The sequence below is a fragment of the Diadema antillarum genome, unplaced genomic scaffold (genome assembly GCF_040938485.1).
Source record: "Diadema antillarum isolate AM-2024a unplaced genomic scaffold, OU_Dant_1.0 seq00000791_RagTag, whole genome shotgun sequence".
NCBI classification, from domain to species: Eukaryota; Metazoa; Echinodermata; class Echinoidea; order Diadematoida; family Diadematidae; genus Diadema; species Diadema antillarum.
Window position 1 is genome coordinate 9,067 of NW_027271678.1, and position 142,460 is coordinate 151,526.

Here is a 142,460-nt window from a genome sequence, read left to right on the forward strand (position 1 = left end):
TTTTTGGCACAATTCCGCTTGACTGGGACTTGGGCCTCAGATGTAAACAAACCCCATCATTGACATTGCAATTATCTACAATTTGTATTTATTGGTCCTTCTGCTGTGCGCCCATATTTGGCATGGATGACTGACACTTGGTTTATACCCACCAGATATATTCTTCCCGTTGAATTGTTACCCCAAATCTACGACTCGCTATGCTAACCAGCGACCATGGCGTCAAAATCGGTGACTTCGCCCTCGCTCTCGTTGTGATTCGGCTTCCCGAGCGTGCAAGAGGTACAACAAGTTTGAGCTTCCCAGCACCACTGTGATGTTGCCCCCCCCCCCCCTTCCAGACGCAGCAAGGTCTTTAGCCCGTTGAGGACGATCTGATTCTGCTAGAACACACATTTCCCATAGACACCTGCCCGAGCATACTCGGGACTCGTCCTCAACGGGTTAGGATACCCCCACCGCTCCACAATGCACACACACCTGTCAAAAATCAGCTTCTGACCAAGCTCTTTCACACGGCGCACTCTCATTCTCGTTCTCTCCTTCCCCCTCTAGGTAGCGAGTGTAAACATTGCTCCTTAATATCCTCATCACCCTGTGTAATAGACAAGCACTCTCTCTCCCATACACGAAGATATCAATAAAGCCTGTGTTTATTTTCACACCTCCAGCCCTACTTGGGGAAGAGATGATGGTGAGGCTAATGTCAGGGAAAGATCCTACCTACGTTGCTGTTGCCGTATCAATTCTTGTGCGGTCGGTGGCCTGATATTGACAGATTTCTCCTCAAACGCAGTGCAACAGATCCATGTGTGTGATTCATTCTGGGGGACAAAACTGTGTTCACACTTTTGTGATTCTTGTGGAAAATAAAAGAGGGGGCATGGTTGTACCTACTATACATACATGTACACTATACATGTTATTGTTAATGCCATAACCAAGAGACTTTAAAGGGTGTGTACAGTTCTGGTTGGGGTGAGAATTTAGCTTTTAATGTTTTGCAGGATATTCAGAAACCACTCTATGAGATGTCAAAGAGCATGCAATTCCATGGGGTATCAAAAGTTTATATTGATGAAAATCGGTTTTGAAATGGCTGAGATCTCCAAAAACAAGGTGAAACAAAGAGATCCTAATAAAGTTGTGGCATGTCGCCTTTTATTATTATCACTTTTTTGGATATCTCAGCCATTTGAAAACCAATTTTCATCAAATAAACGTTGAACCCTTCTTAAAATCACATGCTCTTTCATATTTCATGAGATTTTTCTCATTATCTCACTAAGGAATGTTCAAAACATGAATCCCCACCTCAACCAGTACTGTACAGTTCCTTTAAGGGAAAGTCAACCCTTGAAATAAGTTTGTGTGACTATAAGCAGAGAAATGAGAGGAAGAGGAGTATCAAATTACATGATAAAGATCATGACTAAAGATGTACCACCACACCTTTAATAGAATTTTGGTGTCTGCGACTCGGTGGTTTAAAAAAAAAGTAAAGAAAAAGTAGCGCAGATTGGTGTGCAAAGAGTCTTGTTAGGCTGAGGCATCATTGCTTTTAAGCATCAAATTCTGTCACTGTAATCAAAAGCATTGTTCGTGGAATTGAGCTCTAGAATTCTGAGAAAAACTTCCTTAACTTGATCACGAAATTCCAGATTTTGTTGTTTTTTGCACTTGCCAGGAAATCACCCTGGAGATAGCATAACATTGGATTTCACTTTCAGTTTGTACAGTTGCACAGTTGACCCTTTCTGTGCTATGAGTGTTGATTGGCACACAAAATTCCATAGTCCCTGGCTAAGAAAGGTTTAAAGGGACTGTACAGTACTGGTTGAGGTGGGGATGCATATTTTGAACATTCCTATAAAGTGAGATGATGAGAAACCTCTAATGAAATATGAAAGATCATGTAATTTTAAGAAGGATTCAACGTTTATTTGATGAAAATTGGTTTTCAAATGGCTGAGATATCCAAAAAAGTGATAATGATAAAAGGCGACAGGCCACGCCTTTTATTAGGATCTCTTTGTTTCACCTTGTTTTTGGAAATCTCAGCCATTTCAAAACCGATTTTCATCAAATAAACTTTTGATACCCCTTAGAATCGCATGCTCTTTGACATCTCATAGAGTGGTTTCTGAATATCTCGTAAAATGTTAAAAGCTAAATCCTCACCTCAACCAGAACTGCACACACCCTTTAAGCAGCACCCCCTCCTAGAAGGCAAAGTTTGGGGATTTCCCCACCTCGGGGCCACCTTTCAAGGCACCTGTGTTACTGAAGGCAATGCTTAGGTGTATGACCTCCTGCATATAGATGACACACCCTCGACTTGCAGTAATGATAAAGTGCAAAGACACAATATGTAGAAGGATATTTTCAGTACAATTTCAACAGAGGAAGATGACTTATGGGTATATTAGTTATCATATAAAATATTTCTTATAAAACAAATGACAACTCTTAGTTTGATGTACATGCATGTATGAGTAGATTGTAAAGTTGTGATGATAGTATCTATGCCTGTGTATCATTTTGCCATCTTCTGGTTCATGTTTTGGCCCTTCAAAATAATGTGCCTCTGACACTTGGCCCATCGTGATCTCAAACTCTTGTAATTGTTGAGGCATAATTTCCATAGGATCTAGCTATCCCCAATGATGGTTTTAATAAACATACAGCATTTTCTGTGTTGCATTTCAAGATTATTTTAACAGTGCTTGCAAATACATATTCTGCATGCACAAAACTGGCCACTGTTTGAGCCTACTTCACATCAGAATCTTATTGGTGAGTGCACTTGTTGACAGCTATTGAACTAGGAGTCCTATTATTAGTAAAAAGCACTTTGTAAACATAAATGTAACTTGCAGTATAAAATTCTTTAGTGCACCAAAGCATTAGCTTTTAATTGCTATGTTTTCTTCACTAGCATTTATTCCATAATCACTTCGATCTTGACCTAATTGTATAAAATTTTGGAATACTGGTAGCCAGCCTATTCAACATTTATTTAATAGCATTCTAACCGGAAGGTCATGGTGACAAAACAGGGATTAGGGGGATTAGGTAATCCCATTTCATAGACATCTGCGTCAATAGGACTAGAGAAAGCTCAGTATTACAAGAATATGAAGAAGCAATAATATCACATTATCATGAAGGGCACACTACAGTAGCTTTCATCTATCATTAGGTACAGTATGGGAAGGTACACTATTCAAGTGAACATATGGCAACATTTGAATGATTGACGTTTATTTGAATCGATAATGATGATGTTTTGAAAGTATTGTAGAAGAAGACATTGTATAAACAGTAACAAGAGTATTATCAAAGGCAGAGGTGTGGAATTCTGCTACTAAAAATTTGAGCATCCATCCTTCGTTAGTACAACATAGGGCTACCTCTTTGGTACAATTCATTTTTGCCAGTGTCTGCTATTGTGCTCTGGGCGAAATGCGACACCGTGTCATCCGCGCGTGTCGAAGCCATTCCTCCAAAAATTGCGAGCGACCGAACTTGGCAGGCCGTTCGTGCAGGCCCCGCCGCGTTCGCACAAATGGCCGGAGGGGTCGAGCCGGCGGAAATTATCAGCTTGTGATGGATATTGAAGACGCAAACAACAACAAGAACAAAAGGGGGCTAGGCCACGGTCCTTGGAAAGATTTGCGTGTGAAGTGTATTCCCTTGAGATGGGGATGTGTAGGGGGGAGGGAGAGGGAGGTATAGTGACCGACACCAGCTTCACACTTGCCAACAGATTCGTTTACAAATGCGTGCCAAAACATCAGTCACACTATTAATTCCATCATGTGAAGGATTTGAAGGAATTGGGATCGCGTCTCTTGGTTTGGCCAGTGGTGGCCTGCAGATGTCTTCCAGACGACTTTGGTGCGAGTCGTGATGCGTGCGTTTCCAGCAGTTGTAATGGTTTCCCCTCCAGCAGGAGATGGGAAAGGCGCAGCTTAAATATTTAAAGCCCGGAATTCACTGCTGCCATGTGCGTGTGTACACATACTTCAGCAAGTGACGGTTTGGATGGTTAGTTGCTTGATTGACAACCCGTTGGTGTCTTTTTCGACACAGCTGCTCCTGTGGAATGTAATTTGTAGTTTAGTCAGAGGTCATGAGGAGACTTGATTTGTGTTTGAACACTAGATTAGATTAAAAACACATTGGAAAGCCTGTTTCGAGAACGTGGTTACAAACGAGTCTTACAATACGTCTGGATCCCCGTTAGTCGGAGGGGGCAGGATAGGGAGAGAAAATATGATGGTTTTCCCATCTGTCAGGGCAGATATGACAGCAGAGCGTCTGGCTGGCTTCATCGGGTTTCGCTCGGTCCGTAAAGAGGAGATCTCTACACACACCGTGTACCTTGCATCTGATGTAATGAGAGGCTTCCATTGCTAGAATTGCAAGGTGTGCGTGTCTGACCTCGTTACATCTAGTCGAGGTCGCAAGCTGTCGTAGTACAGGTGTACTGAAAACAGCTTCACGGAGTACACCATCTATTTTAGGAGCCTTACATTACAATACAAAAGCGTTTCTTTTTTCCATTTTTTTTTTTTTTGTTGCCCAGTCATGTAAAGTATTCAACCTATGTCTATGACCAATCCAACAGCGAATGAAAAGAGAAGTGTGTGCCTACATGTATATGACAGGCATTACTGTAATCAGGATTGCCAGAGTGCTGTAGGTCCCTTTGGGTCCAATTCCATGTTCAACTTCTGTTTTGTCATTGTGAATCGGTGATGGTAACATTCCAAATTCAGAAATTTAATATGTTTGAAGTACGTACCACAGATATAAAACAGATTTGTTCTTTCGTATTTTTCGTTTCAATATTTTTTTTTGTTAAAGCCACAGAGCCTTGCCCTATAGCTTTTGTGCCTCCCTTAAATCTTGCTACTTGCTAATATCAGTGAAGACAGGTAAAATGGACTTAATACCTTCTGGCATGCACATTACCATTTTAACCTGGTGCACTGGTCAGCTCACACAAGCAAGACAGGGCCCTATTTAATCAAAGCTGAAATGATTATGAGTCCCACTAATCTATAGTTGGTAACTTCTCAGTCAGTTACATTGAATACAATTTGTAAGTCCATTTTATCAAGAGACATTGAAATCAATTATAACTTCCTCTTGAATCAATTATAGCTTTTCAAAAAAAAAAATCACAACTTCTCTTAGTCAATTATAACTCTTATAGTTGATCCAAATCAGCTGTAAGTAGAGACCCTCTCGGTACACTTATCATAAAAGGCAATTTTAGATTCTCTTGAGTTATAGTGAAAGGCTCTCCTAGACCCCGTTTACAGTGCGGGGCTGGGCCGAGCCGCGGCCGAGCCCAGCCTCAATTGCGAGGCCGAGCCCCGCAATTTTGTCCGTTTACACTGCCGGGCTCGGCCGCGCTTTTAATTCAAACCTTTCGATATTTTGTCGTAGTGGTGCTCTTCTTGTAAACAAACGCAATTTGGTATAGTCTGGTTTTCAGACACTTTGCCAACTGGATTCCGTGGCGACGAAGTCGCCGTTCTGGCAAAGGCCTTTGCCGAAGGGAAAATCCTTTGCAGGACAAACCACCTTAAACTATACTAGCTTTCGACGTTGAGGGGGTTAATATCCTGAATAGCGAAATAGTACGGGCAGAGGGTTTGGAAGCCAGACTAAAATTGGCCGCGCATTTGGCCCAGTTTGCGTTTACACCGAGAAAAGGCCGGGGTGGGCCGCAGCTCGGCCGCGGCCGAGACCACCTCCAGAGCGAGGCCAAATGCGAGGCCAATTTTGGCCCCGCATTTGGCCTTTTGCGCATTTACACTGAAGCGGGGCTGGGCCGAGCCGCGGCCGAGCCTCGCACTGTAAACTGGGTCCTAGTCTAGCTGGGGACTTGTCACAAACCTTCGTCTGTTTAACTACTAATTTTCTCTATATTAGCAACACATAATTACTCTAACATTTGGGTTTATTTTTGCTCTCCAGTTACGGTCTGTTCTTTGTATCTAATTTACTATTGACATGCATCGCTCACACGACTGCTGTATGTCAACAGGACAGCAGTAGAATATTAGTGCGTATTGTTTGCGTGCACACTAGCATCAAATGTACTACAAACACAGTAATTCCATTTTGGAGTGAGCTGGTATTCAATTCCATACAAAAGTACAAACTGCACGGGATGCGTTGTCGGCGATTTTGTTGGTAGCGTTTCTTTCCGGTCCTGAAGGTTCAGACCGCACAGCCAGCTCATACTGCACTTTTTAAAACAGTGTCGAGAGCTGAACATCACTTTCGTCTTTATACCACATTCTTATGGCGTGCTTTGAGACCACGACGGACTGTCTACATAGTGGCTCGTTATCCGATACCGCATACTTCAGACGAACAACTCTTCACTTTCGATTGACTGCCGTAAAACACTTAAAGTTTGCTCACTAGAGTTGATTTAAAGAGTGCCATGTGATGTCAAAGGTAACTTTAAAATCACCAGGGAAATATCAGGGTATTTTCTTTTTTGTTTCTGTGTGGTACCAAACATGATTATATGTGTATCTGCACTGTGTCACTGCACTTTATGCAACTTTGAAAACTGCAGTTTACTTTTGTTTTTTGTTTTTTAACATTTAAAAGCAGTGTTTTATTTCAGAGTTTATACTTCCTTGTTTTTTTATTTTCCCAATTCATTAGATGTGAAATTATCAAAACCTTATTTCTTAGATGAGAAATTATCAAAACCCAATTTATTAGATGAGAAATTATCAAAAAAAGAGAGTTCCCTTTAATCTGAAAGACCAAAAGCAACGATAGACTGAATGCCCATCAATGAGGCTTTGTTTTCTTGGTCTTTGTTGAAGCTGAAACCACATGTCCAAGGAAACTTCACAATCTGGTTTCGAATGATTAATCACGTGGTCTGAATGTGGATCAAGACGAGAAGTGCAAGGTTTGTGTCAGACCAGATGTTTGAAAGTCCAGAAAACTTTCTTGAGAGCTCTGGAGATAAATCATATTCATGGAGCTTGAACATTAGAACTTTTTCTTCCCTCTGGAGGCATCATCTTGTTCAGAAGTAATTATAGAGGAAAAAGAAAATAGCCTGTTCACAATGAGAGTTGGCAAGGTCGTCTGCAGGATGTGTGTGAAATGATTGAATATCTAGAAGAAGTTTCTCGCTTCTTTGGCCAGTTCTGTTGACTTCCGAGTTCATTCAGTCTTGCTTTGAAGTAATAATGCACATCAAAAGGAGACACTACCGTAAAACAGGATATTTTGGCAGCATGGGATTTTTGCGAACTGGAGCTGACGGCTTTTTATCACGGCATGAAATTTTTGCGAGTTGCCTCTAACATTCAATGTGTATAGTGTGGACAAGAACTTTCATGTGCATTTTAATTTCAAGAATCTTGGCTCTCGCGAAATTTGTGAAATGAGAAAATGCACACGAGCGTTCCTCGTTTTACAGTATCTCACTCAGATTTTCCTTGTATTGTTAGCATTGAGTTGACTGTCGTGTTCAAATTTTACAGCTCTGAGTGTTTTGAGTGTAGCTTGAGAGTAGATGTATCTTTTTATTTGTTGGAGTGTGGAAGTGAAAGAAAATTGGTTTTTAAACTTTTTTTCACTGATTTGAATTGAAATCAAAACAACAGCTCTCTTTTGATTACAAAATTATTAGCACAATATGGACTGGTATATGAGCTAATTCAAGTTTTATGCATTCCTTTAAACAGGTTTCTTCCAACAACAAGAAAGCTTTGAAAGCCCAGGCTTGCTAGACATTGCAACAGCTAAAGCGTTCAAACTACACGTAGACCTTGGGTTATATGCTTTGAGTATGTAGAGATGACCTGAGTGTCTTGTTAGTGTGTTCGTGGATGGGAAAAAATCTACAGACTTGAGAACATTGGTAAAGCTGCCTTTACCTACAATGTAGTTCATGCATATTTACAGTGGATATTTTAAGTTTGCGTTTGTGTGCACATGCACACATTGCACAATAACACATGGAAGTATACTGAAAGGAATGTATACCTTTACTGGTCATTCTGGTCAAGAGGAGGATTTAAGTTTTGTTTAATAGGAAACACAACTTTTTTTTTCATGCTGATAGTATTTTTTACAGGTCATGTTTAATCATCAAGCTGCACGTGATGTGTTTTGATACAGAAACTGATCGAGGTGCCTGCTTTTTTTTTTTTTGCGGGAATAATTTCTAACGAAGATCCATTGTGCCTCACTGTCGTGTTATCACTGTGGGTACTCAAGATATTTATTTCTCTTCCCTGATTGTTTTATACAGGAACTGAAGAGTAGGCGGGGGAACAAGGAAGGATGTACATTTCGTCAGTCGGGTCGCTCCACATTCCGTAAGTGTTGGTAAAGGAGAGACGACAATAAACACCAACGTGGGATCTGTGAAAATCTGTGGGAAAGTCTCTTGCTATCATGTAGACATCCAGCGGTGTTTCAGAGTTTTTCTTGTGTTGCTACGATAACAAGGAAGCAGGATCGAAGAGGGAGGATCGCTCAAAGATTTGCCGCCGGAAGCCTGAGGACGAAACATACCATGGAAGAGACGAAAAACACGGAAGGGTATGACGAGACAGTCGCCAGGATCGCGAGATAACCAGCCCGAACTTCGTCCAGAAACTGGTGTGCCCGTGGTGGTGGCGGCGGCAGGGCCGAGATATCGTCCCTAGTGAACTGTGCTAGACAACCCCCCCCCCCCCAGCCGCTTTCATCCCCGCAACTCTGGTGTTTTACCGCCCAGCTGTTGCGAAATCACGCGTCATTTGTGATGGTCTGCTGCGTAACAGGTGGCAGCCATTTTCTTTGATTCAGAGAGCCTTAGCTCTAAACTGGTGTTTGTTTGAAAAGATTCTTATAAATAGAGACAAGAGAGATAGAGAGCGAGCGAGAAGAGGATAGTGCATCGTTGCCATGGCAAGGGCAAAAGGAGAGAAAATCTTCCACATCTCCGTGGTGGGGATGTCGGGAACGGAGACTGACCGGGGCGTGACCGGCGTGGGGAAATCGTGCCTCTGCAATCGCTTCATGCGGCCCCACGCCGACGACTACTTCACTGACCACATCTCAGTCATCAGTGCAATGGACTTCAGTGGCCGAATTGTCAACAATGACCACTTCCTGTACTGGGGTAAGCAATGATCTCACTAAACCATTGTTATCTTCGCCAATGGTTTTTGTTTTCGTCGGTGTTGATTTGTTTGTTGGTTGGTTTGTTTGTCCTTGTGCAAATAACTCAAAAAGTTGTGAACGGATTTGGTTGAAACTTACAGTAGACGTTGAGAATGACACATGGAACAGATTAATTTTGGTAGTAATCTGGGAATTTATAGATTTTATGAAAGATTTTTCATATTTTGGCATGTGGGGTTAATTAACTTGGGGGTTCAAGGTTGTTTTGTAAGGTTGCATAAAAATGCGCACTAAAGTGCATGTTCTAGTCTCTGCTCTGGCGAGGTGCGACGTGCAGCTTGAAGTTGATGATGTAACAAAACGCTTTATATTTCGAAATTGGGGGTTTTTCAGCAGGCATACGTATAGGTGGAAATGACTGATCTTCATGGAAGAGCAAGATCAGTGGTGAAAATGAGCTACGTAGCGGAGGTCTGCGCTCTCAGAGTGCTTCTTTATTTGTTTTTTAAATGCCTATTAGGAATGTTTGGGATTCCCTGTTACCCTGGAAAGCCTGGAAAAGTTGGGGAGATTTGCACAGTATTTCCTGATTGTGAAATACAAATGTAGGTCATAGAAAAACAAAATCCTCCAAAGTCATGGAAAAGTCATTACAGAATAGTCATATTTCCCATTCGTAATTCCCAGAATTACAAATTCATTGGACTATTCTGCGTGTATCCCCATTTGAATGCATCGTGCTATAGAGGTCACTCTTCAAAGGCTTTTCCTTTTTTTCATTGTCACTGAAAAAAATAAAAAAATAAAAGGTCATGCAGTTATGAAGTCCTACTCATCACAAAGTTATGGGAAAGTCCTGGAATTTAGTGATAGAAAATGTAGTAACTTTACCATATGTTAATAAGTATCATTCATTTATCATTTTTGGGGGGATGGGGGTGGGGGAGGGGGTGATACATGTACTTGGTACTTTGTCAAATGCTGTTGATACAAATTTGCAAAACTCTGCCTAGACCTGTCAAACCTGCAATAAAGTGGATCCCAATCATAGCCCCCACAATATCTCACTTTTGAATAGTGTTTCTGCGCTACTCTCTGATCAAGGCTGCACACTATTAAGTCATTAATACCGCGAATATGAAAAACCTGCAAATAATTTGTCACTGTGCATTGTATGCAGTCTTAGTCTTCTAAAATATGGGCTCATCTATTTTGCCATAGGTTTTACATACCATTACGAATGGAGACAAATTGATCATATAGATTCTGCAGTGTGTAGATCAAAAATAGGATTTTAAAGTGTATGAATTCAAATATCATGTGCAATGAAGATACAGTAAACTTTTCTTTTTTTTTCAGTGATAGACTATAAACACAAAGAGACTATTTCAAGGCATGATCTGTTTTCTGTCAGTCGTTGTGTACACCGCTGTATTTATGATATTGAGGTAGTAATTAACTGTCTTGTTTTAGAGCTTTTGTCACAATGAAGTGGTTGGAGACAGGGTTTGGGAATGGACTAAAACTGAAGGGCAGTTTTCCTTTTGATGCACTGTGCCTGGTTGAACTTTGCGTAATAAGTGCAGGTACCTGTCATGCAACCAAATATGCACTTTCACTACCCTCCCCCATAATAAAGTGTTATGGCCGGTTAACCCCCTGTCATAATACTGGACACGGTGGAGGGTAAGGCCAGTGCCAGGATTCTCAGAGGGACGGGTTGATGCCCGAATGTTGTTTACGCCTGTGTAGTGCCCTCGTCTGTTTGACGACAGATGAAAACTCTTGCTGCTATGAGCCAGACTTTTTTTTTTGGAGCTAGAATGCAATTTCTGTCCGTGTGAAGGCTCCATTTGAAACAATTCGTGTAAACACTGTGATTAACACGTCATAATTAACATAGAAGTCTTGTTTCTTTGGTGTAAATATGAATAGTGTAAATTGCAGATTGAAAGGCTATGGATTGGCTACCCACACCCCTTGCTATTACCGTGCTAGAATACTTGCCTGGTGTGGGAACTCGTGCTACAAGTGTGCGACAGCATACTTACTGTGGTTATCATCAGTGACTGTAACTATCATCTTTTAATAAACATGTGACCTGGAAAAAACAACACTACCTCTTGACAATTGAGATCACCGAATTTTCTTAGCCTGTTCTACAATATGTCATAGAACACAGGAATCCACTGTTAAATGTAGCATACAGCAATCTAGGGGTTAAAGGTCATGCCCGTTTCTCTGTCCCATTTTTCACACCAACAGGTGAGGTGACCAAGAAATTAGACAGCGAACAGATGACATTCCGTGTCGTCGAACAAACCGAGTTCATCGACGACTCCTCGTTTTCGCCGCTGCGCGGTTCAAACACCCACAGCTACTTCAAGCGGGCCGCGGTGACGAAGCTACAGTCAGCGGAGAAAGTCACATACATCTGCAAGGATCAAGTTGGTACGTATAATGAATTGTGTGACGGGCTGAATTACATGTAGCAGTATTAAAGTGGGATATCCAAACGTACCTGTTGGTGTAGTGGCTTTAAAGCTATCAAAAACAGATCAGAGGAGCTCAAAACTTCCATCTTCCACCATGTGGAATTTACTTGCAATACATCGAAAGGGCCTGCAGCGAAAGTGACCTGGCTGATGTGATGTACCATGGTGAAGACATGTTTTGGAGTATTTTGAGATTAAAAATATAGAATAATTTTGATCGTAGTTCACTACTTTTATTCTGGAATAGCCCTCCCCGTTCAGCATTGTGGCACTGTAGAACGTTACATGATGATTGATCATGCCCTTCAATTATATTTTCCAACAAGTTGCATGCGTTTCATTCTAGCATGGAAGATTGGTGTGGCCAAATTTGTCAACTATTGATAATCAATTATGAAAAATTACGTAGCATTCATGATCATGTGAAAGTTCTGAGATTGTGGACTTCAGGCGAACCTTTTTGGCTAATATTTCACATTTTTGTTGTTACCCAACTTGAAATTGTGCCATTACAGCATTGTTCCACACATATCTTATGACTATATGGACATTTGGAATGAAAATCAACAATTCTGCAGGCATACAAAAAATATTTTTGGCTTCAACTAGACACAGGATGATGAGGTCCTAGAGTTCTCAGACTTAAATTGGCAGTGCCAGAGATCTTTGTGTTCACTGTAACGAGAAGATTAAAAGCAAACAATATCTCCATCCCCTCAGAAAAAAAAAGTGGTTTAAATTTTGTCGGGATTGTACAGAATTGAGAAATTTAAAGATTTTACAAGTTTTCAGTTTGATTGAAATGGGGTGAATGGTCACAGTTGCAATGTTGTCGTGTGCTTTTAAATTTGTGAATAGCACCTGACTGGCGAAATTTGCGAAAATAAAAAACCTCAAGAAATATTTGGCGTATACAATGTTGTTTTTTTAGCAACCAAATGAAAGGAAATCCTGGTTTGATTTAGTGTCATCATAAGGTTTCTTGAGTTTCAGCAAAGTTTTGAATTCTACCTGGTTGTTTTCTCTCTCCTACAGGCGATGAGACAAACTTTCCGCAGAAGATTCTACCCGACGGCAAGTTCCCAGTGGATGGGTTCATCATCATCTACGACGTCTCCAAGTCTTCTGGCCACGAGAAGCAGCTGGAGTGGCTGACAAAGCTGTACAGCCACCTCAGCAAGGCCAAGCGACCCATCATCGTCGCGGCGACCAAGTTTGACGAGCCGATGGAGGCGTACATGCGGGAGGCGCGCAACTTTGCCAACAAGAACCGGCTGACGCTCATCGAGACCTCGGCGCAGGAGTGCGTGAACGTGGACCTGGCCTTCACGACACTGGCAGCCAAGATTGACAAGCGCGGCGCCCCCCGCGAGCTGAGCTACGTTGCCGCCAATGAGCTTCGGCAGAGGGGGCTTAATGCTGCTGTGATGGATTACCTCGACCTCCTCAAGCGCGAGGTGACAAATTACCGCGAGCTTTGGTCCACGAAGAAGAGGCAGTTTCAGAACGACCCCGCCTTTCAGAAGGTACGGCATCATGTCTGTCCATCGCCCCTCACATTCTGTCTGTTAAAGGACAAATCCACCTTCATATATATATCACGATTTAGAGAATGCAGCAATATCAGTAGAACACATCAGTGACAGTTTGAGGAAAATTGGACAATCCGTTCAAAAGTTATGAATTTTTTGGAGTTTCAGTGCTGTGATCATTGGATGACAACACTACTTTAAATAATCAACATTAATGCCACTTATTTGGTAAAATAAGTTTCTCTCTGTTATTCTTCAGAGACTATATGACACAATACCATCAAAATCATTGAAATGGACAAATACTGTGAAATATGGTATATTTGCGGCATGAGATTTTCGCGAATTGGAGCCAACGGCTTTTTTTTACGGCATGAAATCTTTGCGGATTGCCACTGGCACTCAATGCGTATAGTGTAGGTAAGAACTTTAGCATACATTTTAATTTCGCGAATCTTGACTCTTGCGAAATTTGCGAAATTGAAATGCACACTAACATTCCTTGTTTTACAGTAGATTGTTGGAATAACCAATCACAGGTATGCTATTTAAGTAGCTGTGCTAACCTTTGTGATATTTTGTTGTGGTGGCGACATTCCTCCCCCTCTCCAGGTCGTCGAGATGGCGGGCACGAAGCACGCGAGACAGAACTTCAACCGGCACACGCACCGGCTGCGCCAGAACCACCAGCAGAAGAAGAAGGGGCAGTACCTCGGCCGCCTGCCTGCCGCTCTCGACAGTATCTTCCCCGACCTCAACTCCATCGGTGGGAGGTGAGTTGGCTCTTCCCAGATACCTGAACCCCCTTCCTCACTTCTCATCGGCATTGCATACGGCTGTCTACTTCCTTTGTCCCTGTATTTCATGATATTTACATATAGCGTCACTTTTGCGTATATTAAAATTAATTAATTTTTGCATTGAGTTGTTCTTGTTGCAAGTGATTGATATATTTCTCAACATTGACTCAAATAAGCGCTGATTAGTCAGTGCTTAGTAGTAGCCGTGATTAAAAAAAAATCATGGGTTTACATTTTGGGTTGGATTTGAACCAGCGCTCTTCATGAGGTGATTGTTGTCAATCAGTTGCAATAACTTTGTGTTTGTCGAGTGTAAGCCATTGCAGCCTCGAAAGAGTTTCGAGTTTGTAGACCTCTAAATTATCAAGATATCATTTTATGAGACCACCTTTCAGAATACTACCTTTTCCACTTCTGCTGCATGAACATACTGTACAGTTTAATCATATTGGGTGTTATCATTGCGGTATGTGTACATTGTATGTGTACATGCATTTAATACAACAGGGACTGGACTGAGACACGGCAAGTTCTACCGAAGATGGACAAGTTTGAGGACTGGTTCATCATGCTGCCTGAAGGCGTGTCGTGGAGGGAGAGCGATCACATCGACACTGACGATGACCACATCCCTTACGACATCCTGGAGGACAACGAGACGGAGTGCGAGAACCTCTTCGGCGACCACGTCAACCGCCTCAACGCGGCCAAGAGGAAAGAAAAGTGAGGATTCTAGAATGCCACCAAAATTTCAGCTGCCTGTGACTCGTGCATTCCTTTAACTTCAGCTTTTGGTTCGCAGTCCCTTCTGGGGTCTGCAGGAAGCCGTGTGCTGTAAAACCAGAAATATTCGTGGTCATGAAACTTTCGTCGATTGGATCCAATTACCTATTTTGCAGCATGAAGTGCCCACTGACATTCAATGCATTGTGTAGACCAACACTTTTGCGTATATTTTACTGTGATGAATTTAGGCTCCGTGCAAAGTATACAAAAATTTCTTGCTTTACAGTGCGTGTCATGTTTTACGGATATTTAAAAGGATAGTAGACAAATACAGGACAAAATAGTGACAGGCCACCAAATTTTTAGTATGGTTCAGAAAATGGTGATAGTGTTTCAGCAATTATTAGAATACATACTTCTCCATTTCCTTCCCTTTCCTCTGTACAAGAAATGACTCACTTTATTCATGTCCAGGTGATTTCACCAAATACAGGGGCTGTTTAATACCTAAGTTATTACCTCCACCAAGGGAGGAGGTTATGTTTTCGTTACTGTTGGTTTGTTTGTTCGTTTGTCCGTGCGCAAAATAACTCAAAAAGTAGTTAATGGATTGGGATGAAACTTGCAGGAAAAGTTGAGAATGACACAAGTAACAAACGATTAACTTTTGGCAATGATCCGAGAATTTGGGGGGAATTTATGATGTTTTGGCAGGTAGAGTCAATGAACTTGGGAATTCAGGCTGCGCGTATTTGAGGTTTGTCTGCGCGCACTTAAGTGCCTGCTCTAGTTTTTCTCCTGGGGCGAGGTGCGCCGTGCAGCTGAAGGCTTATGACGTAGCAAAGGCTTCTATATTTGGAAATCTGGCGACTTTTAGCACCGATGTTGTGTGTACGTATGATATCTCTATGGAAGAACAAGATCAGTGTAGCAGTGGAAATAAGCTTCATGCTTGGCGGAGGTCTGCGCTCTCAGAGTGCTTTTCTAGTTGTGATTTCTGTCAGTGTGCACTGTCCAGAATATTCAAATACAGGGTACTGTCAAAGAGGGTCAGCAAAAAAAAAGAAAAAAGAAAAAAAAGTGGTCAGGTCAGTTGAGGATATTTCGCTAGGGTAGTATTTGTGACTTAAAAGATTTTATTTGCTTTTGCACCGAATGGAATGGAATGTCTTACTGCTCTGCAAGATTATAATGAAAATCTTTAAATCGACCTAATATTTGCTGTGGAGTTAAAATCGAGAAATTAAATACGAACATTGAGACTTTGATTTAAGAAAGACACTAGAAAGTTTTTTTCCATCTTTGTTTCCCACTTTTCGCCAAACTAGGATGAAGGAGGAGTTCAAGAAGCTGCTGGAGTCGCTGCCGAACATCGTCCTGCCGAACCGCGGCATGGAAGAGGAGGCGGTGATGGATACCATCGCGGAGCATGAGTGCTTTAAGGAGCTGGACGAGGGGACGCGGCTGGCCATCTACAACGTCCACCAGCAGGACATCACGGAGCGCTCCCTGGCCGACTTCCAAGAGCTCCTCATGGAGCGCTACGGCCTCCTGGCCACCGTGGACATCTCGCAGTCCGCCCGTAGCGAAGTCGACCGCATCATCAAGATGCTGGAGAGAGAGCCGAGGTGAGCATCTACTGATCATGCCATCAAGTTAGCTGTAAAACCAGAAATGTTCGCATGCGTGGAACTTTCACGAATTTCGTGCGGAGCCAAGATCCACGAAAGCAAAATGCACGCAAAATTTTTGTTTACGCAATGCATTGAATGCCGGGTGTCAATTCAGGAAAGGCTGTCGGCTTCAATTCGTGAGAGTTTCATGTTGCGAACGTCTCAGGTTTTACAATACTGTATCATGACGAGAGTAAATAGTTGGGGTCAAAGGTCATGGAATGTAGGCAAAAGTGTAATTTTTTCCTCTCATGAAACTCACCGAGGTAAGCAATGTACTCATCATGCCTGCGCGTCCATGCCAGATACTTTTGTCTGGTTATTGTCGAGGTCTGTGGTTATGGAATTTTGCTAAATGTGTCAACTGACGTTGAACTGACTTGAAACTTTGTGACAGTTGAGTTGATATGACATTTGAATTTAATGGATGTTGAACTGATTTGTTCTTTATGGAAAACTGAGTGGAGTGGAGGACAAGTTGATATAGTCCTTTGCTACAATTGACTTTGAGAAAGTTGAACTGAAATAGTACTTTGTCTCAATAGAGTTGAATGGACGTGAAACTGAATGTGTACTTTCTTACAAATCAAGTTAGCTCAATATTTTGGTGATATAGTCCTTTATGATGATTGAATAGAATGTATGTTGAGCCAATATTGTCCTTTGCAAGAATTGACTTGAATGGACATTGAAATAAAATCAAATATTTTTTTTTAGTGGAATTGAATGGATATTGAACTGTATTAGTGCCTTGTGAGAATTGAGTTGAACAGATGTGAAACATCAGCATTTCTTTATTTTTTATTTTTTTTGCAAGAATCCACTCAAATGGATGTTTAGGGAATATGGTGCTCTGTGATAATTGAATTGAATGGACACTGAACTGAGATAGTACTCAGTAACAACTGAGTTGAATGGACATTGAACTGAACTGTACTTTTTAACATTTGAGTTGAATGGGTGTTGAACTGAACTAGCATTTTGTGGCAGTCGAGTTGAAAGAATGCTGAACTGAACTGAACTGTACTTTGTAACAATTAAGTTGAATGGACGTTGAACTGGTCTTACATTTTGTAACAATAGAGTTGAATGAACATTGAATATGAATGGTCTTCTGTGACTATGGTTGATTCAGGTATCAGAGACTGAATGAGATGGAAATAGAACGAGTCACCCGTCTCATCCAGGAGCTCATCTTCATCCAGAATCCATCAACGGAGTGCTGCTACTACAAGGAGAAGTGTATGGAGAAACTTATACATAGCAGCATAGAGAGGGCTGTTCAAAAGTGAGTATCATTTGCATAAATCCATATTCATTAGCATGGAGAGTGATGCTCAATTTGAATATGAGTTTATGAATATGGAGAAACTTATACAGAGCAGCATAGAGAGGGCTGTTTAGAAGTGAGTATAATTTGCATAAATGCATATTCATTAGCATGAAGATTAGGGCTCAATTTGAATATATGAATTTATTAATATGGAGAAATGTATACAGAGCAGCATAGAGAGGGCCATGCAGAAGTGAGTATCATTTGCATAAATCCATATACATTAGCATAAAGATTAGGGCTCAATTTTATTATATTTATGAATATGGAGAAACTTATACAGGGCAGCATCGAGTGGGCTGTTCAGAAGTGAGTATTATTTGCATAAATCCATATTCATTTGCATGGAGAGTAATGCTCAATATGAATATGAGTTTATGAATGTGGAAAAACTTATACAGAGCAGCATAGAGAGGGCCATACAGAAGTGAGTATCATTTGCATAAATCCATATTCATTAGTATGCAGAGAATGCTCAATTTGAATGTAGAATATGAATTCATTAAAAGAAAAAATTGGTTTGCACTTAGAATATGTCTACAATATATGTGAACATGTTATTTAGATCTAGTGCAATATTTAAGATACTCAGATTCAATGATCTACTGTAGATGAAGTGGATATTTTCATGTGACTATTTTTTTGCACTCGGCTGGTTAAGAAGAGTTTTGCGTGTTTTTAATTCCGCTGAATCAAAACATTAACTACTGGAACGTTGCGGTGAGCAAAAATATTTGCATGCTTTTATTTTTGTGCTAGCTTCTGGTTGCATGAAATGCACGAAAATTTCAACTTCGCGAAAAATTTCCGCTTTTGCAGTATTCAAATCTTATACATATCATCATGACAAAAGTTGCTCGTCGCAACCAGGAAGCTTGCCTGAGCCTTGCTTGACATACACTCTAGCAGCAACTACACATGTAGTTTGCCTTTGGATTTGAAATGTTAAAATGCTTTGATTATAAGTGAAAAGAATACATAAATTTATTGAGCTGAAACGAGGCCGAAGTGATCGATGTACACAGCTCCCAAATCCCACGACAAATGGTACTTCTCACTCCATATCTAGACAAAGAAATATCAAAACCTTGCTTTCTGGAACCTCCCTGATTTTGATTATGTGGGACTGTTTCCTACCCAAATTTGTGTCATCCATAATCATTCCCCTGTTCATTTTGTTTGTTTGTTTGTTTGTTTGTTTGTTTGCCAGTGTCTCTGACCGATCTCCGATCCGGGACACCCTGGGCAGCCTGGATGACACCAACAACAAACTCAGCATGATTGTCATGGGGGAGGATGGCTTGGCGGTCGAGCTGGAGGCCGAAATAAACGTGAGACTTGCTTATCTTTTCTCTACATGAATACACCTTGACCCTCTTAGTCCCAGAAACCTCAAAATTTGTGCTGTTTGATGACATATATATAATTTTAATTGCGTATTGCTGGTATTCTCGTAGTCCCAGAAACCTCAAAATATGTGCTGTTTGATGTCATGTTTATGATGTTAATTGCTTATTGCTGATATTCTAAAAGTAGAATAAAAATGTTCTTTATATTAGTCGTATTTTGGTCACATACCATAGATTATTTCAGTTGCTGAATTGTCAATAGCCTCTGTATCACTAAATATATATCTGATCCTGAAATTGGCAACACATTTTAGGTCACAAGTTGCCGAATCACTAAATACACATCTGTTCCTTAAATTGGCAATACCGTAGAACCTTAGAATCTCATCTTAAAGTTGGTAGATTCTTTCTAAAAGTCTTAGTAAATGTCTAATTTCGTGTGGATTTATTGAATGTTATCAGAGCCCTCTGATCTGTCTCGTGTCTGAGATATGAAGTCAAATTCAGAGTTGCCAATTTTACGAGGACTTTGCTGCAAAATTACAACAAGATTTACCCCCCCCAAAAAAAAAAAGTCGATGCAGACAATGAGTGAATCTCTGGAGTGAATCTCTGATAAAATCTGACAAAAGTACGTGTATGCTTCCCTTTGGACGTTCCAATTCATCATCGCTTTCTGTTTGTTTCTGAAGAAGTCAATTATTGATCATCTTTTTTTTTTCTAAAGTCATGAAAAATGTCTACCATGAATTCAAAAGACTACATACACTGTATGCATATTTCATTTGATTTTTTTTTCTCTTTAGTTTGATTTTGTAAAAGATTTGAAAAAGAAGAAAGATGCAGACTGACATTGAAATACATGGTGCATGTGGAAAAAACAAAACGAAACGGGAAATTGTGAACTGAAATGATTCCTTTTGTTGTCTCTGTTGTTTGATAGAGAGTGAGAAAAATGCGAAAGAAGGTATTTCAGTCAACTTCTAGCTGTAAGACATAGCAGCATGTTGATATGCGGTCATTCCTATTTTGTAATGCAACTGATGATTTGTTAGTTACGAGAGAATGAAAATTGATATCAGCTTTCTTTTTAGACAGTGGAAAGATCAGTTCAGGAAGACTCCTGGGAATTTAATTCATTCCCTAACAATGTCATAGAATATGCCACATATTTTTTTTTTTTTTTTTTTGCGGACATCACGTGTGAAATGTTTGAATTTAGTATGGAGCACTAATGTTGCTTAGACACCTGCAAGTTGTATATATTGTAGAGTTCACTGCATGCTGAAAAAACAAAAGCACCGGTATGAGTTTATTTGCTGCTGACTACGTGTTGAATTCACCCACTCATAGTGATTCTGTATTCCTAGTCCATTCGTTTTTTGATGCACTCTTTCTCCATTTGGAATGACCCTTGCACTCCTCGTTTTTATTTTATTTTTATATTTTAATCGAAGATATATCGAGCTAAGCAAACTTTCAGGGACATTGAGCGAAAGGTAGTGTGCATTACGACAATAACTAAACATTCCATTTAGTATAACCCCAATATTAGATGGTGTATCCATATAGCTTTACTAATTCTTCCAGAGACACTTTTCTGTCGCTTTCTGTATTCATCGGTCGAAAGCTTTCCATGGAATCCGTGCTAACTACAAAACTTTTCACGATCCCTGGTCACGTCGTAGCATCAAAATTTTGTAAAGAACACCTATACTTGGGTTCTTCATAGTCTTTTAATGCCTCTAACACATCTTCCGACCACAAATATATTTTCTAGAAATAACAGAGTATGTACTATTGAATGATTATATGACATCGTCGGGTGCCCGTGCATTGGCCGCTAACGCAATACAAATTGTATTGCGTTAGCGGCCAATGCACGGGCACCCGACGACATAGTAGTTTGGTTCAGAATTGATAGCTCATCATTTTACTAATGAGATTTAACCCAGCTATTTATCTTCATTGCAGACCAATGTTACTATCAATCAGTGCCGTATATAAAGAGAGTCTAGCCAACTTACTTTTTGGATCATGAGTTTTGAGGCCTGTTATTGGTCGAAACTGGTCCTGTGATCTTCGTGGAGCCACGTCGTTTCCAAAGTGTGCTCATACACAGTGCCCATTGTTAACTACACCTTTAATATTTGGCTTGGTCATATTGTTACGTCTGAGCGCACACGCTAACCCTGTAACGTGTAATACGCGCGGTAACGACATGGCGTCCAATTTAGTAGTTAGCCAGACTCTCTTTATATACGGCACTGCTATCAATGTACGAATGGCACCATCATATGTGGCAAAATTCTAAATTATGACACATACAGTAAATGCCTGTCCCTGTAACAGACTGTAACTTTGCATGGTATCTAAAACTTCCCCAGCAAACTTCATAAATGGTTGTACAATGATGTAACTGTTTCTGTGTTTCCTTGTAGCCGGCAACAGTTGTTTAGAACAGCGCCTGGAGTATTGGTTGGTCTGCTTAAGGACCACAATAAATTCCACAAATCTATACCTGGCACTGTCAATTTATGTACCACATAATGTAAAGTTACAAAATATAAATCATCCAGAATGTATCTTCATTCAATACTGCGGCATCGTGAAATATAGTAACTTATGAATCAATGCAAGAAGCTTTCGCCCTTGTCTTTCCGGTTCTGTGGAAAGAAAGAATGGAAAGGAGCAAACTATTACAATATACGCCATATATTTAGCGAGTCTAATTTTTCGTGAATAGGGACTTCCTGACGATTTCCCAAGTGGTTAAATTCGCGATTCTGGAGTACAGCGTTGAATGGAGAAATATATGCGTGTGCATCTTATTCATGTCGGGGTCAGAGTCAGTACACTGTATTTGCGCTTGTCTTTAAATTTGTGAACAGCACCTTACTCACAAAATTTGTGAAAATAAAAATTTTAGCAATATATTTGGCGTATACAGTAATAGAACTCCATTTGTGGGTGATCATATTTATTTAATAATGTACATAGATACCGTGCTCTCAGACCTGAGAAGATTCAGTTTCATGGAGTAATTAAGAGCAGGAAATTGTCATTCTCTCTCATACTTCCCCCATCTCTTAAAAAGCTAAAAGATCACCTTCAGTTTAATATTTATATCTTACAGATTATATTAACAAGTAGTAATAGATGTATGCCATCATCACTAATCATACAGAACAATTTTATATATTTATGATTCATTCTTCAGAAGGCATGGACTGCTGATGTTTGTATTCTTCTCTCAATTCTTAACTTAATTTCATTGAGATTTGTTATATTTTTGACTTTCTTGATTCCTATTATGCCCTATACACAGGTAGGCATTCTATTTACAATCATACCTTCTTTTGATTTAAATTGATTTTGCTTTTATTGTTTAGTGGGTTTTTTTTTAATGTTTGTGCATAATTAAAATTAAAAGACAAAAATCCACTCATGTTAGTTTTAAATTTACTTCATTATAAGTGATTTGGACATGATAATGAATTAGTTCTATTTGTAGCTCCATAAATCAGATTGTAATTCTTTGTATGTAAAATAAATATTTTGGGTGGTTTGGTTCATGTTTGTTTGTTTGTTTGTTTGTTTGCAATATGATGATGATGATGATGATGATGATGATCCACAGCATTTGTATAATGCCATATATCTGTTAAAAAAAAAAAAAATTAAAAGGTGCAGTGATAGAAATTATAGATTACATGTATATGTGTATAAGTGAATTAGATTGTGATGCTTGAGGTACTTGGTGCAAATGTTAAGTATATATTTTTTTTTACAGTGCCAATGACGATGTGATTTACTCTTTGCTTTGTAGGCCCAGTCGTATGATGGTGACTACACACTGAACAAGGTTCTCTACAGCTTGGAACTCAGGACAATAGAGGGCGACATTATGCTTCCCAGCAATCAACTCCTAACAGACCACTTCACTCCAAAAGGTAGGTGTCTCGCGGATGTAGATTTCAGTAGATCGATGGGCTAGTTTTTCAATCATTCTACTCGCACATGTGAATCCTGGTTTTATTTTCACTCAGCGTGACAGAACTGTGATTTAGCCGTCAATTCATCATTTTGCCTCTGACAAACTTGTCAGTGTTTTAAATGCATACTATGTACCTGTAACTGCTAGCATGTGAAGAGTAGGTCTCACAGATGATTGACCGGCAGGCTGTTTGGTCAATTTGTCACAAGGTTTTTTGAAACTCGGAAATTCATGAAAGTAAAAACTTACGAAATATTTAGCATATACAGTAATTGTGAAAATTGTGAGTAGCTACAGCAGTGGCAGCAGTGGTGGTTAGTTGGCTCAGTCGGTAGCGCGTCTGCCCCATGATCCTAAGGACCCGGGTTCAAACCTGTGTCTGGACTGAGCAATGTTGTGTGTAATCATACCGTCCCCTCTAGCTAGAGGCAAAACACTCTGTCCCTCGGATAGGACATAAAATGGAGGTCCCGTGTATGAGAGAGTCATAACTCATGCACGTAAAAGATCCTGCTTCATTCATTCATCGCAAAGAGCAGGGTGTTTAACCCGGTGAAGTGGTCCTACCCCACATCCAACTGGACCCCATGGAAGACCAGCTTAGCGTAGCTGAATATGGGCTATCCAGCCATCTTCTCAGATGGAAATGAACAAACAAACAAACAAACAAACAAACATTCTTTCTGTTCTGTCAGAAGTAATTCAACTGAAAAGTTTTCATTTTTCACTCCTGCTTTCTTCGTCCCTGGACCAGGTTGCATCTGTGTCTTCACGTCCCTTGAGGGTTTCCAGTACGTCAAGGACTGCCTGGAACGTACCATTCTCTCGGGCGAGGAGGAGTACAACATCCCCGCCCTGAGGGACATGGCGGTGGTGCTAATGTTCGGCCGCAGCACCAGCCCCGAGGCGGACACGGCCCAGGTTCGGGAGCAGGCAGAGCGCCTCTGTAGCAGGTCAGGAAAAATCAGCAAGAAACAAAATCCAAGAACACATGTGAAACATAACAATACAACAAAACCAAAACAATCGAAACAAAGAGACTTTCAAGCCCTTATTTTTGATGAAAAAAGGCGTAGAATAAGAAGAAAAAATAAATGCAATATAACTATAGATCACAACCGAAACAAATGCAGAAGCAAGTGAATTGAAATTCTTTTTTGATGAAACACAAGAAAAACAAGAACAAAATAATACACATGTGAAACGTAACTATATATCAAAACAAAACAAACATACAGATTAGAGACATTCTAGATATTTTTTGTGACTTTTTTATGGTGTTCCCATTATTACCCATATACTTATGGAATCATTGTTGTTATCGCCATGTAGGGCACTATTAAATTTTTTGTCATGTCTTGTGCATTTGTTTGATACCATCAATAAAGGTGGTGCGCCATCAGGTTACTCATACAAAGGCGGAGATTACAAAAGGAGGAAAAATGCACATTAATCTGATTTTGCCAGTATAAACTTTACAGATTTCTAACTTCATTAAAAAAAATATATATATTTTCCTTGTAATGAAGTAGACCAATATATATCAATTGAATGTTTTGCATCTAGAGAATTCATGTCTGCCAAAATTAAAGAATTATTTTCCTTGAAATTGTACGAATCTCGTGATGACGTAAGTGCATACGATGATTGTATTTCTGCCATTCCAGGTTGAACAACTGCCAACCCCCCACCCCCCCCCCAAAAAAAAAAAAAATTCTAGACATTATATGGCTTTTGTTATGAAGCATTACCGATGATCTTCATATTCTTGCAAATCCAGATTGAACAACTGCCAGATTGTCAACGTGCCGGCGGACAGCGCCACCTTGTGGCCGGGCAAGAAGTTCAGCGAGTCTCAGATCCAGGAGGCCATCCGGTCCGTGGTCGCCGGCCAGAAGTACGGCGGCGGCTCTTTCAGCCAGACAGAGGGCATCCTTGGGGAGAAGGGCGAAGGCGGGTTCAGGTAAGAAGGCGACTGGGGACAAAAATCAAATCATTAGAGTGCTGTGTGTGCTGACTGACATCAATGTCTCGGATCTAACTGCAATGAATGAAGATTATGTAATCTCACTGAGCACTGTGTTCAATCATGCCTTTCTCTTTACATGGGACTATTGGATAGCTTTGTCTTAGAGACCTGAAAACCAAGTTGAAGGGGAATATTAGGGAAAATGGTAATCAGAATGCTTAGCCAGTTATGGCACTCAACAGTGTCTGGGTTTTTTTTTTTGGGGGGGGGGAGGGGCACCAAAAGAATTGCTATTAGGCAAAGAAAACTTAGACACTAATGGATTATAGATACAAAGATAATAGCTATAAAGGTAGAAATACGAGACATACAAATTACAGAATATGCAATTTTAACATAATACATGAACAAAAACATTGCCCTGTCCCTACGTGATTCACAAAACTTGTTTATGAGATCAAATTGAGAATACCCAAACAATGAAAATAGGCGTACATCTGTACATACAACAAAATCCGCCAAGCCCAATAGGCGTAGATGCCTGGATGTCAGTCACAGAAAATGGTGGCACTTGGCCGCACATTAGTACGTATGAGTGTGAGGTAATTAGTCATCAGTCTGACTTCTTAATGGAGTAATCTCCGTCACAAGATTTTCACTTTCTTTTTCTATCTGTTGGAGGAAGAGGGAGATTTCTGGGCTCAGCGAAATGATGTCCAATGTAGGGCCACTTGTGCAGTGACGTTATAGACATATCAATGGTTCAGAACATAGGCTTAGTCATACTTAGCATGCATGCTAAATAAAATAAAGGTGACTTGTTACATGTACCTTGTAGTCATATCGATGGTTCTGAACATAGACAAGCTTAGTCGTACTAAGCATGCATGCTAATAAAGAGAGAATAGAAACTGGTTTGTTACATTGATTAGTTTCACAACCAATCAAGAAAAAAAATCTGAAAAGGGTGAGAATTGCATGGCATGCTCTTATTAACATGCACTGCTTCATATCATGTTTGATCATCAATATTGTGCTCTTTGATTTATGTCTCAAATTTCTGCTTCTACTTTCGATGGCCCTCGTGTCGCTTCCTCACTTCCTATATGAAACCCTTCTGGGTTTCACCTTCACGAGTGCCCCGTAATGGCCGCTGTATTTCCTCACCTGTCAAGCCGCTTTTCTTTCACCGATCTTTTCGTTGATGAATGACTTTCATTCTCGGGTTTCTTTCTCTCGTCGTCACTTTTCATATCCTATATCTTGTCAATCAACCTGTAAACCTATCTGGGGGGGCATTTCCTGAAGCATTTTGTCAGATATTTTTTCTGATAGACTGTTCTAAGCTACTGAATTCCTTGCATCTGGGGGGCATTTCATGAAGGAACTTGTCGGATAAAATGTGCGACAAGTCAATTATATCCGACAAGTTTAGAGAAATCAGCCAATCAGACTAAAGAATTTCTCAAAACTTGTTGGATAAAAGAGACTTGTCAGATATTTTATCCGACAAGTTCCTTCATGAAACGCCCTCCAGATTGGCTGAGAGCGAATTCGTCCGACAAAGTTGTCAGACAAACGCTTCATGATACGCCCCCCTGATGTGCGTCTCAGTCTTTTTTCTCCTGTCTCCTCTGCTCTCCTTTTACTTCCTTTTCATCTTTTCTTTGATATTCACTTTTCTTTCGTATGCTTGTCATTCTTTTTGTAACCTCTCTGTGAATACTAAGTGCTGTGTTATCTTATCTGGTGTGCATTTTGAAATCATGTTTTGGCTGTTTTCTCAAGTTTCATTTCCTCTTTGTTGTGGTATTCTCCTTTTATTCTTTTATTTTTGTTTTATCCTTATCATGTTTTGCTATTCACTGAGCATTCTTTGTTGCTTTTTTCTTCTTCCTCCTCCATCCTCCTCCTCCTCCTCCTTCTCCTTCTCCTTCTCCTTCTCCTTCTCCTTCTCCTCTTCCTCTGCCTCCTCCTCTTCCCTTTGTGGGTTGTTCTGCTTCCTCGTTTGTGCATGAAAATAAATTCACTCCCCCCATAAACTGGGCTATCTCACCCATTTGTTGTACTCTACCCTTCCTCTATCTACATTATTTGTACAATGTACCCCCAATCTCTACCATGCACTACCTACCCCTAATATCATTGCTTTGCTTTCCCCTGTGTGTGTATACACGTGTGTAACCCTTGTGTGTGTGTGTGTGTCTGTGTGCTGGTAGGATTGGCATTCGCATAGTGTGTGGTGACCCTTTCTCGCCAGACTTGGTCATGCCCTTCACCAGAACTCACCACTGCAGTCTCGCAAGCTTTGATAGGTACACCACTCTCTATTCTCTCATCATGCAAAAGTCTCTTTCTCTCTCTCTCTCTCTTTCTTTTATTTTCTCATTACTTGCATTGTTTACTATTTTGCTTTCTGTTTTAACTGATTCTACCTCACGTTGTTGTCCGTGTCACCAAAAATGTTGTTAAAATATCCATGAATTATATAAAAAAATGATTGACTCTTACTAGTGTTAATGTAGCATGGTTTCACTTCTTATGTGTGGTTTCATGTAGGCAGTACAAGGTGAATATGAAATATGAGCTGATAATGAACATGTTAAACCATGTGTCTGAAATTGAAACCTGACCTTCTGTGTGGTCTCACAACCTCTGGCATTGGCAGAAGGAAGCATGTGACAAAAGAAGTGTTCATTATTTGTTTTTTAAATGCAATCAAATGAGCAAATAGCATCTGTCATTTACCTTTTATTTCTGGATGGACACTTTCTTCCTTTAGGCTAGTGTGGGGCAGTGATGATGGACGTCTGAGATTTTAATACTGGGAGTGATGTTGATTTCCCACACACCCTCACCAATTTTTGATCCCTTTTTTTTTTTTGCCAGGGACTTAAAAAAAAAAAAAGAGTTGATATCATTCTCTGCAGGTCAAGCATAAGGCATACAATGTATTTTTTTTTGAAGTGCAGTGACCTCTGATTTATTCTTACTATGGACTGCACTAGCCACTTTGTTGCAGATGAGTTTGAATGAGAATTTCAAGTGAAATCAACAATGCAGAATGCCTGTGAGTCTTGCTTCATAGTGATGTCTGCAATTGCTGTAAGTAAACAAGTGAGCGATCTGCTCTCACCATGGCAGCAACTCATAGATGTTTGCAGCTGAGTTTTTTTTTTCTCCACCAGCTTTGAGGCATTTTAACCTGTTGAGGACGAGTCCCAAGAATACTCGAGGCAGGTGTCTATGGGACATGCATGTTAGATCAGTCCGTCCTCAGCAGGTTGATTGGCAGTAATTGCAAACTTTCTCAACCTTTTGTGTGCTGTGAGTGCTGATTGTCACAAAAAAACTCACCACATTATACACAATGTTCAAAGTTTCTGGCACAGAAAGGGTTAAATGAAAGGCTCCCTTGGTGGTTAACGTTTCGGTGAAGAAGTGGAAAGCACTTGTGGCGGCCGTCAAAAGTCAAAGACAAGTGTTGTGCGCCCTCATCACTGTGGGGTGATTTACGATCCACGGTAGTGACACGTATTCAAGTGTTTCGGTCATGGATGGTTAGCTGGAGTGTCTTACGCACTCCCGAGAAGGACTCTCGTGATAAGTTAATGTAGACCTTCACGACCTCTCGGTGCTATCAGTAATGGGGGATAAGTGACAGCTCAAATGACATTCGACTCTCGATGGAGTGTTTCTTCTGAACCTGAGGAGTTGAGGAAATTCGGCCGAGAGTCTTGTGCAATGTTACATGCAAAATGCCACTCTCCATTTCATTTTACTGTGACTAACGATGAATGGTACATCTATACCGTGTATCCCAGGCCCATATCTTTATGTTCCTTTTTTTTTATCCCCCCTTTCTGTTTGACCCGATGTTGGCAAACTTTGACAGAAATGCTAAAATACAAACTATAACAACAACAAACAGGACTTTTGAAAATACATGTATTGAAGTACGTTAAAATATACAGAACACACACACACTCCCTTCTTTAAGATAAACTTGAATCTCTAGTTAAACAAAATGAAAGAAAAGTCTTTCTCATATGTAAAGGGCCAGTTCTTACTGAACTGTCCAAATTTCGTCCTCTTTTGAGCGACCCGATATTCCGTTTTGCCCTCTGAATTTTGCCATGGCAGTGAAGGTTTTGAAAATCCTGTCCCTTCTCCTATTGTAATATGGTAACACATATCCTAATCCCCATCCATTCTCTTTACACTACTCTCCCTACATTGAATTTTGTACCTGCCCCCCATGGTCAAATTTAATCTTCACTTTGTGTTAACACCACATTTTTCTCTCCCCCCCCCAACCCATCCCCCTTTGGTCCCCCCCCCCCTCCTATTTTGCTCATCCCCCTCTCTGCTAACCCATCCCCACCTCCTCTTGGTCCCCCCTCACCCCATTCCCCGTTCCCTAATTGCCCCCACCCCTCTGTTTACCCGACCCCCTCCCTCAATCCATTCCCTTTTCCCCGCTTGATCCCAACCCCTCTTTCTGCTCAACCCACCCTCCACCTGCTCCCCTCTTGGTATCCCCTCCTTCCCCACCTCTACCTGGTTTGTGCCCCCCACCTCCTCCTCCCCTCCAGAATCGGGCTGTCCATGATGTGTGGCGACCCCTTCCAGCCGGACCTGGTCCTCTCCCCGGTCACCAGCAACCTGTGCGTGGCCACGCCCAACCAAGAGAACAGCCTTAGCTGCCACATGTTCCTGGTGGACACCAAGTGCCGGGTGGAGTTCGAGGTGGCCTCCTACCACCGGTCCGGGCGTCTCCGGGAAGAGCAGGTGCACCACGGCTACATCCTGGTATACTACGCCCAGCGCAAGGCCTCCCGGGAAGTGCTCAGGTGGGCGGAGTCATAAGTTCCATTCCTGGAATTCATAAGTTCCATTCCTGGAATTTGATTATGATTTGTTTTTTATGTAATTGTTAAGGAAGAGATAAATTCTTAAAAGAAAGCAACCATAGAACCAGTGGGCTTATGTCCCCTCTCAAAGACTTTGTCTCTGTCTGTCGTCTTTAAAAATATTCATTGAACTGTTCTTGTGGCACGTGTGTTAGATGACGTTTATTGATAATTTGATGATTATCTTGCGACCAGAAGGTGCTCTGGTGGGTGGAGTCTTTGGTTCCGCCCCCCTCTCTCTCTTCTTTATATGTCTTTACTCGCTTTTACTTTGTCCATTTTGTGGACAGCCTGATAGGCAGTGATCAGTATTGATTGGATTGCATCTTGCTGTTGTACAGGCCACCTGAAGAACTGTACAATGCATTTTGTTCAGAGGTTGCAAATAAAAGTGATGGTTTTGATGAGTCATAGATATGAGAAAAACACAAATTAAGTAATGTAGTGTGAAAGTGAGAAAAGAATATGACTCGTCGATGGGGTGACAAGACCTCGTATCTCAAAAATGTCAAACATTTTTTTTTTTGCTTAATGGTCAAATAATGGGTCAAGTGATATCTTGACCAAATCCCAACTGTCTTACTCCAACAATAAAGCCACCATGACATGTCAAAGAGAAGGCTTTCCCATTCACCACAGTGCTTTGGCCGCCATGTTTTTTTGCTCTCCTGAACATTTGTCATTTTTGAGATACGAGGTCTTGTCACCCCAGCGACGATGTGATGTTAGGCATCTCTGAATCTTCCAAGTAATAATTTCGAAGTTTTTACTATTTCTTTACATATGTACTAAATTGGTGATAATAATAGTAATAATGATAGTGATCTTTAATGATACCAATAATGGTTGTAATGGCGATGCAGATGATTACAATGCTAGTTTTGTGCACATATACAGTCAACCTCACTTACATCAAATCCAAAGGGAATGGTAGGAATTCATCGATGTACTTGAGTTTTGACTTACGTAGTACAATCAACATATCTTTATATCCATCTGTGGTAGAATTTTTTTCTTATTCAGCCATTGTTTGACTTGTGTGAAGTCGAGGTTGAATGTGTGTATCGTATAACAGGGATTCCAGTTTTGAGGAAAAACCTGAATTCATGCCCTGGTACAGTGCAGTTTCAAAGTAGCTTCATGTAGATATATTTCAGGCTATCTCTTTTATTCTACCTTGCATCCCTGATTGCACTGAATAACCCACTTAGACTGTGGTATATTGTTTATACGGGCGTGGTATATACTGACCCATCTTTTGCTCTTCTACCCCCTGCCTGCCCCGCATACTGGTTTCACCCCTCTCTCTAGGTGGTACCTCAAGCAGGTGGAGCCCATCCCCACCCTGGTGGTGGCAGTCTGTGAGGACATCAACTCGGCAGCGGAAGGCATCACCGAGATCAACCGGCTGGTAGATGAGACGAAGACTGCCAAACTCGTCACTGCCGTCTGCTCCACCTTCAGGGACCAAAGTAGGAACAGGGCGTGGTCTTAAAGGGATGGTATAGTGTTGGTGGAGATGAGGATTGGGCTTTTAGCTTTTTGGGAGATACCAAGAAACCACTTATGAAATAGTATAGAGAATGCCATTTTAAGAGGAATTCAAAGTTTATTTGATGAAAATCAGTTTTTGAATGGCTGAAACATCCAAAAACAAAGTAAAACAAAGCGATCGTAATAAAAGTTGGGTCCCTCCTTTTATTAGGATAACTTTGTTATGGGTATCTCAGCCATTTGAAAACCAGTTTTCATCAAATAAATGTTGAATTCCTCTTGGAATTATATGCTCTTTCATATTTAATAAGAGGTTTCTCATTTATCTCACCCGAAAATGTTAGAAACCTGAAGTTATGTTTCAACCAAAACTATATGATCCCTTTAAACTACCAAAATGCCAGTAGCAGTTATGGTTCTAGCAATACTTGTGTGTTGTATTAGTGACAGCAGCAGTAGGGAGCAGCTGTGATAGTAGCAATAGAAGGGGTACTGATGGGGTAATGGTTGAAGCTAAAGTGGTAATGTTAGTGGCAGTCAAAGCAGTAAAGGAGTGGTCTTAAACTTCTGAAATGCCAGTGGTAAATTGACTAATAACAATTTCCTATCTCATTCATCCATCCCCCTTCTCTTGTCGTCCCCCTCCATCCTTACTCTCGCCCCCTCCACCCTTACTCTCGCCCCCTCCACCCTTACTCTCGCCCCCTCCATCCTTACTCTCGCCCCCTCCACCCTTTCTCTCGCCCCCCTCCACCCTTTCTCTCGCCCCCCTCCACCCTTTCTCTCACCCCTCCACCCTTTCTCTCGCCCCCTCCACCCTTTCTCTCACCCCTCCACCCTTTCTCTCGCCCCCTCCACCCTTACTCTCGCCCCCTCCACCCTTTCTCTCGCCCCCTCCACCCTTTCTCTCGCCCCCCTCCACCCTTTCTCTCACCCCTCCACCCTTTCTCTCGCCCCCCTCCACCCTTTCTCTCGCCCCCTCCACCCTTTCTCTCGCCCCCTCCACCCTTTCTCTCACCCCCTCTACCCTTACTCTCGCCCCCCTCCACCCTTTCTCTCACCCCCCTCCAGCTGTGATCTACAACAAGTTCTTGAAGGATGCGTTTGACAGGAGGCGAGAGACAGAGAAGGCCTACAAGCTGGCAGACCCAGAGCCACAGTCGCCTGGCGACCGCCTCCCCATGATGCCCCCATCGCCTGCCCAGTAAGTGATGCCTTCACGACCGGTCCCACAATCTTTGGTATTGAATGCAGGATCCTCTCTTACAGAATGTATATACAGTCAAACCTGCCTTAGCGGCCACCTGTCTATAGCGGTCATCTGTCTCTAGCGACCACCTGCCATATATGACCACTAAGGAAAATTCTCCTGCAAGAGAAAAGCCATGTAAAAGGCCCTGCCTTTAGCATCTACCTGTCTATAACAGCTACTTTTTCAAGTACTGTAAAAGTGGATATTTTTGCGTGAGTAATTTTTCACGCTCTGCTGGATAAGACACAAGTTTGCCATTGTTTTAAATTCCGCAAAATGAAGACATGAACTACTGAAACGTATAGCAAGCAATAATATTTGCATGCTTTTAGTTTCTAGTTGCGGGAAAAGCACAAAAATTTCATCACCGCAAAAATTTCCACTTTTACTGTAGATGAAGTATTTACAGAGACGTACTTCTACACTCCTGACCTGCACTAATTATTTTTGTCTTTGCCTGTGTCTGTGTGTTTGTTCACAGGGAAGGGTCATTTGGTGGAGAGACGCCCACGACAGGTAATGACCTCTCTATTCCCTTTTGCACCTTGCAGGATCGATTCCTTTTTAAGATTGATTTCTTTTTTAGTCACAAAACGTCACTATTCAACATTCTGTCAGAACAGAACTTGCCATCTTGTCTCACACCCTTATATCAATCTTTACCTTGTGTGCTTTTCTGAGCAGTTTCATCCCATGGCGTCTTAGCAATCTATTACCTCATAGTGTAGGAAGTGATTTTAATGGTAGCATATGCCCTACTGAGTATGGCATGACCTTTAACCTCAACTTCCGGTCTCATGCCTTCATCCATTTGCTGTACATAAACTACTTCATCTTCTACCTTCTTCTTGTCTCAGCAACATTCTTTATTGAGGTAGAGATGAGTAGTGGGCATCTGTGTGTGTGTGTTCATGCAAGTTTCTGCCCATTGCTTGCCTCAGTCTGGGTTGGTCAGATCCAGTTTGATCCGGATTAGACCAGCCCTATATCTTCCTATGCATTGTGAAGTTTCTGCCCATTGCCTGCCTCAATCCGGTTTGATGCGATCCAGTTTGATCCAGTTTAGACAAGCCCTATATCTTCCTATGCATTGTGAAGTTTCTGCCCATTGCCTGCCTTAATCCGGTTTGATGCGATCCAGTTTGGTCCGGATTAGACCAGCCGTATATCCTCATGTCCACTGTGAATTTCCCATTTTGCCCCCAGAATGCACAGGGATGGACCATGAAATGTTGCAATGTCTACTTTTTCTCCTGGTGGTGTTCCTTGGCGTAGCCTTGTGGAAATATGGATGTGTTTTGATTGTTCACTGCTTGTTTCTTTAAAGGGACTGTACAGTACTGGTTGAGGTGGGGATTCATGTTTTTAACATTCCTAAGTGAGATAATGAGAAACCTCTTATGAAATATGAAAGAGCATGTGATTTTAAGAAGGATTCAACGTTTATTTGATGAAGATTGGTCTTCAAATGGCTGAGATATCCCTAAAAATGATAATAATAAAAGGCAACATGCCACAACTTTATTAGGATCTCTTTGTTTCACCTTGTTTTTGGATATCTCAGACATTTCAAAACCGATTTTCATCAAATAAACTTTTGACACCCCTTAGAATTGCATGCTCTTTGACATCTCATAGAGTGGTTTCTGAATATCTCGCAAAACGTTAAAAGCTAAATCCTCACCCCGACCAGAACTGTACACACCCTATAACATCTCTTTTTATTCTACTTACAATTGTAAATGCTAATGGAGAGGAAAATAGATATGTACATAGATAGATATTGTAACATATAGTATTATTTGAACTGAAAATGATGTACATATGAGCTTCTACTCTATTAAATATGAGAGTTAATGAAAAAGTTATCTGTTTGCTAGCCCATTATTTTATCAAGTACAATGGGTGTAGATTGATAGGACAATGGCAGCATTGAATTGAATTGAACTGAAAAGCTTTATTCACAAAAGCAGTCAAACATACCAGCCAATCGGCTTAGCTGCATTCAATGTACAAAGCAAACAGTCAAAATGAAATGAGAAAACTATGATATATCAAAAGACGCTCACAAAAAAGGGAAAACTGTGATTAAAACGGTTGCATTATAAACAGCCATTTACTAAACCGTGAAGTGATTCCAATATTGTCCTTACTATATAAATATGACCATGGGCTGGTAAATGCAAGTATAATAATGCATATATTGTACCTGTAAGTTAATCACCATAATCGCTTGTCTCATACGTATTAGACATGTAGCAATTTCTCTTATCTATCAGCCGTGTGCTAGATATCGCAGTATGCATTCGATATTGTGATTGCATATCATGTGAACTGTCATTTGAAGCTGTAGCAAACGTATGGTGTTTTTGAGAACCCCCTTCCCCTTATGGTGTGTTTACTAACATCAGAACTTATATAATGGGTTTGTTTAAGGCCCAGTGTTACTTGAAACCAAGTATTATTTTGCTGTTTACATCAGATAGTGAATGTCTACAGTGCGGGCATTACTGTACCTGTCATGAGTGACGAGAAAAGGTTATGCATTGTGAAGACTTACTAACAGGATTATGAGTACGTGGGACTGTGTAATGCAAAGGAGACCATCATGCATGGGGCAATACCAAAGTGGTTGTGTGAAAACTAATCTGGTCTGGTCTTGGAGAATTTTATATAAAGCACATCTCTACCGGTGTAAGTGTGGCACATGACCTTAAAAGTCATTGCACAGTACAACGATTTGATTCCCAAAAGTTCACTTGAGGTTTGATATTGCGATTTGGAATACTGTACCTTTCCGTGCAGTTCAGTTTTACTTTTTTTGTGGTCCAACACAAAGGAGCATTGAGCTTTGCTAAATGGGTATTACCTTTCATAAAGTCATAAGAGCCGTGTGGGCAAAAGTGCACGAACACGGAATATTTTATGACATTGACATTTTTTCATGCATGTTGTATTCTTTGTCCCCTGTGCAAAAATCAAAACATGCAAAGATTTTGTTTTGTATTTCATTTTCTTTTGATGTACGTGTAGATAATACCATCAGTGTTGCAACGTATTAATCTGAAAACTATCAATAGTTGTCCTGGTGTACATGTCGACATTCACCAGATTGAAAATGTAAATCTTGTCTTGCAAGACCTAATGTGAAAAACTATATGTGTGTAAAAATATTCACGTTTACAGTACTGTATTTGTGCACAATATGTGGGTTGGTGCATATTTGATGGAGATGTCAGGGCAAGATGAAGCTTGTAAGAGTAGCGCTGATGAAGTAAAATGAGAATGGATGATTTGCCTTGCTTCATTTTCTGGCTTTCTCATCCGCTTGAGGTTGTGGGGAAATATCTGGAGGGCAATTCATGAAGCATTTTGTCAGATATTTCGTCTGACAAACTGTTAAAAGCTACTGAAATCCTTGCATCTGATTGGCTGAAAACCACAATATCAGATATTGTGGTTTTCTTGCCAGCAAGGGAGAGACAAAAAAAATGAAAAATGGGAAAAAAAATTTGCTAACGATATCCTCTCTCGTTTTCCCCCTCTTTTTTTCCTTTCTTCACATTTTTCCTTCCCGTCAAACCCGATCCATTCCACTTGAATCCTCCTCGATTCCCTCGTCCCATCGCATGCCGCTTTCTCTGTGGGCTTTGGTCCTTGATGTGCTACGATGTTCATTCATTTCAATGTCGTGGATTCTGTAATACATTTGTTCGTGAATATTGCCTTCCCCTCCTCTACGTGTGTTGCCATATTACACCTTGTGTGTAAACATCTGTACACCGGTGTTGCATTTCTTAATTGATGTTGACACATTATGTTCGGTGATAACATTTCTTCACCTGTCTTACTGTGTGTACATACATTGGTCTGACTCATTTGTATGTGACTTACATGTATCTGTATACCCCCAACCATTTTACACTGTGTATAATGTGGTGTTTTCTGTGTTGGTGTTGCATGCCTTCCTTTGGTGTTTGCCATGTTTGTGTACTTCTTTGTGTGTTGGTGTTTGCGAATACACGTGTACTCCATCACAAATGTAATGTTTTGATTCTCATTTCAAACGCTGTACTCTTACTTTCGAGTTTACCTCCTGTATTCTGTGCATATCGCTGCTCACGTTCAATATCGCCCTGAAAATGATCTCTCTTCAATTTCATCAAATTTCTGCTTCTGCTTTTGATTAAGTTTTTACTTTCAATGCATCACGTCATATATTACTGATGATGCAAGTAATGATATAACTTCTTATTTCAATTATGAAAAACTGCCGTTATGTTCCGACCAATTTCTTTGCACTTGGTACACGTGGTTGCCATGGATGATGTTACAATATTGCGCCATCCCTTATTTTGCATTATGTTTTAACCTTTCTGTTCAACTGATTTAATATGCATGAAATTGATTTGGCGAATCGTACAATGGCCACTTGTTACGCATCATGCCACCGAACTCCCCGAAACTCCCCTGCCCCCCTACCCTGCCCCCATCCTCCTCGGAACCCGCTCGAAACACCCAAAAATAATAAACTCAACTCCCAAACACCAGGATTCACTCCGGAGTTTGTTCCCCGTAATCGGTCGGTGTCGAGCGAGGCGGTGGTCCACGACTCGCTGGTCAAACCCAGCGAGATTCGCAACAGGGTCCGACTCCAGCAGTCGCACTTTTCCAGCAGAGGTACACGTCCGGTGTAATGAGCAAGCCTGGAAGAACACTTGCTCCAATTGTGTTATTAACACTCTACACAGAACACTGTAGATCGTACAATGCATACTGCATTGGGACTGCTTAATATGTTTGTTACACCCAAAAAACTTCTTACGCAGGATAGTTTACACTATACACTGCAGTTACACTACTTGTATGTAGATGTACAGTAAGCACAATGTTTCCTTTGTTCTTGAATCCTCTCAATACCCGCTTCTCAGGTTGAGGATTATTACACCCTGATTACACCAAATTCTAATGATTTTGGCTGGTGTTTATGACGAACGTATGACATTTGCAGAGGGTAGCCAAGTTTGGCATGAAAAAACAAGAGACCAAATATGAAAATTTTTTTGAAATGATGCATGGTTCCCCATTTCAGCCATGTTGTAGTGAATATTGTACGCTTCCTTCAAACTCCATACATGCAAGTTTTTGGATTTTAAACATGTATATCCTTTGACTTGAATTGTGCTAGGCAATGGAATTTGCCCATTTCTGTAAGGTTTATATCCATAAATGGATTCCATTGTCCTCATGTATCTTGATGCTAAGTCAGGCAAGTCATAAATAGGTTTCAACACTGTCCTGTCCACTCTTATCATTAATGGCTGCCTGAAAGCCTGCAGAACAATTTATTTGAACTATCTACATGTATTTGCTATTGTAATAAAAACAATGACAGCAAGTGAGTTTCCAAGGTAGCAGCTTGGTTCCAGCCAATCAGCCACCGATATATTTTCAGCTGTTGCCATGGTAACCATGATAAATGAACCTTGATAGCAAATATGTCTGTATGCTTTTGGGGGCCCTGAATCAGCACAGATACATACTTTGTATCTAGGCAGCAGTGTTTGGATGTATGCTTTGGATAGTTCAGAGGTTCACAAGAAATGGCCTTTTGTTGTTTTCGTTGTAGTCTGTTTGAAATTTCTTTGTAGCATTTCAAGATTTGTGCAAAAGGAGCTGCATTGAAAAGTGCTCATCAAATATATCAGAATGAATTGTGTATTTGCATGCTGACATATGTATTCTCCTCATGAAAGATTTTCCTTGTGGTTGAATTGTTCATTTCAGTTTGTTGGGTTTTACAGCTGCTTTCATTTTTCTACTCTGCTTGTTCCCTTTTGCTTTCTTTTTTATTTTTTTTCCTGCTCAAAAAATTTGATTTTGCATCGCGAGCAGGAAGTGACGATGTCTACGAAGACATTCGATCCGACTTTTCGACGCCGGGCCGGAGAAATAGCGCTCGGACCAGCAGTGAAGGTGAGGCCCCGTCTAGCGTTTTTGCACCACTTTCGAAGTGAAATTCCACCTCATGCTCAAATTTTGCCTGTGACAAATAAGGGTTTTTGGGTTTTGTTTTGTTTTTTGCTTTGTTTTTTTTTAAGGAAAAGAGTCCGATACACAATGTGGTAGAGGTGTCATTAAATGAGACTCTCAATAAGAAGGCTGTAGAATGCTAAACTTTGACATGTTTCCATGAAGTAGTGATATAAAGAATATTAATTTTTCGGCAGTGGTGATGTCATTACCTCAAAAGTCTTCCATGCACCTCGACATATATTGTCATCAAACTTCCCTTCTCGTTTTTAACGTGGAATGAAATAAGAGTGAGTTACATTCTTGCCGTCGGATCTTTCAGTCTTGAAATAGCCCTGCAATAAATGACTGCACAGGGGAAAATCATTCACAGTGGAATTATCGACCCCCCAAACTTCAAATGATTTACGTGCACGTTCCGTGAGCTTTTAAAGCAAACCATTGTTTCATGAACGTTGTATTAAAGTCACTACATTCAGCATGGGAAGAACGCCTGTTGTTTGGATGGAGGATTGCTCTAAATTGAAGATAATAATGAAGTATTTTGGGTAGATTTAAATACAGTCTATCAAAGTTAGCCCATCCGTTAAGAATAAAAAGTCAATATTTATGTCACTGTACATGATTGTATGACAGTTTCCTCAGTTCATTGCATGGACGTATTTTGTTCTTCAAAACTGCAATACCCTAAGCCCATAATGGGCCACTCAGCGAAAAGACACTGCCCTTATGTGTTGCTCTTCGCCATCATCCATAACAAATACATCGAGTGTGCCGTGATATTGCCTTTTGCAGCTCACCATCCATTCTAATGAGTGATAAATTTGCAAACCCTTAAAGTGTTGCTGTGTAATTTGCAATGGAATATTCACAATTTTTTGTTGGTTTTGAATTTACTTGAAGCATCACATGCGTACATCTCGCACGAGACATCTCATCAACAGCATTGTAGTTTTGCCTTTGGTTTTGTTTGTTTCTCCTTTTTGTAACAAGCATGGTTAAATTGCAATTTTTATAGCTGTTTGACAAACTAACATTTTATCTGATGAGAGTATAGAGACAGCCGAGACTTGTGTGTGTACATTTAATGTGGTTTTGTCTTTTGTTTCGTACGTAGAGTGAATGACATCACTGGTTTTGTGGGGAAAAAGGAATATAGAATCAAAAGTGCTATCAAAAAAGATTTGCATCATTGTGAAATCTCAACATTTGTGAATGTAGAATGCCCAACTTCATTCTGTGGCATCAATATCATCATGATTTTTAAAAAATGCATACCATGATGTTTTAAGTAGAGTGATGTAATTTTTTTTCTTTTTTTAAGTGTGTGATTCCTCACATAATCGAGTCGTATGTGTCTATGAAGGCTGCAGATATGAAAAGACATAAAGTAAAATGAAAACATGAAGAAAAATGTTGAAAAAGCGTTTGACAAAGTTTTGGACAGTATGCCAGATACCTTATTATCGTCCCGTTTTCTCCTGTATTTTCTCTCCCCCATTTTCCCGCTCCCAAAACCTTCCTCTCATCTTCCCCCTTTTTTTCCCCGAAATGTCACCATCACCCCTTTTCTCCCTCAACACCTTCTCCTTCCTCCCCAATCAAAAAACATGAACCACATAACCTCGAAACTGAAATTCAAACCAAAGCAGCAAGAATATACCACACACCCCACTACGAGAGCAGGCCGCGGCGGTGGGGCTCGGAGTTGCGGCGGAAACCAAACTCGGCCTTACCACCCACCCCTCTTAACTCCGGTTCCGAAGGTAGCGTTACGTGTCTTGTCGATGTTGTCATCTCTCATTCCTGTCACTCTCGTATGTGTGCATCTAAGTACCATTGTGGTTGTCATCCTGTGGTCTCGCCTGTCCGCTTTCTGTCACACGGTGGCGCTCTTCTTCTCTCTGGCTGTGCACCACCGATCTCGGTAGGACATACTAGATATCTCGTTGGCCCATTCATGCTGTACAAATAAGTGAAGCCGCCATCTCACCAGGCACACTCTATGGGGACTTGCACACATTTTCCAGCAGACTGTTGCCATGATCACATGATGTCATGAGCTCCATACACAAGTGTATACTATGGTGGTTGTGCCTGGTAAAATGGCGGTGCAGTGGCTTCAAAGCAATGAGCGCATGAGATATCCAGGTATTTCCTGTAGAGATCAGTGCTGTGCACACTTTTCCTGGGTTGTTTGTATTGTTTTGTTTGTCCTCCATGATTCTATGTCTTTATGTCTTCATGTAAACATTATACAAACATTTTGTATATATCTCATAGGACACCCCAAGAGGAGTTTTGCCACTTGCTCCCCATGGGAGAGTAAAATTGTGTACTACTTGCATGGTTTGTGTGCATTGTGTGTGTTCTGCATGTTGCACTATACAAAGTGGTGGCATCATTTACATATTTGTACACAATCCTGTCTGATCAACTATGCACACAACCCTCACGCTCATGCATATATGCAAATATTAAAAAAATAACCATGTACTCATATCTTTATGTCTTCTCATTATATACATGTAAATCGTGAATGAATGATTGTGTGGTTGGGTGTTGTAAATGTTCCCCCCTTTGTTAAATCTCTATAATGCTGGGTAATTTATCCTGTATACCATTCCACATATTTTAATGCATATATGACAAATGCTGAGATATATTGGAACCATAAATTCTTTTTCACATCTAATCATCATCTGTAATTGAGGATAATTTTTGTGATGTGGCAATTTTCACAAAGTTTGCTCTGTATGATACTAACATGGAAATGAACACTTGCAAACATTTTGTTGTCAATGATCTTGTTTAATTCACACAAACTGGCATTTACTGGAGGCCTCGATAGCTTGCGAAATTTAAAAATAATTTGAACGTAGTCTTCTGAGACGGAGTAGAGAGGATTGATCTTGCGGCAACTTCACTCCGACTTATAGTCTTGCTTCTGTGCATACTTAACGGTCGTGGATTTTGGAAATGGTGTGATAAAGCACTTTTTGCTTCACAAAAAGGCATGCTGGGAAGATGTTTTGGGACTCGTGTGGAATGTGGCATGATGGTTGATTATGTATTACTCTGGCGTGGTTGACTAATATTTGACTAGGTCTGTGCATTCTCAGAGTCTCGAAGGGTAGGCTCTTGATTTGCACATCACGTTTGACTCGTTGCGCAAATTGATCAGTATCGCGCACAAACGAGGAAAAAGAAACATCGTAGCAATCGTATGCAGAGAGGTGCGATTACTTCAGATCAATTTCAGCAGCCAAAGATACAACTGTAGTTGTCACTGTGGCAAAACACCTCTGCATGTATTTATTCGTCGGTGTGGACATATTTATGGGATGTGTGACCATTGCATGAGTATTTAAGGGGAGTAATCATTTCCTTATACTGTTTACAGTGCACATATTTCCCCCAGTAGGATCCCACAGATAAGTTGGTTCAGATGTGATTATGGATCCCTGTCCTTAACTGTTTCCCTCCTGTATATTGCACCTGCAAAGTTTTCCTATCTAATAGGAATATTCCTCCTTTTCTTTTCAGGAAGGGAGAAACAGTGTTCAACCTTGTATTTTCTGTTCTTTTTCTTCTTCTTCTTCTTCTTCTTCTTCTTCTTCTTCTTCTTCTTCTTTTTGTTAAAGAACACTGTAATGATGTGTTGAGATTGGGGAAGTACATGTGTATACATTCTTTGGCAATATTTTTCCCTGTGTATTCTGAGTGAATGAATTTCACGGTTAACAGGTGTGCTGTATTATACTGGTATCCTTGCATGACACATAAATGAATGTATCTCTGTGTAGTCGTCACAGACAGGCCCATATTTGAAGACCGCTGTAGCTGCGTTTGCATGTGTCTGTGTGTGTACAATACAAAGTGAGGGCAGAAATAGTGAATGTATTGTCATGTAAGATTCTACACTCTATTCTACATCTGTAGTACATGTCTCATATTTTTATGAAATAGTTTCGCCATCTCTTGGAAAATTTGTCATGATTTATAAAAGCTATAAGTAAACCAAAGACATCTGTTCAGTCTAAGGGATGATGTGTATTAAACTGAGTTGATGTGTTGAGTGTTAGATGATGGTAGGATGTGTGCGATGAATCCTACTGTGACATTGCTTATGAGAGGAAATTTGAATAGATGCATTGGAAAGAGAGAAAAAAAAAATAGAAGTGCTTCATCCTACGCTGCATTCTAATCTTGCCGACATCCCCATTCATCATGACTTCCACATGACATCCTGTCTCGCATTATTAATGCTTCCATGCCTAACACAGATCATCATCGTCTCTCATTTCTCTTTGCGAATCCTCTCTTTTTTCCCCACCCCCTCCCCACTGCATCATCTGCTTTTCAAACTCCCGCAAAATGGTAACCAATAAAATGACGTCGTCAACGACCGAACGCTTTCAAACTTTGCAGCAGTCTACGCTCAGGTGGAGAGGCGCGGTTCGGAGCCAGTGCGACCGAGTGCGTCGACGTTCCGCCCAGGCGAAGGTTGGTTTCTCTGCATGATGCCTCCTCTCGTGAACAATAATGGCACAATCCCTCCAGGGGGGCTGAGCTGCCCCCCTCCCCATCCCTCTCACTCCTAACCTGATTAACCCGTTGAGAGCCGCCTGATTTGGCTGTAACACATTTCCCCCATAGACGCCTGCCCGATTTGTTTGGAACCAATCTTCAATGGGTTATTAGTTCTCCCTCCAGCTGAGCTCTTAAACTTTTTGATGAGTAACTCTTGTAACCTTACTGTCCATCACCAACCTTATCTTCCTTTACTTAATGTTTTATTTTCCTCCTTAATATCTCTGTATCTTACATTCATATGTATCCTCATTTTATCTTCAGTCTATGAAAAAGAACCGTCATTATTTCTCTTATATTTCTTGAAATCAAATTGCTACTTTTTTTACCTCATTTCATGCTTGATTTCTGTCGCATCATTTGTTTGCATGCCTTCTTTCCCTCTTCCAAATGATGAGTATTTGTAAACCTCTGTTACCACCTTTTGATATATACCTTCTCATCCATGATGGCAGACACTGCTAGATGGCTCCTTATATAACCCTTTGTGTGCTTTGCGTACTGATTGACATTGACAATCTGATGATGTTGTACATACCATCTAAAGTCTTTGGAATAGAAAGGGTTACTTATCCACACTTACTCTGTCTTCTTTTCTAATGTGGCATGCTGTATCATTAATGGTATTAAGTTTTTGCTGTATGGTTAACTCATATGGGGGGGGGGGATATTCTCCCCCCTTAACCCACTACGTCATTCCCCCCCCCCCACCTCCCTTCCCAACATCTTTAGGATTATGATGAAACAGATTATGATGTTTACGTGTATACAAAAAGGGTCATGAAAACTTGGTGATCAATCTTTCTTTTCAATAGTACAAGGCATTGCTGTTTATCTGATAGCATACAATGTTTGGCTTTACTGAGGCGTGCGAAAAAATTCATATCAATATTCATATCATTCGATTCACATATTTAAACTTCAGTTTAAGACACTCATTACATAACAGGGGTACAAAGTGTATCATGGAAAAATTACAGGTTGGCCGTGACTTTGGCACTTTGTAAATAAAGCAACAGCTGTCAGCGGGTCTGGGCAAACCAGAGTAATGACAGATGAAATTTGTTGAGTGTGTGTATGTGTGTGTTGGGGGGGGGGGGGATTTTTAATAAAATGCATTAACAAAAGCTCCTAATTACCCCATAAGATATGTCTCTATCAAATCCCTCCTGCCAAACTGCTCAGCAACAATTTTTGAGAAAGTCTTATCTGCCATAAAATGGGAACTTTGTAGCAGTTACAAGTTCCAACTGATTTTCTTTTGTACTTGATGGACTATGTTTATTGGTAAACTAATGATGGATTCTTTATATTTTTTTTGCTGTGTTTATCCTTTTTCTGCACCTGTAAGGCATGTTCTAACATACATGTAGCTTTTATATATTAAGAATTAAGTTGTGTTTGAGTTTAATGGAAATTACCCAGTAACATATCTTTATATCGCACAGCACTTCTAAGATGAGAAAACTAATCTTGAATTCGTGCATTTCCCAATTTCCCTTGTGTTATAAATATTTGCTGTACAGTGCATATATTATTGAATGTGCTCTGAATGACACGTGGTCGCTGTATGCTACCATGGTTGAACATTTGATGGATATATGCATATTCGTATTATGTACAATTGTATATTTACATGTACATATATGAATATATAATGTTCATTGGCATGCCATATACATTGCTGCACTATACAAACTTTTGTGACTTTACATTCAGTTTGACGACAGATGGATAAAAGGGATGGTATACCTTTGGTTGAGATGGGGGGTCCAGATTTCACATTTTTGTGAGATAATCAGAAACCACAATATGAATAATACTACAGAGCATACAATTCTACGAGGAAGGCAATATGTATTTGATGAAAATTGGTTTTGAAATGGCTGAGATACATGTATATACCAAAAGAATAAAACAAAGTGATCCTATAAAAGGTGGGTCCCACCTTTTATTGGGACCTCTTTGTTTTTGGATATCTCGGCCATTTCAAAACCAATTTTCATCAAATAAAGTTTGCATTCCTCTTAAAATCTTATGCTCCTTCATATTACGTCTGGGGTTTCTCACTACATGTATCTCACAAAAAAGGTTGAAAACCTGAAGCCCCATCTCAGCCAAAGCTAAACCATCCCTTTAATTTCATCAATATGTAATCATACATCAAATCTTAAGGTGCCTGATCCATCTTTGTTTGTCGGTGATTGTATTTTTTTGCATTAGTTTTGTGGAGTGCTGCATATTTTCAGTGTGGTTGTGGAATGGTATCCAATGATTATGCGTCCAACATACCATTTGTGTTGCGTGTTCAAATTTTGATATGCGCTTTGTTCACAAAAGATTGTCTAGACAAGAGAAAATTTTGTCGGTAGCTTGCCCTCCCTAGCAACAACTGATGGAGACTAACTGAAGCTTGATAGGTTTGGTATGCAAGGCTTGAAATGAGAGTGTAATCTATAGTCTCAAAGACAAAGACAAGTGAACATTTTTGCAAAATTCGTCTTACCATACCTTGGCGAGCACGAAAAATTACTCACACAAAGATTGTCGCCTTTACAATATGTTGGATCCATCTAAAAAGACAGACTTGGCAAGTACAACGTAGAGAGCTATCCATTCACATGTTACTGATGAAATTATTTAACATGCCATTTCTCATAAAACTACTGTACAAAGTACATACTGTACAAAAATGTATGTATGAGATCATACCTATTGTATATGTATATCATCATCATCAACATCATCATCATCAGATATTATTTGCCATGTCATTGTACATTGTTTTCATAACTAGTTTTATTGATTGTCATCTATCTTAAGATGGCTGGAAGGTAATGGGTGGGATGGCCTTTAATATTCTTTCCTCTCTTTGTTTGGTGGCCAAAAAGAACGCAAATATGTACAGTCGCAACAGACATGTAGCATCCAAAATTTGATAATGTAAGAAGCACAGGAAAACCGTACTTGATTTGAAAATATGGCTCTCAGAGCGAACCATTGTCAGCTTAATATTTGTGTCATAAAACACAAGTTGAAGTGTGACTTTCATGCCATATTCAGTCGATATCAGCTGCTGCATTTGAATTGAGATATTGGCTGGTGTGTTGAGTAGGAGTCATGGCAATTTGTTTTTGTTTGTTTTTTGGCTAATTTTCTGAGAGATCTTCATTACTCTTCTAACCTGAATGTGGTTGTGTTTGTTTTCTTGAGTGTACAATGTGTAAGCGTGTGAGGCAACACTTCATGTGTTTGAAGTTTGCCTGATGTACGTACACTTTTGTTGCCTGGCTATGCCAACTTGCTGTGATGGTGTGAAAGTGTTAACGTTAAGACTATTTGTGTAGTGAGCAAATGTTTGGATGCTTTCACACTGAAAACTAAATCCTGTGCTTGACCAAGTTTATGCCTTGATCACTGGATTGGTATAAACAGTCATATCATCATTAATTTATTGAATTGATATGTTCTGTTTTGTTTCTCAGTTTTGTTTTTTATTTCATTCTGTGCGAAGACAAAAGGGTTGTTTCTTCACTGTTGATATCATCTTTTATAGTTTATTATGTTTTTCATAAATTTCTGCCGCAGAATTTGTATTTTAAGAAATAGTATTTTTCTTGTCTCCATGGATACATTATTATCCATTTTTTTTTCTCTGTGCATTCATATTTTTTTTTCTGCAGCATTGAGAGAGTCTGTTATTATCTTTACCTCAACATGAATGAAAACAGGAAGAAAAAGACATTTCAGTGGGTTCCAGGGAAAATTAACTCAGCAAGCCTGAGACAGTTACGCTGCAGAAGTTATCATCTTTTCCTCGATAAACTGCCAACTGAATATATTTTAGTTCAGTTCTGTTCAATTCATTTCAAGTCAATTCAATTCAATTCAATTCAGTTCTGTTCTATTTTATTCAAGTGAATTCTGTTCAATTGAATTCTATTCAGTTGAATTGATAATCATGATGCAAAAGTTACCAACTTCTCATCAAATTGGCAACTGAATATATTTTTATCCAATTCAATTTAGCTCAATTCAGTTCTATTCTGTTCAAATGAATTCTATTCAATTGGATTGATAATCATACTGCAGAAGTTACCATCTTTTCCTCATCAAATTCGCAACTGAATATCTTTCAGTTCAATTCAGTTTCATTCTATTCAAGTGAATTCTATTCAGTTGAACTGAGAATCATGCAGCAGAAGTTACCATCTTATCCTCATCAAATTGGCAACTCTGAATATTTTTGAATATCTATTGAATATTCCTGAAATACTGAGTGGATAGATAAAATGTAGTAAATCTCTACGAAGTCAGGGGGAAAAATATAAAACTTTACTACTGTGAGAGATATGTTAACTCCAGCAGGTGACTCAATCACCCATTATATTATTTGTTTGTTTGCTTTTTTTTATTGTAAGAATTTTATGCTGCCCTAGCAACCCCAAGCCACACCTCTCTGGCTCTCAGTGGAGGCCCTAAAACATAGACCTTTCCACCCGACATGAGATGATTTGCCCAGTTTTGCGAAAGCTGGTCTCCCTCATCATGTAGGGTCCAAATCTAAGCACTGCGGGGCTAGCGGGAATTTCTCATTTTTCATCCGTGTTTCAACCGCCCAGTCTTCATGGGGATGTCATGGTATACAATAACATGGGGGTTTTGCCATTTCATTCTATCTCGTCACATTTTCAAAAGGGATTCTGTTCGCTACGTCATTTGAGGTGTAAATTGTGCCAAGTGTGGTGACTTAATGAATAATCCCATCTCTGACCGAATGATTGTATGAGCGGGATAATCACCAGTGCCTTTTAACTCTGATCCAATGCCAAGGTTGTCTTACCATCTCTTCTTTTGTCTTCCATGGATTCTTCTTTCCCCCCTCCTCTTCCCTCTTTCCCATTGTTTCTCGTTCCCTCCCTCCTCTGGGGAAAAAAAAAAAAAAAACACATTGTTCGAGCCAGCCCCCGTTTTGAATGCCCGTAGTCCACCAAAGCCAAAGGTCAAGCCGCGGCCGCCCATCCGGAGCTCCAGTAAACGGCAGCAGGGGTCGCAAGGTTGGTCTTTTTCTCCCTCCTGTGGGCGCCCTTCCTCTCTTTTCTCTGTAACAACAGCACGGCCGCAAATCGTTAAAAGAAACGAAGCACAAAATCACGTTTGATGGGCGTCGCCTCACCTTCGCCTTCGTATCTTGACAGCTCGTTTTCCTGTGCCTAATAGCAGTGCTGTGTTCTTGTGATGTTGGTCGGAAAACGCCACAAAAAAAGAGAGATTTTCCTTGCAGTGCTGTTGGTTTTGTTTTTGTTTTCTATTCCTCTGCGAAGAAGTTAAGGTTGCTAGAGGTCAATGCACTGTTTTATGCCCTCCCTCCGTACCTGCCCCCGCCCCTCTTCTCCCACTCATTTTGTTTGCATTTTTTCTTTCTTCCGTATGACGTCAGTGGTCGTGTGAATTCTGTTGTTTTTTTGCAGCTCGCTTTTTGCCGTGCCTCTACTTTGCTATTGCTTACCGTTAGCTGGGAAGGCCCAAACAAGAGTCCATCGAGACTACAGTCTTGAAATCATCTGGGGTCAAATATCATCAGTAAAGAGGGTTAATAAAAGCAAATGAATGATCACATTAAAGGTAACTGTTTACCGTTGGGAGCAGTGATTAAAACAATTTTTCCAGTTATCACATTTGAGGCATATGTGTAGGCCATTTGTATCACAAAACATCCGACCATATAAATAATTTGCAATAACCCCTAACTGCATAAGTAGATGTCACTATTTTTCCCACTATTTTTCTCACTGAAACATAACTGTAGACGGTTTAGTCTTGAAACAGTTTTGTTATAACTATTTTTCACATTTTTTATATTTAACAATACCTCACATTGATTATACCGATTAACTTTTTTACACTAGTTGTTTCTATCCTTAACTCACATTTCAGAACTTTTTTTTAGCACTAAAGCTGGGTTTTGTTTCATCTGCAAATGGTAATGCCTTTAATAGCCTGGACCAAGACAGTCTGACATGCCCTGTTTGTGTGAAAGTTAAAGAGATGAAATTGGATGCAAAATGTGGAATGCAAAAGCGTTTCGAAGTGTAAATACGTCTGACAAATGACATTGACAATTCTACAATACTGCTCGTTTGGAGTGTAGAAGTCTTTTAGAACTCAAAGGGTCCATCAGAAAGTGAAATTTGTTTCGTAACAAAAACAAAAGAAAAAAAGTATTGAAGCAAATGAGTCTTTCATGCTAGAGGAGCTATTTACTTTTTAGGATGTTCATGATTCATTCATTTCATTGATTCGTTGCCGTGGCCTGGAGTAATGCAAAACAGAAATTGAGAGGTTCTGGGATTTTAGGACCATCACACTTTGTTCATTACTGTTTCACATATTGTTTTTTTTTTTTATTCTTTGTGATGTTACCATCACAAATGTGAGAATCTCGCATCGAAGTTGTACATAGATGGCAACTCAAACAAGTGAAGAATTCATCCCCCTTACAAGATTAAACTAAAACCAAGGTGTAATGCCAAGGCTCCATGACAACTTCATAGAATAATTGAAAATGAGATGAATGATAGTTAGCACATACTTAGAAAGCTGACCACTATTGCGAAGGAAAGAAATCGAATCCGACATGAAGATTTAAGTTTCTCCCTCATACGTTGATGTATTGTGAATTCAAACATTCCTGATCAGTCCTCTTAACGCTTCTCTGTCAAGTAGCTAGCAAGCATTTGTTTTGTTTCGTTTATTTTTTCACTGTTTTTGACGAGAAATGTAATGAGATCTGCTGTTTTTCTTGTCTGCTGTTCTGTACCCTTGACTTTCTGATTTGTTCTCTCCCTGTTTGATGAGGCATTTCTCATTTTTTTTTGTTTTGTCATTGTTACCATGACGATAAATGTGGTTTGACGTTGCACCCCGTGACTTTCTCTTTGGCACCACGCACAAACTTGACCCTAACGTCGCAGGATGAAAAAATAAAAGCAGATTTTCCCGTTTCCGCATTGTTGTCTGTTTCTTTGTCACCAATGAGATCCTAACATGGAGAAGAACATCCATGAATATTAAAACAAATATTTAAGAAGTATTTTTGGTGTTGCTCTAATTATTCAATTTTTTCTTTGCCCTAATTATATTAAAGTAGATTAGTAAAAGACGACGTTTCTTGCTTGCTGTGCATCGCATCTTAAAGCTCCAGATTTTTATTAAGCTGTTTGTTACACCCTTTACTTTTTTTATTTGCTCTTTTCTGATATCTTGTTAATGTAGATATAATTAATTGTTTTTTGTATACCCAGAAATCTTTTCTTGATATTCCTGTCACCCTGTTTAATTGCACTATCTTATAAAGAAGTGATTCCATTCTACTGTGTAGAGTAAGATGCCAAATACTTGTTCAAATTGTGGTGCACTTTGTAAAGCAGCCTATAAAGGCTTCATGCTGTGTATGATGAAGTTTCTGTGTGTCTGGCTGTGGTGGTTCTGAGAATTTGTTCTTTGGCGTGCATTTGCTATTTTTTTTGTTCTCTCTCTCTCATTTTTCTTTCTCTGGAATAATGAATATCAAGACCCCTTGATAATAATGATCATGGGAGAATTAGTATGTACAATTATTCTGAAATCGTTGGTTGATTTGGGATGGAGAAATGTACATTTTTCTTTTTGAATTACTTCCTTTCTCCATTTGGAGACTTAGAGAGGTGTCCGTAGCTCATCTTGCCTGAGATTTGTGAGCGGTTACACAAAGTTTATTTATAGAGCAATATCAAGATGATAGTAGGAAAAATAGAACACTGAATCTAAGTACTACATAGAAAGATACTTGAGTGAAAGAAAAAATGGTTTTGTATTGTTCAAAAGAAGATGTTGGAAGACTGTGTACTTTCAAGAATACGTGTTTATCAGATTCGGTGAGTGTACTGGGCTTGTCTGCTACTGTGTATTCAGCATCTATGTCAGGCAGTCGGAAGACGTTGATTTTACGCTTGATCTCTTTTAAAACAAAATATGGCTTGCCTGCTATTCAAAATCTGTGTAAAGTCATCAAAAGGTGTTGATTTTATGCTTTGCTCTCTTTTCTTTTAAACAAAATGGTGACTCTCCATGAATTCCTTCAAAAATATTGCTGTATTGGTCTCCATGTCTGCAACAATTTTTCATTCATGTCTCTTTTCGCTGAGTATGCTTAATTTGCTGCATCGCTACTTTGTTATACGTCAAGTAATTTGTATCTGAATGTTTTTGGCGGGGCTCTTTCGTTTCTACTGTGAAGAATTTTTCCTCGCTTCTCTGTGTCCTAGGTTGGCGGTGGCGCAGTAGGTATTATTTCTACCTTTCGGGTTGTCATGCTGGTTTTGCATTGATTTGATTTTGCATGATATCTTTTTTTACTTTTGACTGGACTATGGTGTAAGAGCTTTTTTTTTTTTTTTGATTTTCTGTTTCATTTTATTTCATTTTAGTGCCAGGGTTTGTGTTTGCTATGAATGAATATTGTAGGTACCATGCTCCTTGCTCATGTTTTATTGTGGTGTTTTGTCATGAAATTTGGTGTGTTACTCCCGTGTTGTTTGTTTCCCATGGCAACGCAGTGGTGATGGACCGCATCACTATGAGCTTTAAGCTCATCTCGCATCAGCAACTATGGAAACCACCATCATATCTTTCAGGGATCATAATTATGTGCATCTGATGTCAGACAGCATGGGCGCCATTTTTTATTTTCATTTTTTTGGTCAAAAACATCGTTTGATTTCACAAGGTTTTGGAATGTGAATGTAGTCATGAAACTCATGTTTTTGTCATGATATTTGTTTCCCAGTTTTTTTCCCCCATTTACATATACATTTTTCCCTCCTTTAGTCCAATGTTTGACCATGAAGAGAAATGTTTTGAAAAAGGATATATGGTCATAGTAAATATTCTTGTCAGATGTTAGGCTAAGTGTAGAGTTGACAGTGATTATTGCCATTCAATGCCAAATGAGCTGCTGTAAGCAGTGATAGTAAAACAAGAACATGATAGATTTGCTTTCGAATGGGAGTTGATTAGATCTGATTTGAATGAGATATGATCACAATAGATTAGAATCAAATTTGATGTAGACTGGGCTGCTGAGGTTTTGTGGATAAGAAGAGGCTGATTTGTGACAGGTCCATATCACAGTCACATTTGTGTAGTCATCATACGATTTGATGCGTGTACAGTGTGCATGTATGTGGTAGTTCTTGCATTGGCTTGAACTTTGACACTAGTTGCTCTTGCACTGTTTAGATAAAACCTTTATTCCAAGCAATTTATGTTTGTGAAGACAGTACTGGTATCTCATATACTCCATGGTATTTTTGTTCTATGTCTCAGATTAGTTTTTGCTCCTCCTCTCCATCTGAGTGCATAGGAAACCCTGTTGAGTGATACTAACTATATGAGGAGTGTGTATTAATATTTACCCCTGTACAGGGCAGCGTATTATTCTTCAAGTCATATGTAATGGCCATCAGAAAGGCTGACTAGCCTTAGCTCAAGGCCCAACTGCGTAAAGATTGACATCATCCTGTTCCACTGACTGTGTACTTGTATACAAATGTATGTGCAATCACTGGCATACACATACATTGTATACTGTGCTTGTCCATAATATTGATACGTCTCTTTTCAACATGGTCTTCTTGTGAGTGTAACAAGTCTCATCTGCAAACTTTCGTTGCTCTTGTCTATTCTACCGCTGCTCTGAAAATGTCTGTTCTTGCTTCGTTTGGGTCATTATATTCATAGACCCATAATGCTGTACTGCAACCACAACAGCCATACACCGGGATATTTCACAGTGTTTTTGCCCATTCATCCGTGCAAATGCACATTCCTTGCACTAAAAATGAAAATCATATTTTTTTCTCTTTCCAGTGTGTGTGTGCTTTGATTCTTTCTTTCTATCTTTCTTCTTTTTTTTTTTGTTTTTGTATGAGACCATAATGCAAAATCTTACGGTTTAGCAGTATTATATTATCAATATTATTCTTTTAAACTTTAGAGCAAAAAAAAAAAAAAAGCTAAGGAAGCTATGCAGATGATATAGTCATAAATGCATCTTTACATGGTACATATTTTCACATTGTGTTTTGTGTGTGCAGTATTGTGGTGTAATACACTTGATTATACCATAGCATGGTGTTGCTATAAGACAGTCACAGGTGGTGTTTCTAGTACACTGTGTTATACCAGAGTGCAGTGTTATACCCAGTATAACAGAGAGTGACCCATAAGATGAGAAAATGCCTTTGATAGCGTGCTTTCATCATGTTTTCATCTTCAAAGTTTTAATGTTTTGTAAGTCAGCATAATCTTACAAAATGATATTATGTCTTCCAAAATTGGCATTGCATCATTTATTTTCATTCACAAATGGTGTTACAGGCTATCACTTTCGTGTTTGTGTAAAATCAGGGCCCCATTTCATAAAAGATGTTAGGATGACAACTCTTGCTGGAATGACAACCTCCCACAGCAAACAGTCAATCAGGAAGCTGTATTCTTGTCATCAAATCAACTCTTTATGAAGTGGGGCCCAGGTTCTCATTTGTATCCAAGCTTTTGTTTTCTCTTTCATACACAGCTTCGCCACCACCTCATGTATCAGATATTAACCACTGCTCAGTGTGTGTCTGTATGTGTGTATGTGTGTGTCTGTCTGTCTGTCTCTGTGTGTATGTGAGTGTCTGAGAGAGGTAAGGAAACAATATTCAAATGAATAGACCTCTTCACTATTGAGATTTTTTTTTTTGATTGAAGTGCCGTAAAAAAGAATGTTCTATTCACCTGCAATAACAAATCACATATCAGAAATAAGGTGTCCTTGTTTTAATGCCTTTTTTTGTTTTTAAGCAGAATAAACGTTGCCTTAAAGGTACACTCAAGTTTACATGTATGTATGTGACTTCAATATGTCCATCTTGATATTCCCCGGACAAAGATTTTGTGACGTAGCCTTTTTGGTGTACATATGCAATCTTTCTCAATAAATCACGATTTCCTTCAAAGAGCAGGTATGGACTGTTTAACCGTTGTGAAGTCCTGGAATGCGGTCTCTCTCAAACGTTCAGGCTTTTTTGGACGGCGGGACACCGCTGGAAGACGGGGCGCGAAAAAGAGAAGACCTGGCAACTTGGAAGCAGAGAATGAACTTGTATGATGTGATTGTATTCTAATGTAATGTTTATTTGTTTTTCCACCCCCCTCGGATCCCCCAGCCACAGGAGTGTACTCCCCGCCACTGTCTCCTCGCCCGACTGAGCTAGCAGGTGCGTTTGCCAAAGCAGAGGATGTGCTTTGATTTATGATTTCTCTCTTTTCTCTCTTTCTCTCACTCGTAATATTTCATTAAAGGAGAAGTTTCCCCAAACAGTATGTACATTCTATGTATGTACATATACAGGGCTCATAATTAGCAGTGGCCCTGGGCCACTAAATATTGACATCAGGCCACCAAACTTTTGAAAAGGCCATCTCTTGGTAGCCTGATCGGGCAGTTCAAATTCAAAATTCATTTCTGTATTTCCTTTTATTTCGGGCCACTACATTTCTATTTTAGGCTACCAAAATGTCAAATTGAATGATTTTTAGTGGCCCAAATGGGCCACGAGATAAAAAGGGTAGTGTCAAGCCGTGATATATGAACTGTAGTGCTAGAAGGCCTCTTGGAATTGCAAAGTTAAGGAAAACTCATCTAGTGCATTCAAATGCTGTGAAGTTTTAAAACTTTTTTCGATGTGCTGTCCTCTTGAGTTTAGAACTCTACAGCAATTTGTGAGGTCAACTAGAGGTAAAGAACTGTGAAGAAAATCTGCAGTAATTAACAGCCATGAACACATACAATCTGTAGTTGTTCGAGGTTTATGGCTGAAAACATTAAAGCTCTCATCTAGACTAGTGAGTAGTAGATACAGCTGTACATTTATTACATCAAAATGAAGCAAGGCAAATTATATGCATTTTGGCACAATCAAAAAAGTTCATAGCTTGATATATAGGAACATCGATAAACTCAACTTGCAGCTTTTTACCTGAGTTTGATTATTCATCCTGGTAAGTTTCTGCAATTTTTACCCAATAACTGGCCACGTCGATCGCCGATTTGTCTTGTGCAGGGGGATATGCTGCCATTGAAATACAGGGCAGTGCCACGTCAACTCCAGGCGCAGAGGGTGCGTTTACATTTGTTTTCATCGTCTAGTTGCAGTGTCACTTTACACAACTAATATTCACATCCACGTTGCCTTTCACTCTTTTTCCTTTCTCTCTTTAGCTTTAGCTCATCTGAGATCTGTTTAAAAAAGAAAAAAAAAAAGATTGATGCCGTGCTTTCCGGTTTAATGTGATGGGATCTGCACTTTGACGAGAGTAACTGTGTATGCCTTGTATTTCGCGGTCATTTTATTTCACATGTTTCAGGGGTCAAGTTGATACTCTTGAAGATATCAAAGCAGCCTGCGACAATTTTGCCCCACGTTAAGATAGAAATTATGTATATTACGCATCTCCCAAGGTGGGATATTGCTTACTTTGCCTCGAGGCAAAGAAAAACATGACCGGCGTCATAGTTCTGGAATGCACTTTTATAGATACTGTCAAACTAAAAAAGTCCCTGTTTGCATGATGTTATATGCTTGCAAAATGCTTGGCATACACAGTAACTCTTTTTGTCTTTTTCTTCTTTTCTTTCACAGACACCATACATAGAGATTACTTGATAGAATAGTTTGTCTTTCCTATTCTAAAGTGAAGAGATAAACATTCAGATACAATGTACTTCCAGCATTTTTTTTTTCGATATTCCTTGTTTTTTTTTTTTTTGTATTTATAATCTCTGAGGAGGTGGGTAGGCATCAGTTTAAAGGGGAACCTCATTTTGATAAGGACCTAAACACCATCATAAGGATGATAATTTCCTTTCTAGGTTTCTAATTATGTCAGGTTGTACTTAAGACAAATGTTTATAAAGAGTTTGGACCTACAAAATGTTAAGGGGGTTTTGCTACATGTACAAGTATATCCAACCTCTTTATAGCAAGTTTCCACGCATAGTGACTTATTCATAACTTTCAACTACGATGCTGTGTTTGTATACATGCCGTCTTATTCAAAAAAGATCAGCAGTTTACAGAGGGAAAATTGATTGCGAACCATGGTTATGTTATGACTTGAGACCTTATACCGCTTTGCATCTTTGAGAAAACAATATAAACAAATAAAACAAATTTGCAGCAATGTACAGTGTATTATTATCATATAAAGATATCTTGAAATATCCTGGCAACATGAAATATTTGATGGTAATGAAAGTGTAATTCTGATTTTAGCTGCCAGTCCATCTATCCAAAAAGGTAGCTAGTTTGTTTCCTCTGTCTTGCAAGTTCCTTTCTTAAATGTGCAAACTATACTCGATTGTATCAAAATGTCCTAAAGATTCACCAAAAAATGAACACCTACCTCCCCTCCCCCCCCCAAAAAAAAAAAACAAAAACACCCATGCCTTCATGTCAAAGCCAACCTACCACACTCCCAATGTTACAGGTCTCTTGGGCTTGTCCGGCCAGTGGAAGAAGCGATCATCTTTCATTTCTGAGGGTGCGTTTTATGTTATTTCAAAGAAAGATCATAGCCCATTGAAGCTGCGTACTAGAAATTGAGAAAAAGAAAAGCAAAGAAAACGAAGCAGGTGCTGGTAGCGTATCTTGATTTCCTCACGTGTGCAAGAAACCAGTTCAGAGAACTATTAAAACAGAGCTGCCATGACCTGTAATACTAAATTTGCTAGAGGATTTAAAGTCATGGTCACACTGGCGAAAGATTACAAAATTTACATTCGCTAGACTTCGCGATCTTTTGTCGTCAATTCACACTGACAGCCATACTTTCAGTCTTTGGATCAAGATGTTTGGGTCACTGGTGCGCATGTGCAACAAAGAAAAAAGAGTTTGTTGCCTGACAGCTGGTGATTGTGATGTCACAATACCAACCTGTTCATTACAATGACCACTTGCTTCTGAGGCACAGCCTGGAAACAGATGGTGGACAGGTCATGTGACAAACTTCTAGCGGTCACACTGGCATTTGATCGAGAAGTTTTGCAGGGGTGGGGGAAAATATCCCTAGTTTGAGTGGGAAGTATCGCAGTCATTTGGCAGTGTGACCGCAGCTTACAAAAATTTCTCATCAAAGTTACCTCATCTTGTGAACACCCAAATTTCTGCTCTGAACTGGTTTGCGTGCACTTTCATGGTAGCATCAACTCAAGAATTAGAGTGAGCTTTCACTCAGAAAGGGTAAACCAAACTCTGGTTGCTATTGTTGTTATCACCATTGCAGGATCTGTTCAATAGAACTGCGTCAGTGTAGCAAGTCACTCACAATTCATGCATCATTACTTTCTTGTTTCATGAAAAGAAAACAAACAAACCTTCAATAATCTCTTTGTATTACTTATAAATACCAGTCCAAATGTAACCCGTCACCACGAAAGCCTGGATAAGTTAAACATGGACTCTCTGATCTGTAATTGTCAGATTCCCTCAACTCTAAGCTGGATGAGATAAAACTTGTCCTATTCTCCCCAAAAAGTCTTCCACAGAAATGCTGCAAAGATGCAGTTTTGAAAAAGAAAGAAAAAGAGGCTTTGAAGTGTAAAGACAGGCAAGCATATTGACACAGTAGATAAATTCAAAAACTATTCCATCATAACATCATGAAAACAGGAGAAAAAAATAAATAAAAAACGAGAGAGAGAAAAAAAAAAACAGTTTCAGACTCTGAAATTCAGGCATGGTAGAGTGGAGAAAGCAAATTTCTGCCGTAAGGAAGTGGTAGATTTAATCATTTTTCTGTCAAATTGTGTGATATTGCAGTTTTTTTGGTGCTTATGCCTGCGACTCTTATTGCCATGGTGACGGGTCACTAAACTTAGACCACAGTATGATGATACGCTTCCACGTCTTCACTGATAGCACCTCACACACTGAACTTAATGCCACCATCTATGTTATCAAAGTATTACACCATGTAGTCTCATACCTTAACATACTTTTCTCTCACAAATAGAGCAGAACAAGGTCATAGCAATTTCAGATCGCAACATTTCTGTGTTTGCTTGCTTTTTATAGAACTGTTGAAAAGGTATTAATTGTAACTCCTAAATTTTGTTTGTAAAAGGTCCCTTTAAAGCAATTCATCTATCTAATCTTTTTCTTCTGGTATAGCAAATTCTTCGTGGCACAATAATGCTTTCATCCTTCTGAGTTACAGTTTATCGGATGACTCTTGCTCACATAGGGCTATTCAGAAATATAGAGTGTTATAGCAGAATTTGAAGTAGCTGTAGATTTTAGTGTGTCTGTTTTTTAAAAAATTTATCACACGTGGCTAACAGAACCAAGGCCCCATTTCACTGAAAAAAAAGAGCAAAAAGTTGCTATGTAGCAACTCTTGCTGCAGTATCATCTACATTATACACTGTACATACAATAATGTTCCTGTTATACAACACTGTGTTTTCATGAAAATGGCTATTACTGCATTGGTTATCTGTGTGTGTGGGTTTTTTTTTGGGGGGTTGTTTTTAAAGACTTTCTCCTCTTCCTATAATACCATATTTAGCATTATTCATTTCTGATTTTAGGTATTTTAATTGTAGATGATATAACCTAGGACACCTGCACAGAGACTCTTTCAGCCAATCACAGTCAAGAGATTAACATTTTGTTCCTTAGCAACACCATCATTTCCTGCCGTGCTCTATACACTACTCAGTATGTGTGCCAGTGTGGTTGAGTTTTCATATATTCTTGTATATCGTGTGTGTGTTTGTGTGTGCAGTCTGAAGTGATATACAATCATGTATTATGGCTTAAGGCCACAATGTAGAGTATGCGTTATAGACAAATATACACTCCTTCGGTATCTATTTCATACATATTTGCATTGTATTTGTAGAATTGTATAATGCTGCATCATTGCACATTCCTTCCCGTTCATAATCATTTTTCAACTGTGATGTGAACACTGTAGTGTTGTGGGTAATTCCTTTTCACTCTCTTCCAACAGTCGAGTGTGGCATTATATTTCTGCTTTCTATTCATCAAAAGGACTGTATTAGAAGTCTACAGGCCTTCAATGGGAGATTACTTCAATTTATACAGTGATGAATGCAGTGCTGTATCATGCATACTCTCTCAGTAACTCATCTCTTCATTCAAGTGCTCATTCATTTGATAGTTTGTGTGACCGATGTGTGGATCGGTCAGTCGGTCAATCATCTGACCGGCCAACCATTGGGCAGATCTTCTTGTATGACACAACATTGGCTGGTTCTCGCTCGATGACCCTTAAGCCCGCCACACACTGTACGACTCATGACTGTACGACCTTAAGACCACAAGACCCAGTCGTATGACCTGCCAATGCACACTATATGACCTGACCTTACGAGTAGGCTTCACAATATGACTGTTCTGTCTTCAGGACATTTTACCGATGAGTATTAAAGCGCACACAGTGCGCACTGTGTGTGCTTGCATTTTACTCTATCTTGATTGGCTGAAAGCCCACGACCGGTCGTAGAAATTCAACATGTCAAATCTCTATGACTGGCGCTAAGACCCAGTCGTACAACTGGAAACTGGCAAGACTGTGACGTCACACTTCAGGTCTTTAGGTCGTACGACTGGTCGGATCGTATAGTGTTCGGCGGGCTTTAGGCTCACACACACATGCATACTGGAAAGATAGAATTACGTTGGACATACCGGTACGCATTGGAAAATAAAAATCGCTCACGCTGAAAGGGAAAAGGAGCAGGAAAAGTAAATGGAAACTAAAGGAGACGTTAATTACCATTTTTGGTGGGTCTTTTTTTTTTTCTGGGGGTCTAGCTCTGTGCTTACATTTTCATTTGGTTTCCGTGGTGTCATCATGGAGAGGAAGTATTTATGTTCTGCGTTTTAGTTTTGGGTCATTTCACCGTAGAATAGCAAATCTTGTTCTTGCTTTGCATGCCTTGTTGCTTTTTTTTTTCATGCCAGAGGCAAAATGTTGCTATTTTTTCTACAAAAAACAAACAAACAAATAAACAAAAACTAAGACCAAATATTAGCAAATGAATAAATTGATGAATTGATAAATATAAGAAAATGTAACATCAAATGCTGCTTAATGCATCTGTCTTATTACAGAATTTCCTAGTGCATGTTTGATATTATAATGAAAGCCGTGCTCTTTCAGGACGCAAATCTTTATTTTGCACTGTCCTGGTAATGGGCGTGCCATTGGCGGTACAAATTCATCAGGGTGTGCCTGTCGTCCTGCGATCCGCTGATGGAAATGAGTGAACACACTCTATGGACCATGTTGCATTTCTAATCTACTGACCCTTTTTTTATCAATATGCCTTCAAGTCAAAGATTGTTAATATTATTCTACTGCAGCAGCAATGACTAATTGTTTGGGCAAAAAAAAAGAAGAAGAAGAAAAAAAAAAGATATTGCAAATGCTGCCATACATGCCAGCAATTACTAGCAGGTGCTAAAAACAGAAGGTCATAACCAGTGCATGAAGCGAGCAGTAAGTATTCATGTAAAGCTGAGGCAATGATCAAGCTTGCATCTAGTGCAGATTTTGTCGTTGCAAAAAACTCGATCGGAATGAGAAAGGTATTTTGCATCTTGCCTTTTATACAGGTCTTTATGGCAAAGTGAACAAGCCTCCTCCTAGCCCGAAAGACGTTCCGGAAGGTTTGTTCCGTGGAGAAATTCTAGCTAGCTACTTTTAGAATTTATCATCCATCTTTTGTCTATCCATCTATCCCTCTGTCTACCTATGTGTATCTTTCTATCTGCCAATTTATCAGAAGAAATATAATGTTGTGACTTTTCAAGTTTCCCATGGATCTCTGCAGAAATATTCACATTTCCTAGTTTGATGTGAAATCAACAGAAGTTGTTTTGTATCAACTTATGTATCAATGCATTGCACTCTTGTAATAAGCTTGCAGTGAGGATTTTTTTTTTAATGTGGGAGGGGGAAGGGGCTTTAATTGATGAATTACAATCTATCAACACTAAAAACATGGCCTTTATATAAATATTTTGTGTAAAATTCAGTTAGTGAGTTATGAGGCATTGAAATTATTGCCCGTGCTTTACTTGTGTGTGTGTGGATGCATACAAAATGTAGCCATGAGGTAGAAATATGAAACTTTCAAGCCATTATTTTGTTATTTCAAGTCTGATTTTGATGAGTCTGCACCCATTATCTTATTCTAATTTTCCTCTCACCTGCTGAAGCCAATTTCAGCACATTTGAGAAATTACACTTAAAAACAAAAGTCCCCGCGGCTCAAATCTCACCCTCAAATTTTACAACTTCCAATTTTCCAAGTACTTTTGATAAGAGATCACTATAATCATTCATGTATATGTCGGTTTACTTTATGTATGAAGGAAAATTTGGATGGGATGATTGTCATGAACTGGTACTTTCATCTGTGATTGCTTTGTTTATAAATGCTATGTTCTTAGTACCAAATAAAGTATTAGTTGGAAAAAAATAATCTCCAAAACAACAACCTTTGACATGATGTGAAATTAATCATAATTTTCAGCATTGGTCTCACCAATGAACTGTCGCTTTGTTTAACAAACAGGTCTTTACGGCAAGGTGCAAAAGCCGCCACCACCCAGTCCAACCACCCAAGTTCCAGAAGGTGTGGTGTAATTAGAAATCTCGCTCTTGCTCTCCTTTGTAGCTAGGCAACAGAAGTTTCAAATAAAAAAATAATTCTCTCTCTCTGCCCTTCTATCTACATGTATTTGTAGTATCTACATATCTATCTATCATCTATGTAAATATCTGAAGTCCCTAGCAAAGAAAGGGTTAGGTTTGAATCACCCGCTCAGAGAGATTTCATTTTGTAGATCTATCAACTTCTTCCTTCTTTGCTTCTTTCTGCCAAAGAATTTTTTTTTTTTTTTTTTTTTTTTTTAGCTTTGAAGGATACCATAAAACTTACATAAGATTTATTTCAGTTTGTATGCCAGTTGTGGCAAGCAGTATTCTTTTTTATTCTTTTTTCTCTTTATTTCTTGGTCCCTATTCATTCCTTGTGGTTTTCTGACTTGGTCTTTGGAAATAAAAAACATTGCTGTCATTGTGTAGAAGTGAATAACATTCTATGACAGGCATTAGGAAATGTGGCAGATAGAAGATTAACCCGTTGAGGACGAACTGATTTTGTTATAACACAAATTTCCCGTAGACATCTGCCCGAGAATTCTTGGGACTCGTCTTCAACAGGTTAAAGATGAAAGGGTTCTGTGTGAAATTAGTTGCCTCGTTTTTTTTCTTCTTTTATTTCAGAAAATGTTCTCATGCCGTTTTGCAGTGGTCTTCATGGACATCTTTTTTTCATGTTTTTTTCTTGTTTTTTAATATTTTAGACAGTACATAGATATGATGATGAAACTTGTGTTCTTCAGATTAATTACCTTGCTCCAACAGGTGTATTGCACACCGTGTAGATCTTGTGTTAAGTTTAAACACAGAATGATTAGTTTCATTTGGTGTTACACATTGTAAGCTGCAGTCTATACACTTGATAGTAAACATACAATAACACCGTGCACTACACCAATCAAATATTAGAGAACTCTCTCGGGATGTATAGTGTTCTGTGCTGTGTGAAAGCGTCAGTGTTTACCTCCGTGTTCTTTGCAGGTCTGTACGGTGTGCCAAATAAGCCAGCTAAACCGGACAAACCCGCAAAACCCGAGAAGCCCGCTAAACCACCCGTGGCCGCCAAGCCCCCAAAACTGGTTCCCGATGGTGCGTTCACACTCCCCCCATTAATGCTACATTGTCCCGCTCTTTTACATCATTCTCTGCAGATTTACTGATCTTTTACTGCCTGAGTGACTGACTTGGGTTTGCCTAATTTTGTGGGTTTTTCGGTAAAATGTGAGATGATTCCTTCTGTCGCTAAGACTTTTAAAGCTCTGAATTCGTTCAATTTTTAATGTTTTAATTTATAATGTACTCTCACTAACCTTCTTATGCTGTGAGTGCTTAAAGGAGTCAACAGCCATTCATCTCGCCTCTGCCAAGGTGGTTTGCCGTGCCTTCACTTGATTCATATTACACGATGTACCTGTGTATGTGTGACTGTGTGTCTGTGTGTTAGTCTGTCTGTGTGTGTGTGTGTGTTTGTGTTAACAGGTGATGGTTACTGAAATACAGACCCCCAGAATAAGGTGCAGAAACATCTTGCAGCTTCATCTTCTTCACTACATGGACATTTTGTCGTTGCTTTCAGCCCTCAGTGTTACAATGTACATTGTGTTCCATGCCATCTCACTCATAGGGTGGGATCCAGTTTTTCTTTATTTCGACTTAATACAGGGATATTTTTTTAAATGGCTTTTCTGCGGTGGTTGGGTCTTTTTTTTTTGTCTTGTTTTGTTTGATTGTCGTGCACTTTAATGGCCTGAATTCATGAAGGTGATTAAAATTTAAACAATGATTTATGCAAATTTCTTCTGCATATAAATGATCGACAGATTGCATAATTATGCCGACAGACGTTGAGTAACAAACGTGCATCGATACGTGCATGTCAAAGATACGCCTATTTTACACCTTTTTTTGAGACCATGATCTAAATTTGTACCATGGTCTAAGTTTAGATCACCTTCGTGAATTCAGGCCAATATGGCTATTGCTCAGTGCATGTCCTGTTTGTGTGGTGTAAAGAGCTGGGGGGATCTGTAAAACCAGTGATTAACAGCAGCTCATCTCTGCTTTGAAAGACACCAAACATTTTGATATAACAGGAGGTTGTTATTCTAATTATTATTTCAATAACAATGACCTTTTTTGTCTTCTCTATCAAGAATTCATTCTCTACATCCAGTGATTGCTCTGATCTTTAGGGGGTGCTGCCTTTATTTCATAAACCCTCAATTTTATTGCCAGGTTCCCATTTTATTTTTGTAGCTTGGCCAGGAAGGACTCCATGGGTGAAACATGTTTTCCATGGGTGTATGCACCAGGCAGGGAATTGAACTTAGGACATTCCTCCTTTAACCCCCTGTGTTCTGTGAGTGCTATTTGGCACAGAACACCCCATAGCATTGTACACACTCTCCAAATTCTCTGGTACAGAAAGGGTTAAATCTTCAAAGGCTCACCCTTGTGCCTCAGTGCTTTCTAAGCAACAAGTATTTTGCATCTTTGTTAAAGGGATCGTACAGTATTGGTTGAGACCTAATATCAGGTTTCTGACATTTTTTGGTGAGATAATGAGAAACCTCTTATAAAATATGAAAGAGCATGTAATTCTATGAAGAATTCAACGTTTATTTGATGAAAATTGGTTTTGAAATGGCTGAGATATCCAAAAAGAGCGATTCTAATAAAGTGTGGGACCCACACTTTCTTACGATCGCTTTGTTTTACTTTGTTTTTTTTTTATGTTTCAGTCATTCCAAACGCGATTTTCATCAAATAAACTTTGAATTCCTCGTAAAATGGTATGCTCTGTACTATATCATAAGTGTTTTCTTGGTATCTCACAAAAAGTTAAAAGCCCAATTCTCATCTCCACCAATACTGTATCATCCCTTTAAGGCATGTGGAGATTTGATATTAAGAGATGCAGTGTGGCTTTTGTAGTTCTTGATTGCATATTTTTGTTGAAATTTTGATTTTTCGTAGATTTTTGATTGTTTATTTTGGGACTAGTTTTATTTTTGTTTCCTATGGAATGGTGGTAGATGGATTTGTGTGGGGCAACTTTTTTTTTTAATCATCTCTTTTTCATGTTTGTTTTGTTGTTTTTTCTTTAGGCATTTTGGAGAAGAGTCTTATTGCTGTGAAAACTGAATTTTTGGACATACAGTGTAGACCTTGAGGTTTTTCTTTGTCCCACAAACATATCTGAAATACTGAAAATCGTGAAATGCGTGTGACATGAAAGCTTTGTCAGTATTTTGTAGAATCATCCTCCCTAAACATCCTTTAAATGTGAGACATTTTATAGTCCTCATAGAAGGAACATTAAGACATCACTATTTGTCTCAATATATTACAACATGTGCCTGATCGTGAAACAAATATTTTCATTGTGTACATATATTTACGGCGCTTGCGCCATACTTGATTGACCTATCCTGGTTTGAACATGGCTATTTGTTACCCTCAACATGAATAGCCACTGGGTATGCGTTGTCAGATTAACGAATAGCAATTCCAAAACGAGGATGGTTGAGTATGGCTTCGCTAGTTAAAAAAAGATACTCAATACTGAGTATTCTGTTCAGCGGTATCCATCCTTGAACGATATTCCCTTTTTTTCGGGGTTTGGATATTTCACGCTCTGAAATCTGCTCCATTTTGTCCGTGCTCATGGCGGTGACTGCAGCTGCAGGTACATTTGAATTTTTATTTCTCATTCTCTAGAATCATGGTGCATAAAAGCTGGACTTGTGTTTGAGTATTTGAGTCTGAGTTTGCATCTAAGCGTGCTTCTTTACATGTCTGTTGGTGTGTGTGTGGGGATGTGTGTTCGTATGTGTGTGTTTGTGTGCATGCTTTGTGTTTGTATTATGAAAAGCACTTTGGTTAAGTGCAATGAGTGCAATTCTGTTATGCTCTATATACCATATATTTTGCCCTGTTTTTATGTACACAAATTGTGTGATCTGACTTATATAATTGTGAAACTATGAAAATGCCAAAATGTTCCAAAATATATATTCCAAGGTGGGAAATAATGAACTTTACTTTTCTAAAAGGAATAAATCTGGCCCTTCAACCTGTTGCTACAAGCACTCACGGAATTTGCCTCACAAATCCTGATGCAGTAAATATTATGCTGGCAATTTATATAGTGATGTAGAGGAGGTTCATTCACACTGCCTCACAAACCACACACATTCATCTTTGACATAGTTCATTCATTGCTAAAACATCACTAGATGCATCTCTTCTCGTTGCTTTATGTCACTCACCGTGCTATCCCATCACTCGGTTGTATCATGCGACTCTCTGGCGTGTAAGAGGGCACTAGTGTATAATATCACTGAAGATGGCAGAATCCACTTGAACTCACAACAAACACAAAACACACACCATTTATGCTGGCAACATATGACCCTTTTACATTGCTGCACATTCCAACCATCATTCGCAGAAAGACGTAATGTCAAGTAAGCACGATAACGTTCCATTTCTGCTCTTTTTGTAAAACAAATGTTATGTTTTCAATTCTTTCCCTTTTTCTGGTCATGGTGATATGAGGTATCATGGCCTGTTGCTTCTTTCTTCCGCACAGGTCGTAACAGCAATGGAGAGCGAAAACCTAAGCCACCTGTCCCCGCCAAGCCCCCACGACCCGTACCGATAGATCAGGGTGTGTTTGTGTCATGTGAAATTGCATGTTGCTTTTCTGAAGTTCAAGGAATGAGAGAAAAAAAAAGAAAATTGATAATGCACACACACACAAAAAATAAAAATATTAACACTTTTGAAGTGCTCTGATTTGGCGAGAAGATTGTGTGAACAGTGCTTTAACTGAATGATGTATGTTTTAATGGGTTGATGTTGCTAGCATGTGTTTTTGTACAACACGGGGCAAAGAAAAAAAAAGACATGTATTAACTATCATAGATTATATATTTATACAATTGTAATTTACTTCCTAAACTGTTCCATGATCTTGGGTTTAAGGCATTCTTAATATCTTCCAATCAAAACCGGTTTGTTGGTTTTTTTTATCATTCCTATAGTCAGAGGAATAAATAAACGGTATGAAAATCTTTTAAAAAAATCTTAAGAAAAACTTATATCATTTCCAACAAGACTCCTCATAGACCCTGTACAGGACCCTCAAAGCTTACACACTTATTCTCTATCACTTCTTTAACGTCATCGATAAATTTGCCCAAATTTTATTCGGAACAAGCTACATTTTACCATATTATGACAGTGAGATTTTAAAGTGTCATTGTACAATGAAGTTTAGAATTTGGGTAGGAGATATTACAAGAAGTTGATTTATTCAAAAGTTTTATCTGTGCAACAAGCTTCAAAACTGTCTTTGCCAGTTAAAGTATACTTTGGCCTTTCCTTGATTTGGCGACGTTCCCACGGTAAAAGGTCGTAGGTCACCAGTAAGCCCTTTGGGTGGCAGCAGAGCTTTCATCTCTCGAGTTTTTGCAAAATCTATTCATTCCACTCGTAACACCTGCAGCTTGCTTTAACCTTTTGTGTGCTTTGCGTACTGTTTGACACAGTAAATCCCATAGCATTGTACACACTGTCCAAAGTCCCTAGTACAGAAAGGGGTAACTGGACTTGACTGATTAACACAAAATTTCCATTGCTCTACTAACATTACAATTTCTTTGATATTCAAACTCTCCATGCATGAAATAAGCTCTCGCTATATCCTGTCAAGTGATAGTTTTGGAATATAAGTATATATACGTATATATATTTTTTTTTTTTTGGGGGGGGGGGCAGAAGAGTAATGATCCTGTCATCTGTGTTCGAAAATAGAATTTTGTGATATCGATTTGATGCATCAATACCATTATTATTTCAGGATTTTTTTAGTCTTTTTTTCTTATGATAATGTATTCTGCTGTTCTTTGTGTTTTTCTATCTTTTTCCGGCTTTAGTAACATATTGGAAGTTTAGTTTGACCATCAGCAGTAATTTGATGAAATTGATTGCAAATGTCATATTTTTGTTCTGGCTTTTTGCTGTGTGTGGTTTATCTGCATGTGTGTGTGTGAGACTGTGCATTCCACAAGCCAAAGATGGAATTGGAATAATAGGTATTTTCTTTATGTAATAATGTGAGAACTTTATGGCATGGCCAGTGATGGCTATGAGTTGCTTTTTTTTTCAAGTAGAAATTTTTTTTTTTCTTCAATAATGTACCTGAGTGTGGGTGTGTGCATATTTTTGCCTATTTTTTTTGTAAAATGCCCCTAATATTTAGGAATGTATATTTGTCATGGAATCCAAAGTCTAACGATTTTCTTGTTTATAGTAAGTTTTGAAGAGAAAGAAAGAAAAATGTCTTTTTTTTTTTTTGGTGTGATCAGTGTTGCGTTGTTGCTGCGCTTGAATGTGTGTTTGTATGTATGTGTGTGCCTGTATGTTGGTCCGTTATCTGTAGATGTGCATGTCTGTGTATACGTGTGCATGTATTTGGGTATGTGTGTGTGATTGCGTGTGTATGAACACAAATTTCATTTGTCTTTTTTTTTAGTCGTCTTGCTTCACTCACAATCGCCATTAAGGTGCACCTTCTAATAACCCTGAACTAACCGTCCAATTTTGTCCAGGTTTGTATGGTGTTGTCAACAAGCCAAAGCCTTCCCAGTCGTCCCCGGCACACCAGACGGCACCCGGCAGCGAGGGTCGGTTTGCACTTGCACTTTACTACCATATTTTGTTATTTTTCAAATTTTATGCTTTATTTCAGGCTTTTACCTCACTCACTTTTACCTCACTTTTACCTCAATCCCCTGACAGGAGATAAAATAATGATTTCTAACAAATTTCTGTCAAAGTGGTCACTCCCCTTGCTGAGATACATGTATACTGGCTCTAACTGTTTATTTTCTGTTTTATTTTCACAACATTTTGGTATTTTTTTCTTAGAAATTTTTGTGTCATGTGATAAATCCGTGCACCAGAATGAGGTGGCTTTATAGAAAGTGATAATGTACTCACTTTTATTTATTTTTCTATATTCAAGAAAGTTTTACTTCCTTCACAAAAACACATAGGCACTTTTTTTTCTTCAAATGATTGTATATTTTTTCTTTTCGAGTGTGATCACACCCTTTACATTGATACATTCAAGTTTTGATTCTCACATAGTCACCATGCTTTACACAAAAGTCACATTTCACAGATACTTGCTGCTTGTAGGAAATTGACACGCATGGAGTGTAGCAGTCACTACAAACCAAAAAAGTATTTGTCCTTGTTTTTGATCAGGGCCAAAGAAGTTTAGTTTTTTGTTTTTGTTTTTTTGAAGAAAGTAAGTGATGTTGAGAAAGTGAGAGAAGACAGAAACTGCCTTCTTGGTTTGTGAATAAAAAAAAAGAATCCATCTGTCAACCATGTTATCTGTATTAATAGGCCACTATCAGTATTAAACTATAATTCAGTATTATAATGTATTTATATTGATGAGCATACAAAGTATACAAGGACTGAAGCTACATTTAATTCTCATGTTTGCTTTTGTACTATCCCAAGTTCAGTGTATTAGTAATCAGCCATGTAAAAGGAGATGATATTTCCTCTTCACATGTTTTTATCACTGAAACATATTTCTTGGGCAGAAAGTTGAAGTTGGTAGCTACAGATGGTAGATTTCCTGTGTCCTTGAATTGTTTGCTATCATTTGTGTTTAACCTCTCTAATGACCTTCTTGCTCTAACATGCCCGAACTCCACAACTGCTCACATATTTTTTCCCTGAAGTTTTGCAGTGTATAATGTACACTTGACTCCCTGGATAAGATGACAGTTTTAAGAGTTGATGTAGTTGTGTCTCCCAGAAACTGTGTTTAGCTGTTGGAGACATTAGTTTTGTGCTTGTTTTCTTCTCTACCAATATTTTCCCTCTTCTGTGTTTGCTTGTTGAAGTTACAATGTACATGGTTGTATGTACTGGGTCTTAATGAGCATGTGGTGTGGTAATCGTTATAGAGTCTTGTCAAGTTGACGATCGTTTTCTCTTAACAGACTTGTACGCCATCCCAGAAAAGCCGACGGAGCGCCCGCAACCGGAACCCAGAACCCCAGATGGTCTGTCCTTTGTTTCTTGTTTGTTTGTTTGTTTGATTTTTCACTTCTTTTGTTTTTGTGTTTGTCTCTTTTGCTCTTCACTCATCTGTTTGTTTTTCGTTGTTGTTGTCTTCATTTATTTCTTCATCCCACCAGCACACGCATGCTTCTTCCATGCAGACTAAAGCCACTATTTCTTCACAGGGCGTTCATATGATCGGGTGCTGGATCTGCAGGGCTCTCAAAGTTCACTTTGTTTCATTTGGGATGGGTCTTTTGATTTTCATGTCTTCTTTCAATTTTTATCTTTTTTTATTACTGGTAGTGACAATTGTGAAAGCATAACTTTCATGGTAATTAGCAATCCTCTTCTACAAATTCACTGCTTCACTTTTTTTCTCTCCGCCCCTATCTCTCTCTTTTCTCTGTCTATATCTCTGTTGTCTATTTATCTCTCTCTCTCTCTCTCTCTATCTATCTATCTTTCTACGTATGTATATCTATTTGTCCTCCTATACATATGTATCTCTCTATCTATCTCTGTCTATATATCTCTCAATCTATCTCTCTCTGTCTATCTGTCTATCTCTCTATCTATCTATCTATCTGTCTATCTATCTATCTTTCTATCTATCTATCTATCTCTCTATCTATCTATCTATCTATCTCTGTCTATATATCTCTCAATCTCTATCTATCTATCTATCTCTCTATCTATCTCTCTATCTATCTCTGTCTATATATCTCTCAATCTATCTCTCTCTGTCTATCTCTCTATCCATCTGTCTCTTTCTCTCTCCACTTATCTCTCACACTTTTCCCTTTTACGTAGATCTCTTTCTGATTTTGCTTATTAGACAGTGCCTCGTTAGGAGCTCCTCTTTTTTTTCTTGGTGAAATTTGTAGGAAGATCTATCAGATAGAGAGATTAAGAGATTTTTGTAAATTATTTCATTTTGCAAATTTGAAAGACTTTGGAAGGAATTTTACGAGAGAAAAAACACAATTGTTATATAGATAGGTAGTCTTCATTAGTAACTTGTTATGATTGGTAGGTCTGTGAGAAGTACAACCTGTATACATTAATTTTTTTATTTTTTTATTTTTTTTTTTACCTTGATGATTCTAGTCTTTGTAGAAACTCATTTCACACATCACATTCAATTTAGGTAAAATCACATGCTCATAACCACTTTGTTGTTGGTTTTTTTTCTCACAAGTCATAAATTTGAATGAATGCAATGTTTATGAGCAATATTCCTTGGTCACCCAAGCTCACTACCAGAATAATTCTAGAAAATCTCCAGTTTATGATATATTACAAGGCCATGTTACAATTATTTTCCATATATACATTATATGATGGAATTAATAAACGTGAAATTTTTATGTTATTAGTCTTGCTTCCAGGCAAAGTTAATTCAAAACAGCACCCTGTCATTATCAATCCAGACTTACTCTTAATTTGAATGTCTTTTGGAACTGATGAATTTTCACAGCACTTATGATTTATAGTCCCACATATGCACATCTGTGTGGGCAGTGATTCTAGCATGGCACATTGCCTACACCAGGCTAGTGCAAATGAAAGGAAGGGAGTGGGGGGGGGGGGGGGGTGGCTGTTTATATTTTCTTTTATACCTGAAAGCCAGTTTGAACCAAAATGTGTGGGATGTTGTGCCAACAGTTGCTCAGAGCAAAGTTTGGAGCAAAGTTCTGCAAGTTTGTGTCCAGACTGAAGGGAGGGAGGATTAAAGATTTAATGAAAACTAGAATAGACTGGTGATGCTTTACCTGAACCTTCATCCTGACATCATGATATCTCCTTTACTCATCAGAGAACATGAATGAGGGATTACCTGCAGGGACTCCCCCCCCCCCCCCCTTTCCAGATCCACCACTTAATGTGTGTGTGTGTGTGTGTGTGTGGCTGTTCATCTTTCTTTACTTTATTTCACGATGACAGTGACAGCATCAGAAACTAGAATGTCACGGAAACATCTTCATTATAAATCATACCATAGGGCACTTACATAATTGTACATTGTAGTTCATCAATGAACTCATATTCTGTATATGCCATATGCATATTGCCAAACACATCTTGTGGAACAATTTGCAGCAAATACTTTCACGAGTGGTTAAATTCGCGATTGATAACTACAGTGATGGAGTGATCGACAAGCATGACCACTTTTCAAGAGAAATCTCTTGTTATTTTCCCACATGTGCAATTAATTTCAATGCATTTCTGTTGCAAGAGACAAATACCGGGTATTGTGCCTACATTTAAGACTTTGATTTTGGGACCACAGAAGACTAGCCAAATTTAATACAGAGTATAAATGGCAAAGTGAAACTTATGGCATATACAGAATGGGATGGCAGCCAAGCATGCCATAAAAACCCAATATGTTTTATAATACACAATAAAGGTAACTACAGGCCGTACAGTAATTGTATCTGTAAGTCGCTATATTTCATGTAACTCATCATCATACATTAATCCAGTGCAGATTTTCTGTGTTTGCACCGTTGAGCATAAAATGTGTCGAAATATGATAATGATATATCACATTGCTTGGTATGGAGGTGATGTAGAGCCATTTTTGTTTTGTTTTGTTTTTCTTTTGCATCTAAAGTGTTATTATTTCATTTCCTGTCCTACATTTTGTTCTTGGTTTCTTTTGCTAGAGTTAGTTCTTTGTTATTCAATTAGAGATTGTTATTTTTAAGTGAAGTATGACCTTTAACCCTTTGACCTCATACAACTTGAAATACCACTGAATAATACACCTGTATTTACCCTGTTTCTACACTACCTTGATCAAGTTTTAGACACAGGCTTTTGTGGTGGTGTGATTCAATATTATGAAATGGGTTAGGGAATTTTGAATTCTCTGTGTGTAGTAATTACCTGAGGCATGATTTTTCTATGTATCCTTTCAGCTGTAGTCAGCTCACAGTTTAGCCATATTTTTTCGTGAATTTTTGTCCAATTTGATAAAACAGATGATCCACTGTTTTCTTTGTGGGTCAGTAGGAATTGTGTACATGCACATACACAATGATTTCTACCAACCCACTCAGACCTGTGCATCAGTTGTATAATCAAGTTTGCTGTAGACCTTCATGCATGTATTTTGCTGTGTAGACAGAAAGTGACCTTGTATCTCTAAATTATATTCCTCGCCATCACATAAGGGACTTACTCTGAGACCTATGCTACCGTTGACAAAACTCGCGGCGGGAAAACGCCCGCCCCCAACATCGGGGGTCGCATCAAGTATGGCCAGGCAGACGCGGAGAGTACCCCCGGTACTGTACAATTTTTTCTTGTTTTCTACAAAAAGAAAAGAAAAAGAAAGTGAATTTGAAATCACTCTTCGCTCCTTGCCGTGTGCTAAGTCTTTTCAAGCCATCCCATTCATCTGTCTCCATCTTTCATAGTGATTTGGAGACTCATTTGTACCAAAGATGACCATAAAAGAACGCGTTCTTGCGGGTAAAAGGTTTTCTATTCTTTCAGTATCTGTATCCCTTTCCCCATCTCATGAAATATCATCTGATGTTTATTCTTCTATCAGTAATGTTTTGCTTGAAAAAAGTAAAGCACCAAATGCTTTTAAATGGAAAACACTGAATCATTTCAACACCGGGAAAATTTCCACTTTTACAGTAGTCACTCAGCCTAGTTTTGTAATTCTGAGAGTTGGTGAAGTTTCTTGTCATCTCTTGCTACAAGTAAATTCTCTTCCACAGGGGGGAAAAAACCATGCAATTCATGATCATATACTATAGGCACAAAAACTACTATCATAGCTGCATACTTTTAGCTTTAGATACAGAGTACTTAGCAAGCTTTAGATCTACGGCGCTTATGACATGGCTACTAGGCAAAAATTTGGTTCTACACATGCATGAGACAGCTGTTGTCCAACCTGGGAATAGGCACGTTGTAAATCTTAGCATCTCATATCTGAAGAGCTCACTATCGGTGATGCTAATCCAGCAATGTTGCTAGTAGCCACAATTTTTGGAGGCACATCATATCCATTTAGCATCACAGATTCTCAAACTCGATACTGTCATCGTACAAAGAAACAGAAATGTGAAAAGCATTGGAAGCCACGGTACCATAACTGTCTGAAGCCATGCAGTGAATGGAAACAAAGTAGTGGCAGTGAATAGAAGCAAATTAGTGGCAGTAACTGCATGCTCATGTCAAGTATACAATGTTATAAAATTGATACATCAGGTTGCATACCAGTGTTGCAGAGTAGCTTTCATCCAGTCTGCACTGTGAGCAGCATTCGATTCTCATTCAATTCCCATTTAATTCCCATTCAATTCCCATTCAATTCCCATTCAAGTACCATTCAATTCCTATTCCATTCCCATTCAAATCCCATTCAATTCCCATTCAATTTCCATTCAAATCTCATTCAATTTGCATTCAAATCTCATTCAATTCCTATTCAATTCCCTTTCAGATCCCATTCAATTCCCATTCAAATCCCATTCAATTCCCATTCAAATTCCCATTCAAGTACCATTCAATTCCTATTCAATTCCCATTCGAATCCCATTCAATTCCCATTCAATTTCCATTCAATTCCCATGCAAATCTCATTCAATTCCATTCAATTCCCATTCAAATCCCATTCAATTCTCATTCGATTCGCAAGTAATCAAGCACTTTCTCCCACACCCCAAGATATACACATTTCAAACCGATATTGCCTCTGTAATCTGGTTGTAAGTTGAGCACAGTGCACCGTAGGCCCACTCTCATTGTAAAAGTACTGCGACATTAAAAATTGCTACATTTATGTTTGAAGAACTCCCCATTCACACTGCAATGAAAAATAACAAAGTTCAAAATATTGCACATTTTTAGCTTGGGCTTAACACTGCTTCATCCAACTATGGTGACATTGTAGCACTAGGCTGGTGTGTAGTGGTTAATTGCATAAATTTCTTATGCGCGGAGTGTTCTCGTCACAAAAAGTCATGCAAACCTCACACAAAGTTAGAAGAAAAATGTCACCCTACAGCTAAGGGATGTTATTTGGTACAATATTTCTATGCGACTTCCTTAGTCAGGATTTTAAATCAAGTTCCTAATGGTGCGATTTTTCACTGGCCGTGTGAACGGCCCTCCCATTTTAATGTCTTGATGGAGCTTGGAGGAATATTTTGATGAAATATTTATTCCACCACAGAGGTGTTTTATGCTGTCCTTGAAAGGGAGCCGGAACCCGAGTCCGAACCTGCCGACGATGGACCGGGATTGGTTTACGAGCAGGGTTCGTCCATCCTCGTTCAGTCATTTTCTTGAGCCCATAAATGATTCTCATAAGTTCATAAGTTTCATACCTGTGAGACAACTAAATTGATCATTATTAGATTGTGAATATCCTACAGATTTCTTCAACATCCTTTGTGGTCCCATTATGCCAACCCCCCCCCCCCAAAAAAAAAAGAACTTTAAAAATCAACAATTTTTTTTTTTGCCAGATCAAGACTCGTCAAGTCCAAAAATCATTTCTTAGTGGTTTGGTGCTCTATCTTTATATCTTAATGTACCACACTCTTTACTGTTTCAGTGTACCATACATGTAATCTTATGTCAAAAATTCTTTCATTTCTGCACTTTGTCATTCATATTTGTTTTGGTAGATTAATTTCAAAAGCCTCCCAAATCCTAAATTGGAAGTTGATCCGTAAGTTGGCAACACATTTTAGAATTTCAAAAGCCTCCAAAGTCCTTAATGGGTAATTGATTCTTAAATTGGCAACATGTTTTAGAGGTACCATTTCTGGCCAGCTGAAACATGATGTTTACTTTTTTTCCCCCCCAAATGAAATTTGCAGAAGATTTGTATGCGGTTGTCGATAAGCAATCGACCAGACGGCGCGCTTCTACCGCTGGACAAGGAATCACGCCCGAACAGGGTTTGTCCCAAGATGTTGTTGATTTTTATTGGCCTTCTGTTGTACCGAACACCCGTTGTTTACTTTTCAAAATGGAATCAAAATTGTGCTAAAGATGAATTTCAGTCTCATTACAGGATTGCTATGGAGTTTGTCAACCTCTGCATTAGTGTTTTTTTGTTGTTGTAATTTTACATTATTTAAAGGAATTGTGTGACCAATATCCCTGATGAAGCTCCTACAGTCAAAAAATTGCCTTTGTTCATCTTTTCATTCTTTTCATTCTATCTAATGTCATCATCATATAGGCGTTAATTAATGTGCTTCTTCATTTGCATGAGGTAGTAGAAATTAGACAGGTGGGTTCAAATATTCATCGCACAATATTCATCCTTCCCATTGCTAATGCGAGTGCATAATCTGTGTCAGGAAATCAATGTATGGCTTGACGATTTCCTCCCTTCTTCACTAACTAGAAGCTTAGCTCTCCCTGCTCTTTATTGCTATAATGTAACTTATCATCTTCCGCTTTGCAAAAAAATATCACGTGAACAACTCCCAATCAATTTCCAGCACGTGGCCTCGCAGTTTTTGACTCGTATTCATCGCTTTTTCTCCCAGCTCGAGCAGAGGACGTCTATGCCGTAGTTGATAAGAGCGGGAAGTCGAGGGACGCGTCCAGAGACGCTACCAGCCAGCAGGGCATGAGCTATGAGGGTTCGTGATCTGTTGAAATTCTAGCCGCTTCCACTATTCTAACAAGTGTAGCTCGAGTAACCCTAGCAGAACACCAAAGATCCATTCGTGATGCAGTCAGCCTAGAAGAGAATCGTACCTGTGTATTTTTCTTCATTTTTAAAGAAAGCATTTGTGAATAGAGATGATATATCTCTCTAGAGAAGGACTTCGATTATCCGACCATGTCCGGAGGGGCGGGCCTCCGGATAATCAATTTTGCCGGATAAGAGAGATATGCTCAAATACAGTGCTTTCCAGCATATCATGCTAGGAGTACTCACAATGTTGTTTAAGTACCAATTCAGTACACTGTGTATCATGAGTGTCTGTATGGCATTCTCCATTGTCGTGTTTCATACTACATATTTTGATACCAAAATATTACAAAATCTGAAATATAAGTGGAAATAATGAAGTCTTTTAATGTGCCATATCTGTCACTTGCAAGTACATTTTTAGTCAGTTTTTTTTTTTTTAACGTTACACACAAAGATGTAGAGAAAGTACTATGATTTGGCTAAGATGTAACACAAATTTTGAAAGTACTCACCTGTCATTTGACTTAAATGTAAACACCAGTGTTTGCAAACTTTGTTTCGCAGAGGAATTGTACGCTGTTGTCGACAAACGTTCGACGAGGGCGTCCGCTCCCGCCACTGGGCAGAGACTCGTTTCCGAACCGGGTTCGTTTTCATTTCAAGACAAAAATTATCCGATGAAATAAAAAATGCTTTTCATTCAATCCATTCATAACTGATAACTACAAATATGTAAAGCGAAGTTCTACCAAAGAGAAATTCTACCTCAGTGCCCTTTCTCCCAGACATTTTTCAATACTGTCAAATAGCCATTACGACAAACCACAAACATCAAGTGCTAAAGGGACATTCCAGACGATTTTCATACTTTCACAACATGTAGTACGTAAATCGACCACTCCATGTATACATTTGTGGAATTTATTGTGGTTCTTGAGCAGAGAAACAATACTTTTAAAAGCCTAGAACAAATTACACTGAACAAGGATGATGACATAGGAGGTTCACATATTTCAGAAATGTAGCAGTGTAATTCCATTACAATACTGCTATCTTGCGAGTTCACCTGTGTATAATCTATGCATGCCTTCTTCTTTTGTTCTGCTTCCTTGAGCCCCAACTCATGCATTCTTATGGTGACTCTGCCATGTCATCATCCTTTTTCATTGCAATTTGTTCTAAATTTTGAATTTTTTTTTATTCGTCATCCCAATTATCGCAAATTCTGAAACTCTGTCCTCGTAATAACTAATTTATAGTTGTTCAAATGTAAAAATCTGAAAATCATGTTGAGGTCTTCTTTAATTCTTTTTTTGATATACGCTGAAATGTAGTGGTTCCATTTCAATCAAACTTGCCCACTTTTAGATGTCAGTTCTATGGAATACATCCCATTTGTGAAATTATATCTGTAGATTTTGCTCAATCTGATGTTAGTTGCAATCATTATCTGGTTAAAATATCATTGCACCATTACACACCTCTACTCATGTGTGCTTCCTGCAAAGTTTGTAGTTCAACAAAATAGACACCAAGTTTTTTTGTTTTTTTTTTGATGAATATTTTTGGCTACGAATAGCATCTCTTCCATCGAGTCCTTGGTGGTCTCTTTTTGACCACAATCATGGTTACTGTAAAACCAGACATTTTTGCGTGCATTGTAAGTTCACATATTTCACGAGAGCCAAGATTAGCAAAATTAAAATGCATGTGAAAGTTATTGTCTACGCTGTACGCTATTGGCAATTCATGAAAATTTCATCCTGCCGTCTGCTGTAATTCATGATAATTTTACGCCATGAATATCTCTGGTTTAACAGTATATCTTCATAGAGGAATTACCAGGACTGGTATAAATTTCTGGTAAACTCCCTGATGGTGAAAATTAAAACAGACAGATTTCTCCATCTTGTCATTCAGCTCGAATTCTCATCACAATCCCATATCGGAATCATCCCTGGAATGATCGTAATAAACTGTGGCATCTCGCAGAGCTCGCACTCTAACCATACTCACTAACTCATTCTTTTCCCCCTCAGTTCCTAACACAGAGGACCTTTATGCCGTAGTTGATAAGAGTCGCCCGCCCAAAGGTGCTACCAGACAACTTGACATAAACAATGACGGTTTGTGTTGATTTCGATGTCAAAATCGCAGCTGCTTGCGGTTTCTAACGCTTGTAAAGTCGCTAACTCTAGCAAAACTTTATAGCAAAATAGCAAAGATTTTATCTTGCAGCCTGACTCTTGCCTGGTGAACAGACTCAACAATTGATATCAAAGCTGGTGTATGTACAAATTGTAGGAAGCTTTCATGGAAGAATTTAGAATGATAATTATATAATGTAATATTTTTCCTCACTTTTCTTGTTAAGGAGAGATATAGTTTGGGTTTGCTTGAGTTTAGAAATATCTTTGGCTTAAAGTTTGTTTATGATGTGGTATGGTGGAGGAAAAATGAACAAACAAGCAAACAAACAAACATACAAACAAACAAACAAACAAAAACCTTGCATATTTTTTTAGTTGGAGGGGGGTGACAGTTTTTGTTTTGTCTTTGGTTTGCAAAGAGGGCAAATTTGCAGATATCTAAGTAGAGCTACAGCCTATTTGTTTTTCTTTTCCTTTGTACCTTTTCCTTTATTTGTTTGTGATGATTAGAATGATTTGATTGTGTCTGTGTGTGTGTGTGTGTGTGTGTGTGTGTGTGAATTTATGTTTATTTCTTTTTTCATTTGTTGAGGATGTCTTTATGCCCTTTTATTGATACGCAAATAATGATATGAATAAGCCAGATATTATGTTGAATTCTTTTGAAATTAGTTTTCTTTAACCATTTTGATATTTATTACATACTTTTGTAGCTTTCTTATGTGTTTCTCTTTTTTTTCTATCTTTGTTTGGCCATATGATAGCTGCATAAATATTTCCAGTAACATAAGTAATCCATGCTAAAGTTGGACAAGACATTTGGGATATTAGTTTCTTCTGACTTCTTATTAAATAAAACAGAAGAAATTTCAATGAATACATTAAACAAGGCAAGATAATATGTCTTTGATAATGTCTGCATTAAGTTGGCAAATACCCTTGAAAAATTAAACCACAAGTACAGTACCTTTTGAAACAGAGAGACTAAAATAAAAAAACAAAAGGAGAGTCTCAAAACTACAAGATTGTGATATCCGATTATAAAGTTATGAAATGCAGGTCCTGGATCTTTCTAAGCAAGAATAGGCACTATTTAAATACAAATGGCATTGTTAATGCAAAAACATTGCAGCATCACATAGAATGTAATTTCTTATTACCTGAATTTTCTTTGACTTCATAAGGGTTCAGTCTGTCTATTTCTTACATGTACAAATAATATACAAATTGCTGCTACAATAATGTATGTTTGGAGTGACTGCTCTTACCTTTTTCTTTTCTTTTTTGTTGGGGGGCTGCTATTCTTCCTTTTCTGTTTTTTCATTTTGTAGGAACTAATGGTAGAGTTATTTGCTGCTGTGTATTTCATTGGAAGTTAAGCTTACTAGGTATAGATATATAAAAGCTTGCATTCTATTGCTTTCCTTTTTCTGATTTGTTTTATATTACTCAAAGGAAGATATGGGCATTGCATACATTATATGTGGGCTGACATTTTGTATTTTACTGGTCTTTGTTTGACATGCTTTGAGAATAGTGGGAAGTTATGACATCCTGTGGGGGGGGGGGGGGGGGGGGGTGTTTTGTAAGGCTGTTCTTAAAGTTACAAACAAACTTAAGAACGACTGGTGCAATTCTGATAAGTATAGCACATCAGAACTGTTCACCAGTCGTTCTCAAATCGTTCGTAACTTTAAGAACAGCTTTGTGAAACACCACCCAGGGCTCTGTTACATAAAATTTGAGATCAAACATAACTCCAAAAATCGAACATAAGTCTAAAATAACTCAATCGTGATTGGGTGATACCTGACTTATGTTTGATTATCTCAGTTATGTTTAATTGCATCTTTTAGTGCAAGAGGTCTCGGGTGCTTAAATGTTATGAAAAATTGGGTGTGTGGGGAAAAAAAGCTTTCAATGAAAGTGGTGTTTGCTGTATCCCACAGTTGGCTTGTATTCTGCTTGGTTTTTATTTATGTATATTTTAATTTATTGGTGGTGCTCTGCTGTTTTGGATATTTCTATATACATTCATATATCAGTAGAATTTTCAGAAAGAAGCTGCAGAATTTTAAAATGTTAGTGGTGGAGAGCTTGAAAAATGTCTACTAGAGAAGTATGTAAAGAAGTACTTACATTAGCAACCGATGTCTCTTATTATCCAGCTCTGTTTAAAAAGGATGTTTGTTTATATGGTTTTGTTATTTTTTTCTTCTGTATGAGACCTACACATTAAAATCTAAATGATATTGTTGTATGCATGTAGGTAGACAGCCCGAATTAGGCTCAATTTTTACACTCTGTACGCTGTATATTTTGCAAGGTTTTTATAAATTTCTTGAGGTTTTTTTTTGCAAATTTGAAATAGTATTAAGTCAGGTGCTATTCGCCAATTTAAAAACACACATAAATATTGACTCTGATCCCGACACGAATGGCATGTGCACACATATATTTCTCCGTTCAGGAATACTGTACTCCACGATCGCGAATGTAACCATAGCGCTCCCAAAATAGTAGAAAGTCCCGATTCAAAAAAAAAAAAATTACACTTGCTAAATATATGGCATATACAACTACTGTATACAGTAACTGGTCCTGTAAAAGTTAGGAGCCCTGTGTTAACGGAGCCATGTATTAGATGATTCATGTATGGTAGCTTCTGATATGAAATTGTTGGGGGGGGGGGTTGTCTTTGAAGCTGTAGGTCTGAATTCATCTGAATCATGAAAACTTACACTTCTAGCTTGATATATGGCTTATGCAGTAACTGGTTCTGCAGAGGATGGAAGCCCTGTGTAAGATTCATCATCTATGGTAGCTTCTAATGGAAAATGGTGAGGGGGGAAAAAGTCTTTGGAACTGTAGATTTGAATCAGTTGTCATTATTTGTTATTTGTCCATCCTCAATATTCCCAGTGTTTGGTGGTTGGGTTTTCTAGCCTGTCTACAAGTTTGTCACCATTGATGACGTTATGTGTTCACTGCCAAGTATTTGTACTACGTATGTCAAGCAAATGACCGCAACTGACTTGAATCTACTTTGTTCGATCTTTTCACACTAAAAAAAAAAAAAAAAAACCCAATATCTGCGCGCCCACTTTCGTTCTTCGATAAGAACGTCGGCTGCGAGTGCATGATTTCACATGTTGAATTTATTATTTGTGTGTGGTGCATCGTGATAGGCTGTACTATCATGAGATGAAGAAACTAAGACGCTGTGAAACGGTGGCTTCCTTTTAAAAGTAAAAACAATGCGGCCACCAAGATGTCCAACAGTGAATTGAGATGTCTTTCTCACATTGAGTAATCAGACGAGTGTTTTATGCAGCACTGGCATACATGTATATCACAGATGTATTTCGTTATCATTGTACCTATCCCAGGCTGATGTAGTTCCACATCCAACATTTCATCTCTGCTAACATTTTTTTTTTGTTTTGTTTTTGACTAACACAACTGTCAACTATGCTCGTTATTTGACCATCACACAGTATATTTTCCCTTCTTGCAGGTTTTGGGTAAGTATGGTAAGTATTCAGCAATATGTTCACTAGTCTGCTGCCATGCATTGCATTTGTGGAAGACAATAATGTTATATCTGTATATGGTGTTTACTTCATACCAAAATATTTTCTGGTAACCTCTGATTTTCTCATGAGCATTAATATCCAATTTTTAGGTACAAAATATTAGCTGGTTTCCTGTGCATCCAGTGTCAATGTATTCGTTGTTTTTATTTTTTTTTACATAGAATATTTATTTTCTTCTTGCATATTCGATGTACACTGTATACTTGTCAGTGTTGCAAGGGATGTTGAGGAACCATTTAAAGACTGTCAAAAATTCTCCTTTCTAAAAATGCAGGCATTTAGCTGACATACGTGAGGTCCTACCAAATAACTTAGAGACTCAAATTCTGCAGAATTTTGATCCATGCAGATTCGTTTGTCGAGTGGGCATCACCTCAAAAAGAAGTATACCCAATAGAAGATCTACTGAATGTAGATCAGTGGAGGTCCCCTGTTTGGTTAAGATTTTTGCTAATTCAACAATGAGGCACAGTTTATAGTAGTCAGAAGGGGGGGGGGGGGGGGGGCAAAATATACCGGTAGGTGATCCCCACCCAATCAAGGGGGAGGGATGCACAGCTCCTCTGGAGAAAGGGTCAGGGTGTGGAATTCACGGCATGAAGCTTTTTTTCTTCTGTCTGAACTCTCTCCTTCTCACAGGTATTTATGCAGCGGTCAACAAAGAGCCCAAGACCTCCACCCCAGGACCCAGGAGCCCTGCAGATCCATCAGGTGAGAGATGGGGATTAGGATTAGGATTAGGATTAGGATTCAAATTAATACTACATAATATGATGGAGGGGTAGACTAAGGTGAGGGTTTGGATTAAGCTTTTAGCATACTCAAGTAAGTGAGAAAGTGATGAGATGAGAATGATAACAGAGATAAAGCTGAGGACAGAGTAAGACAAGGATTGGGATTAGGATTAGGATTAATACTAATACTACATAGTAAGCTGGAAGCGTAGACTAAGGTAAGGATTAGGGTCAAGCTTTTGATACACAAAGTGAGAAAGCAATGAGATGAGATTGATAAAAGAGATTAAGCTGAGGACAGACTAAGACAAGAATTGGGATTAGGACTAGGATGTAGATGGCTATTGAGATTTTGATAAGTAGAAACATTTAGACATAGACTCAAATTGAATGATAGATGTGAGAAGTTTAGTAGGATGAGGGGAAAATGTAAAAAAAAATGAATAGGTGAAGTCTTTGTAAATTGTTAAAAATGGGAGACACTGGTCTCTGTAGGTTTCGTACTGTAAATGTAAAGCACATTTTCTTATCTTCAACTAATGTCAATCGTTGTCATGGGGATGAGGATGTTAGTGTCAGCGTTGGGTGTCAGGATGATGAGGAATCTAATTCAATAATAATAAATGCAACAACAATGAAAACAATGATTACGTAGACTCATAGTGATAATTGTACATGTACTACTCAGTAGTTAAACTGTTTAGAAATATTACTTTTATAGGGTATGATGTCAATGAATGTTAGTTGTATTCTTGTTTTTATTAGTATCATTATTATCATTATTGTGATTATTATCCTTATTATTATTATTATGGTTATTATTCATTTGCTGGTTATTAATGCTCACACCGCAGCTTCACATGTCATACACACGTGTACTGCACCCAAAGTAGAAAGCAGAAACATTCAAACTTTTATTTCCATTTTGCCTATTTCTTTGTTTGTTCTTTTGTAACGTAGTTTTAGAGTACACCATGTATTTGAAATCATACATTTTGTGCGTGCGCATCGTGGTTGTGTAATAGAAGCCTGCATACTGAAAATGATACACCCACTCCTTATTACTTCCTTCCCCATATTAACCCCCTTGAAGAGTGGTCCCTAATATACTATGGCAGGTGGCTATGGGAAACGTTTAAGTAGCAAAATCAGCTTGCTCTCAACGGGTTAAATTGGGTAAACTAGAGCGATAGGAAAGGATATGGTCGCTGAATATTTCAGTTTGATGAGGTGTAAGAACTGTCTGAATTTTTCATAAAACAAATAAGGGCCAGTAGTGAAAATCAAATGGTACTTGATTGGCCCATTTGGTGCATCTTTGCCTAGAAATGTGAATGATTGGTATCTCAAAGAAAATTCTATGTAATGATGGCAAAATATCTAATAATGGCAATAGTCTCAACAGTAATCAATAATGGCAGTGCTTAAGTGTTAACAGAAAGTGATGACGATATGAATGAGGATGATGTTGGTGTTAGTAAAACTAATTTTACTACTTTTTCTAATAATACTTATGATAATAATTTGATATGAGTGATTATAAAGATTACATTCACAATGCCAAAAACAAACAATTTTAACAGAAAGAGTTCAGTAATCCTGTCATTGGTTTCTCCAGAACTTTGATAGAATGTGGAATGATTGAGGTGCCTTGTTGATGTTGTGTTTACCATTAGTTGCCATAGTTATTCCCACCCCGATTGCATTTTTTCGCCACATGACTGAATGCACCGCATGATACGACTCGTTAACAGTCTCATGTAGCTACTTCCTTTAGTGTCCAAGCTTTCCACAAAAATTGTATTGATTATACAAATATTGTCTTTGTAGAGGTGTAATATGACACTTGTCATTCCCTGGAATTATATTTTCTGAAAAAGATTATATTTCCCTGATGCGTGCAATGCTAAGGAAACATAAGCATCGACAAGGCAATATTTTGTTATATGGACTTGACAATGTACATGTATACATGTGCAACATAAAGTATATTGCACACATATTTCATTCTAACCCCATCCGCACCGAGTCAAATTCCGGATTTACCTTACTTGCTGTGACGTCAGTGCGTGGAATTCAGCAATTTACATTTCGCTGCATTAGTCACATGATTGTAATATGACCAATCACCAACCAGTATTTATGTAGACCATGTAGTATAAATATATTCATGATATTATCATTTGTACGAGTCTTCATCAAACACGCAGTGCCTGCGTCATCAGCAGGAGTGTAGCCCATCTGCTTGCTTATAGCCTACACACACACACACACACACACACACTCACACATTTTATGTATGTTGCGACTAATTAGAGTGTCTAGCCTGGTGTGTGCTTGCCATTTATAGCCTCTTTCCAGACTGAAGTAATATGCGTCAGCCATCAATGCATCACTGAATACGTTGTAGTAGACGGTAGAGGGCCGCTAATGCGTTCTCACATGTTGGAGATTGTTGTGTCGGGCGGGGCGCATTTCATGGAGAGACATGTTAAGATTAACTGATCGGAGATGATGTGAAAACGGTTTCAGATACCAACAACTGGCCAGTGGTTTCCTAGCTGTTGCCGTACTACTGTAAAAGTGGAAATTTTTGCGTTGTTGAAATTTTCACGCATTTCGCGCAACCAGAAACTAGCGCAAAAATAAAAGTACGCAAATATTTTTGCTTGCCATATGTTCCAGTTGTTGATGTCTTGATTCCGCAGAATTAAAATCATGTGAAACTCTTCTTACCCGGACGAATGCGAAAAATTAGTTGCGCGAAAATATCCACTTTTACAGTAATTGCATTTATTATAGCAGGAGGTAATTGCAAACATCTCCATGAGACTGGCTCCTTAGACAGAATAACGATTTGAAAAATTTTGAGATGATTTCTGGTGTGAATGTGTATTGCATTACAGTTTTTACTTTAATATTTATGATTCATACACAACCAGATTGACACCAGCCACTTGTCTGAGGTTAGGCTAGAGAGGGATTGACTAGAATTAACTTGTGTTTCCCTTAAAAACATATCTCATGATTTTAAAAATGAAATATAAATAGTAATGTACAATGTACTATGTAAAAATGATAAGTGCATGCAAGTAAAAATTGATAAAGATTGAGTGAAAGTGAGTGCACAGTGTACAAAGGACAGGAGAAAAAAAGAGAAAGAGAGAGAGAGAAAGGATTGAAGAAAGTAGACAAAGAATAAAAGTTGAAAACAAATAGTGGAGTTAGACTTACATTTGTAGGTGCCAGAATCTTTATTTCTAGGTCTCCGTGCTAATTCAGTGGTAGTTGAGTGCTTGGTGAATAAGATGTTCAATGGTATTACAAATTAAATTTTGTTTTTAATAATGATAGTTGTAAAAAAAGTTATAGTGGTAGTAGAAATATAGCAGTAATTGCAGCTTCCTTTTATTTTGTAATTATCGATGTAATAAAGTTTTTCTTTACTGTACACAAGCCATTCAATTTTTAAAAATTATCTACGTTGTATTATTAAGTGTTATGAAGATGTGAAGCACATAGAGAATTATCCTGGACAGCGTCTATGCTGTATACAAATCCAGTAGCAGTAGTAGTAGTAGAAGTAGTAGTAATGGTAATGATAGCAGTGTTACATATAGTTGTATTGGTAGTAGTTGTAGTAGTAGTATTGTATTGGTAGCAGCAATAGTTGTAGCACTAGTAATACAGTGATAGTGGCAGGTGAAGCAGAAGTAGTTACTGTAGCAGTAGAAAGGTTATTTTATTGGTAGTTTCGTATACTACTGTAAATGCTTCAGAAAAAAAAAAACAAACTAATGTGAAAGTTGTTGGGACCGGAGAGAAGTTTTTGGGGACAGCAACTAAATACATCTCTTAATCAGACTTATAGCGTTAGTATTTGTGTCTTTACTTTCCATGCTTATTTCCAAAAAGAAAATTAAGGTGTAAACACATTTTATCGTCAATTTGTTGATAGTCTGTGAATGTACTGTAGAACCTACATGATACAATTCCAAATCAATGCCTTACGGGCGCTCAATAATGAATAGTGTTGGTGCGGAATTTTTACCGTTGTGATTAGTGTGTTCTGCGGGAAAAAAAAAGAACAAAAAAGCAGGGGTTAACATCTACCCAAACAATATAGACCAAAAAACAAAACCAAAAAAAAAAAAACCCACACACCCTATTTTAAGCTGCTGAAGAGTAGTCATAGGAAATGTAAGCTTTGTTTCTGGAAAACGGAATAATGCCACTGTTCTTCAGTTGGCCATATGACCTAAGGAATTCTTTTCCCTCCTACATTTCAACAATATGTCGCGCTCTCACTGTACGTAAAGCGAGGGCATTTCAATCAGCACACAGCACATTAATGGAGCATCATACATGTATGTAAAAACTTGGCAGGATTGTGCATATGTTCACTTTCATCGTGTTACAAAAGCACCTGACTTTTTTCATAATACTTTTTCCTCTCAGCTGCGTGAAAGATACATGCAAAAAAAAAGGAGAGAAAGATGGAAAGGAAAAAAAAGTTATGTTCGCCAAGTTGAAAAAGACGCTCCTATTCGTCATGTGTCGAACTGGCAGCATACATAAATTCTGCCAATAAATGATTTAGCGTCACTTACAAGAGACTTCACCAATGCTGTCTGTGTATTAATTGAGTTGATATATTGCTTGTGTGACAAAACTTTCCAAAGTGATGATTGGTTGGTTTTTTCTGTAGTTGTGACTTTTTTTTTTTTTACTTATATGAATTCTGAGGTCATTGATGTTGCTTTGAGATGGGGTCCGACAAAATCTTTTCTCAACGAAGAAGCTATTGCATGAAAACAAAAATGCGACAAAACACTCCCAGACTGCTTCGCAAAGCAAAGCATGACATTTGCTGCTGCCATTTTAGGAGCTTTAAACATTTTTAAAGAAATTCTTTGGCTTCAATGAAGGCAATGTCTTAAACTCATTTGCAGTAGTGTGAGTTTAGTTATCATATTAATCAGATGTGAGAATCACATTAAAGGTACATGAACCCAGGACTTATGAGGGCGCTCTTAAAAGCTACATAAAACCTAGGACTCAAGAGGGCGCTCTTACCTAAACCCATGCTAACTTATTTATGACATCACAAATGTCCAAATAAAGCTGATTCGTACGGTGAGTACCTCGAAAATGGTCAAGATGATGATAATTTCAGGTTGGCTCTTGATTCAGCTACTGTATCGTTCCTGAATGAGTATGCCTACTACATTCGGATCCTTCAAAGACAAGTTTGCTTCCAGAAGCACGCTAGCTAGCCGTGACAACATGCATTTTCATACATGAATTACATTAAATGACAATTAACTAGCTTAACATCACTGATCTTCATAATGGAAGAGTGTGGCAATTATCAGGTTATTCAACAGCGCCCTCTAGAGTCCTTGGTTTGTGCACCTTTAAACCTGATATTAAAAAAAAAGATATCACTTTCATCCTGACAGTCCCAGATGAAAAACAAAAACAAAAACAAAAAACCAAAAACAAACAAGCAAACAAGAATAGTAGAGGAGAGGCAAATGCTTACACTTTTCCTTTTATCATTTTTATTATTTTTTTCAGGATTGTTTTGCAGGAAAAAGCAAAAAGTCGGCAATTTCTATTTTAATGCTTCGTTTGTAGTTTAGTCTTATCTGTGGTAGGAGCCAATAAACTGTCTCCAAAATGTATTCAAATTCTGTGCATGCTTTGTTCACAAGAGGTTGCCTAATCAGACACAAAGCTTGCCTCCAGGCTTGCCCCACCTAGCACCAACTGGTGAATGCTGAGTGAGTTGCTGCCTAAGAAAATTGAAATGAGGGAGCAGGTGAATAAAATGCTTCATTTCCAGGCTTTAGGGAAAAATATAATAATTTCAATACATTTGCAGAAATGTTCTACTGCTGCTGCATGTGCTGAATGCATGGTCTTTGAAAATCCCAATTTATTCATTTCAATTTTGTTTTATCTTGCTGCTACAGAACAAACTTTATTGCATCAGATTTTGTTTGAAATTAGAGATCTGTGCATGTCGTGATACAGGAATACAAAGATTTGGGAATTGCTTTCGTCAATTGAGATGCATATTACGTACTTGCATCTTCCTGATTTCTCTATGGAACTTCACCCGATTTTGGTGTTTGAATGTTAGCAGCCCTGCACTGCATCAATTGTTTACAAACCGCCTTTATAGTTGACTCTCTCTCAAGGTCTGTTCAATTTTGTTTTCTTTTGGTCGCTGCCATTTATGACAAGGTTCTGTCTGACGTACGCCCCGAGTGTGTTGAATAATGAAGTGAAGTCGGGAAGAAAAAAAGAAGAAGAAATAAACAAAAGGGGCTTAGAAGATAATGAAATCATAATTGTAAGAGAGTGAGGGATTATTGCATGGCAAAGCTTGGCTTGGTTTCTTTTGCGAATGCCAATATTTCTGCCTGCTGCCAAATAAAGACCCTCTTTGCTTGATTGCCAATACTTTGACCAGTAGGTCCTTCCCATCCCGACCTTTACACCGCCCCCCCCCCCCCATAAAAGAAAAGAAAACAAAACAAAACATGTAGAAGTTGCGCTTTGGAGCTAGAAGGTTGCTGATGTGTTTAATGGGAAGTCCAGGGATCCAGCAACCTTCTTGCTTCTAAAAGACGTTACAAAAGGCATTATGTTCCATGAGAGACTGGTTCTTGTAAAGTGTCTCCCCGCAGTAGTAAAAGGTCACTGTTTTCCATGGAAATACTTGGAAGTACTAGAATGGGAATTTTTGTCTTTCTGAGGCCATTGATCTGAGGTAGCATTTTTATGCCTCCGCCTGAAGGGTGCCGGTGGCATATTTTTTTATTATTGGATGTCCTGAAAATCTTTTCAAAAAATCTATAATATGGACTGCAGATAACTGACCCAAAACAATTCATGTTTTGAAAGGAAATTGCCTTTTCTTGCACTGCACTTGAAAGGCTTTCACTGAAAGATATTCCAGATCATTGACCTTTGACCTTACTGTTGCTGTGGTCATGACTCGTCTCCTAGAGACAGACATCAAAATTTAACCATACATACCTTTGTGTGTTGCATTACTTCACGTCATGCCATGCAAAACATTCACAAATTCCATGTGCCGAAAATGTTTAATCACCGTGTTTTTTGCTCTGGGGCACTATCAAGCAGTCCCGAAATAGTGCGCCTCTCCTGCAATTGAGCAAAAAATATAAAATGAATGAATAAAATGGAGCAGAATTTAAAAAAAGATAGAAAAAAACAAGTGTGAAATCATTGAAAGTCTCATGACATCCGCAAATTGGCAAATCATTCTTGGACCACCATTCCTTATACGCATACCCTTGCAAATCATAACAGGTTGTGGATGTCCATGCTGTAGTAGTAACCCATCAAGTCCTTGGGATATATTTGCTGCATAAACTATTGTCTGGTAATCATCAAATTGGCAACTCAAAATTTTATTAGCACCTCAAATTGGCAACTCAAAACTAACATTTTATTGAATACCAGTGTCTTATAAAGGTTGTTAGACAGAGATAAGATGGAAATTATTAAATTAACTACTTCTGTAGAGAAGCAGGCCGTGAAGTCTTGGAGGACATTTGGCTCCAGGAATGGATAGTGTTAGTAAATTGGCAACACTGAATTTCACTGCATATCTTGTGTTTCAAAGAAATTCTATTGGATTTTTTGTATTCATTATATTTGAAGAGACTCGGACCACAAAAAAGGAAATGAAGTTTGTATTGCCAATTTAGGACTCGCTGTATGAAGTTGGAAGTTAATTATTATTTGGAATTATTAGTGTCAGAAATTACTAGAAGTTATTAGAAGTAATTGTGAAGCAATTAAGAAGTTATATTGAAAATGTTGCTACCAAAACAATTATGTTTGAGCTACAAAGGGCTAAAATTTGAGATAATTTTTGTCTCTGCCTTATGGAAACTTCTGATAAATAGTGTAAATGATATCGATGGAAGTCTACAGCAGCAAACCAATGAATTAAGTCTCTGGGACTTGATGGGTTACTTCACATGCCAAGCGGGGGCGCTATTGCATCTCACATTCTAGTACTTCACAGGCCGTTCAAGCATCACAGGTTGCCACTGGAGCTATTAATCCAAATCCATCTTGTCAGCACGCTCAGTCACTTTCATGAAAACTAAAACAAAAAAGTAGAAAAATTATGATAAAATTCTGAAATGAAAAGCTCTGCTGCTTTAAAAGAAGAAACAAATCTTTTGATTATTTTTTTTTCAGCAGCATATCTTAAATGATTTTTTTATGTTTTCATTTATTTAGTTATTGATTTCTTTTTAGAAGCAATAACCTTTGAGCCTGGTTAATAACACACTTCATTTTATGTCAATTGTATACATGGATTCTGTTGCCAGGTGCATTGAACGAGTTCATCGATATCCAGTCTGGTATAGCAAAATATGTTAGGTATCAGTTTTTGTTTGTGTTTTGTTTTGTTTGGAGGATTTGGTCTTGTTTTTCTATTGTTTGCTTGTTCATTTGTTTTATGATTATCAACAACGTGAACTTGATTGGATTTAAAAAAGAAAAAAAAATTGAATGAATTTGACTGAGTTTCATGTGCTGGCCTGAATAGCTCATTAGATAAACACAAAATAAAAAACGAAAACAAAACAAACTGAAGTGACGAAAGTGCGAAGAAAAGAAATTGGTTTGGCCTGTAATGCTGGAATTGCCTTTGTGTATTCCCTTGGAAAAGTGACCGGTGATTCCCTATTGACCGCAGTGGTCCACGGTCTCCACGAGAAGTGGAAGCTCCCGGGACTGACCCGCGGCAGCGTCCTGGTGCCGGACGAGCCGATAGAGAAAGAGGAAGCCGAGGCAGATGAGGAAGAGATGGAGGGTTAGTATCACTATCTTTTTTTTTTCTCTCCATGACGAAGAACGCTGCTTTTAACCCCCATCGTCACCAGAATCAGCATATCCCTGCTAAGTCCCATGCACAGAAGGGGTTAAACAAGCTACTCAACAATGTATACAATATATATTTAGTGAGTCTATAGAGAAAGAGAAAGATAGGGAAAGGAAACAATGGCAGATGAGGAAGAGATGGAGGGTTAGTATCACTATCTTTTTTTTTCTCTCCGTGACGGAGAACTCTACTTTTAACCCCCGCCTACACCAGAAGCAGCATATTCCTGCTAAGTCCCCGCCAAAGAAAGGTTGGAACAAGCTACTGTATAGGACATATATTTAGGGAGTCCAATTATTCATGAATGGAGATTCCCAACGATTTTGCGAGTCGTTTAATATGCAAAGTAGAAGTACGGTACTGAAAGGAAAAATGTATGCGAGCACATCGCATTCATGTTGAGATCAGAGTCAATATTTTCTTGTGTCTTTAAATTCACGAATAGCACATGGCTTTCAAAAGGTGCGAAAATAACAACCTTGCGAAATATTTGGCGTATACACGTACGGTAATAGATTCATAGTCTGTCTTCTACCGGGTGCTCATATCTGACATTGTGTAGAGAGGAGCGTTGTGGATATTGTACAGGGTTGCAATCAAGGACACAAGTGCCACAGTGGGACTAGAACCCTAAACCTTCTCAAAGAGAGCGGAGTGTGCACTCTACCACACCGTAACATGATCTCTTCACAAGTTTGAAGAGATTTACTGAATGCTGATTAAAAAGTGTAGCAACGTAAGCGAAGTGCCTAGGCACCAAATTAATTTCACAAGATTAGACATGACTACATCATACAAAATGTATACAGGGGAGCCATGTTTAAGCTGTTTGGGACTGGCTGAAATTTCCTTGTTATATCAGGCATCTTGTTATATCAGGGATAAAATCAGAAGCATTATAGAAGGAATAGGATCTGTAAAACTGCTTCATTATGTCAGATACAGATGTATCTTGCCACATGCGACCTCGCTATAGTGAGATTTCACTAGACATACAACTACATGTATGTAGGTTCTGTTGTACAGATGTACTTCAGAGTAGTTGAGTAGCTGCATGTACATGTAGTAATCAGAGTAGCTAAGTTCAGTTATACAATATCATGTAGCCAGAGATCACTCCAACCCCAAGCACCATCTGATCTGGAGATTCTCCCGCCTGAAACCCCTAGCAAACGGGAGACTCCAAGTTGATGTGTACGAAGCGAGAAGTTCCTAGAGTTCTAGATGCTCTCTCGTGCTATCTAAGGCTTATTTTTTCAACAAACAATAGCAATAAGTAAGAAATCCTGTCTAACGGGAGACACAGAGCCAGGGCGGAGAAATTAAATCTCAAGCGGGAGAACGGGAGATTTTGCAAAAATGGGTTTTCGGCGGGAGATCTCCCGTCGAAAACAAGAGTTGGCGTCTCTGTGTAGTTGCGTGTAGTGATGCGAAGTGGTGTGATAAGGTTGACAGCACAATTAAACAATTGGGCACTCAGTTGAACTTGTACAATGTACATGTAGATCAGAACTGATGTACATGTAGATAATCATAACAGTTACCCGTAATTGTTAGACAGAGAAACCTCATTTTGAGGTCCTAAAAAGATGACTGTGTCCTTGTTGTATACGGAACCTCATTATGATGAGGACATAAAAAGCCATGACTATTAAATTTGTCTGTTACACAGAAAAACTGTGCTATGACAGGGACTTATTAAAAAAACCATCTAGACAATAGCTGTACCTTGTTGCACAGCATAAACATGTTATCCAACTTATCATTCAACGGAACCTAATCACAGCAAGGACATAAAAACCACAACAAGTAGCTTGTTATACAGGGGAAACACATTATAGCAAGGACCTAAAAACCCTAACAATTATCATGTTATACAGAGGAACCTCTTAATTATGAGGACCTAAAAAGCCGTGACAATTAACTTGTTGTTCAGGAGACCTTTCACGTGCAATTGTGTAGCATAGGCCTAGGAGAACCCAGCGTATTCCTGTTATGCTGGGGATCACTGTTTTAACAAGGACCTAGAACCATTCCCTTGCTTTACAGGGAACCTTGTTATAACAATGACATAAACACCATGACAATTATCTTGTTCAAGGAAACCTTGCTATAGCAAAGACCTTCAGACCATGATGATTACCTTGTTATCTCAAGGTAAATAGACAAAGAAATAAAAGAGATGGGACCTGCAAAATCCCAAAGAGGGGTTTGTTATACAGTATCTGACATCTGTATAACAAAGTTCCATTGTATAATCTACACATAACGACATAATGACCAAAGAATCATCAAAATTGGACAGAAATGAAGAGAAAGATTGACTAAGTATCCTCAAAGTTTTCTTGTGTAAAACGAATGAAAGTGATGAGAATTAAGCCGCTGCATCAAGTTGTTTACGAGTTGCAACAATTAAGCAATGATTATTCTTTTTATGTTTAAAGGGAGAGATTAACTTAAGACCTTTACAGCCTTTTAAAACTTTGTCTGATTTTTGTAAATGAAACATATGTAGGCTAGACAGCTAGGAATCTGATATTTAATTTCAATCTGCCTAACAAAGTGAATTATGCACTTGAATTGAGAGGCATTTCTTTTGAGGTTACTATTACCAGTAATAATCATCTGGCTTTAGTGCTGCTTTAAACTCATAAATCATGCAACATGCAGATAGGTCTGTAGCTTTTACATGTGTACAAATTGCACACCATGTAGGTCTGTGTGTAATCACCCCTGTGTATGTGTACATTGTATTTGTCACTGAATAATGTTCATCCAAGAACAGGAATGAAAAAGCATGACGGTATTGTGTAGATCCAGAAAATGTTTCCCGAGATTAACTCATTTGTTTGTCAACGTGATACTTACAATTTAGTCATTGTGTGACAAAGACTACGTAGGCTATTAGAGACTGCTGCGTACGATGTAACAGTGTATTAAAAGCACAGTAGAAGTGCAGTCGATGTTATCTGTTAATAAAAAAAAAAAAAATTAAAAATTTGTGCTTATTTGTGTGAAGTTAGGAGTGTATTTTACCAGCTGTGCATGTAACAGTATTTTTTAAAAGTAGATTTTTTCCCCTGCTTTATGACCATGGAGTCCCAAGGATTTTCTTTTGTGATAGAAATTACCATCATATTCTCATCAAACTAGCAACTTAACAGTGAATTTTACTGCAAACTTCTTTGTTTGTTTGTTTTTTTGAGGAAAATTTACTGCTTAGATTCATTTAATCTTGTTCATGAAAAAAGAAAAATGGAAGCACCAAAAATGAAATAAGCAGTTTCAGAAAGTTTTATGATTAAGTTGTGAATTTAGTGGTTTTAAAGGTTAAGGATACTCTGTAACTGAAATGCAAACAACAGTATATACTGTTCTGTTGAGCAAGGTGCTTCTGTGTGTGTTTGTATGTGTGTGTGTGTGTATGTGTATCTGTCTGTATCTGTTTCTTGAAAGTATTGTTTTCCATTAGGAGCAGTGATATAAAAAAATGTTCAGGTTGTCACATGTAATGCATGTGTAGGTCAGTTGTATCACAAAACATCCTACCACGTAACAAATTTTGCAATAAAACCAAGAATATAATGAGATATCACTGGGTTTTTTTTAACTTAACCATAACTGTAGACGGTTTAATGTAGAAGCAATTTTTTTACATCTACTGTTTACGTTTTGTGTATTTAAAAATACTTACGTACTAATATCATTACATTGGTTGTTTCTCTCCCTTACTCACATTTTAGAACTAGGCTAGGCTTTTTTTTTTTTTCAGCTGCAAATGGCAAATTGTGCCTTTAAACAAGCTCTTGTTCCTATGGACCATATTCTACAGGTATGGTGAATAATGAACTGTACGAGCCGTTTGGTGGGGGACCTGAACAAGGCTCATTACCATCCCCAGGCCAAGGTAAGGAACTCCGCCCAGCATGCGCAAGTGTGGCAGATCGCACTCAGTTGAAAAAAAAAAATAAGATGTGTACTGTAAAAGGAGAAATGTTAGTGTGCATTTTAATTTTGCAAAATTCGGAAAGGCCATTATTTGCGAAATTAAAATGCATGAATGTTCTTACGTACTTGTACGTGTTGTACATACTTTGTAAGCTATATGCATTGAATGCCAGTGGCATTTTTGGAAAATTTCATGCCGTCAATCCCTCGTTTGAGGCGAGACCCCACTTCCACGAAGCTGATGGGGTGCTATACCTCGCTAAAGATTTTTCGTTTGGGAGTTGGGAGTCGAAGTATTTGTCCATTGCAAATTAACTTTCTGCTCAGGCGTGACAAACCTGGAGGCCAAGCCAGGGTTTAATGACTCCAGCAGCTGTCATATTACGTAAGAGCGTGATAAGGATATCTGCCTGTGGCAGACCATTCAAAGTGAACTCAATTTTCTCTATCCTTTCTAAAGTTTTCAATTTTGTATTCTATTGAGAAATTCTATGGTCATCCATTTTACATTTCGAACGAAAAAAATTGACCCGCAAATAACGAAAATACAGGAATAAGAAGGAGAGCATTGCTAGTTTGCTGGTGCTGACAATGTGTAATGCACACGTACACACACGTACGCACACACGCACCATGGAGCTACATAGCCCATGCCAAAACCAAAACAATCTCCTCCTCTCGCGGCGCCCCCCCCCCCCCCCCGTGGCGCTGTGGCGATGACTGATGCTTAGATTAGGCCAGGGTCAAGAAACAGGTGTTTTATATCTTTGGTTTTTAAGTCATTGATTGCCAAACTATACACTGGCATTATTTACGGGGGTGTAGCCTCTTCAAACGAGAGATTTGCGTCATGCATGCCGTAAAAAAGGCCGACAGCATTTGTGAAAATTTAATGCTGTGAATATACATGTATCTTCTTTTACAGTAATCGTCAGTAGTGTAAAGTGGTTATTTTTGTGGGACAAATATTTTGCCCTCGGCCAGGTAACAAGAGTTTCATGTGGTTTTAATTCTGTGGAATCAAGACATCAACTACTGGGTCATATAGCAAGCAAAAATATTCATTTCCTTTTATTTTCGCGCAAGTTTCTAGTTGCGGGAAAAGCACAAAATTTCCACTTTTACAGTATTCCCAAAGTTCATTTGCTCGGCAAGTACATTGTATCTCTGCTAGTAGGAGAAACCTACGGCTGGCAGAGGTTAAGTGTTTTCGGTTCTGTATGTTTGTTTGTCTGTATGTCATGTCTGTTTGTGCACAAGATAATTCAAGAAAGAATGAACAAATTTTCACAAATTTCACAGGGTACATGTCATAGTGAGGTGAGAAAGAAGCAATTAGATTTTGGGGTCATGAGGTCAAAGTTTATCGGTCATAAAGTCATTAAGGACATACGCTAAATGAGCGGTTCCTAATAACTCAAGAATGGAGGATTGAATTTTCACCAAACTTGCAGAGTGTTTAAAAGTATTAAAGAACAAAACAATTTAATTCGGGTGTCATGAAGTCAAAGTTTACAGGTCATAGGGGTTATGGCGGACTTAAAGTAAGATTAATCTTCCCATAACTTAATGGATGATCAGCTTTTCACCAAACTTGCAGGGTGTGTTCAGAATGAAGTAAGAAATAAAGTATTAAATTTGGGGGTCATTTAAAGTTCAAAGGTCGTAGGGTCATTATGGACATGAAGCAAGCTTAATCTCCCAATAATTCAAGAACAGATCTGATTTTTACCAAACTAGCAGGCATGCTCATGATGAAGTAAAAAAAAAAAGAAACAATAAAATTTGAACTCAGAAGGTCAAAGGTCAACAGTCATTAGGGTCATAAATGACATAAAATAAGCATAATCTCCTAATAACTCGACAATGGATGGTCCGATTTTTACCAAACGTATTGTGTAAATGTCCCCATACAATTGTACCTCTATGTATGTGTTGAAGATGCTGCCTACAAAATGGCATTTTAATCGTGGAAGGGTGGTGGAGGACTACTCTCTCGGAGGGGTTCTCTAGTTTTTTAAATGGAATGCAATACTGTAAAACGAGGAATTTTCGCATGCATTTTAATTTCGCGAATTTCGCGAGCGCCAAAATTCGCGAAATTAAAATGCACGCGAAGCTTTTGTCTACACTACATGCATTGAATGCCAGTAGCAATTCGCGAAAATTTCATGCCACTAAAAAGGCTGTCAGCTCCAATTCGCGAAAATTTCATGCCGCGAATATATCATGTTTTACAGTAAACTGCTAAATATTTGTGTTTAGACACCTACGCACACACATCACTTGCTGTAAAGTAATCTGATTTGCAGTGCAAAAATTGGTCCATCTTGATGTTTTAGTCTTTAAACCCTTTCAAGAATTGCCTTTAATATAGCTGTAGTTCACATGTATTTGATCAGCTAATAAATAAGAAATCAATTGTTTGGAGGCATTCTTTAGCCATGTACAGTTATATTCTTTCTGTTCAAATTGTGGTTCATTGAATTAAGCTCAATAAGTACTGTTGACGTCAATATTTTCGTGTGATTTTGCGCTGAGCAGCTCAAAAAAATTTTTGTGGATATTTGAATTCGCACTGCTCATTTGTCAACAGATTCGAAATGTGCAAAGAATATTGTGAAGGTAATTTCGCAGAATTTAGAATTTGCACTAGCCAGAAGCAGCGCAAAATACGCAAAATTTAATGTACCGCAAAAATTTCTGTGTTTACAGTAACTTGAAAAATAGGGTTCAATAAACTGAAGAGTACTGTAAAATCAGAAACCTTCACTTCATGAAACTTTTGCAAATTGCAGCCAATCTCCTTTTTTTTTTGCAGCATGAAATTTTTTGCAGATTGCCACTGGCATTCCATGCCTACAGATTGTTCTCACAAGATTCAACTCTCACGAATCTTGGCTCTTCATGAAATGCGTGAGCGTTTCATGCATGCAAAAATTTCTGATCTACAGCAGTGGCGGATCCAGAGAATCGTTAAAAACAAAAGAAATTTTAAAAAAAGAAAAAAAGGGAAATGAGACCCGGAAGTGGCACAAGAAATATTACTTGTGTCCCCCCCCCCCCCCCCCCCCTTTGCAAAATTCCTGGATCCGCCCCTGTACAGTATTGATGTTGATTGAACATGTTATACTGTTGTCCCAATCTCGTATCCAGGATATGATTACGGCGGTCGTCATGGTTCCGGATCTTACCGGGATGACTACCAAGGGGAGCTGGAGGACAACCCGCTGTACTCCTCCTGGGAACCCTCCGCTCAGCAGGACAAGCCCCGGTTACCCCCTCCGACGGCACCGAAGCCCTCAGCACCAGGGGTAAGAGCACACCCCCCTCCCATCCTCTTTCTCAAACTTCCCTCCCATGAGTCCCTCTTTCTCTCCCTCTGTCTCTTCTCTTTATTCTGGCGTTCTCTTGGGGTCTGTTCGAGCGCTCAAAAGCGATTATAAGCCTGCGAACTGAACCAAAGCGAACTGTACCGGACTGTACCAGATTTGGAGCATTTGCAAGCTCTGTATGGAAAGTGCAGCCCATTAGGGGGGATGCACATTTTGTAATAACATAATCATTCACCTGGCATGCTTAAGCTGCAGTGTACTTGAAGATTTCCCGATCAAAGAGAAAGAACTCTTTAGATTATGACATATAATTTTATGCATGTTACGCGCATTCTTCACATGCCAACTTTTGGTACGGTTTTGGTGCACTTTTAGAGCACATCCGGAGGTTGTCCACTTTTGGCTCAGTGCAGTAAGGTACGGTGCACTTTTGGAGAGTTCTAGCACCCCTCTGCCACAGGTACATTCTGGCATCGGTTTGCTTTAGGAAAGCACTCGAACGCACCGTTGGAGGACATCTTGAAAGAATTTTCTCCGCACCCCTTGACCAGAGAAGCTGCAGAAGAAGAGAGCGATTCATCCCATCCCTCCTTCCCTCCTTCTTTCTCTGTCTGTTTCCTCTCGTCATAACGGAAATTTTCTCTGGAGGATATCTTTCATCCCTCTCTCTCACCCTCTTCGTCCGTCTCCTCGCTTCATTGCAGATATTTTCTCTTGAGGATATCTTTCCGGTACGTTGTATATCCTCTGCATCTCTGTACTGGGGATGTTATGGAAGGATATTGTCCCCTTCCTCTCCTCCTTGTGAATGTAAACCATCACTCTCTCCATCACTCTCTCACTGTGGTTCATTTTCCTCTCCCTTTCTTTGGTACAGTGTACTTGTATCTTGTCTCTGTGTGTCTTCCCAGCTCCTTCCATCTCTTAGTTGCACTCTCCATCTTCATTCTCTTTCTCTTTTCCTTTCTATTATCCTCCCTTTTTGCTCTCTTTGTCTCTCTTTCTCGTTCTCTCAATCTTTTTCCGTTCTCTCCTTTCATATACAATGTATCTTCTTTTCTGAGTGTGTCTACCCAACTCATTCTTTCTTTCTTTATCCTCTGTCTCTTTTCCTTTCTATTCTCCTCCCTCCAAACTTTCTCGTCTCTCATTTTTTTCCATCCTTTTTCCCCCTGTTCAGGGGGGTGTTTCATCAACTTAGTCAGTGCTGACAAGTTGTCATTCACTGAAAATATCCATAGTAACAGTCGGTGACCAGAACCTCTCAGCCAATCAAAACCAAGGATTTTGCTGAAATTGTCAGTGACTGACAACTTGCCAGCACTGACTAAGTTGATGAAACACCCCCCAGTTCTCTTCTCCTTGAACATACATTCTGTATGTTCCTTCTGGCCGCAATTTCATTGATTTGATTCCAGTAGCCTCTTTTTTCTCTCTCTTTCTGAGGCATCTTTCCTTTTTTTTTCTGTTGCCTTTCTACTGTTTTTGGCACACCTTTTCCAGTCTTGGATGAGAGGGACACAGCAGTCAATTTTGGAGTCTGTCAGTCAGTGTGTCAGTCCATCACATTGTTCATGTGTCCTAATCATTGTCCTTATAGGGAGCTTTAGATTTTGACGCGCGGACGTTTGAGACGACGCTTGCGCTGGAGGTTCTCCTCTCCCCTGCGTCGTGGTGAAAAGTAGCTTTAGATTACGCTGGGACGCAACGTATAAAAAATAAAATGGCGCCTCCATATGATGGGTGCATGAAGTAGTTCTCTACGTTGCAAACTGTGCGGACGTAAAAATAGCCCAGTACGCGTAGTGAAAAACTCAGGTGACGCAAGCTAAAAATAAATCGACTCGACGCGCACTTCTACGCATGCTCAGAACATGTTTTTACCCTCTGAACGTCTCCGTCGCGAAGATCTAAAGCTCCCTATTTTTCTCGACTTACAAGATGGACGTATGCACAAAGGAACTAAAGAGAGCCTCGTGGGGATTGTGATGAAATTTTTGCTGTGAGAAGAGCGTGACTGATTTCAAAAGAGATCAGCAGCTCTGATTGGTTGACAGCAGTGACAGGTTAAAGGTCACAAGGCAGAGGTTAGAGGGCAAGGGTCAAATGCTGGTAGTATGAGAAATATTATCCCAGCATCCCTGGAAGAATTCTACTCAATTCACGTCACAAGAATACTGTATATGCCAAATATTTTGTGAGGTTTTTATTTTCGCGAATTTTTGTGAGTCAGATGCCATTTGGGAAATTAAAGACGCATGAAAAAATTTACTCTGATCTCGATACTAGCAAAAATTTAGACTCGCTATTAAAAATACATGGCGTATACAGTATACTGGTGGGATGGTACGTGTTGAATGCTTTCCAAGAGAAGTCAGGTATCTCATCCACATCACTGTTTTTTATTTTTGTTTGTGATAACCAAAAATATTGTTTGATGGGATTCTGTCATATTTGGCACAAGTAAAAGAAAATGAATAAAATGCAATGCAGCATGTAGTATATGTGTATACTACAAAATATGCTCAGGCTACACCTATATTCATTGTAGCAGTTATTTATAAAGCTTTGCTAGCAAAACTAAAGTATGTCAGACTTGTAGAGCGGGAAATGTGAACAGACATCGGGATATAACCCTGCTCAAACATGTACTGTACGAGCTGAAATTTTCGCGGTGGTTTTATTTTCGCAAATTTCGCGAACCGCCTTTGAACCGCGAAAATAACAACACGCGAAAATAACAACGCGCGAAAACAGCGCAGGGAAATGAAAATCAAGCCATGTAGTGTATCCCGTCCTGCTCTGCGCCGAGCTAGCCTTCAACTTGTCGACTGTGCACATACGTTGCACAGTACAGCTAGCTATAGCTGTTTAAAGTGCGTTCAGTCTAGTCTTGCAGCTGCATTCTTGGTGTTCGCCTGTCGATGTCTGGCACGAATTTCGAAAGTCCTTGTAAAGTATTTCTTTTTGATATTTGTTTTACTTTCAAATTGAGAAAGTACTAGTACTTACATGTGTAAGGTACTTTTAGTTTATACAACTATAGTTTTTTCGTGAGAGTTCAAGTAAATTCAGTTAGACCCTCGCAACAGCGAAATTAACAACACGCAAAAATGTCCTCCAAGTAGCAATTCGCAAAAATATCTCTACGCGAAAATTTCAGCTCGTACAGTATATCACCTTGCGGCCACATTTGCGTAACATGCTTGAATTCATTCACTGGACTCGCAGAAAGGCGGACGTCGAACTCCTTCATGCTTTCACGTTATTTCTAAGCCTCTGCGTTAGAATCATCGCATATAACCTGGACAGAAGCATTTGATTGAAATCCTGTGACTTCCAGCTAGAAGTGTGAGCTTATTTTGGGAGGATGCAGAGAAGGACTGATTTTATAATCAAATGGAGAAAAAAAAATGGTGGTTGGGCAGACTAACAGTCTTCTATTTGCACTTCCTCCTTTTCCCCCATTTTTGGGTTCTTGCAGCTTCAAACATTGCCAGGCTTTCCTCCTTTTCTTCCCTTTCAAGAACTGCAGTGGAGGAAAAACACCTCCGCTGTCTTGACAAATGTGTTAACGATGAGAGAAATAAACTGGATTCATTTTGACTTGACTAAGAATGTGGCGTGGAAGGGGCTGATTTTCACTTTCTGCTCCGAGCTCTAGCTCAAGCTCTCCACTGTTTGACTTGTCCAGTGTAGTTAATACTAGATTTTGTCATTATACCCCCGCCAAACGAAGTTTGAAGGGGGTATATAGGAATCAGGGGACGGTCGGTCGGGCGGTCGGTCGGGCGGTCGGGCGGTCGGTCGGGCGGTCGGTCGGGCGGTCGGTCCGTTGCAAATCTTGCGTCGCGAACTACTTCCTCAGTTTTCAACCGATTCCCATAAAACTTGGCACAGATGTGTGCCTTGGGTTGTAGATGTGCAAGACGTATTTTTTGACAGTACCCAAAAGTACGTTGCCATGGTAACGGCATATTATGGGCAAAAATGGGTACAAATCTTGCGTCGCGAACTCCTTCCACAGTTTTTGATCAATTTTTATGAAATTAGGTACAGATGTTCTTCTGAATATGTTAATGTGCAAGACACATATTTCCGCAGTGGCAAAAAGTGCGTTGCCATGGTAACGGCATGTTATTGGTAAAATATAGGGCAAAATGCTTCATGGCAAAACTGCTTCATTAGTGTTCTTCCAATTCTCATGGAATTCATATTGAATGTTTGTCTTAGGATATAGGTCAGCATGACACATTTCTTGACAGTGACAAAAAGTATGTTGCCATGGTAACAGCTCACATATTATGAGCCAAAATGATGGAAAATTTTGTGTTGCAAACTACTTCCTTAGTTTTTGCCCAATTTCCATGAAACTTGGTACAGATGTGTGCCTTTGGTTGTAGATGTGCAAGACGCATTTTTTGACAGTACTTGAAAGTACGTTGCCATGGTAACGGCATATTAATGGCAGAAGATCAAGGAAAGATCTTGCGGATTTAACTACTTCCTCAGTTTTTTGACCAAAGCTTATGAAATGTGGCACACACCTTGATCTTGGTGGGAAGATGTGGAAGACATATTTTTCAGACGTGTCGGAAGCTGCGTTGCCATGGTAACGGCATATAAATGGCAGAAGATCAAGGAAAGATCTTGCGGATTGAACTACTTCCTCTGTATTCGACTGAAGCTCATGAAATGTGGCACACACATTGGTCTTGGTGGGAAGATGTGCAAGACATATTTTTTGGACGTGTCGGAAGCTGCGTTGCCATGGTAACGGCATATTAATGGTGGAAGATCAAGGAAAGATCTTGTGGATTGAACTACTTCCTCAGTTTTTGACAAAAGCTTATGAAATGTGGCACACAATAGTCTTGGTGGGAAGATGTGCAAGACATATTTTTCGGACGTGTCGGAAGCTGCGTTGCCATGGTAACGGCATTTAAATGGCAGAAGATCAAGGAAAGATCGTTCCTTGGGTAAGACTGTCGTCACGGGGCGGGGGTATTAATCACCTTAAGTGATATTTCTAGTTTAAAGTATTGATTTGAAGATATTGTTAAATAGTGAGATACTTTTCTTTTTTAAGAGGGCTTCTTTTTTTACTTCTTTCATTATCTCTTTTCCCTTTGTGAGATGTACATGTAGTATTATGCCGCCAAAATTCTGAAATATTAAAATATTGCTAAAGTGCAGTCATGCCTAAAGCTTGTGCTAAAATCATGAGTGAAAAACAAAAAGCAAAAATGCAAAAAATACTTATCCTGTGGTATTTATTAAAAAATCACCAACTTGACAATATTCAAATGTGGGAGTGTTTATGGGTAGCCTTACATAGAATATGTGCGATATTTGTTGTATAATCTGTATATACTCTGGTTCCCATGTGAAGACCGCATCATCCATCTGGCCTGTTTCCATGGCGATGTCATCCAACCTGCAGCATCATGATACAAATTGTGTGATGGATGCTCCGGTGCACAGTGGCTATTAATTTCCATTGTTGTTTTTTGTTTCCTCCCACTCGATTGGCCCCACCCCCATCTCCCTCTGCTTGCCAACACATCCGTACCGCATCTTGACCCCTTGTGACCTTTGACCGTTGACTATTCCATTCATCTTTAATTTTCCTATCTAATCTTTACCGACTTCACATCTACCCATTTTCCATAAAAATCTCCCCCCCCCCCCCCCCAACAACAACAACAACAAAAATTATCCTCTATTCTTTGTTAAAAATCATTTTTCTGTGATTGGTATTTTTTAACTTCTGATTTCAATCGACAAAAAAAAATAATTTCTTAATTCTTATATTAATTGTTTAAATTGGTACAACCCATCACATATTTTCAAATCGTCACTTTGCATTTGATGAATATACTTGTAAATTCAATTTTTTTTTCAAATCAAATGGAACAATCATGGTTGCCGTTGCCTCATGTGAGGACTTTACTCCCTCTTGGTACATTTTTGCATATTCCTTGATCCTCCTCCATCTCCAAATTGCCATGGTAACCGCATCATCCTCTCCTCCCCTCCGCCCTCTACTGCATTCCTTGTTCCTTTCCTTCCCCCCGCTGCTGGTTTTTCTCCCCATACCTGCCCCCCTTCGGCAGAAGCTAGACTTGAGTAAGTACCCCGTGCGGACCGAGGCCTTGATGCGTCCCATGGGGAGTGTCAACCGGCCCAACGACTTGCCGGTCCGGCACCATCGCCGCCCACTCCATCCCCAACCCCCCTACCAGCCCTCTTTTGCCAGTCCCGAGAGTGAGGAGGGGGCGGGGTACGCCAGTCCGGCCGACGCAATCCCCTTCGATCAGGCGCGGCGGTTTGTCGGCAGCAACCTGGGCGGCCCCGGGGCCACCATGCCCCAAGGGATATACGCCCAACCTCACGATCACCTACCGCGAGGCACAGTAAGTCTGTCGGGGAGTCGGTCCTTCGATGTTCGTCCTTTAACATCTTCTTCATCATCATCATCAGTGGAAGCATGTTTGCATCTTGTCTCCCTCGTCTAGATAGTATTACCCATCACCCTCTTCTAATCTTCTTGATCCCTGGAGCACCCTTCAACATTGTGTGATGCACCTCGCACCATGTAGCATTCCTTCTTGATGCCGCTCGTGTATATCTGGGAACTTCTTCTCAAATGTTCACAACACCCCATTCTATTATCTCCTACATGCCGCTTGCCATGTAGCCTAAAACTTTGTTGTGTACCTGTGTATTTTAAGATCCTAACAAGCATTCTGCTCTGTAGTATATCTACGCATTGTAGCTTGCTGTATAACCCCAGATGTCAATAATCTTCATGTCAAAGGCCAAGCAAATTTTTCTTACGCGCATTTCAGTTTGTTTGTTTGTTTTTTTTCTTTTTTGTAGGGGGGTTCAGTAAGAGGGACAATGCAAGAAAATCTTTGCTCATGAAATGAGATATTATACATGTATTTACATTGTGTATATTGCTATCTTTGTCAGTATTGTATCAAAGTTTTTCAAAATCTGTAATAAAAGCATATCAGCAACATTCCACATATCTTAACTTTTTAGTAATTGGGTGACAGATATTTATAGCCAAACATTTGCAGTAGGCAACCTACTTTTATTGCTGTTTTCTCCTACAAACTGTGTATACAAAGTGGCTGGTCACCTATGCCACTGAATAAATCTTAATGAAGCCCATTGTGTTCCCAGAGTAAGATTAAAAACCTCCAAGTCAGAAATAGAAAATAAACCAAATGCTGAAATTTACTTGGCCTTTGCATGCGCTTGTGCTAACAAGTTCTAATATATTATCTTTGATCATATTCATCCATACTGCCATGTGTATAGCAGTATATATATCATGTAAACATTTATCTTCGCATTAATGTGAACAAGAAAACAAAAATCAAATAAAGCAACAAACTTGCCAAAACTGTCCTTAGCTGCCTAATGTAATTGTGATGAGTTTTGCAGGAGGGTTGTAGTCTGTGACTAACCTGTCTCCGTTTTTTTTCGCCGTGTGTCTACGCTTGCAGTGAATAATTGTATTTGCTTTGGCCTGTGGCGGTGTTGTTTTTTTCTGCTGTTTCTTGTTGTGAGTCTGACACCCGAGTCGGTATTCTTGCGCACTTACCCAAATAAAAAGACCCCCCCCCAAAAAAAAAAAAGATAAATAAATAAAGTGGAAGTCTTGTTTATGCTGATGTTTCGTATTCCAATAAGGAAGTTAACTACCATTTTTTAATGTAGTGCTTATGTATGTGATGTAGTAGAGAACACTAGAGCTCTATTCAGTACTCTGTGACTAAGTAACATGAAAGTTAACGTACAATTCTGTAAAACTTGGTATATTCACGGCAATAATTTTTTCATGAATTTGGAGCTGATGACCTTTTCTGCAGCATGAAATTTTTTTGTGTATTGCCACTGGCAGTCCATGCATTTGCTCTCGTGAAATTCACAAAATGAGAATCTACGCGAACATTCCTTGTTTTACAGTAATTTAATATCTACCAAAGATACAGCAATATTCTGTAAGACCTAGATTTTCGGGGTCTTTTTTGCTTTCCCAAGTTATTTTGCAATTTTTTTCCGCTGTGTGCATTTAAATTGCATGATGTTCTCCTTCCATGTCTGTGATCCTATTTGTTTGCCAGGCAAGAGTGAACTGTAAATCAGTTGGCTTTGTGTGCCTGGAGTTAAAGAGGAATTTTGTCTGGAATCAAGACTATCTCTACTTTGAGGCGTGCTCTTGCGTACATCTGCAGTGCTGTGTTGTTTTCTTTGTTTTTATGAGATATTTGTCTCTGCTGTGCTGTTTCTTTTTTGGTTGCTTTGGGATTTTTTTTTTTTTTTTTACTACATTTGTGTATTTTTTTGCTGTGCACAGTTGAGGTGCTACAGACATGATGATGTCTGTTTTTTCTGTCTGTTTTTCTGTCTGTCTGTCTGTAAGTCAGTAATCCTTCTTGTTCTTACTGTTAACGCAACGCTGCACACTGGCACTGGTCTTATGGTCCAGGACCGGTAAAAATTACTGTTGGACCAGCAACTAGTTCAGGAATGGACCAGTAAAAAGTTAAAACACTGGGTACCTACTGGTCTGACAGACAGGTTGGACCAGTAGAAGAAATGGGTTAGTGTGCAGCCCTGGTTAACATGAGAATGATTCTGTGAGGGCCAGTGAATATAAGCAAGAGTTTGAAAAGTTTTGTTTGATTTCATAGATTTTTGATAGCAATATGACGACACAGGTTCTCACAGTGCAAGTTTGTCATATATTCATTGACATCTAGATCATAGCAACAAATTCTAATCATTGGAATATCTTTGCACTAAACAGTCAGTATACATCGTACCCCCAAACCACTAGAAATTATTTGTTATTTTTATTGCCATTGTATCCTTTCATGTCATGTGATGTTGAATTTACCAAGTTCCATGGTAGTGAATCATATTGTAATCAAATTCTAGTGTATAGCCAGATATTCATCTAATATCCATACATCTGTGTATACTCTGCATTCAGTGTATATTTATACATGACATATAATATGCAGTGGCGGATCCAGAGGGGAGCGCACTGGGTGCATGCCCCGTCTTTATTTGTAGTTAAAACAAAAGAAATAAAAAGAAAAAAAATGAGATGAAACCCTGAAGTAGCACCAGAATAATTGTTTGCACCCCCCCCCCTTTACAGAATTCCTGGATCCGCCCCTGTTGAATATGTACATATCATACTATATTCATCACATAACTATAATTCCAGATATTATGTATGTGTTTTTTTGGTTTTTTTTTTTTACTCCAGATAAGGTAGATTGGGTGCGGTATACATCCATTACACCATGTTTGTTTAATCTCTAATGTTAACTTCATCTGGGTTCTGAGAAGTTTTTAATAAAGTCTGAAATATCCCTGTAATCGTGGAAAAAGTTTTCATTATATTTTAGTGTTCATGAAATCCAGTGTTTGAGGATGTTTCTTATATATTTATTTATTTTTTATTATTATTATTATTATTTTTAAAGGGGGGATTTCATTTCAACTTTATAGGCAGAATTAGGTAACATAATGTACATCTACATGTATTTCCTATGTTCTTTTTTTTATGGAAATCTGAATTTTTCCTCAGGTAGGAAAAAATGTTTTTTTTCTAATTCTCCCTTTGTTTGTGGAGAAATTGTGGGTAGTAAATTGAAGTGATAAAACATAAAATATAATTGAATGGAGTTTAGGGCTCATGAAAGTAAACAGAGAGTCTTTTGTACCAAGATTCCAGACCTTTGTGATAAAAATCAGCCCTCAAACAGTCCTGGAAGTCTTTATGAATTTCAGCTCTTTGAACTTTTACAAACCATGATAATCCTCTCTGGTATGTACTGTGCTTAAAGGGTGTGTACACTTCTGGTTGAGGTGAGGATTTAGCTTTAAACGTTTTGCGAGATATACAGAAACCACTCTATGAGATGTCAAATAGCATGCAGTTCTAAGGCGTATCAAAACTTTATTTGATGAAAATCACTTTTGAAATGGCTGAGATATCCAAAAACAATGTGAAACAAAGAGATTATGGTAAAGTTGTGGCATGTCGCCTTTTATTATCTTCACTTTTTTGGATATTTCAGCCATTTGAAAACCAATTTTCATCAAATAAACTTTGAATCCTTCGTAAAATTACATGCTCTTTCATATTTCATAAGAGGTTTCTTATAATCTCACTTAGGAATGTTCAAAACATGAATCCCCACCTCAACTAACACTGTACAGCCCCTTTAAGATATAAGGTACAGTAATGACCTTTTTTAACCAGTGTGGGACATATTATAATGACGTTAAAACTAAGTTTTACACATGTGATACTTTGTGATGGCAGTGGGCTTCATTGGTCAGGTAAGCTTGGATCTTTTCTGTGGTGTAGTACACTTGGTGTCAAATCTCTAATTACTACTGAAATATTTTGTGTCAAGTGTTGTACGTCTTACATGTAGCTTTATACAGGTGAGCAGTCCTTTCTTGTTTTGAGTGTGGGACACGGTGTTAAACCGTTGCTCCCATAGTGTTGTGTAAACATTGCAATCTTGATTTCGTGTTTGGTGTAACGTAGTGTCAATGTTGCATTCTCGATGTACACTACACACAGATTGTATAGTGTGCCTTTGTTTACAGTTTGTGCGGGATACATGTGTAAGGCACAGTGTAACACCAGAATCTGTTTCTCTCTATGGTGTAGTTCCAGAGAGTGAAGCCGTCCGTCCCGACGACACCGCGTCCGTCGCTCCCCTCGACAAACTCGTCCATCGCCAGCGAAAGCGGCCAGGACACCCCCTACGGGATGAACATGAGTCGGCAGAGCAACCAATCAGGTGTGGGCGGGCAGCTCCAAGGCAACCAATCCAAGCTAAAGAGCCAGCGGGACATTTTCATAGAAGCCTTGGAAAAGCTCAAAGATCAGTGTAAGTGTTATGCTACTGGTAACACGAGAACAGCTTCAGTGTAATGCCCATAGTTATACAGGAGTAGTATAAGTGTTGTACCAGTTTTTAACACAAGAACAGTACAAGTGTTATACCAGTGGTAATAGAAGAGCAGTGTTAGTGTAGTACACTAGTGATGACACAAGAGCAGTATTAGTGTAGTACTGGTGATGACACAAGAGCAGTATTAGTGTAGTACTAGTGATGACACAAAAGCAGTGTTAGTAAAGTGCTAGTGGTAAACACAAGAGCAGTGTTAGCGTAGTACAGGGGACCATTTCATGAAGGAACTTGTCGGATGAAATGTCCGACAAGTCAATTATATCCGACAAGTTCAGAGAAATCAGCCAATCAGACTAAAGAATTTCTCAAAACTTGTCGTATATAATTGTCAGATATTTTATCCGACAAGTTCCTTCACGAAATGCCCCCCTGGTGATGACACAAGAGCAGTGTTAGTGTAGTGTATTGCGGGTGAAATTTGGAGCCTCCTCCAAGAGGTTCAAAAGCCCGCTCGAAAATGTCATCTCTTGTCTATTTAGACTGCTCGTGCTGCCTGCCCAAAGCAGACCCTGACAGGCTCTGTTGTCATGGTAACTGTGTTCCCCTTTGATAAATTTCTTACATAACCCTTCATCCTCACACCATTGGCTGACAGCTGATGCAGATGACAATATATCCTGGAATTCAAAAAGGCAGATTAAACCTTCTTGTTGCCCATGCATTATCCAAATTTACGATAACGTTTAATGTGTGTGACGTGTCGCGTACGCATACAGACATAGAAAAGTTAACGCATGTTGATCCATCCATGTGCAAAGTTTGCATATTTCACATTTTGTTTCTGTCCTTAGATTGAATTTAAACCATGGATTTGATTTATGCTGCCTTTACAAATATGGGTCTTAGTAAGGCATATGATATTACATGATACCGTATCAGGGCAATTACTCCCGGCTATATACTGGTTAGTGATAACGTAAGAGTAAAGATTAGGGTTAGAGTTTGGGTCAGGGTCATTATTAAAGGGGAATTCTAGACGATTTTCATAATTTCACATCATGTAGTACATAAATCAGCAGCTCCATGTATAGATTTGTGGAATTTATTGTGGTTCTTGAGAAGAGAAACAATACTTTCAAAAACCTTAAACAAATTACACTGAACAAGGATGATAACATAGGAGGCTCACATATTTCAGAAATGTAGCAGTGTAATTCCATTACAATACCGCTTGCTTGCGAGTTCACCTGTGAATAATCCGATGCATGCCTTCTTCTTTTGTGCTGCTTTCTTGAGCCCCAACTCATGCATTCTTATGGTGAGGCTGCCATGTCATCTCATCCTCGTTCATTGCAATTTGTTATAAATTTCGAAAATATCCTTATTCTTCATCCCAATTATTGTAAATTCTGAAACTCTGTCCGCAGTATAACTAATTTATGGCTGTTCAAATGTAAAAATCTGAAAATCATGGAGTGGTCTCCTTTAAGGATTAGGATTAGCCTTAGGGAAAGGGGAAGGGTCGGGGTAATCGTGGGGGGGGGGGGTACGAATTGCCCTAGACCCCATAATACACCTATATTATACCTTTTATATTACCTCAAATTACTGCACTGTATAGCTATCCACACGCATTGTGTGTTTGTGTTTGTGTGTGTTTGTATACCATGGTCTACCTGCAGCCTTGTTGTATAATCATAAAATCCCTGAGGAACAAGCCAGTCTTGGTGAGTGCCAGTCATGTGATTAATCATGTGATTCGTCATATGACAGTATCATGTGACTGGAAGGCATGTTTTGCCTGCATGCATGAAGGCTCAGTTTCTTGTGGAATGAATGCAATGCAATTGGCCGGTATGAAGGCGCGAGGGAGAAATTGGATTTGCTCAACCTGGCATGGAGAATGTAACATGTAGTGTTCCGAGAAGTTGAAATATCATTAATAATAATTTCCATATATTATTTTTTTTTCAAAGAAAACAGTAAATAAAGAAGTGGCATTAATTTTTAGGTAGCATACTTTGGCTTTCTAAGAAGTTTCTTTCCCAAATTCATGAATTCATTGTTTCTTTTCTGTGAAAACGTAATTTGTAGTACTGATGATTTTTGACCCAAGAATCAATAAATATGATGTTGCATCAATTTTTAAAGTTTGCATACATTAGCTTGTCGAGAACTCCCATTTACTGTTGAAATATTGATAATGATATTTTTTTTTTCACCTACAAACCAACACAAATTGATATGGCATCAAATTTTTAGGGCGTCTCCTATGCAAGATGCACTTCCTGAAATCAAACACATCATCCCAAAATTCTGCTAAAAGTCATAAATCACTTATTTAGCGATTTCTGTTGTTTGTTTGTTGTTGGTTTTTTTTTACATTTGTTAGACTCAGGAACTCAAAGAATGATTAAAAAATGATTGTCAAATCCGTGATGAAACATGAAAAACTTTGAGTCATAAAACATTTATAGACCGTAAAGTTGAGACACGAATCATTGAAGATACCATACATGTTGTACCCGTACCTGTGATATTTGCACACTTTCATGTAATGATTTTGCTGTTGGATTTTTCTTCTGCTGAATTGCCCAGTCTTGCAATTTTTCTAGTCTTTAATGTTTTGCACCTCGGGGAAATGAATTTGGTGACTGGTTTACAAAGTTTTGAGGAATGCGTGTTGTTTCCTTCCTTGTTATGCAATACGTCTGACCACTGCAAAGTGCTGAGACTCCAACTCTCCCGCTTTTGACGGTAGATCTCCTGCCGAAAGCAAATTTTTGCAAAATCTCCCGTTCTCCCGCTTGAGATTTAATTTCTCCCGCCCTGGCTCTGTGCCTCATGCTTGCAAAGATCTCTTATTTCGTGTCATCGCATGTTGAAAAATAAGTCTGAGATAGCATGAGAGAGCATCTAGAACCCTGGAGCTTCCAGGGCGCTTAAGTGGGCCCTGGACCCCGGCTGCGAGGAACTTCCTGCTCGTGATGTGCGCTTTGCACACATCAAGTTGGAGTCTCCAATTTGCTGGGGGTTTGAGGTGGGAAGAATCTCCAGATCAGAAGGTGCTTGGGGTTGGAGTCTCTGAAAATGGACAGGAGGTTTTTCCTTGTCTGTCCAGATGACCATGCACGTTTTGTCATGCACGTGGTCCCTTGCGGAGGATTCATTAATATTTCTTGATAGAATCTCATAACTGAGAACCAGGAAGCAGTCCCAAGAACCAGCTGCTGTTAGAAGTCAGTATCGGGGGTTTAGAGGTCAGAGGTGGCAGACAATTTTTAAATCATGTAATTGAGTTTTATTTTCGCACCATGGTTCGACGCTGTTAGCATTTGTGCAGGCATCTGTCTGCTTGTAATAAAAAAGTCTCTCCTTGCATTGCTCTGTCAAATCTCTCGGACTTTGAAGGGTAAATGTTGATGGTCCTGCGTACACAAATCGTAAGGTGTGATGGGTTGTTGTGTACCTCTAGAATCTCACTGCGACCTACACACAAATCTCCCCCCCCCCCTTCAAAAAAAAAAGGGGGGAAAAATGTCCCTTTTTGACAATGAAGCTACAATAAGAACTCCCTTGAAGCCTGTGCATCAAGTTGAATTGTTGTGTTGTAATTCAACCTGTACCAGTATTTAAGACTCATATGACAGTACCACTTGTAGATTTCCGAGATCAATGACCAGAAATGCAATCTTATGATATTTTTGGTTGCAGACACATTCATGAAATGAAGCTTTTAACAATTCTGTTTGTTTATTTTCGTGCACATAAATATTCCATGTGAGGAGCCAAGATACGGGAAAGTGAAATAAATACAAATGTTTAAAAAATCCATTCATTGATGGTACATATGATATTCGTAATATGACTTGTATGTAGTTGGCCACTTGCAAATATTCTATTCCAAAGAAAGGCTGTGGGCTCCCTCGCACTTTGAATGTTTGTGATTTTCAGTAGTTTCTACAGATACATAGGCATTGGCTCTCTTTCTGCATAATCCTGATTTTAATCTTAATGTTGATTTCAATTTTGTTTCTTTCTTTCATCTTATCACAGACTCTTTGGACAGCTCAAGTATAGACCAAGAATCGGTAAGATAAGAATGAAACTGAATCTCTTTTTGACATGTAAAAATGCCAAGCCTTTGCGACTTTTAGCGTACGTAGTAATACTCCATACAGTTCTCTGAAAGAATGTGTGATTTTGCAGCATAAAGGTTAATGTTAGAATTGATATTAAATATTTACTAATTAATAGATAGAAGTTAGAATAGAATATGTAAGGCCACGAAGACGTGAGGGTATGAAGTTATATGTTTTCTACGATGAAATTTGTCAAAATGTTTGTATTACACTCTACATACTATTAAAGTAAACTGTAGCACTGCACAGTGAGCACCAAAGGAGGTTGCCGCTCCGTCATCGACATCATCACGATGAATATACAATTACATCTAGGCTACCTGTACACTATGTATGTACATGTATGTCACCAAGCACACACGTTTGGCCAGTCTTTTTTGTGGACACAATTATCTCCATCCATAGAGGTACCGGGGCAGCTGGATAAGGCTCAATTGCAGGTCCTGAGTTCAAACCCGGCCAGGTGCCAACAGTACATGTAGGCATGCTGATGCCCTTAAAATGAGGTGGTTTTATCCAACATGTCCCTCTGGACCGAGATGTATAAATGGGTACCTGGCAATGCTAGGGTAGAAATAATATTAGCAGGGCCCTCTGGTAGAGCAGTGGCAATGCTGAAGAGGCTACCCTGGGTAAAAGAGACTGTTGTTATCATTAGTAATAATTTGTATCAGTAGTAGAAGTAGAAGTTGTGGTAGAAGTGGTGATAGTAGTAGTAGTAGTAGTTGTAGCATGTAGTTGTAATAGTAGTTAGTAGTAGCAAGTAGTAGTGGTATTAGTAGTAACAGTAGTAATGGTAGCAGAAATAGTTAAAGCAACAGTCCTAGTAATTATGGTTGTAGTAGTGGTAGTAGTGCAGTAGTAGTAGAAGTAGTAATGGTGGTAGTAGTAGCAGAATGTTATAATATTATTATCTTGATTGAATAAGTTACACCATGTAATGAGATGATTTGGTTTTGCTCTGTAAATCATTTGAACCAGCCACAATTTTTTTTTTGCCAATTATCATCCTTTTTTTTATTTGTCATTGATCTTCCCTCTCACACCCCCTCCCCCCCAGGGCACGATTGAGAAAACAGGCAAGATTAAGAAGGACAAGAAGAAGGTGGCCAAGGTAAGAATCCTGCCAGCGATGGTGCCGGACAGGTTTAAAGGAAAAGTTTTGTGACTAGATTCCTTCTTGTAGGGCAAGCCAATCTCTTGCTCCTCTTCGCTCCATTGTGCATTGTGTCTGAGCTGAGCTGTGTTGCTTCTAGATAAGGGTGATATGTCAGTAACTGTTTTTTTTTTTCCCATAATTCAAGGCAGTCATTTAGATAGCAATATTATTATGAAACTGTATTCCTATATGAACAAGAGAGAAATCAATACATGGGACCGTCATTATTAGCAGAACTTGACGGGGATGAGGCCTTATCTTATGCAATTACATTTCAACACCAATAAACGTAGAGTTATACACAATGAATTAATACATGAACTGTTTTACTATTCATGTTCGTGTATTTGCAAAGAATAGTGGCTGCATGCTTTAAAAGAAGAATGCATCACCATTGACTACTATACACATAAAAGTGTACTGTATACACCAAATATTTTGTGAGGTTTTTACTTTCGCAAAATTTGTGAGTCAGGTGCTATTCACGAAATTAAAGACACGCCAAAATATTGACTCTGATCCTGATGTGGATATGACATACACGTGTACATTTCTCGTTTCAGTACAGGACCCCACGATCATGAATTTAACCACTCATGAAATCGTTAGGAATTCCCGATTCGCAAAAGTTTTGACTCGCGAAATATATCGAATGGCGTATGTAGTATACAGCATGTGGAAGTGTTGATGTTGTTCCAATGAATTCTCTCGTGTGTCTGCCTCCGCAAAGCAGCAGAAGCACAAGAAGAAGGGGCCAATGGCGCCGCCCAAGAAACCTGCCAAGCAGCTAGAACAGCTCATCCTGAACGAGAATGGGATCCCGCCGTTCATCGAGCAGTGTGTGCTGAGGTTGGAGGAGGAGGGTGAGCGCCTACAAACAAGAGTCTGTCTATCTGTCTGTCTGTCTGTCTGTCTGTCTCCATGTCTTTGTCTGTCTACATGTCTACACTGTATCTGCGTGTCTGGCGTTTGTCTGTATACTTTTTGCAGTCTACATGTACAGTCTATCTGCATATGTCTGTCTGCACATGTGTCTGTCTCTCTGTCTCTTTGCATGTCTGTCTGTCTGTGTACCAGTCTGTTTGTGTGTTTGTCTGCTTGTCTGTCTGCCTGGTTCCATGTCTATCTCTCTTGCCGTTTGTCTGTATATATATATATATATGTCTTTCTGTGTAAATGCATATCATCGCTGGGTTTACAAGACGGTGTATCTCAAATTTTGGTGAAAATGACTTAATTTTTGGATTAAAGGTCAAATAATCAGTTAAGTAATGTCCTGTCCAAATCCTGCACTTCTTACCTCCAAAATAAAACCACCACGGCATGTCAAAGGAAAGGCATTCCCATTTGATACAGTGCTTTGGCTGCTATGTTCCATTTGCTCTCTTGAGCATACATTGTACGAGTATGACATTTTGTACTTGTAGATAGGAGGTCTTGTCACCCCAGTGATGATATCTGTCTGATGGCCTGTATGTATGTATGTTAGCCTTTCTGCTTGTCAGTCTGCCTGTATCTGTATCTGTTTGTGTGTCAGCATGTCTGTCTGTCTATCTAAATGTTTGTTTGTCTGTGTGTCTGGGTGCCTCTTTGTCTGTCTGTCTCTCTGTCCATTTGCTTGCTCTGTTTGTCCATATGCTGGTTTTTCGTATGTGTGTTCATGGAGGTAATAATGAAATGAGGGAAATTTAGGAACCCCGGACAAGTGATGCCCCCGATGTTCGGTATCTTTTCAATATTTTGATTTAATATGTTACCCATTATAGAATTCAGTTTGATAATGATAGGAGATTTATTTATGTCACATAACAACAAACCTTTCCGTTTTTATAATGCAAGGAAGTGTTTACATTGTATAGATACCGCTTTTGTTTGTTACTACATGTATCATGTTCCAATTTCTTTTCAATTTCATTTTATTTTGTATTCATTTAATAATGTATTTTTCTGCAGTTCTAGATTTGCTTTATTTTGTATGACCCTTGAGATGAATTTGAACAGTCGTACTCTCAAAGTAATGTACACTGTAACTCATGGGTTGCCATTCTTTTTGTGTCTCTGCCCAACGTGTTGCCAGAGGCATTATGTTTTCGGGTTGTCCATCCGTCTTTGATTTGTCGTTTTGATTTTTTCCTAATTGTTTGAAACTGTCGTCACATTTTGTCAAGACGTACTACAGATGTAATGGGAGAACCATGCATTATGGCAGAGACATTGTACACACCAGTCGCCATAGCGATGTTTATAGTTTTCTTTTTTTATTTGCAAATCTTATTTGCAATCGTGTAGGTATAGCCCAGGAGGGTATATACAGGGTATCAGGCAAGGCAGCCGACATAGACCTTATCATCAAGATGTTTGATGAGAACGAGAATGCCTCGCTGTCCGCCATGGAGAACCTGAGTGCCAACACCATCGCAGCTGCCCTCAAGCAGTTCTTCAAGAGTCTACCGGAGCCCATCATCCCCTACAGCACCCAGGACCGGATGATACAAGACTACAGAGGTACGGTGACACACCTATCATCATCATCTTTGTCATCATCTTCATTAACATTGTCTACATCATCATCATCATCTTCATTAACATTGCCTATGTCATCATCATCAACATCATCATCTTCATCATCAACATCGTCATCATCATCACCATCATCATCGTCATCTTCATCATCATCTTCATTAACATTGTCTACATCATCATCATCATCTTCATTAACATTGCCTATGTCATCATCATCATCATCGTCATCTTCATCATCGTCTTCATTAGCATTGTCTTCATGTACATCATTGTCTTTGTTATCTGTATCATCATATCATCATTGTCTTCATTATTATCATCTACATCATCTTTGTTATCATAATCATCATCATAATCATCATCTACATCATCTTCATTATCATTATCATTGTCTGCACTATCTGAATGTCACTGTGCAAACTGTACTGGAACATAAAAGAAAAGAATTAAAAAAAAAAAAATGTTTTTCAGAAACTTGCCAATTTGTGAGCGAAACGAGGATTTTAAACCTCTAAGATGTTATATCAATTGAAGAATTCATTATAAATGTAGCAATTAGGAGGCTGTTACTCTTTCAACCTGAGCAATTATTTATAGACAATAAGCAGATGAAGGAAAATGTTTACTACTGTATATTTATGTAACACTACCAAATTAATGATATAAATTATGATCAACAGATACAGCATTGAACCATGGAAATTTTTTACTGTTTTCATTGGTGTCTTGGAAAATTGAATTTTAGTTGAATTTGCTGTGAAATTGAATGCGTGTTTCCCACCTGACCTCTTGGCAGAGTTGAACTGTGAGGAGGCCTTTGTGGAGAGATTACCGGAGTACCTGTCAGGGCTCGGCAGCGTCAGACGAACGGTCCTCACTTACATGATGAAACACATGAGGAGGTAAGTGGGGCGGGGACCGGACACAAGAGGGCGCACTTCCCCGAAACAAACATCAATCAAACACATCACCAGCTTGGTACTAGACAGAGCTGCCAACTCTCCCTGATTCTGTGGGAAAATTATTAAAACCCCATTTTATCCTCATGTCTTGATAAGAGATAATATTGAAAAGAAAAAGAAAGAACCAAAAAATATATTGAGATATGTGCTGTGTTGTAGCTGATTTAGGATATTTTGCCAATAAGGATTGCAGTGGCTCACATCCCTAGCAGACATTACTCAAACACATCGCCAGTTAGTGAGCCAGTGCGATCATTCTTTGTTGGGTGACCATTGTGCGTCGTACGTAAACTTGTTCAATATTCCATCTTCTCCTTCAAAACCCCCACAACCGATTTTTCCACCAAACTTGGCAGGTAGCATCCCCAGGGGACGGGATACAGGGATCTCACTTTGTTCAAATGGGCATACATGCAATACAATACAATGGGATCACTTACTAGTATATAGCGCCCTTAAACAGTCAATGACTGGTTTCACAGCACTTCACAACAAAATTCATTCGCAGATTGGCATTAAAATTAGCATTACCGCATTACTGCATGGGGTACCAAATTGGTCTGCAAGAATTTGTAGAAGGTAAACTTGCGATACTTGTGTGAGTGCTTTAATACTCCCTGGGTCTTTTGATTTTTGCCCATTGGAGTGCACCCTAGACACGAGTTTCTCCCTGATTTCTATTTGAGATCTTCCCGATTTTGATGGGTGAATGTTGGCAGTTGTACTGTACCAGGCATTCTATTATTTGCACATAAGGAAAATTGAAGTCTATTTGTATTGTATTCCGGTATCCATTATTCGTCAATACTCAAACAACTATATACAGGTACAAATATACACACATATTGCTCGTGCTTGTCTTTGTATTCTTTTGAGATCATATCATATCTTGATAACTTCTTGAGATTCCTAATTAATTCTCCAGTATAACATAAACATGGGGATTTCCTCATGGAATGCATGCTAATTCTTTAGTTCTGCATGATATGACAAAATTGAAAAAAAAATATGCATTTGTAAACATTTTTTTCATTTACAAACAGCTGTAAAAGTAAACAATTACTAATGTTTTTGATTTGATTTAGACATACTTGATTTTTTTTTTATACAATTTTGCAAGAATATGCAGAGCTGCACACGAGATCAAGAAATTCAAATGTCGAAACTCTCTCTTGTAAATGGCTATGACTTGTGTATTTTTATGATAAAGCCCCGTCACACTTGAGCGAAAGCCCAAGGAATACCAAACAAATTTGAAAACTTGAAGATACTTTGGCATTCTTTGCTACTCCTAGAATAGTTTGTAACAAGTTTGATGTTCTTTGTGTTAGCTGTTCACAGGGACTCACAGAGATATGGTGGAGCTGATTTTTTTATTTTGAACTATGTCCCAAATCTCCAGTGTATCTCTCTTAATCTGTACGACTAGCTCATGAATGCAAAGAACGCCAAACATGTTACAAACTATTCCAGTCTTAGTGAGGGATGTTAACTCGTCTTTAAACTTGTCGGGCATTCGCTAGGCACTCGTTCCAGTGTGACAGCGCCTTTAAAGAAAAAAAAAATCACTCATGAAAAGTTTGTTAAGAATGCGCATTATCCAATTAATGTGCATTTAGTTCTAACTGTTGTTGATCACCCTACATGTATGGAAAAAAAAAAGAGAAGTTGCAGCCCACTTACACTAACACTGGACTAAATGTCATCACACATTTCATTGTAACTGCTACACCATTAATGTTGACTTATCCATATTACACAGTGTCGTTGTGTTAACACCAAATCCATCAACCCAAGCTCACCATCAGTGTTGTATGCATACACCAGATCAGTGCACTTTCCTGCCCAAATTATGAATATTCGCCCTTGCCTGACTAACGCATGTCACTTGCGGTATACTAAAAACTAAAAATGCACCTTCTCGTTTGTGTGTTAGTGTTAGTGTTACCACTGTACACTGTCATTGTGGTTTTGTCTCGTCTTGTACACATTGTGTCCTTTCTGCCTGTATGTGTGCTTATGTGTATGTCTGCCTGTCTGTGTGAGTGTGTTTGTGTCTGTGTTTGTGTGAGTGAGTGTACATACTGGTGTTAATGTGTTTGTGTGTGCAAGGGACACCTGTATTTTTCTCGAGGACAGGGTCGTTTTCACGGAATACAGTTACAGTGTACGTGGAAGGGTCAAGCATACACAGAATGCTATGTGTGGGACTATACACTGTAAGTGATGGCATCATCTTAAGTCTGTCCTGTCCTATATTGGACAAGACATTACAGGGTTATCAATGGGCATGATTGATGTCCCTGAAATTGAGGCCGCATATTTATTGATACATGTATATGAAATGCTTGATGAATGGGAAAACGACAACAAAGATAAACTCCTCCTTTGGCAGAGGTAATAAAAAAAAGGCATAGAAAATTGAACTTTAAACGGCTGATTCTTTCAAAAAAGTGAACTGGAATTGCCAGCAATCAGTTTGTTGTCAGAGGGCTGGAGGAGACATATCCTCTTTATGCCTTGGTGCATTCAACCGTGCTCTGTTTATTAAGTCACTGCTTTTGCGAAGAATTGTAATTCTCAGAGCTTCATTGCTGAACATGTTTGGTTCTGATGCGCAGTTGGTTAGACTTAATTTGAACAAGGAGAGCAGTTTCCCCTTGCTAAAATAGAATTTTAAAAAAAAAAATGGTATCAGGTAGCTTTTTGTTCCTGCAATAACTCTCTGTTGTGCACCAGGTAGAGAATCCTGAGCTTTGCTTTATGCCACAGAAATGTGAAAATAGCTCGCACTACATCAGCAAATGTGGGTCCTATCTACAAAAGATGTGAGGATAGCAACTCTTGCTGGAATGAGAACTTGCCATAGTGAATCAGGAAGCTGAATTCTTGTCGTTACCGTGACAATGCCAAGAGTTGCTATAATATCAACTTTTTTATTAAATGGGGCCCAGAATTTTATCGAAGATTTTGCTCAGAAACAAGACCTTGATTTTGCCGTGCTGCCGTAATGTCAACTTACTACAATATCAGTATCACAGACTGTATTATGATTGGCTTATAATAGTATTGTGCCCTTACGGCTTAGTCAATAAACATGTCTAATGTCGATGACAAATTTTGCTGCAAAATTTATCACCCTTTCATCATTAAAATGGCAACTCTGAATTTTTGCAGAAAAAATTAGACGGACCCATTAAATTCATAAACTCTGCACGGAATCAGAGGAGAGATAATCAGAATTTGGCAGAACGAGACAGAAATGCAGACTTTATCGTACAAAAGGTGTTGCCAATTAAAGAATTTCAGTTGATTTAGCGAGTAAACAGCCTTTGATGATTCTGTAACCAACATAAATGATGGTATGCAACCAAAGTAGGATTCAAGTGAAAAGAAGCTATAATCCTTTGAGTTCTTTGAGCGCCAATTAGCGCAGAAAATCCATACAGGGGTAGACACATTGTCCTTGTAAGTCTTTGACTCAGAATCCTACCAAATTTGATTCCATTACAAACCATGAATATTTGTAACAATTATGGTACAGAGATAGAGCATTAAACCATAGAATTTCGGTCCTGTGACTGGATGGGTCAATGACTGACTACAATCAGATACGCTGGTAAGAGAATATTAAATGGCGCCCTCATTTGGGAATCAGTTTTGCCCACTGAGATGTATGTATTGTAAGAGGCAAATGGGTATTGTTCTTTGGAGCATTACTGATTTCGATGTTTGAATATTGGCACCTCAAGTCTGTAGTAAGATGCAACTGCCATTAATGTAGAACATGGTGCAGAGATTTAGGGGTCTATCAAACAATAACATACCAGCGAGGAATATAAGAATTATTAAATATTTTATTGGTGCTTTTCTTGTGTGAGTTTGTACCATCTACAAGGACTTGTCAGCAGTCTGCAAAGAACAATAAATGACATGTTAGATTAATTTTAGTGGCATGTTGAATTAATTAATCAAGAGCAATGGGGGAAAAATGTCCAATTTTAGTGCATGTGCATGTGAGAATGAATACAGCAACCTTTGGCATGCTGTAGATTGAGTAAAGTGGTATGCATGGCATTTGTAGAGTTAAAAGGATTGGATGTCAGCATTCCTACACCTTCGTGCAGCCTAGTAGAGCGCCCTCGCCTTAATCCTTTCTGTTTCAGCTGTCAGTGTCGAGCATGCTTGTTTTTGAGCAATCCTGCCATAAATAAAAACAAGAAAAACAAAATAAATAGAGCCTGCAGTCAGTTTGGACTGGTGAGCAGATCCGGTTCACTGTGGGTAGTGACTGCAGGGCCTGTATAACGCCAGGGGCCCATTTGAAGAGTTTGTTCGCAAAAACCGATAAGTCCATTTTTGAAGATTTTGAAGTACGGTCTCTGTCATTAAGTACAAAATAATACCTTTAAAATGATATATTGGTCACTACATATAAAGGTACATCTTTGAAGTTATGGTCATCAGAAGCAAAAATTTTCTTATTATTCTCTTTATTTTTCTTGACCTTTAATCGCAAATATCTCCATTTGGCAAATATGGTTTTTGCGAACAAACTCTTCATTTCTTAAAGATTCATTGTATTTCAAAAAAGTTATGCTGGATCTGCTACTAAAGCTGTGCTTTAAATCGTATCTTTGTGAAACAGACTTACAATTTGGATTGATCTTACGCTGGCTTCACAGAGTTATTGAGCTTTGTAATATCAAGGAGGTTTAAGAGTTGGAGTTCCAACTGGCTGTAATTATTCAAACAGTTGTCAGATTTATATTGATGTACAAAAGAATTTCACAGGTGCATTTGTTTCTTTGATGATCGATGTTCGAAGCTGCCGTCTTGCTGAGCAATCTGAAGATTCATTTTGAACATTAAGTTCATAATATTGGCCATATTTTGGTTATTTATTTTAAATGAAATGAAATTTCACTTAACGATAAAGCATGTAAAACAAAAGTCAATCCTGTGCAGAAATTTGTGCAAAAGTGTAATCAGAGCTGTATCATGTGAAAATGTTTAAAACTGTACCATCCTGGAAAGCCGGTTTTATCACTTTTCCGCTTAATTCCGACAAATAAAACTAACATGGAATAATCTTCAAATATAATTCTTTACTGATAGATATATCAGATTAGTGCCCGGGTATGCCCAGTCGAGTAATTTCAATCTTGATTTCAGCATTTTTGCGCAATTTCTATTCGCACATCCTCGTGTCTGTACCACCTACCTTTTATAAGAAGGGATAGCGAAAAGTAATTACCATCACAAAGACGTATCTTCCTTAGAAAGTGACTGGTGATTATGCAATGAGACACCAGTCAATTGTTTTCCTATCTGCGTGGGAGATCCCGTTTGGCACATGCTTCAAATGTTTTTGAGCGGCAGCATCGAACATCTAGCAAAGGAAATAAGACAGTTGTGACTCCATTCTCTTGAACCTCCTTGGTAATATCAATCATAACTCTTTATGAAATGGGCCCCAGAGTTGCTAAGTCTCTCTTTAAAAACCTCTTTTCACATCCTCCCCAAGGAATGTGAAAGCCTCCTTTATTCTGCAATTAGTTTGTCCAGTAAGATGCCTTCAGCACACAAGCAATTCCCTTAAATCTTTCTACCCTCTCGCTGATGTCAATGTGTGATTGTTGAAAGTCCTTTAGTGTTCTGTCATATGAAATTAATTTGTTGGAAAGTTTCTAGGAAAGGATAAACACTGCCACTTCAGAAATTCTACCCATTACTCAGAAAATTTTACCCATTACTAAGAAAATTCTACCCATTACTAAAAAAATTCTACCCATTACTAAGAAAATTCTACCCATGACTAAGAAAATTCTACCCATTACTGAGAAAATTCTACCCATTACTAAGAAAATTCTACCCATTACTAAGAACATATTACCCATTACTAAGAAAATTCTACCCATTACTGAGAAAATTCTACCCATTACTAAGAAAATTCTACCCATTACTAAGAACATATTGCCCATTACTAAGAAAATTCTACCCATTACTAAAAAAAATAAAAAAATGAATAATGCACAGACAAGAGCTGAGAGATTGGAGAGTCAAATGTTTTCCTCATTGCATAGAAAAAAAAGGAGAGTAATATATTATGACTAAAAATGGCTAAATGAACACCTTTATCAAATCCATTGGTTCTTTCATGCTCCAGAGTAGTTTGAAAAAGAACTAGTAAGCCTTCTGGTATAGAATGCTTAATCTGCATCAAATCATTCTTTTGTTGTGATGAGTGTTTATTTGTATTTGTTGTTCTTTTTTAGCAACCACACGTAGACAGCTGTACATGCTAAAATCCTCTTTAGATCCTATACTTTAATGTGCCTTACCCTGTAAAAAATTTTGATAGGAATCCATGTGGCAATCACAAAGCTTTTTTTTTTTTTTTTTTTTTTTTTTACACTGAGGGCAAAATATTTCATGGATGTAAACACAGTAAAGAGGCATGTGATGGTAGGGGAGGGGGAGGGAAATAAAAGGTGAATTATTTGTGTTATCTAATGGTAAATGTTTTATTGCTGTTCAATGTAAGTTAACTTTGCCATTAAAGTAGTGGCAATGTGAATGTTGAAATCAGTTCAGCTCCCTTCTATAGCTGCATGGTTTTGACAGCTATTAGAATACTAGTAATGTATGAATTTTAGGCACACTGAAATTTAAATCCCCACTTCTGTGGTATGTAGGAGCCAGATGATTCATAATAAATCACAAATATGCAGGTTTTATTTGGCCTCAATGTTAAAAGGTTCTTTGAAAGTTTTGTGCATCCTTTTGTTGAGTGTCTTTGTGCATCTTGAGAGTCGTCTTTCTCCTTGTTTCTTTGTAAAACTTATATCTTCCTGTTCCTGTTTCAAGCTGACTATGCAATGCATGCTGTGCCCGTGAACTTCTTACCAACAAACCTTCAAATTCTAACACAACAGCGGTGACTTGCACTTTTCAGATCTGTAAACACTTCTTGGTTTGACTAATGATGACATTGTATATAGCCACAGGGGTTTCGGTGTATGTTTTATATTTGTCAAAAACTTGTCAACTCTTACATCGGTCTAATGAAATATACAGGCGCGGCAAGTGGGTATTGTAAGGGTGTGTCCTACAGCGGGAAAGATTTAGGAAGACTTCGAAGTGGTGTGATGAGCAGACCATCTTATTCAATACTTGAACATATACTCAAACATTAAAGGTTGTCAATAAACAACAAAAACAAAATGGGTTGTAAGGAGAAAAGCTTACATCATTTATTCCTTTTAATAGCGGAAAGAAAAAGCAAAATCAATGAAATCTATACCTGATTGCTAGTCTTCTGGTGTATATTTTTTTTTTTTTTTTTTTTTTGTTGTTGCAAACTATCCAGTTGAAATTTCAAATTCAAGATATCCAACCCTTGTTTTCGATTTTGTTTCTTGTTTCTAGGATTATACAATTGTGCCGTCAATTAACCATGCTATTACATAATCACATATTGCAATATACCATTGTATACCACGAGGAGTACATATATATATATACCAGTATATGATATCATTTCGAGGGATTGCAAATAGATTCTAATGTTTACATCCATATGCACTCGAAAAATCCTTTTCTTGTGATTATTGTGATTGGCTGTCGTAATGATGTTAACCAAAGTAGTAATTCTTGATTGCGCCACATTTGCTGTATTTCCCCATCTAGAAAGTGACCTATGAATAAATGATGAAATAATTTATAATAGGCTGCTTGAAAAGAATTTGGCTCTATTATTCAACAGTGTTTTTATCTCCTTTTTATTGACTTATTATTGATTTATTTCATCGGTGTGTGTTCACAGTTCAGTTGATTTGTTTTTGATGGTTCAGTGGCCTTACTTGTTTCTCACAAAAGAGAATACTTTGTAACCTGTGACTTAGAGATAGAAGTTTTAAAGCCACCAAAATTGCTATACTGCCCCCATGAGTCAATATCCATACAGCTTTGCCTTTGCTATCCCTCGAAATTATTGACCAATAGATCAGTTGATGACATCATTCAGATCAACACTATGATTGAATTGATGCAGAAAAGAAGTTTAGCTAAAAGCTCCATTTCTGATGATATCTTTCTTCTTTATTTTTGTAATCACAGAAAGGTTATTATAATTTATTGTAATTTATTATTATTTACAAAAGTGAGACACTCATCCATATTGATTTTATGTAATCGTGTAGAAAATTGCAGCAACATTGTCACAATATCTGAGCAAATTTCCGTATTTCCTGTATCCCCTCATTTTCTCTCACCATCTGGTCTATGTCCAGGCAAGAAAAAAAAAAGATGCATAGACTACAATATCTTCTGATCATTATATAACATTCTCACGCTGACATTATCGTAATAACCAATTATTGTCGTTTCTATATTCATATGTCATTGACATCGAAATTATTGCAATAAAAAAAACCATACAAAAAATATATGTATGATATATATTTATCAGTCATTTGTTTTGGGGGAAGTTTTTTGGCTGCTAAATTTTAGAAGCCATAGCCTCCCATGTTCTTAGTTTATATTTGAATTGATGAATTAAATGAGCGCAGAGTGATGTGTCAAGTTAAAAGATTTGTGCAAGATTACATCAACTCTGTTGACAAAAAAAAAGGGGGGGAAGAGAAGAAGAAGAAAGAGCTTAGCATAGTTACCAGTGATTTCCACCTCCTTTGATAGATAAGTCTTGATAAAATTGTTCTACAGTACTGTAATAGTTGAAAGAACAAATACATGCTTTGCATATTTCCTTCTTTTCTTTTTTTTTTCACAAAACTGACATGTACACATATCATCATACAAGGTCACTGAAAAAAAGAATAATTATATACTTTGGAATGTTTAATCCATCAAGATCTAGTAAGGGTGTTGCTGCAGAAGTTAGCAATTCATTATCACAAAATTGGCAGCTGGATTTCATTGCATATTATATGTTTCACAAAGGCTAGTTCGACTGGGTAAACTAGATTAATCTGAAAAATCAATCAAAAGACTAACTGTATCTGCACACAGTAGGTCAATTTACAGCTTTAACCATCGATTCATACAGACATGACAAAAATCAGTTTTGAGGACCAGACATTCAGAGACTTTGCACATTGGAGAGGAGAAAATACGGATATCATGCCATAAACTATCAGATATTTTTTACATCAGGTGTATTTTTTCTTGCCAAATCCTCGTGTTTTCTTTCTATTTCTAAGGTTTGGTATCAGTGACTCTTTCAGGGTGAAATGGTGAAGGGTCACAAATATCACATACAAAATTTTCTGTCGTGTTACTGGCATCTTACTCTGAAATCAAGGGGACACATTTATCTCACCCCTTTATCTGTAATGGAAGCACCGAGTCACCGCACAGACTCACTCATAACATGGAATGTTCCATTGTACTCCGTAGGATAACAGATCACTGTGATGTGAACCTCATGACGGCCGAAAACCTTTCCATTTGCTGGTGGCCATCCATGTTGCACCCACAGAGCACGTCCTTCGAGGATCTCGCCAACGAACAACTCCTGGCCGTGGTCTTCAAGCAAATCGTAGAAAATGCACCGCAACTCTTTAACTTTACGTGAGGGGGGCAGATCCGCCCCCCTCTGGGCCATCACCACCCATCCCTCGATCTCCCCAGCCCCCCAAGCCTCCGGCAGTGGCACGAAAGATGCACGCACATTATACAAAGGCACACCTGAGTCGCACAGGGAATGAAAAGCCATTATTAAGACTCGTACCTTGCACGGGAACTTTATGGCGCCAAACTCTAGCAAAGGATGAGTTGATGGAGCTCGGCTGCTCCGAACATTTTACGAGGGCGAGATGTGCTGAGTGGTGTAGCCCTGTGAACGACTGTGTTTTTTGGTGTCTACCGTCGATATCTCGAGGGCGTTAACTCTGCAACATCTTTACTATGTTATAATCAATTGTACTTAACTGGCAGCTTTTACATGTGGGCACCACGGGCGAGGGAATTGGATTGTTTCACAGATGAAAGGTGATCCATGTCAGGTGACCGAGCTGCCGAACTCGTATCTCCCCTCTCCTAATGGCTGGTGGGAGAGCCGCAGCTTTCGGAGTATTTCGTTTTTGTTTGTTCATTATTTTTCTCGTGAGGAATCATGCCTATTGCCTCTGTTGCCGGTCACTCGAGAGCAACCGTATGGACATCACGTCACCCACCTGCACCACTATTTGGGGGGGGGGGGGAAATGGGGGATGGATCTCGGTCGCTTCTGCTCTGAATTCTTTTCGCTATCTCTGATGGGCGCAGGTGAAGTGCACCGCACGTCTATGAGCGGAGAGATGGGCCGCTTGCTCGACGCACGCCGTCAGAGAAGGGATTGGAGTACTCAAGCCAGACTACCTATTGTTACCATTATTATTACCTGCAGGGGAATTCTTGCTGACTTATTGGCTGGTTATTGTAGTGTATGTACAGCAAGTATAGTTTCCCATGACGACTGTTAATTGCGCAGCATTAGAACGTTTAGTGTTTAAGTACCAGCAGAGCACGTACTGTACTGTACGTCCATCCATACAGCTGCAATGGTACAACGTACATTGTAGTAGTCTGTGGTACGAATGCTTTATATCAGTTCCACATAGAGAGTTAAAAAAAAACGATTATGGTGTTGTGTTAAAGGAACAATGATAAAAATGTTTCATGCTGACTTTTTTAACACATGTATTCCATATTATAACTAATCTATGTAGCCGTAGTGTAGTTAGATTGCATTTCTGTTCGTTGTCATTTGTAAACCGTGTCACTTTTTGGTAGAGTTCTGCCAAGAATAAGAAGGGGTCATATATCAAAGTATATCCTTAATATGTTGTTGCTATGATTTTTTTTTTCCACACATGATTTAATTTGTTTGTTCAACTTTGGTGTTGAATGGGTTGTATCTTGCTGATGATGAAAAACAACATTGAAAGACCTGACAAAGCCCAGTGTGGGTATTCATGAGCTCATCATGTCACCTCCACGTGTAGTTCGCACACCCTTTCACATTGCTCACAATTTTATTACCTTTCATATCACAGTCGATGGGATCATTTTTAAGGCTCCGACTGGGCCTCATGGCTCAGGTTGCTATCCCAGGCTGAGCCACATTCCGAAACATTCTTCACGTGGAAACATGTTTCTGACTGTGATGAATGGTGAGGCGTGCGCGCACTTAACGCAGTGCCGTCACGGCACTCTTGCGTTTGCCACTTGCCTTGCCGACTGGTCGTCTCGAATACGACACGCCGGTGTGGGGATTATTGTGGACCTGAATTATGAGGCTTTGTTTTAAAGGGTAGATTGTATTTTAATGTCAGTTCCTTCACCTACAAAATGTTCATTATCCCTTACGCTCAGTTAACTTTCAGTGTGTATTCACGCTTTTTTCCCTCCATTTGCTATAAAGAAGTTTGTTTTAAAAAAAAACAACAACAACCCTGGGCCCTGCCATGCTAATTTGGAGAGTTTGAAACATAAAAAATAATCCCTAACATTGTAGCCGCAAAACATTCATGATGTATACATGTGTGTTTATACCCGCCAGCCCTTTCTAATCCAGTGATGTCATGCGTCGATTTTCGTGCTTTCCTCCATTAGCTTTATCATCAAAAACCTCCTATCCCAGTCAATCACAGGGGCAAGAGATAACTAAACATGTAGAGCAAAGTGATTGTGTTACATGAGACAGTAGGGTCACTGTTTGTCAGCGTGTGTATGTTTGTGTGCGTGTGTGTGTTCAGTCATGTTTGAAGTGTATAAGAGAAATGACAAGTGAGTTGTCACTCTGTGTTTAATGTAGAGAAAGGTTACACAGCCACCATCCAGCTACACGCCTTTTTCAATTCCATTTCAGCCGTTTCATTTCCACATCATAGTTTGGAAGCCATTTCTTACCAAATGTGATTTTTACTTGGATTCATTCACTCCACTCGCCACCGGGTAGTAGGGTTCAGAGGGCTTAGTAGAGTTGGCGCTGGTTCACACAGTGGCCACAGCTGGAAATTCAAGACAAAAATCACCCCTCACAAAGTCATCACCCCCATTTTAGAGTAGTTCGCACCCACTTTCTCCGTTATCACCCCTCCCACCCTCATTCCCTGCATTGATTTTGCGGATCACTCCATTGTCAAACGTAGGGTGACCGGGTACAGTGAGACGAACAAAATGGAGGCGAAAAACCTGGCCATCTGTTGGTGCCCAACCATCTTTGCCTTGCCCTTGGAAGACTTACACACCAAGCTGGCCTTTCTCACCCATATCTTAATCAAAATGATCGAAAATGCCGAGACGCTGACCCCATAGGCGGGCATTTCCCGGGCAGGTAGGTGTTGGGTAGCTTCCCCGACGATGAGACCACCCATTTCTGGCAACAACCTTATCCACGCTTCCTCATTACAAACAAGAAGAAGAAAAAAAAATGGTTGAAGGTACACGTAACTGGAATGCTTTTGCTGATGAGGCTTGATCAACTACACTGTCCAACAACACTCCTAGTTGGCTCATTATCAGTCGGTGATGTGGACATTGGATGGGGCATGTTGCCATTGTGGAGAGCGAGTAAAGGGCAGTAAAGAAGCAGCCTGTACTATTCTTCTCGTTGAGGGCAGGCACAACTTGGAACGTTATCAAAACGAGGGCACGTTCGCTCCTGCTACTGAAATTTAGACGTAATAAGTTCTGCTGCTTTTTAGATTCTCTGCCAGACCGATATCGTTGTACACATGTCTACCAAAGAGAGAAATGGCAAACTTGAATCATGACTGTGTGACATCTGTAAATGCTGCAATAGCAAAGCCGAAATAATTTGTCTGACGGAAAGTTTTGGCTGTCACACTTCTTCAACGACGAAACAATACTTTCATGTTTCTGAAAAAACAAATCTAGATGGGGTTGCAAATCCCAGCGAGGGGCAATTGTTGAATGTTGTTATACAAAGCCTGGTATGGTTTTAAGGCTTAATGAAGTACCTTGTAAAAAAAAAAGGATGTATTTACTATGAATTGAAGAGAATTATAAAGAAGTATAGAGCAGTTTCAGAGAAGTTATAGAAAATGTGTAGCATTTCAGCATTACCAGTTTATCCCCTTAAACTTGAAAATGAGCTATCGCAATGCAGATCAAAAACGTACAGACACTACTTCTTCTTTTTTGTTGTTGTGTTGCATCATAGTGCAAGAAAGCTGGGCATGCGCGGAGTTAGTGATGGTGTGGGAACACGCGCGACAAACATTGGAGGATCGGGACTGCCGGGGTTCTACCCGGTTTGTCCAGCAAGTTAACAGCACGCAAAATTGGACCGATGAAAGTTTATTAAAATTGAGGTCATTGAAACAGATTGAACCGGAATAGATATTTCATGAATCATCAATACTATAACCTCACCCCCTCCCTCCCCTCTAGCCTTTTGAAAAGGCAACTTGCAATGGACTCGCATACAGCGAGCAGTAGACTTGCATGCACGCAGCGATCGGATCTCGCAGGTCACCGGTCGCGCACTATGTGTGCGAGTCCATTGCTCTCTGTGCGCGTGTGCAAGCTACCTTTGCAAAAGGCTCCCCCCCCCCCCCCCCACCTCCAATCAAGCAGTAACATTTTGAGATCACAGTGAATTCAGAATCACTAGATAGTGTGGTGGGCAACAATGATTTAAATCAAAACTTCAAGCCATAATTCGGTATTGTGAAAGTGAATCAAGACATAAATATATACCACATTTATGCGAGCAACCTCACTTCACAATTCATACACCCATATGTTTAAATACCATGATTAAGAAAAAAATGAGAAAAAGAAAAATGATTTGCAAAAGCAGTCAAATTATGGGTTTATACACTATCACATTTCTTAGAATACATTATATCTCACCGATTTGGAGTCATGAACTATGGTGAAACTGTTCTGTGTAGCAACTGTCTCTGTGTGGATGTAGCCCAGCTCGTTTGTCTAAGTCAGAGAGGACCAATTTTGATGAAGATGTTGCCATGCCAACGCGCAGATCAAAAGCTTCATCCAATCCTCGGCATCACTACTCCGTGGATGCCAGCAGCTTGGGTAATATGATCACTGAAGTCTTTCCTTCCTTACTAAGGAGCGCTAGTACGATTTTTGTTTTGTAATTTTACGACCTTTTTTTTTTCTTCCTGATCTTTCACAAGTCAAATCATTTTTGCTTGTCATTTTTAAATTCCTGCAATTCTTTTGCCCCAAGAAAGAATGCCTGAGGATAAGTGTCAAAAGTGGCCGAAGAAATACTCATTTTATTGCATTGTCCACAAGTTTGAATCTTAAAGCACGGTACGTAGTGCTTCCATTTGCCCAGGAAGATAACTAATTTCGCAGTGGGAAAGTTTTGTCATAAGACTTGGTTGGTTTGAACCACGAGTGCACCATATAAAACAAGTCATTTAATGCAAGTGCTTGAGTATGAAGCTCAGAGATACATCGATGCACGAGTGAGCTATGGCATGTCTGTACCCACGATGCGCAGCCGTGCTTTACAGATTGTTTGGACTTTCTGCTGAGTGTTGTTAATGAATGGGTACATGCAGCTCCACGAAATCACGAAAATGCAACTGGTTATTACTTCTTGCTATAAAGTGGGCACATAATTATTATAACCTCATTTTTGTGTCATTTTGTACAACACTGATTACGCATGCATCAAATGCCAACATTTGCCTGGAAATTATTTTACCGGTGACGCATGACTGCTCAAATTTTCAAGAAGTAAACTGTGCAAGTGTGTAATTGAATTTTGACACTTCTGTAGCCCATGAAATACTCTTTATGGCAATCGGCCAATGAGGAAGCAGGGATTTCAAACAATGTAGGCCTACAAAGGCCAATGAAAGCGCTGAAACTGTCGATGCCCATAAGGTATTTGATTCTGATTGGTCAGGAATAGGGTTAAGCCTCTTGCTACTGCCATGTCGAAGTGCAATTCACTTTGTAGGGGAGCCGGTCAGAAAATGGAAGGACAGGGTTAATCAGTTAAAAAATATGAATACAAGACAAGGTCAGTGAGCGTGCCATGATATGATCCCCAAGAAAGGCGCTGTGGAGTTCAAAGCTAAAAGCTCTCTTTATGACCGATATTGAGTTTTCGTTGAGAAACACAAGGCCGTTAAGCCTACTGGCTGGTCAAGTATTAAATGTCATTCTTTATGCAGGAAATAATGATGGTCCTGATTTGTAACCAAAAAAAAAGAAAAAAAAGAAAAAGAAATTGTGATTGTCTCTAAACGCCCTGTACTAAGACTATCAAAGTAAGTTCGATGTATACATCCCCCCCCCCCCAACATAGGAAGCTTCAATTCTATGTGATGACTTTGCTTTCAAACGTGAAGAGTGCATGAAAGTTTCTATATTTGTTTTGTTTTGTTGTACCTTTCTTATTCACACTCGTATTTCCTTGTGGGGATTTTCTGGTGATCTCCAAGTTTCAATATGAATTCTTTCTTAGATAATGTGTCGTAAACTTTTTGGTTTGTTTGTTTGTTTGTTTGTTTTTTTACCGCTGATTTTTATTTCTTTGTATTTTCATGTACAAACATCGGGGGAAATGAATATATATGACTGTATGTTTCCTAATGTAAATGGATGATGTAAATATTCCAATGAATGTTTATATTCAGGAAGAGTTTTCTATGACTACATGCATGAACAGAAATTAGGTGCCGTCACTGAGGGCGCCCTACCTTTTTTATTACTTATTTATTTTTGGTTTCTTTTTATCGTAAGAAATCCCAAGATGTAATTCATTTAAAAGTTCAAGTCTATTCTCTTTGTTTCTTACTTGTTGCTACTTTGTACCTGACTATTTTGTGCTTGGAGCAAGAGTGGAAAATATTTAGGAGTAAAAAAATGGAATTCTTTGACTTTGATTACTGGAGTATATGAAATGAATTATGTCAGTGTAAGCATTCTGGGCGCATATTTTCATTTAAGAAATGCAAACGATTTTGACATTTACAGAAAACTTTGCCCAACAGAGCGCTTTCGTGCTGTTTATACTTCGAATTGTACACGAAATAGAAAAAAAGATTTCCTTTAGTCCTTCATGTATCTAAGTTTCAGGCGGACCTGTTTTTTCTACTCACAATGTAATGGAAGTACAATCTCCATATTATATCCCCAAGGTTTTGCCCTGAAGAATTATGTTATGTACTTTATTATGAATTCAACCCCGAGTCAAGCTGATTTCAAGCATCTATCAATTCTTGGTCTGTGTTGTGGAAGTATCAAACTCGCTGTACCTGTGAAGAGATTATTATCAACTCGGCAACTGCTGCTGGTGTAAGTGACAAATGCGAAAATGTAAGATGTGCTTGTGTGTTTACAAAGAAAACAAAGAGTAAAAGTTCAAGGTCATTTTCTTTTTATGTTGTTTTTTTTTTCTAATTTGCCTGTGTGTAGTTTTGACTTAAAATGTAGAAGGATTAGAATTATGTTCTCCCCTACTGGATCGAAAAGTGACGTAAATAAGTGACGTCAACAAGTGACGTCTTTCCAATTTCATGCCGTGTGTGTAAAGTAGAGGGAAAGCCAAAAATTCCTTTGTAACGATGATAGATGTTTGTTTCTGTTTTTGTCGTTTTGCAGGCATTTGTTGGTTTATTTGTGTATGTCTGTTGCAAGGAAAATTACATTGTTCTGTTTTCAAATGTCTGATCTGTTTGTATTGTGTTAGGGCTGGCGGTGTAGCTGCTTATGTCATTGTATGTCAGGTGGTGTAATAACTACGTACTTTGTGAATGTATTTGCTCTCTGGTTTAGAATTCGTTCAAATAGACCCTGCCTGTGCTGTGCGAGTCACAATGCATACCACCCCCTGTTTTTGTTTTCGTAAAAAAACAAAACGCAAAAAGTACTTGTTTGACAGAAATCGTCAATTTGGTTATGAATGTGACCAAATGCCTTGGGTTGGAACTCCTGAGGTATATAGCGCTAGATCTTAGGGAATAACCCCCAAAACCAAACCACACTTATTTACCAGAAGAATTGGTAATGAAGACTACTATAACATTGTATTTCTGTGGGAGTTACTTAATTTGACTAGGATCATTTTAAGTTGTTTTTAGTTTCCATTAACCTGTAATTTAATCATGCAACCATTGTTGCAATTGAGCGATTAAGAAGGTTTTGGTCTTTCAGCGGTTTTGATAAAAAGTTTCTTTCACCAATGTGTTTTGATAAAGCTTTGTATAGGCAGTTGAAGAGCCAAATGGTATTTTAACATCGTGTAATGCTAAAGAATGCGGTATTGTAAATGAAGGTTAAAAAAAAAAGTTGAGATTCTTGGCAAAAATTGAAAGAAAAATATTGTTACCATACATGTGGAGGTTATGTCAGCTTCAAAGCTACACATTAGTAGTGTGAACAGTCGAGAGGAATATACAGGGGTAAATGGAGAGATTCTAGAATTTACAGCTCATAACGTTACCATTTTCTTAGGCCGTGAATAATTATGGACGATAAAATTCTATTATGTGGCTATCGCAATATTGCATCTTACCCAAAATTAAGCAGATGGATATGACGTCATTTTAGGATTAAAAAAGCGATATCAGGAAAGCTAGGCCTGTTATTTTTTTTTAGCGCGTTTTGCGTTACGTTGGAATAGAAAAGCATTACTGCTTTCATGCAAACTGTTGAATGTGCGAAGATGCAAAACTCCGCTCCGAGTGTTAATCGGAACTCCCGCCCTTTCATTGGGTAATGTCGTGACTAGGGGAATGTTTGTTTCTTTTCATAATTCATTGTAAAAGGTTCCAGTACTTTTCATCCTTGATGCAGAATGCCTTCACTGTATTAGCGTCGTTGCCAATGAAGAGATGTAATCCAAAGACATTACGCAGTTATCTACTTAAATATCTTATTGTGTGTGCAAACAGGTCGTTATTCGCTGAGTCCTTTTTGCTCTATTCGTGCATGGTTTTGTCGAATCCTCGTCCGACAGAGCTGCGCAATATATGCTCCGGAAATGTAGTACAGTAAACCTCGCATAAGTTAAGGAGATAGATAAGTGTGACGAGATAGATGCTATGACGCTTTTGGATAAAACGTCATGAGATATTGAGAAGTTTTATGTTGTTGTTGTTTTCCTCCAGCTCATTATAAATAAGCCGTTTTAACAATGAATGAGTTAGCTATAAATTAGTCCTATATAGGAAGTAGTTTGTAGTTTGTAGGTCAAATGGACGAAAAGTACAGCGCATAAGTGCAAAGAGAAAGCTCCGATATATGCTATAAATACCTCTACTTATAAGAGAGAAGGAGATAAATGAACACATTTATTTTGATGAAATGTCAACCCAGGTTTTTAAGAGATTATCGCTTCAGATTTTCCTAAAAAGTTTTCGTGTGATGTGTGATTTGTGTTTGTAGTTGTCTTCTCCGTTCAGCCGTTCAGAATATGGCCTTGATTATTCATTCAATGTTATTAAAGTCAGTCTCGCCCAAGTCGACTCCAAAGGTACCGGGGAAAAAGGCCTTCGACTTACGCGAATTGCAAAATACACAAATGAGTAAACACATCTTTAAGTCCATCCGGGTTGAATTTTACTTCGACGTAGCCATATTTTCGACTTAGGCGAGATTGACTGTATTTTCAATAAGTTTGTGGAAAAAAAAAACCAACACTCTAATGCCTCTGCATGGCCCCTCATGCATACACGTACAGACGAATAGTGGGTCTCTGTAAAATCTGTTGTGGCAGATAAGTAACATTTTTCAAGTACTTTGTCTGTATTTTCTTTCCCTATGATTTTCAACATGATCTGTAATTTCGCGTAATAGATTTGGAAATGTAACTTGCATATTTTTGTATCTTATTTGCATTTGTTTAAGTTCGGGGGGGGGGGGGGCAACTAAGTGAAGATCAATTGCGAACTGATTTCAGGGTTTGTGAAGTATATGTTGTCAAATTCATCCGAGATTTATCAGTTTTCTCTACCTACGTAGTCGTAGAAAATGGTGTCATACATGTACTTTCCTTATTGGGAGCTTTAGATTTGCGACGTGGACGCTTAGACGACGATTGCGTTGGCCGTTCTCCTCTCTCCCTGCGTCGTGTTGCAAAGTAGCTTTAGATTACGTGAAGACGCAGCCTATAAAAAGTAGAAATTGTGTCCCCCATTTATCAGTGCGTCAAGTTGCTCTCTGCGTCGTGAATTAAGCGGACGCAAAAATTGCCCGCAACTCGATGTGAAAAACTCAGGCAACGCGAGATCGATTTTGATAAGCGATATTGCGCATGCGCAGATTTTTTTTTCCCCTCTGAACGTCCGCGTCGTAGAACTTTAAAGCTCCCTACTATTTTTTTTTAAAGCAGTGTAGACGCCACTGCGGGTTTGTTGAAGACCCCTATGTGACTTGTTTTGTAATAATGTTACTAGTGTCTGTGATGTACGTGTTTAGTAGAAAAACAAGCATTTGACTCAGTATGGCTTTTCATACAAATATTCTTGAATTCATTTCTATTTTCAAAAATGTAATCACTGCGTTTACTGAGATTTCAGACATCTATCTATTACATAAGAGTTTATTATGCCTTTTCCCCATGCACTCAGTTTGACTTCACATATTTTTTTTTTCGTTTATGTATACAAATTGTTTAAGAATGTAAAATGTGATTTTTTAAAAAGATTAAAAACGACTGCTGATGATACTGTTGTATAAGACGGTGGCGGAAAATATGTATGAAATATATATGATTCTTATGTAAGAAAGTAATGGTGATTATCGTGTCTGTGTGTTTCTTCTTTCGTCAAAGAATGTGCGTATTATGTATATATATACATGTATACATATGATAATTCGTGAACTCATATATATATATAAATTATATATATATATATATATATATATATATATATATATATAAAACGATGTATCCACTTTTAGGGATACATTATGCTCATAATTACTTTATTAAGGAGACTCACAACCAACTACTTTGTATATTAAATTCCATTCAATCGCATGTTGTACTGCTGGCACTGCTACACAATGTCTCCCTATAAAAAAAGCTGGATCTTCAGTTTAGCGCATATATATATATATATATATATTTGATTGTTTGTTTGTGTGTGTGTGTGTGTGTGTTAACAAGAACAGAGGAGATCCTGAAAAGGCGCTAGATACATTTTGATGAAATTGGACCTTTTTACAGAAATATATTCACTAGTATGACACCATAAATTAACCTCTTCAAAGTACTGAAATTTTTCTGAGAAATGGAGAAATCGGTAAAATAAAAAACGACTTTCTTCCAAAAGGTGCTGAATCCATTTCTGTTTTGTTCCAATTGGGTGCTAAATCCAGCAGGATCCAATTACAAATCCATGTGTATTCTCGAGTGCATTTTGACCCATGGTAAGGCTAAGTTGGCTAGCTTTCTTGCCTGTGTAGCTTTTCAGATGACCTACATATTACTTGTCCAGTATTTGTTGTGGAATTTTGTATTTCCGTTCATATAAATTCTTTGGATAGATGGAGAGCACTATAGGTAAAGGAGAATGGGCAGAAATATCAAATCACAGAAAAAACAGACAGACAAACAAAGCCTCAGAAACTAGCCACGAAAACAACTTTGTGCTGTAAATCAACATGCTTAAACTTTTTTTTTTCAATAAGAGGTTCTAAATCTACGCCCACCCTGCCAAAAAAAAGAGAAAAAAAATATTGATAGTGCATCTCAATTCTTCAAAAATCACTAAAGACACGAACATTTTCTGTATCCCATTTTGGGGTAACAATAAGGGACATAAAATCATTGCATGAAAACACTTTGAAGCATGTGAAGTACAAATCTTGGTGTTTCTCATCGTAAAAAAAAAAAAAAATGGATTTAGCACCGTCTGGAAAGGAACTCTCCATGTGTATAGAGCGTAAGAGAGAATTAATAGAATGACGTGTTGAAGTGCGGAGCAAGCATGATAGACTCATTGGCCCGATTATGGAAGGCCAAATGTCACATAAAGGTGATGAACTCGGTTTATTGCTCCAAAAACATATCAAGTGAAAAATTAAGTTTATCATGATAAAGTTAGTTCTTCGCTTTATAAACATGATAAAGTAAATGTAGTTTTTCACTCAAAACAAGGGTTCACCTAAGATTTTTTTTTTCTCGATAAACAGTTTCTGGTGGAAAACCTAGTTTATCGGTCAATGAACAGTTTTTCGATTTATGGGACATTTGGCTTGCCATACAAACTGCAAACACGACTTCTGAAACATTGTTTTCAATATTGAAATATTACAACAGCTAAAATAATTTGATATGAAGGACATATTGTTCTCTTTTTATATTATTATAATTCTTGTTCAAGCCAAAAAAAAAGAACACATCAAACTAGCGGAGAGAATCAAAGGCATGATCCGCTCCGCATTCTCGTCGAGTCTAGAGGAAAGAGAGAGAGAAAAAAAAAACAGCAAAAAGAGCCTTGAACGTTTTATCAAACTTGTACAAAATAGAATGTAGATTTCAAACTTGCTTAATTTTTTTTCCTTTTAATTAATCGACAAATACCACATTAAAAGCATTTAAAATATTTAACTTAAAAAAACCTTAAAAACAAAGAAATGCAATGGAAATTTTACAATTTTATTGATTATTAAACGAATGTGTGTGCACGGGTGTGTGTGTGTGTGTGTGTGTGTGCGTGCGTATGTGTGGAAGTGGGATGTTAAGGCGGGATATGGTATGGGGGCAGTATTGCGATTACATACTGCAATATCATATTTGCGCCTGTCATATAGCGTTATATAGGAAAGAAAACTAAATAATTTGACAACATAAAATAAAGCTGACATAATAAAGCACAACTTTTGAATTGGCCGCAGTCAAATCTTGATACGTTCTGCATGGCTTTGGGATCCACGGGGTAATGAGTCAGAGGATAGGAATACTGTTGTTTGGCTTTGACTTTGAAAACCCATTGCCGCGACAACTGAGCACAAAAAAAAAAAAAACTTTTAAATGTTGTATTCACTGAAGTCATAAATATGTAGAGCTTTAATGCAAAAAAAAAATGATAAAGAATAAACTCCATTTTCAGGTTTTTTTTTTCAGATATAGGTCATCATCAAATAAGTTTTTAAAAAATCCGTTTCCAGTGATACTGCACTAATTAAGCCCATACAAGAAATATTTTGGAGGATACCAAAATTATCACATAATTATACGCAACTTTTCTGGGGTTTTTTTTTTTTCAGCTGCGTCAATCTCAAATACATCAAGATGATAAGAAATGGATTATATATTAGTTTGTGTGTGTGTGTGTGTGTGTGTGTTTGTGTGTTAAACATTCATAAGAGAATGTTTGAATTGCCTGCATAACCATGACCACTGGTATTTTGAATCAAGGCAACATGGGATGATTTTCATTCAAGTCATTCAGTTGTTTATCAAGTACATCAAGTTTGTTGAGAATGCAATATTCTTCCGACTTTCAAAGAGAAAAAGAAAGCATAAATGTAAAATCACAAACATGATGCTGATTTCTCTATGTCTCTCTCGACAACACAGGGTGAATGCTGAAGTATTGTATCCTTTTAAACGTTCAACTTTAGGCGTTTTAACATCAGCCCGATAAAAATCCAAGCTCGAGATAATTTTTTAACTTCCCAAGGCAGAAAATAGCGTGCTATTTCGAAACATCGGGCTGATGTGAAAACGCCTATTGATACTGAACACCTACGTTCGTTGAATGACGGGATGGTATGTATCTCATGGTCCGGGGCAAGCGAACGACTCAAAAGAAAAAAAAATGAAACAAAATCAAATCATTTCAGTAGCATCTGCCACGTGATTGGTTTCAATACTGGGCACCAGTGGCACATTACATAAGCAATACCTGCCAATGAAACAACATTATCAGCTTTAACATGCACTGTAGTCAATTTTAATCAACAATCTGGCGCCGGGACGCCAGTTTCGTCGCCGCTATGAACATAGTGCATGGTGTAGCGAAAGATGTATGATTGTAATTTTAATATGAATGAAGCAATTTCTTTCTGTGTTGTGCTGAAGTGACCATTGGCTCATACATAACTGTACTGTATTCATCCACCTATCG

General features: G+C 38.7%; 1 protein-coding gene across 1 annotated transcript; it reads left to right on the top strand.

The window, feature by feature from the left end:
* Window positions 1-6,803: 6,803 nt before the first annotated feature.
* On the top strand, window positions 6,804-119,088 carry LOC139739223 (rho GTPase-activating protein 5-like). The gene is made up of 38 exons (XM_071649841.1): window positions 6,804-7,081; window positions 8,312-9,169; window positions 11,437-11,622; window positions 12,702-13,192; window positions 13,811-13,971; window positions 14,506-14,721; window positions 16,053-16,352; window positions 17,533-17,685; window positions 18,941-19,061; window positions 22,909-23,032; window positions 23,831-24,029; window positions 24,857-25,039; window positions 29,641-29,898; window positions 31,270-31,430; window positions 32,524-32,656; window positions 33,186-33,220; window positions 37,256-37,384; window positions 38,600-38,680; window positions 40,387-40,503; window positions 54,583-54,633; window positions 55,480-55,536; window positions 61,063-61,116; window positions 62,028-62,087; window positions 63,098-63,205; window positions 68,734-68,808; window positions 70,150-70,212; window positions 73,396-73,509; window positions 83,290-83,361; window positions 92,113-92,256; window positions 96,158-96,232; window positions 99,430-99,587; window positions 105,725-106,024; window positions 110,326-110,548; window positions 114,629-114,663; window positions 115,775-115,828; window positions 116,607-116,736; window positions 118,163-118,383; window positions 119,077-119,088. Exons 2-38 carry the CDS (start codon window positions 8,953-8,955, stop codon window positions 119,086-119,088), a joined length of 5,271 nt encoding a protein of 1,756 aa, XP_071505942.1. The 5' UTR covers window positions 6,804-7,081; window positions 8,312-8,952.
* The last annotated feature ends 23,372 nt before the right edge of the window (window positions 119,089-142,460 follow it).

Excerpts from the sequence above, each read along its gene's own strand:
- LOC139739223 (XM_071649841.1), top strand. The coding sequence starts at position 8,953 with ATGGCAAGGGCAAAAGGAGAGAAAATCTTCCACATCTCCGTGGTGGGG. Across the intron at positions 13,972-14,505 it reads CTCAACTCCATCGGTGGGAG|GGACTGGACTGAGACACGGC; the intron begins GTGAGTTGGCTC and ends TTAATACAACAG. Across the intron at positions 32,657-33,185 it reads ATGCCCCCATCGCCTGCCCA|GGAAGGGTCATTTGGTGGAG; the intron begins GTAAGTGATGCC and ends GTTTGTTCACAG.